The sequence below is a fragment of the Papio anubis genome, chromosome 11 (assembly GCF_008728515.1).
Source record: "Papio anubis isolate 15944 chromosome 11, Panubis1.0, whole genome shotgun sequence".
Taxonomy (NCBI): Eukaryota; Metazoa; Chordata; class Mammalia; order Primates; family Cercopithecidae; genus Papio; species Papio anubis.
In genome coordinates, this window is record NC_044986.1 from 67,251,746 (window position 1) to 67,394,278 (window position 142,533).

A 142,533-nucleotide genomic window follows, 5' to 3' on the forward strand; every position below is an offset into this window, starting at 1 on the left:
AGGCCCCCAAGTGCTGCCTGTCCTAAAACCCCTGCTTGGATTTCTCCACCTAGGTGTGCTCTCTCCCTCACTGTGACCTTTCCCCTGATGTTTGTAAGAATCAGTGCCCCCTACCCCACCTCTGGTAGGCTGAACTGACTCGGGAGGGATCTCGTTACTCAGAGAAGGATCCATTTCACCTCTTCCCAGACTAGCTCCTGTGTTCCAGACCCACCTCTTTCTTCTTCAGCTCATCCTCCTTGGTGAAGAAGGCCACCCGGGAAGCCAGGTCCTTCAACTCCTTCTTCCAGGCTTCTGGGAGGAGGGGACAAGGTCCTGCCAACAGAAGTCAGGGGCCCTCCTCCCCTCCCTGTGCCACCAGGCCTTGGTAGAGGAGTCTGCTCTCCTTCCTGGCCTCCCTGCCTGGATCTTAAAGGGAAAGGGGCAGGCAGTGCCCTGGAGGGAGAAGGCTCTGGATTCACACCATGGGTGGTGGTTGTGGCAGTGGGTGGGGTGTGGGGATGGGACGTTGCTTTCCTTCTAGCACGGGCTGATGTGGATGTCCCAGCCTGTGCATTTCTAGAGGATGCTGGAGAACACTTGGTTACCTGTGCCAAGATGCACATGGTTTCATCTAGTTTGGTCTCTTTTAGGTCCCTGAGGCCAAGACTGAAGCTGAGGAGATAGGAACGGGCCTGTTACTAAGAAATCGAACTAATCCCTGGAGAGGGTGGCAAAGACAGCTGCAGCTAGCCTTCCAAGTCTGTCTGCCCTACACCGGCAGCCCCAGTCCCTTCTCCAGGATCTCTCCCCTGTCCCCACCAAACTGGCTTCCAGTACCTCAGTCAAGGAAAGGATAACGCTGGGCAGAGCGGAGACCTCTGGAACGCCAAGCCAGCACTGTGGCTGATCGTTCTGGTTGGCGAATGCCTGAGCACACCAGTTACTAAATATTTTCTATAGCATTCTGGCCTACAGCTGCCAGTCACACGACTGCAGGCTCAACATCTGCTTGCGCTCTGCATGTTATTACTCCTCAAGCACCTCAAATCCAAGCAGGGGTGCATTTCTGCTGGCTAGGACTTGCTGGGTGGGGAGTAATGCAGAGATTAGGCTGTCCAAGGAAAGGGGAGAAAAAGTGGGTTCCCTCAACAGACCTCACTGACCTAAGAGCGATGGCCCTTTCCTTCTGGGCACCTACCCAAGGGAGGCAGCCTTGGGGAGAGGCATGAGCCCCAGGGTAGAGGGAGGTATGGTCCAAGTACCCACCAGAAGAAAGCTGGGGGTTCCGATTAGACTGTGGGTCTCCAATGGGGGCAGAGACGGTTGGCATCCCCATTTGACAGCCGGAAAAGACAGTTGACTCAGGCAAGGGGGCTGGAGAGTCCCTGACGACACAAACAGGCTTCCCGGTGAGACCTGCAAAGGGTTAGAGGCTGTGGGAAGGGAGGCTTAGGTGGATCTTAAGAGTTCCAGGAGGCTGGGAAGAGGCTGAAGGGCAGGGTGATTCCAGCTCCACCTCTTCCAGTAACCACAGGCTGATAGATTATCAGAGCTGGGAGGGCCTTGCAACCACCTAGACCAGAGACCACCTCACCCACAGGGGGAACTTAGAATGGACAGGGGAAGGGCCTGTTCAGGGCCACACTGTGAGTTGGGCAGAGGTGAGACAAGAACTTAGGCTTCCTGGGCCCCTAGTCCCGAGGATCTTCTGATTTCCTATGACAGGGCAACAAACTGCTGATGTGAGTACACAGGGGTAGGTAGGCAGCTTAAAGATGAGAATGCTGGGGCAAGGGCATTAAGTCACAGTTCGTGATGGGCGAGGCCCGGGCTCACATCACAGGGAAAGAGATTGAGCCACACCCTCTACAGAAAACTGCTATCAGTCAGCCTGTGCAAGGCTGCATGCAGGGCAGCCTGGAGGTAGTGGAGGCCGTTTACACGTGAGGACCCTTCTGGCTAACCCTGGGTGATTATTATATCAGTATTGATAGTGAGGCTTGAAGACCGGCCTGGTGAGGACCTAGCAGGGCTGCTCGCCCCTCCCTGAAACACTTCCCTTTTGGTGCCAGGACCCCTCGCTCTTGTTCCGGCTCACTACCCCTCCTCATCTCCTCTGCTGACTTCTCATCTTCTCAACCTCTTAATCTTGGGGTCCCCAGGGACCTATCCCCAGGTTTTTCTCTCCTGTACCTACAGGGACTCCTTGGTGATCCTACCCAGGCCCGCCACTTAAAACACCCCCTCTCGAATGACTCTCACGTCTGTGTCTCTGCCATGAACTCCAGATCCGACTGCACCCCTGCACCTCCACCTGGAGGTCTAGAAAGCATCTCACGTCACCCATCTCCCACATCCAAGACCAAACCCCTGACTCCCCACCAGCCTGCACTGGCCTTTCTGCAGATTTCCCTGTCTCAGTCAATGTACTCCAGTTTCCCAGGTGTTCAGGCCAAAAATCTGTCGGTCTTGCCTCTTCTCTTCCTCTCACTCCACTTTTAATCAATCACCGAGTCCTACTGACTTTACCTTCCACGTATCTCCAGGATAGAGCCATGGAGTCTTCCACTTCTAGCCCCTGGTCCAAGCCACAGTTAAGACAGAGGCCAGGATGACCTTGCTATAACATCTCACTTCCGTGCTCTCAGCCTTCCAAGGGCTCCAGTTGATTCAGGAAGGTGGCTTAATGGTGACAATAGTGGCCCAAATGCCTAGCTGACTTGGGCCCACTGTCTCCCTGATGCCTTCTCCATTCTTCTCTCCTACTTTACTCCAGCCAGACCAGCTCCTGCTTCCTTGCTGCTGCTCCAACAGAGTGGGAGCACTCTTGCCTTCCGGCCTTTGTTTTTGCTGATATACCTGCCTGAGACATCCTTCCCCCTGCTGTGTGCACAGTTCCTATGTAGTTCTTCGCTCAAATGTCTTGTTAATGGCCATGTCTTCTGTGACCACCTTTTAAAAACAGCAATCTTCCCACTGCAGCCTGGACACTTGACACCTTCCCCATCTCCCATCCCTCCCCACTGGAGGTCAGTCCAGGAGGGCGGCCACCATGTCTGTCTTGTTCACTGTTGTATCCCCAAGGCCTAGAAAAGTGCCTAGCCCGTAGTTCACACTCAAGAAATATTTGATGGCTGGCTGGGTGGCTGAGTGGCTGACATGGCCTAAGTTAGAGGACTTAGAGAACAGAGCACTGCTCCAGGACAGAACTTATCCCTTTCTCTGATTTGTAAAATGGGAGAACCCAGCAGTCAGGGGAATCCTGTAGGGAACCTGTCACCCACCCTTGGAGGGCTTCTCTCCTGCCCACCAAGTGCAGTCCTGGCTGGGTTCTTGGCAGCCCTGGGATCCTGGCCCCGATCTTCTCTGGGCCCCAGCCTGGAAGCGGGCTCTGCCATCAATTCTTCCTTCCCAGTTCTCAAGACCAATTTGTGATACTCCCTCTGTTTCCACCCCAACCAGCCGGGCCTTACCTTGGATGTGGGTCACATGCTGAGGGTGTGGGTGGTGCCGGGAGAAGAAGGAGTGGTGACTGAGGCGTCCAAAGCAGTAGGTGCCAGGAGTTTGGGGCTTGGGGGTCCTCAATGCCTGGCGGATCCGCTCGAAATCCACAATCCCTGGGATCACCAGTTCTTTCTGTGGCCGACTGTTCCCGGGGCTCCTTGGCTTGCGTCCTGACTTCTTCTCGGGTTTCAGCTTAGCCTTTGGACTGAAGGAGGAGGTTTCAGGAGAAGCTAATGGAGCCTCCTCTGGCAGTGGGCCCACCTGGGCTCAGAGCTCAGTGCTTATGACAGAGCCCTTTCCTGAGGAGCTCTGAAATCTGGTTTCCTGGGTTTCACCACCACCCCCATAGCACCAAAAGCTAGGCCTCCCCTAGAGTCCTTTCCCAACTGGTACAATCCTGTCCTGGTTAGTCTTCCTTATCAGGGAGCTAGCATCCATTTGAGGGAACTCAGACTCTTCCAGCACCCCAGTTTTTTCCCAGAGACCATATCTGAAACCAGAAAGAGAAGCTGCAGACCCACCTACTCATCAAAATACCCAGGATGGAGCAAAGTCACCTTATATACATCCCTGGGGATGGGGCTGGTCCCAGCAAGGGCCTCCCCCAAGCCAGGCTATGGACAGCCCAGAGGCCAGCTATAGGCTGCCATCCTCCCGCACACACTCAGGAGCGGCCTTGGCTCAGACTCAGCGTCCAGAAGCCAGAGCTGAAGCTTAGGCCAGACCAGACCAGCAAGTTCTGTTCCCATGGGGGTCCCTCCTAGGAAAGGAAGAGATGATGCAGCAGCTACTGGGGCTGCGACGCTGAGGGAAGCTTCAAGCTCTGTTTTGCTTTGCTGGAGACAAGCCAGTTCGGGTCCTCTGTCCTCTACCCCACACCCCTCCCCTTCCTGAGGATGCTGTGCATCTGCCCTTGGAGGAAGGTCAACATCAGCAAAGGTGGCCCACTCCCCACTGGAGGCCTGCTGGGACCACCTGCCTGATCGCTGTCTGCATGCCCTTCTCACGGTGGCCCTGGCTGAAGGGAGTCCTTTTGGAGTACAGATGGACTCTGGATGTGCTAAGCAAGGTGTGCTGCCCCTGGACCCTCTGAGGACTCCACTGACCTGGCCCCTGAGTTTCCTGTTCCATTCTCCATTTGCCTCTAAGGGATCTGGGGCTTAAAGAAATAAAGCAAACCTTCTCTGAAAGTTGCAGTTAGCTGTCCTCTTCTACCCCCAAGTGACAGAGGAAATCACCTGCTGAGAACCCCTGGAACTCCTCTGCTCAGTGCTTCTGGCCCCTGCCCAGGAGGGGCAAAGCCCATTACCTGGGCTAACTTGGGCCTGAGGATCCACTGGGGGGTCTGGCTGACTGGCCGCAGAAGTTCAGTAAGAACCACCTCTCTTGGACTCCTAATCTGTTGAGATCCCCCAAGGCCACCTTTGTCTTCCACCCTGCCCTACCCCAAGCCCTCCTCAGTCAGCAGGGTGGGCATTTGGAGCCTCACCTCATCAGTGGATATTCAGCCAATTGAACATCTGTAGCCATTGTATGCTTTCTAACAGACTAAAGGCCAGTGCACTTAATACTAGTGTTGAAGATGCAGAACAGGAACTCTCACGAACTGGCGGTGGAAGTGTAAACAGGAACAGGCACTTTGGGGAGAGAAATGGTAACATCTTACAAAATTGAGCATTTGCATGCTGTATCACTCAGCAATTTCTTTCCCAGACATACGAGAAATTCTCACAGACGTACAACAGGGGCTACTTGTAAGAATATTCATACACACACCGTTTAAAATAGCAAAATCCTAGTGGCAACCCAAATGTCTGATGGCAGAAGAATGGATAAGTAAGCTCTGGTGCATTCAGACAGTGGGATACTTTATTGCTATGAAAATAAATGAGCCATAAATGAGCCACAGCTACATGTAACAACATGAATGAATCTTATAATCAGTATGAGAAACCTTACAGTTCTTGGTTTTGGGATGTTATATTTATGCAATCTTATTAACTCAATTTGTTTTTTATTAATTACTATTAATAGGCTATAGTATAACAAGATATATACATTTGAAACAACGCAATTGTTGTCATCCACTATATATAATGTGTGGATAATATAAAGTAACTGCTAAACTGTATAAATGATGTGTTTAAAAACATATTATTTCTCTTTCATAAGTGGTTTAGTTTATGTGTGTTCTGGAGGACCACAAGTTCCAGAGGACCACATAGCCTGAGATCCTTTCTAAAAATAAAAGTTTAAAAGCAAAGCAAAATGATCATAAACATGCCATAAAACAGCAACAACAGTATCAAACAAGGAAATGCTAAGCATGAAATTCACACAGTGGCTATTTCCAAGGGAAGGCGGGGAGGGGAGGTGTGCAGGAGAAGCGCATGTAAGGAGATGTGTTAGTGGTCATGTTCTTGTTCTTGGTTTGGGTGGTGTATTTGCTTGTGTTTATTACATTATTAAATAAACTAATTAAATGACATAGATGAAAGATGATAGGTGTCAAAACCAAGAATTGTGATTAAATCTATGGACCTGAATATATATATCTAGCCAAAGTGCTAGGGATGGGGTTGGGACAGGACATCAGTGCATTCTGAGAATTAACCCTCAGAGTCACAGAATCTTCAAGGGACCCCAGAGACCTCCCAATGCCAGCCTTCGTCAGGTAGTGGGACGGGTTGGTGTTGTCTGAGATGGGGGAAGCAGGGGAGACTTGCTGAGGTCACACAGAAGGAACCAGAGCCCGGGCAGTCTGACTCACAGTTTGCTGATCTTTTCTCTCCTTAAAAGGAAGCTCCAGACATCCTTGATGTCAGGGACTGGGCTCTAGAGTACTTAGATGCTACAATCTTGAGAACAGGGTATCTGGAAGCCCCAAATCCTCCTGCCTATGGGAAAAAGTACTCTTTAGAACAGAGACTTGCAAATGTGTTTGGCTGTGATGACAGTAAGAAATTCTTTATGTCATGACCCAATTCACACACGGGTTTGTATGTGTGTGTGAAACTAAAACAGTAATATCCTGAAGCAATATTTATCAGTACTACATATGATGCACACTGATATTTTTACCCTATTTTTGGTTTCATTTCTTAAATGTTAGATATGATCCATTAAATTGATCTAATAAGCCATCAGGGGGTCATAATCCACAGCAGCTGTAGAGAGGTCGACAGGGACTCTAGTAGGCCAAGCCTGCCTTGTCCAGAGCTTTCTGTCCCTGCTGTCTGTCCCTGGGGCTCCAGCCGGCCAGGCAGAGGGGTCTGAGGGCTCCACCAAACCAGCCACAGAACTTCCCTTTCTACCTCTGCCCTTCTGGGCTCTCCAGTGTCCATCTCCTCTCCCAAGAGGTCCCTGGACTCACCAAGGCAGTGCCCGCTACAGCATGTGTGCGAGAAGCCCTGCTGTCCCAGCAGGAAGGAGCAAGAGGACAAATTGAGGGGAAGGCTGTGGGTTCTGTGTGCAAGTCTGCCTGCTTTGTGACAGTGAGCTCAGTGGTTGCTAGGTTACCCCTTTCCCACAACTCCAGAACCTCTGCTCAGCACTCCTCTACCACACCCCCCACCAGTCTCCCCCTCCTGGAAGGGTAGACAAGGGCTGAAGACCTTCTGCCCCTCCTGACTTCCTCGCTGCTTCCCATCCAACACTTTTAATGGGGGCCAAGGGAGAGAAGGAGAGTCTGGGGCTGGTTTTAGCCAGCGAGCAGCGGATGGAGGCGGAACACTGGCAGAGGACGTTGGTGGGCTGCGTCCCAGCTCTGTCAGCCCACCTGGCCTGCTCCCACCACACAGGGGTCAGCTTCCGCGCATCCTGGTTCTGGGGACTCATTCTCTGGGGGGTGGCTCTTAGAAGGAGAAAAGGTGACAAACCATGTTACCCAGAGGGACCCCAGTCCCTCTCTCTGCATGATAGCTGGGTGGGAAGATTCTGGGCTTTCATTTGGACAGGTGCTCTAATCAGATTTCAACATCCCATAAACCTGTTACTTTGGGTAAATCACCTGGAATGCCACAGATGTAAAATAGTGGGAAGGATCCTTACTTCGAGTCCCTATTCTGCTACTTCCTAGTTGTGTGGCCTCAGACAATGCACCCGCCTTCTCTGAGCCTTAGTTCCCACGTCTCTAAAATGGAGATGATGATACTGCACTTATTCTCACAGGATGTTTGAGAACATTAAGTGAGTTGATAAATATTAAAGTGTTTCAAACAGTATCGGCCCCAAGTATAATTTCTTACTATTATTGCCTTCTCTGGGTCTATAAAGTAGGATATACTCGCCTACTTCTGTGGTTGTTCTGAAGACAAGCTAATGGAGGTGAAGCCCTTAGTCATATGTCTGGCACACAAGAGATGCTCAAAAAGGATAAGAATCATCATTATTGCTGGTAACTTGATGGTGGTAGTGGGATGAGGCCTTCATCTGAGAACTATCTTGGATAGTTCACTTTATTTCTGTGAGGCTCAACTTGGACACCTGTCAAATGGGGGTAAGGATAGTTCTTGGCCGACAGGGCTGTAACTCGGTCAGATGCTGGGAAGGGTGTAGACAGGCTCTGTAAACTATGGGAAGGCTTGCAGACAGTGCTGGGTGCTGTCCCTCAGAATGATGGGGTGGGCTTTTCCCAGGGCCTTTGCTGTCAGCACCCCTGGCTTCATACTGGTGCTCTGAGGCTTCCAGACTCTGTGTCTTTTCTCTGGGGAGCAAGAAAAGGAAGGTGGGTAGCTAGAGGCAAACCCAAGTCCTTCAAAAGTTTTGCCCTTCTGGCTAAGGGGTGGGGATCCATACCACTGTGGTGGCCCCGTGAGGGCTGGCCTCTGGGTCTTGGCCTACTCCAAATGCCCACTCATCCTTCTGCAGGTCAGGATGTTCCCTGGCTTTTTCTGGGCCTGTCTCTGCAGGAACGAGGTGAGTCTTTTGAAATCATACTGAAAACCCCCTGTTCCTTACTTCTGGGCATGCTGGCAGCTGTGAAGATAGATGATATAGCGTTTGCGAGAAGAGAGGCTTTCTTCCCCGTGACAGGCTACTTCTCCCTCCTGCTTTCAGCACTCTTGGGGCATTTCCCACCACGTGAGCTGACTCATCTGAGATGAAAACCCACTCTCATCCTCCCCACTGGTGCCTTATAATGCTTCAACTATGTTATTTACAATCTAGCATGGGAGTCTGCATAGGGACTGCAGCTGGGGGGGATGAAGGTGTTCCTCAGGAAATGTCTTCAACACTGGTTTGTAAAAGAAGAGCTGAGGAAACTCTTCTGACTTCTTTGTAGAGTGTCAAAAACTGGAGAGAGATCTGTCAGCCCGGGAGTGATGTGAGGTACAGTCCTTGGCCTGGATGACTCAGTTATAGCAGAAGCAATATAAACTTCATGGAACACTCCCTATGTGCCAGGCACTGTGCCAACCTCTTAGATATATTACCTCCTGTAATCCTATAGATGGGGAAATTAATGATCAGAGAAATCTTTAGTTATTTGTGTTGCAAATATATTCTCTCCTTTGTGTCTTGCTTGTCTGTGTTTACATGCAGTCTTTTGATAAAAATAATTCCTAATTTTAACATAACCCAATTTATCAATTTTGTCCTTAATGGTTAGTGGGTTTTGTGTCTTAAGAGATCTTTGCCTACCCAAGGTTATGAAGATAATTCTCCTTTATTATTTTCTGAAGATTTACTGTTTTGCTGTTCACATTTAGATCTACAATCAATATGGAATTGATTTTTGTGTTTGGTGTAAGATAGGGGTCAAAATTTATATAAATTTTTTCCATATAAATATCCATTCAACCCAGTACCATTACTTAAAACATTGTCCTTATCTCTGCAGTACCATCTTTATCAAAATTCAAGTATCCGTATATGTGTGGGCCTGTCTCTGGACTTTCCATCTACCATTGTGCCAACATTATATTCTCTTAATTACTGTAGCTTTAAATACATCTTGATGTCTATATAAGTGGTATAAGACTTCCAGCTTCGTTTTTTAAGATTGTCTTGGATATTCTAGTTCCTTTGTCTTTCCATGCAAATTTTAGAATAATCTTATTGACATCTACAACTTTTTGTTTAGATTTTTATAGGAATCAGGTTAAACTTCTGTATCTATTTGGGGAGAATGGATGTCTTTACCATGTTGAGTCTTCCAGTCCATGAACATGGTATGTCTTTCCATTTATTTAAATCTTCTTTGATTAATTTAATCAGCATTTCATAGTTTTCAGCATAAAAGCCCTGGACATGTTTTGTTAGATTTTCACCTATTTCAGTTTTTTTTTTTAAAGGAACTGTAAATAGTATGACATTTTAAATTTTGGTGTCCATTCTATATACTAGTAGCATATACTATATACATATACTATATACTAGTATATAGAAACACTATTAATTTTTGTATGTTAGTTTGTATCCTTCAACCTTGCTGAACTCACTTATTAGTTTCTGGAGATGTGTTGTAGATTCCCTGGAATTTTCTGCATAGATAATAATATCATATCATCTGCAAATAGGGACAGTTTTCTTTCTTTCTTTCCCATATATATGCCCTTTCTTCTCTTCTCTTGTTTTACCACACTGCCTAGAACTTCCAATACTAAATTGAATAACAGTGGTGAGAGTACACATCCTTGCCTTGTTCCTAATCTTAGGAAATAAGCACAGAGTCTTTAACCATTAAATATAATGTCAGCTGTAGGTTTTTTATATACATTCTTTATCAGGTTAAAAAAGTCCCTCTCTATTCTTATTTTTCTGAGCATTTTTGTCATAAATGGGTGTTGAATTTTATCAAATGCTTTTTTTCTGCATCAACTAATATGATCATGTGATTTTTCTTCTTTTGCTTGTCAGTACATTTATTTTTCAAATATTGAACTAGCCTTGTATCCCTGGAATAAGCCCCACTTGCTCATGGTGTCTAATTCTTTTTATATATTGCTGGATTCTACTTGAAAATATTTTGTTAAGGATTATTTGCACCTATATTTATGATGAATATTTATCTGTAGTTTCCTTTTTGTACTGTCTTTCTCTGGTTTGTGTATCATCAGGGTAACACTAATTTCATAAAATGAATTGGAAAGTGTTACCGCTTTTTCCATTTTCTGGAAGAGATCGTGTAAAATTGATGTTAATTCTTCTTTAAATATTTGCTGGATTTCTCCAGTGAAACTACCTGGGCCTGGAGATTTATTTTTTGGATGTTTTAAAATTGAAGATTTAATTTTCTTAACAGTTATGGGACTATTCAAGAGATCTATTTCAAAATGGGTGATTATAATAGTTTGTTTTTCAAGGAGTTGGCCAATTTCTCTTATGTTGTAAAATTTATTTGTGTAGAGTTGTTTTGTAATATTCTCATATTATCCTTTTGATATCTGTAGAATATGTAGTGACACCTTTATTTCATTACTGATACTATTAATTTGTGATTTCTTTCTCTCTCTTTTTTTTTGCTAGATAGAAGTTTGCCAATTTTATTGATGTTTTCAAAGAACCAGCTCTTTGTTTTATTGATATTTTTCCTATTTTTTTCTGTTTTCAATTTCATGAATTTCTGCTCTTATCTTCATTATTTCATTGTGCTGCTTGTCTTGGATTTATTTTGCACTGTTTTTTACAGGTTTGTGAGGGAGATGCTTAGATTATTGGTTGGACACTTTTCTCTCTCTTTTTTTTAGCGGGGGGATGGAGTCTTGCTCTGTCACCCAGGCTGGAATGCAGTGGTGCAATCTTGGCTCACTGCAACCTCTGCTTCCCAGGTTCAAACAATTCTCTGCTTCAGCCTCCCACGTAGCTGGGATTACAGGTGCCTGCCACCACGTCCAGCTATTTTTTTTTTTGTACTTTTAGTAAAGACGGGGTTTAACCATCTTGGCCAGACTGGTCTTGAACTCCTGACCTCGTGATCCACCCGCCTTGGCCTCCCAAAGTGCTGGGATTACAAACATAAGCCATCGCGCCCGGCCTCCTCTTTTCTAATATATGCATTTAGTGCTATAAATGTTCCTCCCAGCATACTTTAGCAGTCACCCACAAATCTTGATGTGCTATGTCTTCATTTTCATTCAATTATTATGTATTTTAAAAATTTCCCTCGAAACTTCGTCTTTGACCAACATGAATTTTTTTAAGCAGCGTGTTATTAATTTCCAAATGTTTGCAGATTTCCCTGTTATCTTTTTCATTTATTTATTTTTTAAAATGTGACAGGGTCTCACTCTGTCACCCAGGCTGTAGTTAAGTGGTGGAATTACAGCTAACTGCAGCCTTGACCTCCCAGGCTCAAGTGATCCTCCCACCTCAGCTTCCCAAGTAGCTGGGACTACAGGTGTACATCACCATGCTTGGCTAATTTTTGTATTTTTTGTAGAGATGGGGTCTTGCCCTGTTGCCCAGGCTGGTCTTGAACTCCTGAGCTCAAGTGATCCACCCACCTTGGCCTCCCAAAGTGCTGGGATTATAGACATGAACCACCATGCCCACCCTCCTGTTATCTTTGCGCTATTGTTTTCAACATTGATTCAATTATGCTTGGGGAAGGTACTCTATATTATTTTAATTATTTAAAAGTGTTGAGGTTTGTTTTGTAGCTCAGGATGTGGTCTATGTCGGTGTACATTCTATGGGAACTATAAAAGAATGTGTATTCTGCTGTTATTGGGTGAAGGGTTCTATAAATGTTAAAGTCTATTGGTTAAAATTGTTGTTGAGTTCTTGTATATTCTTGCTAATTTTTTGTCTAGTTCTATAAATTGTTGAGAGGGTTATTGAAGCTTCCAACTATAATTGTGAATTTGTCTATTTCTCTTTTCAGTTCTGTCTGTTTCTTCACACATTTTATGACTCTGCTCTTCGGTGCACATACATTTAGGATTGCTAGATCTTCTTGAGAGACTGGTGCTTTTATTATTATATAATATCCTCTGTGTCTCTGTCATTTTCTTTGCTCTGAAGTCCACTTTATCTGATATTAATGTAGCCACTCCCTTCCTTTAATTAATGATTGCATGATTTATCTTTTTTCATCGTTTTACATTCAATGTTCCTGTGTCATCATATTTGAAATGAGTTTCTTACAGACTGTGTAGAGTTGTATCAAGTTTTAAAATCCACTCTACCAATTTATGTTCTTTTTTTGCTTTTTCCTGTCTCACTGTGGGTTTCTTGGACATTCTATTAAGAATTCCATTTTGATTTATTTACAATGCTTTCGAGTGTATCTCTGTATGGTTTTTTAGTGGCTGCTGTAGGTATTTTATTTTATATATATATATAAAAAATGTATCACAGTCTACTGGTATCCTTGTTTTACCAGTTCATGTGATGTATACAAGCTCACTTCTCTTATGTTCCTTTATCTCCCTTTGTTGATAATTGTTTTAAATATTTCCTCTACATACATTTAGAGCCATATCAAGTAGTATTGTAAGTTTTGCTTCAACTGTCAAACACAATTTAGAAATCTGAAGAGAAAGAAAGTCCATTGTATTTACCCATATTTTTACTTACTGGGCTCTTCCTTCCTTATGTTCCAGACTTTCTTCTATTATTGTTTCCTTTCTGTTTAGAGAACTTCCCCTAATCATTTTTTTACAGCAGATTTGTGCTGGGTGAGGTGTCAGAGCCCCTGCATCAGGAAGTGGTTGACTTATGGGCTGTTAAGAAGAATTTACCAACAGCAGTATTGATTTGAAAAAGGCAAGTTTGATTACAAAGAAAGAACGCTGCAGAGGAGTGCAGTGGGGCACCTCAGCAACAGAGGACTGAGCACACCAAGGTGGATTTTCCTTATGAGCATTTATGGACCTTAAGGTGGGAGCTTAAGGGTCATTTGGACCATATTAGCCATGTAGGTCATGATAAATGATTACATGTGTTGACATTTTGGTGCCCTAATGTCAGCAAGGGTTGTACAATGAGTTTTGGCATGGCATTCTGGAGATGTATAGAATTCCTATTTACTTACAGTTTTTTTTTTTGAAAGAGACCTGGAACCAGATGACAACTTTAGGTACTAGGGAAGTTTAATTATCTCTAAATTTCCTAGATTATGAGTTTGCCTCTGAATAGACTGTTTGATGCTCACTGGGTGGTTTTCACTTCTTTCATTATACTTCTAAATTCCTCAAATAAAGAGGTTTTTTTTGTCTCTGGGGCCCGCTCGAGGCTCACCAGGCGACTTTTGCTTTCCTCATTTTTCCCCTGACAAATATTTTGGTCAAATCTTTGACCCTCTATATTCCCCCATGCTCGTGTCTACCTGCTGCCTACTGGAGTCTCAAGAAAGGGAAAATGCCACAGTGAAAAGGGGCATTGAGTCCATCTGGCTAACCCCTACTGAAAGGGAGCATTGAAGGTATAGGTTGTATTTTTCCCTTCCTTGCTCTCTGTCGTGAAGGGAATGAAGGAAATGAAGGGTCATGAAAAACTCATTCATGAAGAGGTGGGGAAGATCAGATACCATCAGGAGGCCGAGGTTGGGATTACATAGTCATCTGTAGGTGAAACTGTTGTCATCTGAAAGATATAAAGTTAATGAGATATAAGTTAAACTCAAAAAGTGTAACTTAAAAAGTCAGGGACAAAATTTTAAAAGAAGAATGACAAGGAATAAAGGTCCCAGGAATGGGAGAAGCCAAGTGATTTTTGGAAGCCAATCAGTAGAGGTTTTGGCCCAGTCTTGGTTACTTTGGGAAAGTGTGTGTAGCCATTTGGCTTGTTTGAAAATTTCTTGGACCTTAGTTTCCACTTTTCCAGATGCATTAATGTAGGTGTAGCAGGTTTTCTTGATGACAGCACTGACTCCTCCTTGTTCAGCTAGGGGGTAATCTAGAGCTTGTCTATTATTAAACCCATTCCTGCCAGTGAGTGTAAAGACTTTTCTAGTGCTGATAGACTTGTGTCAGTTTCTGCTAAGGCTATTTCAAGGGAGGTGGTAAGTTCCCATATTGAGATTTCATGGTAAGTAAAAGGGTGAGAGTTGCAATAGCTCCCACAATTCTGGCCACACTAAGTCCTAGGGCCCTTTTTCTTCTAGAATGGAATTCTGAATTGGAAGTTATGTTCAAGACACTGATTTGGGTATGAGCTATTGTTGCCAGACTACAATCACCATAATGAAGAGAATTATTAAGATGGGATAGGGCTGAAGTTTGAAAAGGGCTTAAATAATTATTAGCAGTGCTGCAAAGTTGTGAGAGCCCACGTGGGGCAGGTAACATATTTTTGAGGCTTCTTGGGCTAAGAGGGCCACTGTTGCTAATGCTCTTAGGCTGGGGTGAGGGGGAATGACCTTTCTGGGATACTAGGTCTAAAGTTTTCAAAAAATATGCTATAGGGCACTTAAAGGGCCCTAGATCTTGGGCTAAGACTCCCAAAGCTATTCCCCTTCATTCGTGTACATACAAAAATAAAGGCCTAGTCAGATCTGCTAGGGCTAAGGCTGGGGCTAAGATTAAAACCCGTTTTTAAGTGTTTAGAGCATGCTTCATAACATTAGTCTAGGACAGAGGTTGCTCCTCAGTTCCCTTGAGGGATTCACATAAAGGTTTTGCTATTAATCCAAAGGAAGGAATCCATATTCTGTAAAACCCAGCCATACCCAAAAAGGATCGAAGCTGTTGTTTAGTTCCTGGAGTTGTTACGTTTAAGATAAGATTTTTATAAATGCTTGAGATGCTCTTTGTACTGAAGGTTAAAATAAGACCCGAAATTGAACCCTTTGTGTGGATATTCGTACCTTAGAAGGAGATACTCTGTAGCCACAGTCAGCAAGTTTATTTAGTACTAATATTGTATTTTGGTGTAAAACAGCCTTGTTAGGACTACAGATTAGCAGGTCATCCACATACTGGAGTAGATTGCTATCTGGGAGAAACTGCAGGGTAGACAGGGTTTTAGCTAGGGCCTATCCAAAATGGTGGGGCTATCTCTGAATCCCTGGGACAGAATTGTCTAAGTTAACTTTGAGCTAGTTGAGTATCTGAGTCTTGCTATTCAAAAGCAAACAAAAATTGGCTGTCTGGGTATACAGGAATACAGAAAAAGGCATCCTTAAGATCAAGTACAGTAAACCAAGCTGTGATGGAGAGAATTTGTCCAAAAAGAGTGTAAGGGTTTGGGGCAATAGGATGAATAGGAATAACAGCTTCATTAACAATTCTAAGGTCCTGTACTAGTCAGTAGGAGCCATTTTTTTAAAGTACAATTTCCATTTTAGTTTTCTCCGGAGAATAGTCTGTCTTCAGTCTTTAAGGACTCAGCTCCTTACATGGGATTTGGTGGGGGTGATGGGGCACCACCTACAGGTCTAAACCAGGGTGAGGGTGTTGGGTCCTTGCAGCCTTCACGAGATTGATTTTGGACTACTTTGCTGTGAATTGCGCAACTCACACAGTAACGTTGCTTCACATACTGCTTGGAAGGCACATAGGCATTGAAGACGCTCGCTTCAGAAATGTCCCCGACTGCTGCGGGCTCCACTATGTTTCAAATGACAGATTTCTCAATAGCCTTGTCCTTGAGCACGCATCAGGCACAGTTCATGCAGCGAATAGGCTGCATGTGGCTGTGGCACTTTTTGGCGAGACTGTTGTTCCTTTTCTTTATCATCTTGGAGGCACGGACTGGAGAGAGGACATCTGGTTTCTTTACAGGTAAAATGGGAGTGTTGCAAGGTGAGTTGCATGGGTGCAATAATCCAGGAGTTGAAAATTTTGTTACTAGGGGCTGTAACCCTTTTTGTGCTTCTAGTTTCAAGGGGTATTGAGGGGTTCTGGGGGAACTTATTGGGATTTTTAAGCTGAATGATGATGAAGGCAGCTGATATTGAATGACCAGAAATAAAAATATTCCAAACCTCAAATGGCACTTGCTTTAGAATGTGAGGTTCTACAGACTGCAGTGGTTCTTTTGGCGAAGTGTGAGTTAATACAGCTGCTAGAAGATGAGGTCTTAGCTGTAAATTGCTTGTAACTTTGTAAGTCGCAATCTAGTAATGAAATGGGATGGCTTGGCAGGACTAAAAAGAAGTGGGTGGGTAAAGGAATAGCCTTCCATTTTACACTGGTTTGTGTACTTTGGTGTGTTTTTTAGTGGCTGGTAATGGTTTTTCCTTTCCACATTCAGTGCTTTCTTCAGGAGCTCTTGCAAGGCAGGTCTGGTGGTAATGAACTCCCTCAGCATTTGCTTGTCTGAAAAGATCTTATTTCTGCTTTGCTTAGGAAGCTTAGTTTGGTTGGATATGAAATTCTGGGTTAGAATTTCTTTTCTTTGAGAATGTTGAGTTTTGGCCTCAATCTCTTCTGGCTGGTAGGGTTTCTGTTGAGAGGTCCACTGTTAGTCTGACAGTTTTCCCTTGGTGGGTGACCTGGCCTTTCTCTCTGGCTGCCCTTAACATTTTTTCTTTCATTTCAACCTTGGAGAATCTGAAAATTATGTGTCTTGGGGGTGATCTCCTCATGGAGTATATTTCTGGAGTTCTCCGCATTTCCTGAATTTGAATGTTGGTCTCTCTTGCTAGGTTGGGGAAGTTCCCCTGGATGATATCCTGAATCATGTTTTCCAAATTTGTTCCATTCTCCCTGTCTCTTTCAGGTACCCCAATCAGAGATTTGGTCTCTTTACAAAATCCCATATTCCTTGGAGGTTTTATTCATTCCTTTTCATTCTTTTTTTCTTAATTTTTCTCTGCCTGTGTTATTTCAGAAAGATAATCTTCAAGCTCTGAGAATCTTTCCTCTGAGAATCTTTCCTCTGCTTGGTCTATTCTGCTATTAATACTTGTGACTGCATTGTGGAGTTCTTGTAGTGTGTTTTTCAGCTCTATTAGGTCAGTTATGTTCCTTTCTAAACTGGCTATTTTGGCTATCAGCTCCTTCATTGTTTTATCATGATTCTTATCATTATTTACCCAAATAATGGGTTACAACATGCTCTTTTAGCTCTTGGTTCTTAGTATTACATACTCCTTTAGCTCAATGAAGTTCCTTTTTATCCATGCTGAAGCCTACTTTTGTCATTTCAACCATCTCAGCCTCAGCCCAGTTCTGAGCCCTTGATGGAGAGTTGCTGTGGTCATATGGAGGGGCACTCTGGCTTTTTGAGTTTTCAGTCTTTTGGCTTTGATTCTTTCTCATCTTTGTGGGCGTATCTACCTTTGATCTTTGAGGTTGGTGACCTTTGGACAGGGTTTTTATGAGGTCTTTTTTTTATGTTGTTGTTGTTTTCTGCTTGTTTGTTTTTCTTTTAACAGTCAGGCCACTCTACTGTAGGACAGTCAGGCCACTCTACTGTAGGACTACTGTGGTTTGCTGGGAGATCTGCTCCAGACCCTCGTCACCTTGGTTTTTCCCGTACCTATAGGTATCACCAGTGAAAACTGCAAAGCTGCAAAGCAGCAAAGATGGCAGTCTGCCCCTCCTCTGGAAGCTCCATCTCAAGGGGTTACTGACCTGTTGCTGGCCTAAATGCACCTGTAGAAGGAGACTAGAGACCCCAGTTGGGAGGTCTCACCCAGTCAGGAGGAAGCAGTCTGGGCTGGGCATAGTGGCTCACCTATAAACCCAGCACTCTGGGAGGCCAAGATGGGCAGATCACCTGAGGTCAGGAGTTTGAGAACAGCCTGGCCAACGTGGTGAAACCCTGCCTCTACTAAAAAGACAAAAATTAGCCAGGCGTGGTGGCCTATGCCTGTAATCCCAGCTACTCAGGAGGCTGAGGCAAGAGAATCACTTGAATCTGAGAGGCAGAGGTTGCAGTGAGCTGAGATCGTGCCACTCACTGCACCCCAGCCTGGATGGCAGAGTGAGACTCTGTCTCAAAAAAAAAAAAAAAAAAAGTATCAGTTGCTTTTTGCTGGTTGCTTTTTGATAGAGCAGCTATGCTCTGTGGGGGATCCCTTCAGCCCCCGATCGATTTGGGCTCTCCAAGGCCCACAGGCTGGACTGGTTGAGACACTGGAACAGCCAAGGTTGCAGCCTGCCCTGCCCCCTGGGCACTCCATCCCAGGGAGAAATTAGAACTCTGTCAGCCACACAACACAGGCAGGGGTGGCCAGAGGCCCCCGTTGGGAGGTCCTGCCCAGTACGGAGAGATGAATTGGAGTCCTGGTTAAAGAAGCCGTCTGGCCACACCTTGCCAAAATAGCCTTGTCATGCTGGAGAACCGCCTCTGCCCCTGTGGGTTTGGACTCTTCAAAGCCCATGGGCTGCAATGGCTGACTTGTCTAAACAACCAAGGTGGCAGCCCACCCGTCCCCCTGGGCACTCTGTCTCATGGAGAAATCAGAGCTCTGTCTGTAGAATACGCGTGGGTGGGGGTGGCTGGAGGCCTTGGCTGGGAGGTCCCCCCCAGTGATGAGGAATGGATCAGGGTCCCACTTACAGAAGCAGTCTGGCTATGTTCTGACAAAGCCGCTGTGCTGCACTAGGGGGACCCTTCCTCGTCTAGACTATTTGGACCCTCCAAAGTGCACAGGCTGGAACGGCTGAATCAACCAAACAGCAAAGATGGTGATGCACCCCTCCCCCAGGGAGCTCCAGCCTGTCTCACGTATGCTGGACCTTATTGCCAGTGGCTGGCTAAAATACCTTGTGAGGTGCCATGGAAGTGGGTCCTGCAGACCCGTGTGGCTTGACTCCCTGAATTCAACCCCCTTCCTAGGGGCATGTATGGACCCCCTAATGATATAGGAGTTAAAAAGAAATTACTTAGTCAGATAGTGAGGGCACGGAAGTCCTCGGTAACATTTTCCATTTAATGAAAGGCAGCCCCAAATCATTTATCTTTTGAACAAAAAGCAGCCTCTAAAATCAAGCTGCAGACATAGATGCCGGCGGCGATTGTGCTAATCATGTTCAAAACGGTGGCTCCATCTTCGCTTCTCTTTGCCAACCACATACACAGTAAGGAGCAGAAAAGGTGGCACTGGCCAAGGGGAAAGCCCATTTGCATAAGATTGGGATGGAGTGGACAGTCTTCCCCATGCGCTATGGAAACATCACACCTGATGAAACCAATCCGTGGGCCCCACGTAAATCAGACACTGCCTCCTCAAGCCTGCTTATAAAATCCCGCACACTCCATCACCAACTTGTCTTTCCTTTTGGAAGCTCCTTTCTCTCACTCTCTCTAGAGAGACAGCTGTTCTCCTTTCTCTTTCTTTTGCCTATTAAACCTCTGCTCCTAAACTCCTTGTGTGTGTCCAAGTCCTAAATTTTCTTGCCACAAGATGATGAACTCTGGGTTTTACCCTAGACAGTTAAGTCACTTCACTGCCTTGCCTGAATTGCAGATACCTTTGTTGGGGATCCGGGGGCTGGAGTATGTAAAATTCCTGGGTCTCTGTGTGTGCCTGAGCAGCTGCTCTGCCAAGACTACACAGGTCTGTATGTTGGACCTCAGGCCCTGGTGGTGTGGACTCATGAGGGAAGAATCACGGTTTCTCAGGGTTGCACAGTCGCTCACCACTTCCCTTGGCTGGGGGCGGGGTCCCTTGGCTCTGCGTTGCTCTTGAGTGGGTCATCGCCCCACCCTGCTTTTCTTCATTCTCTGTGGGTAGAATTGTTTCCCTGATCAGTTCCAATGTACGACCTGGATATTTCAGTTGAAGGTGCTATATTCACTTGCTCCTTTCGTTCCTCTCCCTGAGTGCCCCAGACGGCAACTGCTTCAAATCGGCCGTCTTGGCGAAGGTTCCACATGAACTCAAATCGTCCACAAATCTCCATTTGCCACCACACAGGAGGCAAAATATTTTGGGGATTTTCTGAGGACTCTACTACTGGCATATGTGACTCCTGTGCGAGTATGTGAGGGGGATAATGTATCTGGATATGGAGGGACTGACTGGGGGATGGAGCAGATGGAGAGGGTGTAGATGAAGTAGGAGCAGGCTGAGAAGAAAGTGACAGGCAAAAGGAAGGATCATCTAAGACATCAGAATTGGGGAGAGAGAAAGTTCCTTGGAAGCAAACGTGACAATTTTTAATGGAATTCTGGGTTTGGGAATAAAGCCAAAAAGACCTAAGGGACCTCTGAATCCTTTCTGGGGTTCTGGCAAAATGAGTCTAGTTGTAAAATAATATTCCAATCCAGGGTCCCATTAAGAGGACAATTTAAATTATTGGGGAGTTTATATTGAAACCTTACAAAAGAAAATCATACACTTCTTTTTGAGAGTTTGTGGGTCAAAATGGTACCGCTTTTTAAGAATGCAAGCCAAGGGCGAATCAGATGCAATGGAAGAATGAATTGAATACATGTTGGGTTTTGATAAGGGACTACAAGATCTCTGAGGCATCCCTGAGGGATTTGGATCTTCCTTTTCCCTTTGGTTCACTCTATTTGGGGGTGTCTTACCACAAATAGGGGGCCTGCCATCCAGGCATGCCCTTGTTTGAGTTGTCAGCTTGAACCTAATGTGAAGCAGAACTCGCTCGTAACTTGGGATGTGGTGCCTGTGATGAAATTGAATCCAAAATGGGGTCCACAACCAGTAGACCATGTCTGTGCAGAGTTGAGATTGCTGCTGCTTGTTTCAAGGCATGGTTTAGAATGCTAAAGTGAAAGTGGACTTGCCATCCTAGCAGGCAGTAGTGAATTCACTCTTTTATCTTGGACTTCAGGTAACATCCAGGAGTGCCCTCAGCCAGAAACCCTCAGTTGCAAAGAGTACTCAAGCTGTTTCACTGGCAATTTGAAACTAGAAAAGAACCCTGGGCCAGGTGCGGTGGCTCATGCCTGGAATCCCAGCACTTTGGGAGGCCGAGGCGGGCAGATCACCTGAGGTCAGGAGTTTGAGACCAGTCTGGCTAACATGGCAAAATCCTGTCTCTACTAAAAATACAAAAAATTAGCCAGGCGTGGTGGTGCACACCTGTAATCCCAGCTACTGGGAAGGCCGAGGCAGGAGAATCACTTGAACCTGGGAGGCAGAGGCTGCAGGGAACTGAGATCGCACCATTGCACTCCAGCTTGGGCAACAAGAGTGAAATTCCCTCTCAAAGAAAAAAAAAGAAAAGAAAAGAGGCCAGTTTCTTCTCCTAAGGGCAGCGACAGACAGATATCCCTTCTCTAGGGCTTCAGAATCCCACTGAAGAGTGACCTCGGCCAAGGATCTTCAGTTCCTAAGAGTAAAGAAGCAGACTATTAGGCCAGGTACAGTGGCTCATGCCCGTAATCCCAACACTTGGGAAGCCAAGGTGGATGGTTCACATGAGGCTAGGAGTTCAAGACCAGCCTGGTCAACATGGCAAAACCCCGTCGCCACAAAAAACAAGATAACAAAAATGAACCAGTCCATCGAAGGAAGAAGGGAGAAAAAAAGAAGGGAGAAATCCCAGTAAAGTCCCCAATGGGTCACCAAGATGCTGGGCGAGGTGTCAGAGCCCTGACATCAGAAAGTAATCAACTCATGGGTTGGTAAGAAGAATTTACTAACAACAGTATAGGTTTGAAAAGGAAATTTTTATTAGAAAGAATGCTGCAGAAGAGTGCAGCAGGGTGCCTCTGCCAGAGAGGACTGAGCACACTCCAGTGGATTTTCTTGAGGAGTATATATGGACCTTAAGACAGGAGCTCAAGGATAATTTGGGTCATATTAGCCATGTGGGTCATGGTAAATGATTACATTTGTCAACATTTTGGTGCCTTGATGTCATCAAGGGTTGCACAGTGAGTTTCGGCATGGCATTTGGCGATGTATAGAAATTCCAGTTACTTATGAGTTCTTTTTTTTTTTTTGAAAGAGGCCTGAAAACAGAGGCCAACTTTAGATACTAGGGTAGTTTACTTCTAAATTCTCCAGAAAAGGAGTTTTGCCTACTGATGGCCTGTTTGATGCTCACCAGGTGATCTTTGATTTCCTCATATAGGATTCTGGGTTGACAGTTTTTTACTTTCATCATCTGAAAAATATTCTTACCAACCCCTGTGATTTCTGATGAGAAAACTGCTGTCATTCTACTTGTTTTTTCTCCTGCACATAAGGAGTTATTCTCTGGCTGCTTTCAAGATTTTTTTTTCTTTGTCTTTAGTTTTTAGAAGTTTAATAATTATGTGTGTTGTGACATGGATTTCTTTAGGTTTATTCTGTTTGGTTTGCTCATCTTCTTGAATCTGTAGATTTATGTCTCTTCCCCAATTTGGGAGCTTTTCAGCCATTATGTCAAGTACTTTTGCAGTCCCGTCCTCTTCCTCTTATTCTTCTAGGACTTTGATGACACAAACGTTAGATCTTTTGCTATAGTTCCACAGGTCCCTGAGGTTCTGTTTTTGCATTGTTCTAGTTTGTTTTGTTTTTGGTCTAGTGTTTCTTTTTTTTTCAGATTGGTTAATTTCTATCTCCCAGTTCACGGATTCTTTCCTCTGCCTCCTCCATTTTGCTGTTGAGCCCATCCATTGACTTTTCATTTCAGTGATTGTATTCTGCAGTTCTAAAATCTCCATTTTGTTCTTTATATCTTCCGTGTCTTTGCTGAGGCCTCCTATTGTTTTCATTTGTTTTAATTGTGTTCCTAAGTTCTTATTGAAGCAATTTTGAAAAAATCATGGCTGCTTTAAAATCTTTGTCAGATAATTATAATATCTCTGTCATTTCAGTGTTGGCATGTATTGTGTTTTTCTAGGAATTTTTTCCATATCATCTACATTTTCAAATTTATTGCATATCTTTGTTTCTAGGAACTATAGTGACATCTTCTTTTTCATTTTTGATATTGGACTGAATTTGTTCTCTCTCTCTCTCTCTCATCCCTTTCTCTCTTTTTTCTTTATCAATCCTGTCAGGGGTTATTACTTTTAGTAGTTATTTTTAGCAAACCAATTTTTCATTTTGTTGATCCTCTTCATTGTTACCTTCTACTTTCTCTAGGCTTAGTTTACTATTGTTTTTATAATTTCTTGAGATAGATATTTAAATCATTTACTTTCCTTCTTTTCAAATACATTACATGTTTAAGGGTATCCCACAAGCTTGTCAAGTTTATAGGAGACCAATGCTACATTAGTATAGCTTTTTTTTTTTTTTCAGACAGAGTCTCGCTCTGTTGCCCAGGCTGAAGTGCAGTGGTATGATCTCGACTCACTGCAACCTCTGTCTCCCGGGTTCAAGCAATTCTTCCGCCTCAGCCTCCTGAGTAGCTGGGACTACAGGCATACGCCACCACACCCAGCTGATTTTTTGTATTTTTTTTTAGCAGATATGGAGTTTCACTGTGTTAGCCAGGATGGTCTCGATCTCCTGACCTCATGATCCACCTGCCTTGGTCTCCCAAAGTGCTGGGATTACAGGCGTGAGCCACCATGCCTGGCCAGTGTAGCTTTAATTTGCATTTCTTTACTGAGTGAGGTTGAATTTTCATGTGTTTAAATGCTATTTGTATACATTTTTGTGACCTCTGTTCATTTTTCTGTTGGTTTGTTAGTTCGTATATGGATAGATGGATTTATGTATTAGAGAGATTATCACTTTGTAGTATGAGTAATTAAAATACTTTTTTTTCTAGTTTGTTGTTTTCCTTTTGACTTTGCCTATGCAGTGAACTCTCTTGCTAAACTGCTACTCTGCTGAGGACTTACTCACCTGCCTTTGGAGGTCAGAGAGGGTAGCTCATTTAAACCCACTCTGCTTTGGTGGGCTCTCATTAAACCTCATGAAAGATTCCACAGAACAGAGGCCAGAAGCCTGAGCTCCAGACATACTCAGGCCTGCCATTCTCTATGTGATCTTAAACCAAATTTTGATAACTCCTGACATCAGTTTCCTCATTTACAGAAATAATAATTATTCTAACTTTATGTAGCTGTTTGATGATTAAATAAGATAATGCATATAAGGTCATCTAGCACACAGTGTGATCCACAGTAAAGGTTTGATGCATGGTATTTGCTTTTTAATTATTAGTGTTTACCAAGATCAAGCTAATGTCTTGTGAATGGCTGCTATTTTATCCTGATGCCACTCCCCATCAGTGTACAAGAGAAAATTCTGTGACCACATGCCGTTGGCTCACCTGCTATGTCTGGTTTGCTTTGTGCATGGAGTTCTGGATTGCAGCCAGTACCATTGAGTGCTTTGATGAAGGTTGGCTGCTCTGAGAGTTTGAGTTTTTGCCAGGCTCTTTGGGTACATCTACCATAGCATCCTTTGTGCCTTTATTGTCCTGAGCTCTGCATGATTAGCCTTCTGATGGTCTTTCAGAAAAGAGAAAAGGAAAGAATGGAGGCGTGGTTAAAGACCCCACATGGCTTACTCACCTGTTTCCCCTGGGATGATCAAAGTTACCTAGTTACCTGTCATCTGACCAGGACTCACAGCTCTGGAGCTGACAGGTATAGACTGGTCTAAGCCAGCATTCAGGAAGGCCACTCAACTGGAACAGCAGGCATCAGAGTAGAAAGAATAAGCCTGAGCTCTCCAGAACATCCAAGGTCATAGAACAAAATGGCCTTAGGGGAACAAAACTGGGTCCCTGTACCTAGTTCTCCTCCTGTACTCTCTCTTAGAACCCAATAATGCTTACAATTTTATATATCTCTTCTGCAAGTCTGTAAGTTTCAAGAGGTCAGAGACCACGTTTGTCTTGTTCACTACCAAGAATAGGGCCTTGATCTATGTGGTGGTTACCTGGGTATGTTTGCTTTGTGTTAATTCATCAGGCTCTTGGCACAGTGCCTGATGCCCGGTATTCACTGAATGGATGAGTACGTGAGTCATAGAGTCTCAGGTATTCATTCAGATCATTCATCTACTACATGCTTGAATCCTTGCCTCATTCCTACCAAGAGTTTGCTAGCATTTATCATTTAAACACCTCTAATGACAACAAGCTCTCTACTGCTCAAGGCTGTCTGTTCATTTTCTGTTTAGGTCTCTTGCCTAGAAAGTTCTTCTTAATATTGAACTGAAATATGCCTCCTTGAGGCTTCTGGTTAGTATTCTTGTTCTATCCTTTATGGTCACACAAATCAAGTCTGGGTCTTCTTCACCATGACAACTCTTCAGACATTTGTGGTTAGTTCTCATACCCCCTTCTTCTCTAGATAACCACAAAATCATTGAATATACACACATTTGTTGAATGTCTGTAACATGGAATAGATTAGAGAACATACAGGTGAAAAGATATAATATCATCGTCTAGTGGTTACTGCTCTTGAGGGAGCCAGAGAAATTAAGACTTAATGTGCTAAGTGTTAGGGAAATGGAGACACAGGAAAAGAGAATTCGAGCCTACCTAGGGGTCTTAGGGAAGGTTACAAAGTAGACCAAGAAGAGAAGGATGTTCCAAGAAAAGGGAATAGCACATGCAAAAGTCTGGAGCTATAAAAGCCCAGGGCATGTTATGGGAACTCCAAGTTGTTCTAGATGGCTAGGGAGACCAGAAGACCCAGATTGTTAGAACAGATCAATTTATGCTTGCTGTCCCAGAAAACTTAATAGTATGTCCTTAGTTTCAAAATCATCCCAGATAGTCACTGTAAGTATGGTTGGGACATAAAGTCTGAGAGTGAGGTGGAAATGGGAGACACGAAGATGGAGAGAAGCAGTGGCTGATCATAGGGGTCGTTGTGGCCAAGTTCAAGAAAGGCATTCAGTTAACCGGGCTTCTTATGGTGTCTTTCCCTTCAAGATTATCTTCTCCAGATATGATCTAATTCACAGATAGATCAATACAGTCATTGACAGATGATTATTGCCGTGGATTGCCATTTACGGGGCAATTACCAGGTAAGTGCTTTCTATGTAGGCTGGGGTGAGGCCCAGGTAACCTCTGCTGACTTAGTTATGCTTGTCTTGTAAATGATTCTCTGCCAATAGGCCTTGGGTTTTGACTTGTTTTTACTCTTGTGAGGTCATGTCCTGAGACAACATTGGGCAATTCCCAAAGGGCCTTCTGTTCCCAACTAGAAACTTTGTAAGCCTTCCCTGGAGGGGGACAGCGGAGGTCAGGAGATGGCTTCTAGCCATAAACAGTTTGTTTTAAAGGACTTGTATGATGTGTGTATTGAAGGGATTCACATAAATATTCAAATGAAATGAGTTGAATTTGTTCTAAGATGATGCAATAGCTAGGAATATTGAGTTAGGTGTTTGGATGGGCAGCCAGGGCACATGGTTTAAACATTTGACACACTTGAATTAAATGGATAGTGGATAGTAAGAGTGGGCATTTGAAATATGTCTGAGTGAGTGGCTTCCTCTGCAGCACTCCTGCAACAGCTCTCCCTAAGTGGCAGGTATGGGTTTATATCCTAAAACTGAGTGTAGCAGTGCCCTCAAGCAGACCCACAAGGACTAGCTTGAGGCTGCTTTGTCTCCCAGAAAGCCAGTTGGCAGCAGCTATCGGAGGGCTCTGCAGGCTTCCAAGTCCCCACCACTGCCCCAACACTTGGGTGCTCAGGGGGAACATGAGGCCACTGAGAATGGTCATGTCACCCTGCCCTTCCCATTCCTCCATTGCCAACCTACTGAGATTTGGGGCTAGCATGAGAATCTATTCGTGTTAGCTTGCTAATCAGGCTGTTCTAAACAAAGTGCCACAAACTGGGTGGCCTGCATAACAGAAATGGATTGTCTCCCATCTCTGGAAGATAGAAGTGTGAGATCAAGGTGTTGGCAGGGCTGGTTCCTTCTGAGAGCTATGAGGAAAAACACGTTTCATGGCCCTCCCTTAGCTACTGGTGGTTTGTTGGCAACCTTTGATGGTCTTTGGCTTATAAAGTTATCACTCTGATTGCTACCTTCATTTTCACATGGTGTTCCCCCTCTATGCATGTCTGTCCAAATTGCCCTGTTTTATAAGGACACCAGTCATATTAGGCTAGGGGTGCACCCTATTGCTACCTTCATTTTCACATGGTGTTCCCCCTCTATGCATGTCTGTCCAAATTGCCCCGTTTTATAAGGACACCAGTCATATTAGGCTAGGGGTGCACCCTATTCCAGTAGTACTCAATCTTAACTCATTACATCTGCCATGACCCTATTTTCAAGTAAGGCCATATTCTGAGGTACTGGTATTGAGGACTTCACCACATGGATCGCTGGGGGACACAGTTCAACCCATAGCATTTGGGATAAATTGAAATAGCATCAGCATGAACACAGTCACTCTACTGGTTACTTCTGCCAACCAACCTTCAAGTCAGAAAGAATCCTGTGGTTAAGGGAAAGGTTCTCCAATCCAGCTGCAACAAGTTAAAGGTATAGCCCACTAGATATGGGTTAGTTTGCCCTGAGCTCTGAATATGACTTCTTCCCTGGGAATCTTGGCTTGAGGGCACATGTGGGAGCCTGCTTGCCAGGCACAGGGTAGCCTATGGCTTTGGGAGTTTTGTTTTAATCTGCCCTGTCACTTTCCAAAGGTCCGTCTTCTAAGCTTATGCCATTGTTCTATCCTAGAACCAACTATTTTCATTCTTTGCTGCGTACCTTGTCTGCCCACATGAATTCTCTCCTAGCCATTCCCCATACCACACAGAGGGATTGTTCTAAAACACAAATGTGATATTGTCAGTCCCTTGACTGACAAGACTTCAATGGCTGTTGTTCTTTGGATGGAGATCAAAACACTTTCCGACAGGACCCGGAGGTCTCAGACAGGAGGCTTGCCATCTGCATTAGCACTTATTTAAAAAACAATTGAATTGGTGACATTCTGTTTCTTAATCTGGGTGGTGCTGAACAATGGTGTTCACTCTGTCAATATTCGTCTAGCTCTACACTTTGATTTGTGGATGTGTCTGTACATACAGTATATCCCAATTTTTAAAAATCTTCAAAACAACTGAAAGAGTTGCCCAAAGTTCTGGGAGTTCCTTGGTGGTATTATACTTTACGATCTTTTAGATCTCTTGACCGTCACCATTCAACTAGAGATTTTTTTCCCCCTTTCTATCCTGGGAGGAAAAAGATGGAATTAACAAACAGAGGTGATTCAGTGAGTTACACTGTGTCACAAGGTGACAAGATAAATTATGCACATTGCGACAAGAAAACCGCATGGTCCTATAAAATTATGTGCTCTTTTTGTCCAGAAATTATGCTGGCTTGCTATTTCCTGTTGTTAACTAAGAATAAAGAGGGACTTGCCTGTTGCCCCTGCCTGCAGTGCCTGGAGGAGAGACAGAAGTCATGACTGGCCTCCTTTCTGCCCCAGGGACTGCATTATTCCCCTCTGAAGCAACAGTCCTCCTGCTAGAGCTTGGGCAAGGAGAGGGGCTGCAGGCAACCCCTGTGTATGCCCCAAGAAAATGGGAGTTCTGAGCAACTTGGGCATATGGAAAAAGGAGCACTCTCCACAGATGGCTGAAAAGAATTGTTGGTAACATCTGAAGCTTGAATCTAGGGGTCAATGACAAGCCCTTTAAGTTGGCTCTGTCTCTTGGAGTGCTGAACTGTTCCCACTGTTTAACATAAAGAACCAAAGTAGCCCTTGCAAAGAGAGTGAGAATAATCTCTGACTCTGGCAGGCTCTTAGGGCATCATAATTTTAAAATTGAGAGAATTTTAAAAAATCTAGATTTCTGTCTTTCCTTGGAAAATTGAGATGTTGAACTACCCCACTATTCTATTTAAAATTGCCAGGGGTGGTGGCTCATGATGGTTATCCCAGCACTTCGGGAGGCTGAGGTGGGTGGATCACCCAAGGTCAGGAATTCAAGACCAGCCTGGCCAACATGGTAAAACCCCGTCTCTATTAAAAATACAAAACTTAGCTGGGTGTGGTGATGTGCATCTCTAATCCCAGTTACTTGGGAGCCTAAGGCAGGAGAATTGCTTGAACCTGGGAGGTGGAAGTTGCAGTGAGCCAAGATGGCGCCACTGCATTTCAGCCTGGGTGACTCCATCAAAAATAAATAAATAAACGAGACTCCATCAAAAATAAATAAATAAATACAATTGCAGTATCCATGACATCTTGTCCCAAGCCCCATACTTTGTGCTTCCCTAACATTGCTTTGCTTCCTCTCTTTCCATAGCCCCAAGCATCTCCTAACTTACCATACAGTTTACTTATTTATTATGTTTATTGGTCTGTCTCCTTCTGCTGGAATGTAAGTTGCATGAGGGCAGGGCTCTTTGTTTTGCTCAATGATCCATCTCAGGCCTTGAATATTGCAACCTGGCATTGAATAGTTGAATGTATGTATGTTGAATGAATGTAGCCTGAAGCCTACATTCCCAATTTGTAGCAGTCACATTACCTGCCTGGGCCCCTGAAGGCATGTGTATTTGCTATGCCTGCCCCTACTGACCTGCATGCCAGCTTTTCCCTTCTGTCCCCCTCAGGCTTGTTTCTCTGGCCACACTGGCCTGGCCTCTCCTACCCCACCACTGGCCCTCTGCACTTGCTCAGCCAGAACGCTCTTCCTGCCCCTCTCTGCCTGGCTAGCTCCTGCTCCTGCTGTGTTCTCAGCTCAAGCTGTCCTTGATCCCTTTGCCTAGGTCACTACCCCAAGCATAGAGAAGATTCTGCCCTTAGTCACTGACTAGAGAAAATTCCTCTCATTCAGTTTTAAGACATAAAAAGCTCTTCATCCCTTGTGAATTAGTGTGCCCCCACCGGGCTACCCTGACCTCTGAGCTTAGGTTACAGGTGCTGCCCACGCCCCTCTGAGTCAACCCTGGAAACCAGTTCTACAGGGCCAGGCAAGGAACAACCCTGGGCCAAGGGCTGAAATTACCCCACTGGTCCTCTGTCTACCTAGGACTTGTATAATGCTTGGCCTCTTCATCATGTTCTATCTGTGTCAATACTTAGGAGGGTGGTGAGAGGGCCTGGCCCCCCAGGGCATTCTGGCAACATGGTCATCCTTCACAGCAGGGCCAGGACAAACACTCCCCAACCAAGTAACCACATGACAGAGGGCCCTTCCTGGGCACCTGGAGGCAGACAGATGGAGTTACCAAACAGGGGATTCTGGGAAGGGTAATGTTTTAATTTAATTTAATTTGGCACTAACTGTTTTGATTTAATTTAATGTAACTTAATTTAGGAGAGCTAAGTAATTAAACATGAGGCCAAAGTACATAAGAAAGTGGCAGTCTTTTATTGCAAATATGCATACACTCTCGGACGAGGTTCTCTGGTCCTCAGGTGTGGGGGGCCAGGGAAGTCGCGCCGGCGCTCTCGGGTGATGTTCTCCGGTCCACAAATGCGGGGGCCGAAGAAGTCACGCTGGCTCCTGCCAGTGGCAGATTTTTATGCATTGGTACTGGAAGGGGGAGGGCAGTGGGCAGGATAAGGGCGTGATAGGGGCATCTCCATAGGCGTGGCCGGGTAAGTTTTGATCTCTTCGGATTGACATCACCTGGAGCATGCTCGGTTGATCTGCATCTTCCCGCGCGCGGGAAAGTTGGTGAGGAAGAACCCGGAAGCAACATGGATTATGCCTTCTTGTTCACCTTCCTCCATCTTGTCCTTTCTCCTTCACCCAAACAGGTAACCCCAGGGGGCCTAAGAGAACTCTAGACTGACAGAGGTGAGGAACAGCTTCCCCTCTCTACTCAATTTTGAGATTAGGAAATTGAAGCCCAGAGACAGTTAATGGTGCATCCAAAGCCCCACAGCACAGTGTCCCAACAGCCCCACAAGAACCCACAAGCTTCACTACGATTTCTGGGTCTGGGCTTCTGGGGCTGGAATGTCAGGAATTCTAGGTTCTGCCCCCATTAGCTGCAAGACCAAGGCTTAGAAAGAGACAAGAATGGATAGAATGTTGCAACTCTTATCCAGGCATATACAAAATACAGATGACTGGGCCTCACACCTCATTCACTCCATCTGCAGGAGAGCCCTGACATGTGGAGTTTGAAGGGCTCCTTGGAGATGCTGACAATCCATGCTAGATGGGCACCTGGATGATGCTTAAGTCCCTTCTAGCTTGACAAGCCCTCAGCCATAGATATTAAAATGAGGCTTGTGCTGGAGTGTATCCCTGTCATCAGTCTACAAGAGAAGCTCTCACTGGGGCAGCTGAACTCCCTAGGGAGCATCCTGGAAATTAAAAAAAAACCTTTTGGTTGTCATAATGATGAAGCCGGTGCCTCTGGCATTCAGTGAGGAGAATAATGCGGTCCCTGGGGCAGAAATGAGGCCCATTATGACTTCTCTCTCTCCTCCAGGTGCTTCAGGCAGGGGCAACAGGCAGGTCCCTCTTTATTCTTAGTGAGGGATGCATCCCATCACAATGAAGAATTGTCCTGAGTCCTGTACATCTTTGGAATGCACTGTCAGAATATTCATAGAGGGGAAAAGCTAGTTCATAGTCACATGAGCCATAATCAACTTCTCTTTACATGTATGTTTAAAATAATAAAAAAAAAAAACACCCAGGTGCAGTGGCTCATGCCTGTAATCCCGAGGCAGGTGGATCACCTAAGGTCAGGAGTTCGAGACCAGCCTGGCCAACATGGTGAAACCTTGTCTCTACTAGAAATACAAAAATTAGCCGGGTGTGGTGGTGGGCACCTGTAATCCCAGCTACTCGGGAGGCTGAGGCAAGAGAATCCCTTGAACCAGGGAGACGAAGGTTGCAGTGAGCCAAGATTGTGCCACTGCCCTCCAGCCTGGGCGACAGAGTGAGACTGTGTCTCAAACAACAACAACAACAACAACAAAACCCCCCAAAAAAACCACCTACCTGGTGGTTTTATTATACAACCTACTTGGAGTACAACTACCATGTTGAGAGCTGTGTGTAAATTGTCCTGCATTTTGTCTGGAATGTTATCAACCTTAATCCACAGTTTTGTAAAATCACATCATCCATGGCAATGCTGCTCACATAGTAATTGAGTCACTAAGACACTACCTCTATACTGGTCTGTGTCTGCAGCTTTCCTATCCATGATGATTGTATCTAGTTCTGTGAATATCCTAATTGAGTCCTTATTTCAAAATGTCAAATATAAAGAAAACAGTGACAGCACTATTCAATTAAATATTGCCTTCCCATAATGCAAGCATATCCATTGTAAGTCCATGCCTCTGCCAACTTCATGTATTATTTTATTATCATCACATCCCCTTTTAAAGTTATAGTGCTATATTGATTTCTAGACAGTAAAGGAGAGTTACAAAGCAATATTTGTTATAAACAGGGGTGTTGGATCTGGTTGGTTTAGGACTTACTGATCTCCAAGCAATAAAACCTGCAGGAAAACAGTAGATCTGTAGCTCTCAGAAAAGCCTTACAAAGGCCTAGCATGCCCTAGAGAGGGCAAGGGGCATGTTGGAAGGACTAATCAACTTGTTAGGATCAGGTTCTGATGGGGATAGAAATCAACCTACAGCAACAAGGTGAGAGGGCTGGGCTGGGCTTAGTCAGTCACAGGCTCAGATTGGAATCTTATCTGCGCACACCCTGGATGTATGCGGAGGGTGTTAGACCAATAATTCTTGGCCGGGTACGGTGGCTCACACCTGTAATCCCAGTACGTTGGGAGGCTAAGGTGGGAGAATTACTTGAGTCCAGGAACAGCCTGGGCAACATAGTGAGGCATTGTCTTTATAAATTAATAATAATAATAATAGTAATAATTATGGAGCGCTTATGGTGGATCAGGCCCCATATGTGATGGGCACACACATACATCTCTTACAATTGCCACAGCAATTTACAAAGGAGGAAGCCCAGGCTTGGACAGTTAAAACAACTTGATTCCTGGGTAGAGACCTGTCTCCCTGCCTTCAATCTACTGTTTTCCTGTAGGCCACACAATGATCTCTGGGTAGAGACCTGTCTCCCTGCCTTCAAAGCTATTTTGTCAAAGGAAGTTTATATTTATTTGGTGTTTGAGAAACAGCTGCTCTCAGTTTTTGATGTTTTGCTAGGAGTGATTGTGCAGCCTGGATAGCAACAATGGGGGGTGTATTAGTCTGTTTCACACTGCTATTAAGAACTTCCTTGAGACTGGGTCATTTATAAAGGAAAGAGGTTTAACTGACAGTTCCACATGGCTGGGGAGGCCTCAGGAAACTTACGATCATGGCGGATGGTGAAGGAGAAGCAAGCACCTTCTTCACAAGGCCGCAGCAGAGAGAAGAACGAAGGAAGAACTTTCAAACACTCATAAAACCATCAGATCTCATGAGAACTCACCCAGTGCCACGAGAACAACCATGATTCAATCACCCTCCCTCCCTCAACACGTGGGAATTACAATTTGAGATGAGATTTGGGTGGGGACACAGAGCCAAACCCTATCAGTGAGCTTCTTTAGGAAAGATGAGGTTTCTTTGGGAAATAACTCTTGGCTCTCTGAGGGCTTGGCCACTCTGACTTTGATCAAAATGGCAACTGGGGCACATACCTGGGTGAGGCCAGGGGGCCCATGATAACTCGGTGACTCGCTGCCCCTTGCTCACTCCAGTTGGCAATGTTGGGGCATTTGGTCCCTGCTGTGGCTGCTGCCATGTCTGTCTGGCCCTTGGCCTCTCCTCCCGTGGTAGCCAGTTCTGCTGTGATCAGCCTAGCCCGCTGCTGGAGCTATGTGCTGGTTTCCTGCCTCTTCTTGAGCATTCTGGGCTCCAGGAACTGTTTGTTGGTTTCCTGTGGGCCATTCCTTTCCAGGACAGACCCAGAGGCTGCAACCCTCCTAAGACCTGCCCACACCCCTGTCCTGAGGTGAGCTTCTCAAGAAGGTCCCCGGCTGAGCAAGGGGTGTCAGGAACAAGATTGGAGGCAGGAGAGTGTGTGCGCCTGCTTTATAGAGTGGGAGTGTGTGCTCATGCATGATGAGGAGGCTGTCACTAACTTGGCCAGGGATGGCTGCCATTTTAAGCAGAACCAGATTTGCTGGCATGAATTGTTTAAATGATGGTAGACACAAGCGCTGCAGGGAGATCCTCCCAGCCTAAATTAAAGAAGTCAACAGAGGGAAAAAATCCCGGGCCATCTTGCTCCACACCTCCCTCCCCTGTCCCAAGCCTTCTGTCATCTGTGGGAATTTCAGTGCCTCACTGACACCTGAATAACAATCTTTTGTCATCCTGGAAGGCACCATTATGGTACCAAAGGACAACTGGGGAGCACTGGTTCCCTCCCCAGCCCCACAGAAACTTGTTCTTCATCAGCCTCCTTAAGCCATCCCAGACAACCCACATGCTTAATACAACTATCATGCCTTCTATCTGGGCAAAGTGCCATGTGTCTGTAGACACAGCTACTCGGGAAGCTAAGACAGGAAGATCGCTTGAGCCCAGGCATTTGAGGCTGTAGTGAGCTATGATCATGGCTGTGAATAGCCACTACACTCCAGCCTGGGCAACATATTGAGACCTGGTTTCTAAATAAGCAAACAAAAATTGTGCTTTCTCTGCAAACGGAGTGTCTAGGGAAGTACTTCTTACTTTCTTGTGGATTAAGATCATCTGGGGACCTTGTTAAGCTGTAGATTCTGATTCAGGAGGTCTGGAGTGGGGCCCCAAGAACATGCATTTATAAAAAGCTCTCAGGTAAAGCCAGTGTCGCTCTCAGGGAAACCACACTTTCAGAATGGAAGCTCCAGACAGCCCTCCTCTGCCTCTGACCAGCCAGCTAAGTGCCTCCTAATGTCATTCTGCTATCAGAGAGAGTGTGGGGTAGGAGAGCAGGGTGGTCTGAAGTCTCTCTCTCTCTCTGTCTCTCTCTCTATCTGTCTCTCTCTCTCTCTCTCTCTCACACACACACACACACACACACACACATATACACACACAGCTGCATGGGCTCACAGAGTTGCAAACCCAGACCCATGTTCTAGGCTGGGCTCTGCCAGGAACTGCCAGGAGTCACATCTCTCTCTGGACCTCAGTTTCTTCATGTGTATTCTCTGGGGTGGAGCTGGCGAATAGTTGAAGACCCCTCTAGCTCTACCATTTTTTGATACTAATTAACCAACAAGCATATTTGAAGTTCTCCCTACAAAGCCTGAAGCCTTGACTTCCCATCCAAACTCCCATGCAAACTCCACCCCATCATGGCTGTGTGTCTTTGGGAGGATCATTTCCTTCTTTGGTCTTGGTGTCCTTGTTTACAAGTTGAGAGATGATAAGAGTCACCTGATCTGGGCAAGTCAGGCCATAAATAAGGCTTGTATGTAAAGGTGCCTAGCATAGTTCTTGGCAGAGTAAGGATCCGTTCAATATGATTGAATTGGTTTGTGCATCTGGGAAGAATGAGCAGACTGCATACTGTGTATTAGGGTGTAGGGAGGAATCAGATGTGACCCTGCCCTCTAGTCATCTGGGTACACAGATTCTAGATTAAAGGATGTGGGGGTGGTAACTAACAAGGAGACGGAGACGAGGTGTGCAGTTCCTGGGGGATCTGATGAAGAATTAAAGCAGAAGGGTAGGAGATGGAGAATGGGAAGGCATGCCTGAAACCCTAAAGCAACTCTTGATGAGTAGGCAATGGCAGGAGGCCCCAGAACATTTTCTGACCCTTAAACACCGAGAATGCATGTCTGCTGGGGAACAGTAGTGAGAGGGGTAAGGGCATGGGGGTGTTCATGCCTGAGTCGGGGGCTCTGGATGGTAGAGACGTCTGGGAGTTCTGACGGAATGGGGGTGAGGAGGCCTAAAGATAACCTGTTCATAGTCTTTCAGGGCCTTATCCATTCTGGCGGGGGAATTGGGAAGTGCTGTTGGGGTACGCAGAGGAGGGCAGCTGTGATAGTACATTTCATCCCGAAAGCACTACATGATGATAATGACAGTAGTGATGATGATGCCCTAATTTTAGTGTCATGGCAACATTTTCCAAGGGGATGGAATTGGGTACCCTCATTAGTGTCATTTTTGTCTGAGAGATTTCAAGAGTCTATCTAGGTGTCATTTTAAGATCTATTGGAAAAAAAAGTCTTGAATGCAGGTCACTGGCCAGTTGGTTCCACGTAACTGCACTGCCTTCCGCTAAAGCCATGTTATGACAACGTGGACAAGTCATGGGAAACCTATTTGAGACTTAGTTTTTTCTTTTTCTTTTTGGAGCTGGGAGTCTCACTATGTTGCTCAGGCTGATCTAGAACTGCTGGGCTCAGACAACCCTCTCGCCTCAGTGTTCCAAAGTGCTGGGATTACCGACGTAAGCCACTGCACCCAGCTGAGACTTAGTTTTTTCATCTGGAAATGAAGGTGACCTTTGTGATCCCAGTGGCCCCTTGCACTTGTGTATAAGGAGATTCCCAGCACTGCTCATGAAAGTAGTGATGGCAGAGTAGCCTCTGGGGCGCGGGGGGAGGGGGTGCGTGGTGGAGGGGAGGATGAGGATGGGATTTCCATTAAATGAGTTTCCATGTTGCTTTTCTTCAGGCACCACTGACCTCGATGGAAAAATGAAGTCCCCGGCCCAGGAAAGAGACCCAACTCTGTGGCTGTTTTGGATTAGTTTGTACAATGCCCTGCAGCCTTACTTTCTCAGGAGGCTCCAAGTGACCAAATGTGACCAGGAAGTTTTTTGTTAAAGGCAGTCTGGAAGAGAAGTTGTGACGGTCGGCATCCCACAGCCGCCCCAGGACGGCCTAGTTGAGACATTGACTGGAGGGCCTGGGTGCAGCCCGCTGCCTGGCCAGTAGGCGGCGCGCACACGCCGTGGGGCCAGGGTCCGGGCGTGCGCGCGGCTGGTGGCAGCGGGGCCGCGCACGCCAGGGTCCGGGAGCCGGGCCGGTGCCCCCGGAGCCATTTCCGGGAGGGGCGAGGCCGGCGGCTGCCGGGCCTCCAATCTCGGCGGCGGCGGCGGCAATAGTGGATTCTGGTTCTCGCGGCCTGCGAGTCTGTCGCGCGCTGAGGGAGACGCGGGAGGTGGAGCCGGCCGGGTGCTCGAGGGAAGGAGACGGGAAGCTGGTTCCGGCGTGAGGAGGTGGAGGGGCCGCCGCGGGCTCCGGGGGGCGGTGAGGGTCGGGACGGAGGCGCCGCGGGATGAGGAGAGGGCAGGGGCCGGGTGAGCCGGGGGCGCGCAGAGGCGGGGTAGGGGCGGCTGCGGCCGGGGCGGGGGCGGGCTGAAGGCGTGGGCACCTGCAGCCGAGGTCCAAGCGAGTGGACGGCGGGCGGGCGCGGGGCCGCGGTGGGGCGGGTCTGGAGCCCACGCCTGCCGCGGGGTAGGAGTGGGCGTGGGCGGCCAGGATTTGCTGGTCCTCCGACGGGAGGGGAAGGCTGTAAGGAGGGAGGGGGGACAACGAGAGCGAGGCCGTGCTGCTTCTAAAGGGAGTGCGAGGAGGCAGGACCCTGGCACCCTCGGCACCTTCAGCCCGGGTTGGGTGGTCTAGGCTGGGCTCCGCACCCCGATCGCGCGCAGACGGGGCGTTTCCCCTAGTTTCCACCTGGGTGGAATGCTTTGTGGGAGTCTGGGTCTGGATTAGTTTCATCAACTGTGGGAGGGAAACCTAGTTGCAGCAGGATTTTGATTCGCTGGTTTGGGGTGCTGGGGGTGGAGTGTGATATCTGGGAGTGAAATCTGAGCCTTCAAAGGAGGGAGAGAACCATAACTTGGCTGCTCTGGCGAATCTAGGCGGGCCGGCGAGACAGTTTAAAGCTCTAGACGTAAACAAACCTGGTTCCCTTTTACAGAGTCTGAAGAAGGGGAGCGCGGAGAGGAGGCTGGAAGAGGAAGATGCCTAGTACAGACCTTCTGATGTTGGTGAGCCTTTTGCAGACATCCTCCTGGTTCGAAGGCACTTGTCTCCGTTTTTTTTTTTTTAGTCCAAAGGATGCCAGTGTGTAGATTTCACCTCTGATGCTTACTTTTGGTAGCTGAGCATTTCTGCCACCTTTTATTTTGTTTTGTTTTGTTTTGTTTTTTTGGAGACGAATTCCCACTCTGTTGCCCAGGCTGGGGTGCAGTGGCATGATCTCAGCTCACCGCAACACCTGCCTCCTGGGTTCAAGCGATTCTTCTGCCTCAACCTCCCAAGTAGCTGGGATTACAGGCGCACGCCACCACACCGAGCTAATTTTTGTATTTTTAGTAGAGACAGGGTTCTCCATGTTGGCCAGGCTGGTCTTGAACTCCTGACCTGTGGTGATCCACCTGCCTTGGCCTCTTGAAGTGCTGGGATTCCAGGCGGGAGCCACCGCGCCTGGCCAACCACCTTTTATTTTGGATGAATGATCAGGATGAATAAATAGCTGAATTAAATATATCAATACGGTATATGTAGAACTTAAATTATTGAAGAGTCTTTTTCAAAATTATTGTTTTTTTAATGAGACAAGGTCTTGCTATGTTCCTCAGACTGGAGTGCAGTGGCTATTTACGGGGATAATCATAGCTCACTGTAGCCTGGAACTCCCATTTCAAGTGATCCTCTTGCTTCAGCCTCTGGAATAGCTAGGACTAGGAGTACAAGTCACCTCTCCTGGCTTTCTTTTTCATAATTCTTGCAGTTTTAATCCCTCCCTTCCCATACTACCAGAGCAGTTTTGAAACCTCTATTATTACGTTTTATCAGGGTCTGCCATATATTGGTTTATCTGAGTGTTTGTCTTCCAGATTAGAGTTATGGTTCCTCAGCAGGCAGATAAGCATGTCTTCTTTGTTTAGAGATGTATAAACACCTAGCATGGTGCTCTGAATATAGTAGGTGTTTAACAAATGCTTGTTGGATTGAACCAGTCTGAATTTAAGTTCTTTTGTTGGGCAGAGAGGTATGCCTGCTTTAGAGCTGTTTCCTCTCCTCCTGAGATCTTTCTGTGCTGTTTTACTGAGCAGGGAAGAACAGCGTTGCTAAGTGCGTTTACCAAAATGACATTTTATTTTTGGGACTTTTATGATTCCTTACGGGCTTTTTAGTGTGAGAGTTGTGGGGAGTTTATAGCTTTGAAATGGTGGTATAGATAGTGTCCGGGTTTAGTTTATTTTTTATCTTTTATTTTTTTGAGATGGAGTTTCGCTCTTGTTGCCCAGGCTGGAGTGCAATGGCACAATCTCAGCTCACTGCAACCTCCACCTCCTGGGTTCTCCTGCCTCAGCCTCTGGGTAGCTGGAATTATAGGCGCACACTACCATGCATGGGTAATTTTTGTGTTTTTAGTAGAGATGGGGTTTCACCATGTTAGCCAGGCTGATCTCAAACTCCTAACTTCAGGTGATCCACCTGCCTCGGTCTCCCAAAGTGCTGGAATTACTTACAGGCGTGAGCCGCCATGCCCAGCCAAGTTTGTTTGTTTTTGTCACTTCTCTGAGTGCAAAATCAGTGGTTTAAAAACAGTTCGTTTCTCTCTTTTTATCTCACTATCCCAGAGGGTGGGTTGGTGTCACTGGGAAACTGGCAAAAACTGGTAGTGAGATTCCCTTATACTGGGTACTGACATCGTAGTGGCGTTACCTATAAGGTCTGCAGGGTGGATAAAGAAGAGAGAAACTAAGTTTTGATCCATTGTGATTTGAGGCAGGGAACTAGGATAATTTTAGGTAGTATGTGAGAGACATAGATGAATACTTAGCTTATCCACAGATCCCCATGAAAAGTTCATCTAAGATAGTTTCTTGCCCCAAATTTCATGGATTTTTCAGTTTTAATTAATACCCTTATATAACTTAGAATTCTTATTAAAAGACCACTATGTTAGAAATACTGGAAACTATAAGTAAGCAAAAGGAAAGGGGATTTGGTAATCTCCCCTATCTCCTACATCCCCTTCATTCCCCTCTACCCTGTGCAATAATTTATCACCCAGAAAAAACCGCTGTGAGCCTCCTGGAAGGTTAATGCAGAGTGACTTGTGGCAATTGACAGTTTCTGTGTATCCTCTTACAGAAGGATATGTTTATGTAAATTATAGGTTTTAAACATAAGATATTTCCCCATGCACAGAGATATGCTTATTACTTCTAGGGTCTATGCATTTACTTTAACAGTCAGAACAATGACTGCTTTTACTCGGAATATTAACTTTGGAATCATTTTTGTTTTGAGGTATTTCTCTAGCTGTTGCCACCACCTTTCACCTCCTCACCTGTTAATTTAGAATGTTTAGGAGTGTTGCTTTGCTTGTTGCTATAAGGAATTAATCCACATAGATGTGAGTGACCCTAGGCAATCATCACTTTCTGAAGACAACATACGTGTTGCATGAAGTGCTTTCACTGGAAAAGTTGTCATTCATTCCTTGACTGTAATGTATAATACTATTTGGAACTAAATGGTAAATAACCAATAACCAAGGCTGGGTTTTCAGTGGCACACTAAATCATCATTCTATGAGGTGTTTCTCTAACTTATATGATATGTAATACACATTCTTGGCCCTCCAACTGGGAAGGAAGGACCTAAGTGAATGAAAAAATAACCTCAGTGCAGTGCAGCATCTCAGAATTAGAAATAATCTTAGAAGTCATGTGATGCAGCTTCTTTTTGTTTTTTAGAAACAAGGTCTCATTCTGATGCCCAGGCTGGAGTGCAGTGGCATGATCTCAGCTTACTGCATCCTTGATCTCTGAGGCTCAGATGATTGTTCCACCTCAGCTTCCTGAGTAGCTGGGACAACAGGCACATGCCACCATGCCCGGCTGATTTTTGTATTTTTTTGTAGAGATGGTAGTTCGCCATGTTGCCCAGGCTGGTATCTAATTCCTGGGCTCAAGGGATCCAACCACCTGCCTTGGCCTCCCAAAATGCTGGGATTACAGGCATGAGCCACTGCACCTGGCCTGTGGTGCAGCTTATATTATACATGAATCTGTTGAAGAGTGTCTCTGATAAATGGATATCCAGTCTCTCATCTTTTCTGCTAATGGAATAAGTGAGCAAAAGCTAGGAAACAATGCAAGGTGGATTCAGGAATAGTAATGTTAACTCTGATAGCTAACATTTATTGAGTGTGTATTACATGTTAAGTGTAGGAATACTGTACTTACTTATTTTTCACAAAAACCTTTGGCATCATTCTTTTACAGGTGAAAAACTCGGCCTGTAGAGGGTAATCACAGCAGTTGAGTGGTGGAGCCAAGTTTGACCTCAGTTGGTCTGACTTCAGATCCCTCCCTCTTGCCTACTTTGTGTCCTTAACCCTGGTAAGGGTAGAGGTTGCTGACCATTAAGACTGATGGGAGAGGGTCTGTGTGGAGCAGATGGGGTAGGATAGCTCCGCCCTCTAGGGGGCACTTTGGGAGTGGGGGACTGCGGGAGGAGGGAATCTTTTTTCTTCTAGTGTAGTCTTGTCTGAAAATACATGTTTTATTATTAACTCTTGTTTATTGGGTCAGGCGTGGTGGCTCATGCCAGTAATCCCAGCACTTTGGGAGGCTGTGGCAGGCAGAGCACTTGAGGCCAGGTGTTCTAGACCAGCCTGGCCAACATGGCGAAACTCTGTCTCTACTAAAAATACAAAAATTAGCTGGGCATGGTGGCACACGCTTGTAATCCTGGCTACTCGGGAGGCTGGGGCTAGAGAATTGCTTGAACCCAGGAGGTGGAGGTTGCAGTGAGCTGAGGCTGTACCACTACACTCCAGCCTGGGCGACAGAGCGAGACTGTCTCAAAAAAAAAAATTGTTTTTTATTTTCCTTTGTGTCGCATTTAACGAATTATATTGAAATTTTAAAATTTGTGTCTGCAGATATAGTATTATAATCTTTAAATGCTATTTCAGAATAGCAAAAGGGCATTACAGAATATTTGTTATAAAAAAAGGACTTTGGGTCATAGGGTTGAAAACTACTTGTGTGGACAGTATGCTGTGAGAGAAGACCTGGAGATGACCTGGAGTCCACATATACCAAGCCTTGAATCCGGACTGACGGGCTCAGGCTATCAGCCCTCAGTGTGTTCCTGCCCTCAATTTTGTCCTCATTTGATTAGGATCGTTTGCTTGCCTTTTTCCATTTGCTGTATGTGGGATGTCATAGACTGCAATACTTTCCACCTGTGTCTCATAGAGAATAAAATGAATATGTTCGTCTGCTGAGAGTTGTGATGATGTCAGAGGGAATTCAAGTCAGGTAGCTTTGTAGCAGCCTTTCTCCCCACTTGGCAACCATTCTTTTTATTCATACTCTCCTCCTTGGTGCTAGAGGGTGGTATCACTTTACAAGTTGCCAAATATTTGTAGTTTTTAAGAAAAACGTACTTTATAAAACCAGTGTACCCCTTAGGTGGCTTTTTTCTTGTCCCATTGGAAAATGATGAGTAAATTAGCTGGTATTCATAGATGAATCAAGATGAGCATGTGTAGCCTGGTAGTGCTAGGTGGCGTTTGAGTGATAATTACTTATCTAGGGCAGTGGTTCTTGACCAGGGGCGATTGCCTTCTGGGTGACAATGTCTAGAGACAGTTTGGGTTGTCACACCTGAAGGGTTCTGCTGGCATCTGGTGGGTAGAGGCTAGGGATGCAGCTAAACATCCTACAATGCAGAGTTTCCTGCAAACAAGAATTATCTGGCCTAGAATGTCAATAGTGGTGAGAAACTGGTCTGAAGTTTCTTACCATAGATACCTGGATATCTGTGTAGTCTATGCTTTCATATGGCTGGGGGAATGATTCCCTTTTTGGAGGTTAACGTGTCTCTTATTGTCTCACTTGGGGTTATTTTGCCCATGGGTCAAGCCCTGCTGCTCAGGAATATATATTGGAGATGGTGCAGCATGATCTTCTATAGCAGTGCAGAATTCTTTTTTTTTTGTTGTTTGTTTTTGTTTTGAGATTTGTTCTGAGACGGAGTCTCGCTCTGTCACCCAGGCTGGAGTGCAGTGGCGTGATCTCGGCTCACTGCAAGCTCCGCCTCCTGGGTTCACGCCATTCTCCTGCCTCAGTCTCCCGAGTAGCTGGGACTACAGGCGCCCGCCACCACGCCCAGCTAATTTTTTTGTTTTTTGTTTTTTTCTAGTAGAGACGTGGTTTCACCGTGTTAGCCAGTATGGTCTTGATCTTTTGACCTCGTGATCCGCCGCCTCGGCCTCCCAAAGTGCTGGCATTACAGGCGTGAGCCCCCGTGCCCGGCCAGCAGTACAGAATTCTTAAGAAATGCTTTCCTTTGCAACATTTCTGCACCACTCTTTTCTTGATTTGCAAACAGCAAGCTTCCCTCAGTTTTGTTTTTGGGATTCAAAAATTGAATCTTTCCAGGTCCCTGAGCGTCTTTATCTGTGACTCTTGAATCTTTTTCAGGATGCTTTCTTTCTGAATCTCAAATGGGATTTAAGCAATAAACTGAAAGATTGACCTTAGTAGCTCTGTTCTATTATTTGAGCCTTGTGTCTTGTTTGTAGGATTTGCTAGAAGAAAGGGAGAATTCATCGGGATTGTTGATAGGACGTTAAAAAATTTGTTGACATTTGAGTGGCCGTTGCAGGTTGAGCACTGTATTTGGCATTCTCCCAATGTTGTAAATGAAACAGATCTATAATCATTTCCACAGCCTTTGGTTTAAAGGAAAAGGGAGTTATAAACAGAATCCGAATCCCAGTATTTGACTTAGCTTTTCAGTCTATGTGTCAGGAATTTTTAGTAATATTTACCGTCTTAATTAGGTTTTATACAATGTAATATTATATACAGTTTGTGCACATTGGTGGCAGAATTGAGAATCAGCCTGGGTTTAAGAATTTCCATAGGGAATTGATGTGAATCAGTCTGTATGCGTAAACGTACAGAATCCAATTACTGAGAGAAAACCATGCTGTGGGGAAAGGGGAGATAGGGGCCCTCTGAGAAGATGGAATAGTGAAGACTGCGAGTATTTTGTGGATATATCAGTCATATCTTGGCATAATCCAACAGCGTACTAAGGGATCAAGGCACTATTTACAAGGCTGAGCAGATTTAAGGAAAACATCTAGGTGAAAAATCTAGGGGCTTGCTAGCAACAGGAGAGCCATTATCACTCTTTTTTTTTTTTTTTTGAGATGGAGTCTTGCTCTGTCGCCCAGGCTAGAGTGCAATGGCTCAATCTTCGTTCACTGCAACCTCTGCCTCCCGGGTTCAAATGCTTGTCCTGCCTCAGCCTCCCGAGTAGTTGGGATTACACTCTTAAGCCTGTGAGAGGGCAAGGAAGGGAGTAGTTTCTGAAACTTTGAGAGAGTTGAAATGAAGGAGAAGGTAACCTGTAGGAATGCCAGCCAGTGACCCAGCAGGAAAGGAATCAAGGGGAATAAATACTGGAAACTCTTTTCCTACCCTCTGATCTCCTGCTGTAGCCTCCCATTGGTCTAACACAACTGGAAACCAGAGGTTAAGGAGTCTGGTTGATTTAATTCAGAGGGTGGCATCTGCAGGCACATAGCCGAGCTGGAAAACGCTGGATGGAGGATCTGGAGGAGGAGGTCATCTGGAGGGGAGAACACCCAGCATGCTGGAGTTGAGGTCAAGTTTGTCTTAAAAGGCACAAGTGAGGAGATAATTCTTGAACAGAATCTTGAAGGCGGATAGGATATGGATTATTATAGAAAGGGAATGTTCCCACTGATTTTAACAGGACAGATTCAGAGGCACACAGTTGCCACAGCTTTGGCAAGCCCAGAGCTGCTTTGTTCCAGTAGTAGCCTTAGAATCTTAATTGCCTGAAGGGCCTTTAGAAGTCCTGCAGTCCAGCTTTCTTGCTGCCTAGGGATCCCTCTACAATGCCCTGTCAGGAGTGAGGGCTACATACTTTCTCAGGGAGTTCTTTCCACTGTTGGACAGCTTTAAGTTTTAGAAAAGTTTTCGTGTGTCCAGATCACTGAATGCATCAGCTAGAATTAGGTTTGAGTGTATATAACAGAAAAACCTAAAGTAATAGAAATTTTTTAGAAGATATAAATATATTTCTTTAAGAGAAAACTGTCCCAGCGTGGTGTCTCAAGCTTGTAATCCCAACACTTTGGGAGGCCAAAGTGGGCGGATCACTTGAGGCCAGGAGGTCAAGATCAGCCTGGGCAACGTGGTGAAACTCCGTCTTTACTAAAAATACAAAAATTAGCCGGGTGTGAGGGTGGACACCAGTAATCCCAACTACTCAGGAGGCTGAGGCATGAGAATCGCTTGAACCTGGGAGGTGGAGGTTGCAGTGAACCGAGGTCACGCTACTGCACTCCAGCCGGGGCAACAGAGTGAGATTCTGTCTCAAAAAAATTACAACACAGTACAATACAATACAGCACAACAATACAGTACTACAATACAATAGAATACAATGCAATACCAATACAGTTCCATGCCATGCCATGCCACGCCGTGCCACGCCATGCCAATAAGGCCATTCCTGGGTCTTTGAGGCACCAGGCTGCTTCTGTCTTGTCATTCTGCTATCAGTAGTACATCACCTCCGGGGCCAGGGTAGCTGCCTGGGGTTCCACCTGTCAGGTTCGTGTTTCATTCGTGAAGAGGAAGAGGAAAGGGAAAAAGAAGGGCTTGCCCTCCATTTTAATTAAAGAAGGGCTTGCTCTCCATTTTAATTAAAACTTATTTTGGAATTTATTATGCGTACAGAAGAGTATAGAAAGCACATATCTACATTTTAATGAACAATAATAAAACAACAATACCAGATTAGGAAATAAACCATTTATCTCTAACTCTGTACGCTCCACCCTGTTACAGATATTTTCTTTCTTCCCCTCTTGGGATAACCCTGTCCTGACTTTTATAATTATTCCCTTGCCTTTTTAAAAATAGTTTTAACCACCTGTGTATGCATCCTAAGTTTAGTTTGTTTTTTTTAAACTTGATGTAAATGGATGCGTATGTATTTTTATTTTTGTGATTTTCCTGTGTTGCTCAGTATTCATGAGATCCATGTTATTGCATGTAGTTTAAGTTCATTTTTATTGCTGTATATATAGTATTTTATTGTGTGACTAAACTGCAGTTATTTATCCATTTGGCTTTTAATCCATATTTGGGTTGTTTCCAATTTGAGGCTTTTTCAAACATTACTGTTATGAACGTTCTTGTATAACAAGTGATCACAAGTACAAGAGTTTTTCTGGGATTTATGCCTAGGAGTGGAATTGCTGATTGTAAAGGCGTACATGCCTAACTTCACTAGATATTGTTAAGCTTTTCTAAAGAGGCCAATACAATTTATACCACTATCAACAATATATGAGAGTTATATCCACCCAACTTGGCAAACCTGATATTTATAAAGCTTATTTTTTGCCAATCTGGTAAGCAGATAAATGTAATTGTAATTTCCATATGCATTTCCTGATAATTGATGTGGTTAAGTACCCTTTTCAGTGTTTACCAACCACTTGGATTTTCTGTTTTGTGGCTACCTCTTCAAGTCATGCCTTATCAATTATTTCTCCTTTTTAGTTCTATTATTAATAGATTTTTCTGTATATTTGCTGAGGTTTTGTTACTAGGTGCATTCAGATTTAAAATTGTTACATCTTGTAAGTTGAGCTTTTCATATAATTTGCTTTTTGACATAACGTAATATAGCTACATCAGCTTTTTGTCATGAAATAGGAAACTGCAAATGTATGACGAAAGAGTTGCCTGTTAGTATAGGCAGAAACTGCAGAACAGTCCTAGCTCGTTATTCGGGCTTTATGTATCAGTGATTTGTTCTGTTATCCCATAAAGTGAATGAGTCATTTTTGAGTTTAAAAAAATCAAAGGGCTTTTTTTTTGAGGTCCAATTTGCATACAGTAAAAGGCATAAATCTTAATTGTCCAGGTCAGTAAATATTTATGTATGAATATACTCCCACATCAAGATATTAAACATTTCCAGCACTCCAGCTAGCTTCTTAATGTCCCTTCCCAGTTGAAACCTACCAAAGGTTTTGCTTAGTTTTGCTTATTTTGAACTTTACATAAAGTGGAAACATGCAGTATATTCTCTTTTGTGAGTGGCCTTTTCGTTCAACATTGTGTTTGTGAGATTCAGTCATGTTCTTAGGTAGCATTAGTTTTTCTTTCTTGTTGCTGTGTAGTGTTACAATGTATAACTGTATTGTAATGAATTTGTTCTGTAGTTGTAGAACATTTATGTTTCTAGTTTTTTGGCTATTGTGAATGACACTGCTGCCTTCTTGAACATGTCCTGGTAAACATAAAACGTAGAGTTGCTGTGTGGTAATGTGTGCTGCCAAACAGATTTCCAAGGTGGTTGTACTAATTTACACTCCCAGAGAGTTTTAATATATAACTTACTGATTTAGCTTTGGGCAGCAAATGTTAAATTTCTGTCATCTGCGTACCATACATGGAGGAGAGCACTGAGAACTCTTTCCTGAAGCTGTATAGACACTTTTATTTTATTTTTTATTTTTATTTTTTTCTAAGACAGAGTTTCACCCTGTTGCCCAGGCAGGAGTGCAGTGGTGCGATCATGGCTCCCTGTAGCCTTGAATTCTGGGGCTCTTACCATCTTCATTGAGAAGCCTTGGCTTCCTAAAGTGCTGCAATTATGAGTGTGAGCCACCGTGCCCAGCCTGTACAGGCAATTCTAAAATGTGAAATGCCTTTCCTTTTCTGTAATTTCCCCAGAGAGTAAAGCCTACTGCATTCTTGTTTATCTAGTCTATAAATGTTAATACACAATTGATGGGAACAAAGCAACCTTAGTTCTTTTTAAGTATGAAAAGGGCCCTGTTAAAGGGCAGAATTTAAAATATTTGTAGTAGTTAGTTCTCAGGTTAAAATCATAATCTTCTAGAATGCTTTAGATTTTAAGTGGCTAATGTAGTAACACTTTATACTCAATATTGGGGGACCATGTTGTTTGGAGGCTTTCGCTGAAGCATTTAATTTCATTCTTTTGAATTCATTTTGGCAGATGGGTCTAAAAAGGAACAGATCAATTCTGTATTGAGTTCCAGTCTTAATGGCACCGAGTCTTTGAGACAATTGAGGCAAATTGAAAGTTCTGTTTTCACATTCTTCTGAAAGGGGATGTAAGGCAAATATGAGGATGCCATGGTAAGTCTGCTCCCTGTCTGGCTGTATTGGGCCAGTGTGGAAGAAAGCCTAAGGCTCTGTTCCCCAGCCCTTTCTGAAAACGTTTTCAAATGCTTTCCCAAGAATCATGACCATAGGAGCCAACAGTCTATTTGGATGACTGAAAACACAGAGGTTTATGATCTGTAAAGGTAGTAGGTAACTGATTTAATCCTGTTTTTATAGGTAGGCCAGAGGGCACTTGAAGCCTTCTGATTGATTTAATAGATTGTTGAAGGTTAAGAGTTGACTTAACATCTTTCTTAGAAAACTGAGAAATGGCTCATTACTAGGTGTGTTTTATTACCACCATCTGTAAGAAAATGCAACATAGGCATGGGAATCAAACTACCTAAAGCCTCTTCCAGGTCCTTTGTAACTGGGAAGTTTGCTTTTCCTTGTTGCTTATTGAAGAGAAAAGGAAAATGTTTATCATCAGAGAATTCAGGTTCACTAAATATTTAATCAGTGTTTATTATCTGCAGTCATTTTCTTATTACCTTATCTCATTTAATATTCAGAACAACCCTGTGAGTGTATGGTGGTATCTTTTTTTTTCCTCCTGCACTTTTTGTTGAATTATCCCAATGGCATCTATTTTTGCAGATGAGCAAAATCCAGTTGCATAGAGGTTTAGTGTTGTGCCACACATCACACAGCTTCTAAGTGAGAGCTAAAATTAGAGCCGAAGGTTTTGATTACCAGTCCAGACTTTCTAGGACACCACAGCTGCCTTTCTGTAGAACACATTAACATGACTCTCAAAGTCCACAAGAGTAGTGGTGAGGTGACAGTTCAGGGGAATACTCAAAGATCACTGTCCTTTTCAGATATCTGGGTAGTTGCTACAGTATGTGCTTAGGAATTGCTGGGAAAAAAATAATATTCTTTAAAAGTTCATCATTTTAGCAGTTAATAATCCTGGTTATAAACGTGTAAAAATATACCTTTAGAGAAGTTTTTCTTAGGTAGTTATGGTTGCTTTCATTTGGAATCTAGAGGTTTACTCTCTGTTTCTGGAATTGCACTTTCTGCTGTCCTTGGCACATTTAGAAACTTTTTCAGAAGGCCTTTTAAATTTTATTTTTTATTAAAAGAGAGCCTGTGAATTAAAGAATCTTAGGTGGTTTCTTAGCTGAAGGGACATTTGGTGAACACAAATGGAATTGTTAGGTCATGATGCTTTTTTAAGTGTACAGCTCTGGTGTTTTGTACATTCACAGTTGTGTGTATGTTCACAGTTGTGTGTATATTCACAGTCGTGCAGCCATCTTCACGATCAATTTTAGGACATTTTCCAAAGAAACCCAGTACTCAGCAGTCACTTCCTTATTTCCTTCTCACCAGTCCTCGGCAACTACCAGTCTACTTTCTGTAGATTTGCTTTGTCAGGATACTTCATGTAAACAGAATCATAAAGTAAATATGTGATCTTTCCTGATTGACTTTTTTCACTTAATGGTTTCAAAGTTCATCCGTGTTGAAGCATGGATCGGAGCTGCAGTCCTTTTTATTGCAGTTAGAGGGCTTTTCCTACAGAATTTTAAGTAATGGATATGTCTGACAATGTCTCTTGTTCTCACCTACAGGAGACACAGGGTCATGGGCTTACTTTACCTATATAGGACCTTTGGTAATACTGAGGCTATTTCTATGATTTATTGTAGAACAGAAGTTATTAACTGGGGAATATGGACCCTTATGACTGGCCTTTGGGATGTCCTGAATTCTTTGTAATTATATAAGATTTTATGTTTGCAAGCATTTTCTGGGGGTTAGAGGAGTCTGTGGAACAGCAGAGATCTTTAGCTTTTGTTAAAAGATAATTTTCAAAACTAATATCCTGACTCTCATACAGATGTAAAATGAACACATGTTGACTATTTTATTTTACTCCAAAAGAGGAAACCAGGCAGATGTTATAACTGGTTCAAAGGGAAAGTCCAAAGAGCTGCTCATTTATAGATCAGGAATATCAAATGAATGTGCAAACAGAGGCAGAACAACTCTCCTAGGGGGAGGAACGTCAGCTGAACCTTTCCCTGGCAGGGCGGCATTTGCATATTTAGGGATCTAGATTACTTTGCACTGCTGTCAGTTATCTACAGCTTTCAGAGCTGTAAACGGCCTCCTCATAATCAGAATCTGGTAACCTGGAGGGGCATCCCAGATAATGCATAATTTTTCATTGGAAGCCGTAGGGAAAAGCATTCTCTCTCCTGTACTCTCACACCCCGACAATCAACGTGGAAGACTTCCGTGACCAAACGTGTGGGATTTGTTTCCCCACACTCCAAGCAGTAGACATCACTGGGTGTCCTCTAATTCAATTCTGACACCGTCTACCTGGAGATAGCGTCAGATCTTATGGGTTGAGGGCTCAGTCCCCAAGACTTCCCCAACCTCAACCTGTTGCAAGTCTAGTCCTTTGAAATGTCTGACTGACTGTCTTCAAGGTGAGGTTCCCACGACCTCCTCTTGGATTCGATTAATTTGCTGGAACAGCGCACAGAACTCAGGGAAACATTTACTTAGGTTTACAGGTGTATTTTAAGGGATACTGCAAAGGTTACAAATGAAGAGATGCATGGGGTAAGGTATAGGGAAAGGGGTGTGGAGCTTCCATGCCTCCCTGGGTGCACCACCCTCCAGGAACCTCCATGTGTTCAGCTATTCAGAGGCTCTCTGAACCCTGTCCTTTTGGGTTTTTAGGAAGGCTTCATTACATAGGCATGATTGACAACCATGTAGAAATGTGACTGGACACAGGAGGCATGATCTCGTACTAATAGACTGACTGGAAACCCAGCACGGCCTCTCTGTTCAGGTTCTTGTTGGCCTTTCTGTGCAGCCTTCCTTCCCCAGAATATGGGGCACAACCCTCCCAGAAATGAGGGTTTTTTGGCCCACAATTGGACTAGAGTCTTGCCTTGATGCGGGTAAAAGGAGCACAGGAGAAGGTCGAGAGAGATTCTGTTTCCTGAGGCCCAAGGTGCCCCAACATTATAAAAGAAGACTGTAACAAGGGCTATGGGGTTATGAACCAGGAACCGTGGATGAAAGCCAATATATACATATAACATCACAGAAACACACTTTCCTGCTCACTTTCAACAGATATCACAAAGTTTGAAACTCTTCCAAAGATTAATTTTAAATTAAATTTACTCAGCTGCTTACTTCAGCTTTTAAAAGTAGGTTCTTGGTAATTTTGAAGGTGCACTTTCCAAAGGATGTTTATATAGGTTGAAGGTCAGAGACCTAGGGATAGGTCCCTGCTTATTCTTTTGGGCAGGCTTACATGTTGGAAATCTCCAGAGAAATAGCTTTAGTTAGGTTACACTTCTCTGCAAATATTCAGTATTTCTCATCTCTAATAGCAGCATGACTATTGTAGGGAAGGAATTTCTACAAACGGTTATGAAAAGTCTAAGTGTCTTAACTGCGTGACAAAGATAGAGAATTCTGTTAGTAAGATAAGTATGGGATGGGAGAAGTCAACTAACCTCTGCCCTTCTTCCCCAGTCTTGATATGCTCAGATAAGTTAAGACTTCTTTCTGTGTGAGAAATACCGGATCTTTTCCACTAGATCTTGCTTATTATCCAAGAAATTATCATTTCTAGGTTTTAGAGAATGATGAAACTCGTTTGTACTTTGAAATATAACCTCTATACATGTGCACAGTAAGTCATTTAGCTATTTATTGTCGGAGACTCTGGGAGTTCCTAGCAAACTTAGCAACATTCCATGTGCTAATTTGTATATTTTTCCCCCCATGTCTTACCTGCTTGCTTTTGGCTGGGAGTCTATTTTCCTACATAACTGGTAATTGCTCTTACCTCTGTGTCCTTCAGTGTGTTCCTCTGCTTATTGAATTCAGTTTTATGCGTTTTAGTCTTCTCTCCTAGTATAAGCTCCTCCTGATACTTTTAAAAATGTATTTCAGAAGAGAGGTGCTCAGAATTGTTACTTAACAGAATCAGCATCTGTGTTCACTTGTCTTGACCACAAGTAAATTAATAAAGTGACCATTTAGCAGTGTTTCGGGTTCAGCTTTTAGGAACTTAAAAGCTTTGGTTTTCCATGAGTGCACTTCTCATGACTTGGGAACATTTCATATGTGTGTCCTTTCTGTGGCCAAGATGTTTTTCTTATTTCAGGGATGGAAAGATGCTTTGGCTGAATACTCCTGTGCTAAGTGTAGAGCAGTTAGTGCTTGGGGAATGGGTACCAAGTGTACGTATCTGGCAAGGCCTGGCTAGAAGGGAAAATGTAGACTCTTAAGCTTTTTGAAACAAACTTCTCAGATACTGGATCTCTTGACTCACATAGTGGAATTTTGGGGGAAGTATGTGGTTTTCTTTTTGTCTCCTAAGAAATGATGATTCAGTTTCCTCAAACATTTCTCACAGTCACTGCTGGTTGCTTGGAATGGCTGTCTGGTTTTGTTGCTCAGTTCTTCTTTAATGACCCAAGGGGATTTTCCCTTTCGGGTTGTGATGCGTTTTTGATGATAAACTTTAATGCCTTTGGAGGCTATAAAGACAATAGTGTTTTCTTACCTGTGTACTTGAGTTCTGTAGACTGTAATATGAAAGAAAATCAGATTAAATTAGCTTTGCTTTCTGTGTTTTTTTGGGGGGTGGTGGAGAAGTTGGTAAGAATAAATATACTAACTCTCTGAGTCTCTTCTGTATTTTAACTTCACTCCCTAACCTGAAGCTCAGTCCTTAGAGTAACATTTGAACTGGGTAGAACAGATTTTTCTTTTCCTCAACAGCCCGTTCCCGCTTTAAAGCTCAGATTTATGGTCCTTCTGGAAAAAGTATTGAGTGTTGAATAGTTCAGGAAAACAAATAACAAATTCTGTCATCTCTGCAAGATTGTGGGGTAGAAGATTTTGATTTTGATTAATATCTGGCCAAAGAAAAAATATTAGCCAGGAACAATGATTTGATATCTAGTAGAGTAACGTGACTGGGCCCTGACTTCTAACACTTCCCAGGAAGGCTTGGTGGGTATCTTTTCACCACTACCTGAATACCGGGTAGCCATTACATTTGGTGATTGGGTGTCAGTAGTATGTTAAGTCAGCTACTGGGTCATCTTTTAATGAAAGAAAAGGATGGGGAAGAGAAGCAATTCTTAAGCAGGGTTGCCTGTCAGAATCACCTGAGGGAGGTTTACAAAACACACATTCTGTGCTCAGTGACCCTCTGGGTGGGGTATTCTGACCAGGAAGATAATTCATTCCAGGAATCATGCTTCTTGGATGATATCGATGGACCCCACTGGCTTCATGGAAAGAACATTGAAGAAGTAGTTAGATTCTCATGGGGGCTGTGCCTCTGGTTTGAAACCAGGGAAGGCACATTTTGGTATTAGTCTCTGGCCTCAGTTTCTTCATCACTGAAATGAGATTGGATGATAGGTGGTCTCTAAGGTTCCTTCAGACAGTAACATTTTATGATTTTGAAGACAACTCTTCTGATACTTTTCAAACTAATTTCTTTCCGTCTTTCTTTTGTAAGCAGATAAGTAGTATGAGTGTAAGTCTCTAGCTTAGAGAAGAATGAAGTTTGCTGTTCGAGGAGGCCGTACAATAGCAGTTCACTTCCCCAAAATGCTCAGCCCTTATAGGACGCTTTTAGGTCATTTAGAAGTTCTGTATGCCTTCATTGGGAGTGTAGTGAAGATGAGAGCCTTTCCTTTGGCTCTTGGAGTAAACTAGCTGACAGGACTGTGAGAACTGTTGGTCTCCTGATTTGTGCCACTGATAGTTTGGCTCTGGAAAACTAGGCAGTGGAAAAAACAATGCATTTTGAACCAGAAGATTTGAGTCCCGGCTCCACTATTTCCGAGCTTTGTGACCTGTAGGCCTCAATGTCTTCATCTGTGAAGGACAGATTCAGCTCTGATGGCCTATGATGTGATGAACCTTGTAAACTTGTAGGCAAGTGCCCCTGTGTGCAGAGTCCAGTTACAGTTAACCAGCCATTCTCCTCTGCAGATTCAACCCACTGCCACTGTGTCTTGTTAAGCTTAAATAGGCCAGATGTGGGAGAGGGGGCAGAAACATCCTAGGATCTTGCAAAACAAAACTGTCAAAAGTATAGGCAATATCATAATTACTTTACTTTATTTGAATAAGTGTTGAGTTTCTGCTGTGTTGAAGATGCTGTTTTAGGCAGTGTAGGAGATACAAGACTTATATCCTCCTCCTAATTTGTACTCTTATCAGCACCTGGTACCATAGAGAGTTCATATATTACAATTATTTGGTTATTCTCCCTAACCAGAGTTGAATTCTTTCCTTCTAGGACAAATTAACTCACAATGCAATAGGCTAATGCAGTTTGGCCCTGAGTGACTCTTGAGAAATACCCTGATTTGAGGCACACTGGAAACGTGGCACATTAGAAATGCCAAGAAGAGGCCGGGCACGGTGGCTCACGCCTGTAATCCCAGCACTTTGGGAGGCCGAGGTGGGTGGATCACGAGGTCAGGAGATCGAGACCATCCTGGCTAACATGGTGAAACCCTGTCTCTACTAAAAATACAAAAAATTAGCCGGGCATGGTAGCAGGCGCCTGTAGTCCCAGCTTCTCCAGAGGCTGAGGCAGGAGAATGGCGTGAACCCGGGAGCTTGCAGTGAGCCGAGATTGTGCCACCACTGCACTCCAGCCTGGGTGACAGAGCAAGACTCTGTCTAAAAAAAAAAAAAAAAAAAAGAAGAAATGCGAAGAAGACATTGTGCAGGAGAGTGAAGGGGAACTTTCTGTAGTGAAGTAGCTTTCCCGGAAACTTGACTCTATAATGAAGCTATAGATCAGTGAAATCATTGGGGCATTACTGTTTTGAACATTTCCTCAAGTGAATAACAGACTTACCCTCAGGGCCCTATGTCTCTGTTGTGGCCCAACAAGCCACATTCAGACAAGGTGTCAGTTTGAGAGGTACAAGTTGTTATGGAAGCCCGAGGAAACTGGTTTGTGTGCACTTCAGTTTTGACCATACAACCTTCACTCACTTAGCACTGTGCAATAATCCACTGAGCAAAATTGCCACATTTTCCTTGGCAGGGAATCTGTGTGCCTGTGGCAGTTCAAAAATTATTTGTAGAGTGGGTCAGCCTGTCAGCAGGAATGTTTTTCTTTGATCTTCAGCCTGTTTTTCTTTAATGTGAGCAAAACAGTAAAGAGAGAATACATTGGAATATCTTGTTGGTTCCCCTGTTTGGCTTTACTTACAGTTCTTTGGTTTTCTTCTTTTAGGTCATACTTTTCCAATTAGTATGTAGATATTTATAATGTTTTGAAGCCTGAGAGATGGTTCCAATATCTTGTGGAATTCAGCTCTGAGTGTGAAGTCCTGACTTTGCCTCTTTCTGTAAGTTTGACCCAGCAAGTCACTTAACCTTTCTTGACTTCAGTTTTCCCCATCTATAAAGTGATACTGCACATTGGTTTTTTTCTTTTCTTTCCTTTTTCCCTTTCCTTTTCCTTTTCTCCTTTCCTTTTCCTTTTCCCCTTTCCTTTTCCTTTTCCCCTTTCCTTTTCCTTTTCCCCTTTCCTTTTCCTTCCCTCTCCCTTTCCTTCTCCCTTTGCTTTTCCCTTTCCTTTTCCTGAGATAGAATCTCACTCTGCTGCCCAAGTTGTATTGGAGTGCAGTAGCATGCTCATAGCTCAATGCAGCCTCAAATGCCCGGGCCAAGTGATCCTCCTGCCTCACCCTGCCGAGTAGCTGGGACTACAGGAGTGTGCCACCATGCCTGCTTTTTTGTTTGTTTGTTTTTTAAATTTTTTTTTGTAGGGATAGGATCTTGTTATGTTGCTCAGGCTGGTCTTGAATTCCTGGCCTTAAGGGATCCTCCTGCCTTAACCTCTCAAAGTGCTGGGATTACAAGTACTTTGTAATGTGTAAATGACCTGTACATTCTTAATCTAATAGCCTCATGAAGTTATAAAGTACAAATAAAATAACATGAAAGCCATTTAGAGTTTTAAAGTTGTATAAGGCTATGTATTCTCATTAAATTAAATTTTAATAAATTTAAAAGATAAAATTATTTTTATAAAATAAATTTATTTAAAAAATTTTAATTACGTTAAAAAGTTAATTTTTTTTTTTTTTTTTTTTGAGACAGAGTCTTGCTCTGTCGCCCAGGCTGGAGTGCAGTGGTGTGATCTTGGCTCACTGCAACCCCCGCCTCCCAGGTTCAAGTGATTCTCATGCTTCAGCCTCCCGAATAGCTGGGACTACAGGTGTACACCATGTCTGGCTAATTTTTGTATTTTTAGTAGAGACAGGGTTTCCCCATGTTAGCCAGGCTGGTCTCAAACTGCTGACCTCAGGTGATCTACCCGCCTTGGCCTCCCAGAGTGCTGGGATTAAAGGTAGAAGCCACTGTGCCTGGCCAAATTAAAAAGTTAATACTTTTTAAATGCTTCACTCTTTCCTGTGCATGTTGTCATGGCCTCTTTTTCTAAATTAGTTTTATTCTTTCTGTAATCGGGGGTCACCAAATCTTTGAGTTTTAGAGGGAAGAGAAAGTTTTTAGTGAAACAAGTGGATGAACTCTGATCCCTATAAAATATTGCCTTCATGCAGTAGGCACTCCAAAAATATTGTTGAATGACTGAAACTCTTAAACAGCAGTAGGCATATGTATAGCAGAGACAACATTACAGAGCAGAGCCCTTTCTAGGTTGCCATGGTAGCTAGCTTTGAGGGACTACCTGAATGGAGGTGCTGTTGGTTTTGAATAAAACAAATATACATGGTGTCTTAGTCCATTTTCTGCTGTGATAGCGGAATACCACAGATTGGGTAATTATAAACAATAGAAGTTTATTTGGCTAATGATTCTAGAGGCTGGGAAGTCCAAGAACATGGCACTGATATCTAGTGAGGGCCTTCTTGCTGAATAATAACATGGCAGAAGGGCAAGTGAGCACGCGAGCTATAGGGGATGGGCCAAGACATCATCCTTTATCAGAAGCCCACTCCCAAGATAATTGCATTAATATACTCATGAGGACATAACACTCCTAATCTAAATCACCTGTTAAAGATCCCACCTCTCAACACTGTTACAGTGGCAATTAAATTTCATTGTGAGTTTTAGGGGGGACACTCAAATCATAGCAGGTAGTTAGCCCTGTTGAGTAATGGAGAAAGGATTGTATTAGCTCCAAGGAAAGATGCATCATCCAGTGTGGGTCTGGAAGTGTTTGCCAGATGGCTTTTCTCTTTTAGTAATATTCATTTGTAGAATGTTTCTTTAGGTATAAATTGAAGCTGAAGTAATTTAATAAGGAAAAAATATCACTGCCTAATTGGTATTTGGTCACGAGCAGTACCAGTTCTTAAGATTTTTTTGGAGGTAGCAAGGGGTGGGTAGTGCTACTATTGGAAGTTTGCTTCTGGAATCTTTTGCTCTCTTGAAGTGATTTGGAGATTAAAAGAGTTTAGTATCATTGGGGATAGCTGTGGTCTACTGTCAGGAAGTAACTCATGACTTGAGATCATATTCCTGACCTCACAAAAATGTTAAGAGAATAAATCATAAGTATAAAAAGCACTGAGATTGTGTAGAGTGGAAAATAACATTAGTGTTAGCTCCCTCAAACAACCACGTTCTAAATTTAAGGAAGCAAGAAGTAAAATCACTCTGAAGCACTGGTTTTAAAACTGCAGATTATGATCCATTTAGAGGCACACAAAATCAGTTTAGTAGATCAAGCGTTAAGGAAGAAATAGAAATGTGAGTACGTTACAAGTAATAAGGTGCTAAGTATTATTTTGGAAACTTTTGGTTTTATATCTTTCTGTTTCTACATGTATTAGGTTGTGTTGTAAAATACATTTACAACACAATCTCATACATGTAGAATCTAATACACATGTTGGAACAGTTTGAAACTCAGTGGTCTAACAAGTAACATACCCCAAATTTACAATATTTGTAGCCTTCTGCTGTTGATTACATTCACGAAAAGGTCTTGCACCCTTAAAGTGAAGGCTGAAAGAGTTTTATGTCATTGGGGAGAGTGGGCTACCAAGGTCACATAAATTCTAGGAGCTGCCTTTTGTCTAATGATTAGGATTATTGAGTACTATTTCAATGCCTTTTGGGTATCATCTGAAATCTAATCATTGGATTGGAAATGGAATAAACAAGAGAAAGGCTAGTTTACTCATTATTTGACAATAGCTCTTTAAAGTAGTTAAAATTATGAATATTCCTACTGCTAAGGTTTATCAGGGTTTGTTGTTTTCCTTTAATATTACACTTATAAAAATATTATTCATTCACTGGGCAAATAATTTTTTGTTTGTTTATTTTTTTATTCTAGAGGAATACCTTTCCAATTTTATAACAGTGAAGGAAGGAATGTTTTACTTGTAGAAACTACCAAAACTACTGTTCTATTAAGCAAGGGTTGGAGATAAACTCCCCTGTCCCCTGTCCCCACCCAGGCACACATATATACAATGCAGCTTATTTTATGACTGTATTGTTCTTATGTTTCGTCTTCTACATAAAAACATAAAGGTTGGTGAAATAATTTACCTGGAGTTGCGCAGTAAGCTAGTGGCCTTCATGGATGACCATTCACAGTTCTTGTATTTCCAGAGACACAATACATTGATAAAGTTGAAATAAACAGAAGCCTAAGAATTATAAGTTTATATTCAGAGATATATAGACAAAAAAGTACTGTACTGCTATAAGTAAAAAGACATAGTGGGAATAGTAATTATAATCACATTAACTTCTGCGCCATCTCTGTCTAGATCAGGGGTTTCCAATCTTTTGGCTGTCCTGGGCCACATTGGAAGAAGAATTTTATGTATGGTCTTGGGCCACACGTAAAATATACTAATGATAGCTGATGAGCTTAAAAAAAATAAAAGTTGCAAAAAAAAATCTCATGATGTTTTAAGAAAGTTTACAAATTTGTTCTGGGCTACATTCAGAGCTGTCCTGGACTGCATGTTGGACAAGGTTGATCTAGATGTTTATAGTCATGACCTAACTGTATAGTTTTAGTATGTTATACATGGTACCATGTATCCAAGGTAGATCCTGTCAAGAACATAAATTGTGAAAAGAAAATTCTTGGGATGCTGCTGGATTGTCCTGTGTTACTCCTCTGCCTATGAATACTGAAAATCAAGAATTGAAAGAGTGCTGAATACTGAGTCAAGAGGCACGCGTTCCTAGACTCCACTTAAACACAAGCATGTCTGTATGAGCGTAGTCCTGTCATTTCACTTTGGGGTCTCTGCTTGTAAAATGAAAATGTTAGACTTGATCTTCCAGGTTCCCTTCAGCTCTTAGATTCTGTGCTTCCCAAGGGCTGGAGTATTGCATCAGGGCCCAGCCTGGGGTTTGTGCTGTTTTCAAGGCCCTAAGGAACTGCATCATCCTTTATTCCAAGGAGTTAGGATACATTATGCCACAGAGCCCGATAATTCAGTGAGCTATCAGTGTTGTGAGTTGCATCTACATTGGGGACTGAGCCTAGGTTGTTTGTAGTAACCTAGGAGGACCTTAGAATGATGCCAGGAGATGTAATTTCTGTGATCAACTAGTTGACTACTCAAAAAGCTTGTCAGGACTCATCCAACTACAGTGTCATTCTGTCTTTGGTGTTAAAGAATTTATATATATCTCCTTTTAAAGGATCCCCTTTGAATTTAAGAATTGCCATTATCTTTGTAAGAATCAAAGCACATACAAAGAAAATATATTCTTGCTAAATATAATTTTTTAAATGTTAGTGAGGAATGTCTTTATATCTTAATTTTAAGGCTTTTAAAAATTAGTTTGCATTTGCTGATTCTTTGCTGTCACCCTAGTACTAGTTATATTACTTTTTTATTCAGTGCTGTGAATTGTTCATATTACCTATAGTCATCCTTTGACATTGGTAACCTCTGTTTTCTGGGTGAATTAAGAATTAGTATAACCAGAAGAAAAGCTAATCTGAATGATTGTTCTTTCATCATCTCGTTCATACACAGTATTTAACCATCTGGTTTGACCACAACTTTCACACTAGACGAGTCTTTATAATGATAGAAATCATGACATACTTTTGATGATAGACTCCTCTGGTCTTTCCCAGGTTTTGGCTGGTATTGCCATTGCTTTGGATTGAGGTAGTTGATGCAGCAGTGGGCTCCGGGGAATGGCCACCAAGAACTATAGGGGAATTGCAGATAAACTGTCTCCATGGGTAGCCCTCCAGGGAACCTGATAGTTGTCTAATGTTAATTACCTTATAACACAGTCTAATTACTAAGAGTATTGTCTTGAGTCCATTCAGGCTGCTATAACAAAACGCCATAAAGGTGGTGGTATATAAACAAAAATCCATTTCTCTTAGTTCTGGAGGCCAGGAAGCCCAAGATCAAGGCAACAGCAGATATGGTGCCTGATGAGGCCCGCTTCCTGGAAGGTGGCCTTCGTGAAAGTGGTTCATAGAAAATGTCTTCTCACTGTGTCTTCACATGGTAGAAGGGGCAAATTTGCTCTCTAAGGTCTCTTTTATAAAGTCACTAATCTTATTCACGAGGCCTCTGCCTTCATGATCTAATGACCTCCCAAAGGCTCCCTCTTCCTCCCACCATCAGCTTGAGGGTTAGATTTCAACATATGAATTTTGGGAGGATGTAAACATTCAGTCCATTGCAGGTATAAATGTTTTCAACAAACGTTTGTTGAGTATCTGTCCTTTTTCTAAGCTTTCATGTTCCTACTAGAACATTGGATGTGGATATCCAATAGGAATATATTTAAGTCAGTATCATTATGTTTTTCTCAAAACATCTTCTACCTTCTTTATCTTCCCTTCCTCTTTTAGTCTTACCATAGTTAATAGTGATATTAACTATTAACATCATAGTTAACCAGTCTCTTGAACTTGAACTTGAAAATTTTGAATGATCTATACCCACAACCGACAAAATTACTCACATACTTAAAAATCCCTGCCCTTTGTTTTGTTTTATTGCTGTTGTTTATAATTTACTTATTTTTACCTGATACTATGTTCTGGAATTTTTTCTACGTAGTTCATGTAGATCTGTCTTCTTTTTAATGTTTCATAGTATGGGTACATAAAATGCACATATTACAGTTTATTTAACCATTCTTCTGTGGGTGGACATTTACATTATTTTTTCCCTTTTGTTATTAGAGAGAATACTGAAATGAATATCCTTGAACGTGTTTATTTGTATACTTTATTGCTTTAAAAAAGTTCCTATCAGTTTATATATCAGTTTTTCTAAGTCCTTTTTAAATATGGACTGGATTAGCCCATTCTTGCATTGTTGTTAAGAAGTACCTGAGTTTGGGTAATTTATAAAGAAAAGAGATTTAACTGGCTGACGTTTCTGCATATTTGTACAAACATGGCTTCAACATCTGCTTCTGGTGAGACCTCAGGAAGCTTACAATCATGGTGGAAGGCAAAACTTGAGCAGGCACGTCACATGGCAAGAGTGAGAGCAAGAAAGAGTGAGGGGGGAGGTCCTAGACTTTTAAACACCCAGATCTCACATGAACTAACTGAGCAAGAACTCATTTATCACCAAGGGGATGGTACTAAACCATTCATGAAAGATGCGCCCCCATGATCCAGTCACCTCCCACCAGACCTCATCTCTAATACTGGGAATCACATTTCAACATGAGATTTGGTGGATAGGTATCCAAACCATATCATGAACCTAGCATACTTCTCCCAGCTTCAGGTCTCTGATTTAATCGTTCACTCATTTACTTGGTCACTGTTAGTTGGGCACTGTCAGCCACTGTCCATGTTTGTATTCAGTATAAATTGTGTGCCAGGCACTCTGCCACATGTTGGGGATTTAGCACTGAATGAGACAGAAATGGTCCCTGCTATCATGTAGCTTACACTTTGCCACATAGAACTTTTGCCATATGCAGACTCTTTTTATGCATTTGCAGCTACTATCCTCTCTTTCTGGTGTGATTTTTTTCCTTTTAACTTTTCTACCTAGAGAATTTTCTTTCACCCTCTTAACTGGCTTAAATTTTACCCTCTGTCATTATCTTTATCCCTTCAGAGTTAGATAGTCCTTCCTCAGTGCTTCATCTTGGCACTCATATGTTTTTTGTGACTATTCCCCTGAGAAGTTTTAGTGATTTGTTTATATGTGTACGTGCCTGTGTGTGTATATGGACACACATCTACCTCTTGCATTAGATTGTAAATTCAGTATAGACTTGGAACTATGATACGTACCTGAACACTTCCCCAGCTTACTGCCTTCAACCCTGGAGATGCTTAATCAATGTTGATTCAGTGAATGAATAGTAAACTATAAAACGACCTTAGTTTGTACAGGGCATTGTAGGGGGTTGTACATATTAATAGAACTGGTCTGTCTTCAAGGACCTAACCATATAGTCAGGGAGATAAGAAACAGATGAGTAGACTGCAAGGCAGGTTGTGTTAAGCTCTGTATAGGACTTACCACAAATGAGTACTGGAGGATAATTTAAAGGGAGAGAGGAATTCTCGTGAATGAGATACTCTGGTAAGTTTACAGAGGACATGTTTTTTCTTGCTTGTACCAGGTGTTGTGAGGAATACACATGATGATAAGATATGGTTGCTAAGAGTCAAGTAAGGCCTTAGAGCAGGCATTGGTAAATTGTGGCCTACAAGCCAAATCTGGCTTTTGCCTTCTTTTATATGGTCCTTGTGCTACGAATGATTTTTACATTTTAAAAATTGTTAAAGAATATTTTGTGAATGTGAAAATTGTATGAAATTCAAATTTTGGTGCCCATAATTACATTGTGTTGGAACACAGCCATGTTCCTTTGTTTACACACTAACTGTGACTATATTTGCCCTCCAGCAGCAGAGATGAGTAGTTGTAAAGGAGGACCTTTGCTTCGCAACACTTAAAATATAAAATAATTTAGTATCAGGCTCATTACAGAACCAGTTTGCTGACCACTAGGGTAGAGAATAGGAAAGATTCAAATAGAGAAGAGAAATGACATTCATATTGAGGGTATTAGTTTGAGTTAAGAGAGTGGAACAGTGATTCTGGCAGTCATATAGAAACTTTAGGACTGAAGGGACGATCTGGCTTAACCCTCTTACTGTATAAAATAGGCACAAGATCAAAAATAGTCTCAAAGTCCACTAGCTGCTAAGTGGCAGTGGAGTGCTGCCGGAGTGACTGGTACAGAAGCCTTGAGGGCTGCAGATGATAATAAGATTATTGCTGACCTTGCCCTTGAAAAATGAGAGTTGAAGTACAAACTAAGAACAGACTTCTTTTCTCTCTCTAAATGTAATATTTCTATTTTTCTCTTGTATTTCTAGAAGGCCTTTGAGCCCTACTTAGAGATTTTGGAAGTATACTCCACAAAAGCCAAGAATTATGTAAATGGGCATTGCACCAAGTATGAGCCCTGGCAGCTAATTGCATGGAGTGTCGTGTGGACCCTGCTGATAGTCTGGGGATATGAGTTTGTCTTCCAGCCAGAGAGTAAGTATGCTGTCTCCTCTGTAAAGGTATAGTGGTGTGTCACTAGCCTCAAACTAATTGCTGACAGATAGGACTAATTTATTGCCTTTGGTTGTTTTTTTTTTTTTTTTTTTTTTTTTTTTTTTTTTTGAGACAGAGTCTCAATCTGTCACTAGGCTGGAGTACACTGGCCTAATCTTGGCTCACTGCAACCTTTGCCTCCCAGGTTCAAGTGTTCCTTCTGCCTCAGCCTCCCAAGTAGCTGGGACTACAGGCAGGTGCCACCACGCCCAGCTAATTTTTGTATTTTTAGTAGAGACGGGGTTTCACTATGTTGGCCAGGATCGTCTCGATCACTTGAGCTCGTGATCCACCTGCCTCGGCCTCCCAAAGTGCTGGGATTACAGGCATGAGCCACCATGCCCGGCCCTGGTTTGGTTCTTATTTTTTAAATCTGTTTAAATGTGAAGCGGTACTTTGTCTTCTGATTGGTCACGTTACAACAGGACTCTTGTGTAACTAATACTCTTTACATTGATTTTTTTTTGGATTTGTAGTTTATGTAAAAACACCTTAGAATTAATCATTGTAAGGATCCACAGATATCTCCATATGGCTTAAACCTTTGGTACCAGTTTCTTTCCTAGAACATAGTTATGTCACCTGGAGTTCCCAGAGCAGGAATTTATTGCCTTTCATTTTGTGCTATCCTTTTCAGTAAAGATTAGGTGAAATTGGAACAGCACTTATATGGTGACCACTTGAGTGCTTGTTATGTGCCAGGGACTGCATCAGGCTGTGGGGATATCTGCACAAGTGGCACCGGATCTCTCTCCTCTTGGAGTTGAACTTCTGGTGTCAGGGGATCGTATACTTTGAGCGTCCTAGAAGTGACTCAGTGCTAGATCAACATGGGGAAGAAGAGGCCACTTCTCAGGGTGCAGAAGATGAGCAGTCTCAGTGATCTGCTTCTGAATCTTCCACCTTTGCTTAGGATTAAGCCCCTCTCCTGCCCACCCACCTTTTTCCCACCTAGAAACCTGGTTGCGTGTTACCTTTCTTAAGAGTTATTTTCCTCTGCAGTCTGCGCTTGGTAAGTGTTGTTAGTACGTAAATACAAGTAGTAGATTTGGTGCTGGATGTTCTGTAACACTCCCCTGCACCTTTTCCCCACTCTTAGTAGGGTATCGGAGTTAACTTCCTTGAGATAAGTAAACAGTAACATTGAAGATAATCATTAGCTGTTTCTCATTTGCTTGAAATTTCCCCACCACTTTGCTTCCCTGATAACACCTGTTTAAAAGGGCTCTTTTACTATGTTTTTTCTGCTTTTCTTCTCTTGTTCAAGGAAAGTCAATTTAGAAGCCAGATTCCATTTTTATCTCTTTACCCTGCAAATAGCTTCTTAGCTGTTTATGGCGCAGTAAACATTGCAAATCATGACAACCAAGAAGCAAGTTCCAACTGCTTAGAGTTTTTAAATTAAAGTAGAAGTGAGACGTGACTCTCCTGTGTAAATCTGTAGCTCACCCCGGCTTTAAAAAACCTTGTCCTCAGTTGCTGCTCCTAGTCCTTGCAAGATTTTCTGATAAGCTCTGAGAAATTAGACTGGCCAGCCCTTCCACTGCATCTGCTCAATGGTTTGGATATGGATGTAGCTCGTGTCCTTCTGCTCATGCTTATTCCTTTCCTGGGAGGTATTCAATTCAGTGAGTAAGCGGCCCATTTTATAGGACTCTGAGGGTGGCAAGAAATGTACTTTCTTTTTATTTTTTAACTTTTCATTAAAAAAAAATCAGTCTCTGCTTATGCATCTTTCTATTATAATAAAATATATATAACATAAAATTTACCACTTTAACCATTTTTAAGTGTAGAGTTAGTTGTGTGGCAGAAAGTACATTCACATTATTGTACAGGCATCACTACTACCAGAACTTTTTCATCGCCCCACTGGAACTCCATTTTAATAAACATCAAATAATAACTGCCCATTACTCTCTCCCCCATCCCCTGGCAATCACCATTTATTTATGGTACCACCTTGTTTTACAAATGTACGACCATTCAAAGGTGGTACATTTATGAAACAAGGCTAAGCTTAGAGATCTGAGATTTATATGTTACTTGCTATGATTAGTATTAACTTTAGGTATTTACTTCTTTTAAAATTTTAAAAAATTAATTGGCAAATAAACATTGTTTGTATTTATCATGTACAACATATTGTTTTGAAATATGTATACATTGTGAAATGGCTAAATTGAGCTAATTAACATGCATTACCTCCCATTTTTTCATTTTTTTTGTGGTTAGGTATTTACTTCTGTTTTCAGTTCTGCAGCTCACTGTGCCATACATTTTGCTTAGCTAATAGTAGAGACACAGCCATCTTAGGTTCTGATACTTACTTGCTTTTAGTGGTCAAAAAGGAATATGCTGGCCTCTGAGAGGCCAATTTTCCATGAGAATATTGTTAGTCATAGTATACTGATGAGATATGCCATTTAAATCCTTGTGGGCTGAACTCCAAGCCATTTGAGGTTTTTTTTTGAGACAGAGTCTTGCTCTGTCACCCATGCTGGAGTGTGGTGGCACGATCTCGGCTCACTGTAACTTCTGCCTCCTGGGTTCAAACAATTCTCCCTGCCTCAGCCTCTTGAGTAGCTGGGATTATAGGCGCCCACTACTACGCCTGCCTACTTTTTGTATTTTTAGTAGAGATGTATTTTCGCCCTGTTGGCCAGGCTGGTTTTGAACTCTTGATCTCAGGTGATCCGCCTGCCTCGGCCTCCCAAAGTGCTGAGATTACAGGCATGAGCCACCATGCCCAGCTGAGTTGTTTTGTTTCTAAAGATATATTATAAAACAAAAGCAGTACATGTTCACTCTGGAAAAGTTGGACAATATGGATAAATAATAAGAACAAGATTAAAATCTTACTACTGAAGGATACCACTATTTGTATTTCTCTGTGTCTATATCTGAATCCAGTTTGAACCATACAAAATGTAATTTTGTAAAATCGTCAAATGTTGACAATTTTGTACAGTTTAGCACATACACACACAGCACACTTTCATTTGGTAACTTCCAACTTGAATTTTAGATACAGATAAGAATGTCTTCCCTCCAGAGATCAGCGATAATTTTGATAGAATATTCACTTTTTTAGCACTCGCTCACTTGCCATATGTTGCTGAACAATCGAGTTATTTTTAGTTACACTGCACTAGAGGAGTCTGAAGTCTGGACTAGTGATGAATTTTGCTGATCTTCCAACACCGAATCCCTCCTGAGGGAAGAGAGTAGTTCTGGAACAAAGGATGGAGCCTGGGGTAGAGGAGAAGTGGGCAGCAGCATGAGCTGGGCAGGGGTTTAGCAGCCTCTTCCTTCAGTCTGCTCTGTGATTATCAGCTCACAGTTTATTACTTTTACTTTAACATTGATTTTAACTGTGGGTTGTCCATGGTTTACCAACAGAAATCAGCTTTATGTCATGGAGGAAATGATAAACTCTCAGTTTCTTGTTGTGCCACCTTGGGCGACACCCTTAAGCTCTCTCAGCCTATTTCCTTGCAATAAAATGGACATCATAATAGCTGCTTTACCTTGTCATGGGTAATATGAGGACTGAATGGCATCTTTTGCATAAGTGGAATTTGTAAACTGTTAAGAACCATGCATTGTCCTTACACTGGCATTTTCTATTTTGTTATCTTAAACTTTTTGAATTCTTTTTTTAAATTAACAAATAAAAATTGTATGTTTATGGTGTACAACATGATGTTTTCAAATATGTGTAAGTTGTGGAATGGCTCAATCAAACTAACACGATTACCTCACGTACTTTTTTTTGAGATGGAGTTTTGCTCTGGTCATGCAGGCTGGAGTGCAATGGCGCGATTTCGGCTCACTGCAGCCTCCACCTCCTGGGTTCAAGTGATTCACCTGCTTCAGCCTCCTGAGTAGCTGGGATTACAGGCGCATGCCACCACCCCCAGCTAATTCTTGTATTTTTAGTAGAGACAGGGTTTCACCATGCTAGTCAGGCTGGTCTTGAATTCCTGACCTTGTGATCCACCCGCCTTGACCTCCCAAAGTGCTGGGATTACAGGTGTAAACCTCCACACCCGGCCTCATGTACCTTTTTTAATGGTGAGAACACTTAAAATCTACTTTCTTAGCAATCTTTACGTACGCAACACATTTTTATTTACTGTGTCACCATGATCTCTTGAACTTATTGCTTCCATCTAACTGGAATTTTCTGTCCTTTTGACCATCTCCCAATCTTCCTTCTTCCCCTTACTCTCAATCCCACTAAAAAATTCTAATTACTTTTCTTTCTGTACCTCTGGGGACTTTTGAGATAATCCTTTTAGGTCATGACCATGGGATCTTTTTATTTTTAGTTTCTTCATCTCTGACGCTGTATTCTGTTCTTTTTATCTTGTACCGTTTTTTTCTCACAACTTCCACAAAATTAGTTTATTTTTTTATCCTTCACCTAGTCACATTACTATAGTTCGGGACAGCTGGCCCAGTTTGCTGATTTTTGGACTTCTTTTTACCTCATTAATTACTTCATCAAATAAGGAAGCAGCTCTGAATCTGTACAGCTTTAACAGTTAGAAATAGTTGAATAACAAGAAGCTAAAATATCCAATATTACATTGCAGTCATTTGATGGACTATTATAACATTAGAAAATATGTTTAGAAAGAATTGTTAATAATGTAGAAAGTGCTATCCATGAGGAGGATACAGTTATTTTACATTATACAGGATCTCAGGTATGTATTACAGTGTGTAGAGCATAGGGCTAGAAGGAAATACTCCAAAATTTAAACAAAAAGTAACCACAAACAAGCGGTTTCAGTCCCTTTGTCTTCTTATTCAGTCTGTGTCTTAGTTACCTGGTTTTGTCCCAGGTGTTTACAGAATGTGTACTCTAGGAAGAGTTAGAAAGACGGATGCAACTGAAGCAAAAACAGCTAGCAGAGATATAAGGCATGATGTGGTAGATACAGAAAGGGGGTACAGATGCATCCCGTGGTTGTTGAGTGAAGAGGGAGCTCCTTCTGGCCAGGAAAGTGGGAATTCCTAGATCTCCTAGGAATGCAGTAGAAGTTCATATTCAGTTCACACCTTGTATAAAAAAGCCAGGCTTAGATTCTTATAGACTCAAACAGAAAATTCCTGTGGTACATTTGAAGCAGTGTAGAGTCCTGGGAATCCTGGACTGAAAATAACAAGACTTCAGTTAAAACTTTGCTCTGTCACTGATTTTATCTGTGGCCTTGAGCAAGTTTTGATGCTTTGATCTTCCATTGCCTTTTATGTCACTTGTGGATTGTATATAATGCCTTCTGTGCCAGCCTCAGAATGCTGTTGTTATAGTCAGTTGAGATACATTGATTGTGAATGCATCAGAAGGTCTATTAGTCTATTTAGATGCCATGTATTTATGATTATTGTAATTGACAGGATTAGCATTCCCTATTTGTTCTGTGTACTGCCTGACAGAGTGGACTCTGGCATCTATGATTTTTCAAACTTTTTTTTCTTTTTGTTGAGACGAGGTCTGACTGTGTTGCCCAGGCTGGTCTCATACTCTTGTGCTCAAGCAGTCCTCCCACCTCGGCCTCCCACAGTGCTGGGATTAGAGGTGTGAACCACGGTGGCTGGCTAGCATCCACAATTTTGGGGGCATTTGTAGGTCCAGAAAATGTTAGAATCTGTGTTGGATGAGAGGCTGGACATAGATCCAAGCAAAACAAGCTAAAAACAGGGACTGGCCTTTAGTCTTGGGGGAAGGAAGAGAAATGTTGAACATCTAGAAACCTTAGGAAGGTCAAGAATTCTGGAATACATATGTCATTTGACCTAGTAGTTCTGCTTCTGGGAGTTTATCCTGTAGGTGTGCAGTGTGGTGTGTGTTACAAGGTTATTTATTTCAGCCTGATTTTTAATAGCAAATATTAGAAGCAACCTATATATCCATAATTAAGGGGCAGGTTAAATAAATTTTGGCACATCCATATAATGGAATACTCTGCAGCTATAAAAATGAATGAGGATGCACTGATCTTTACGATAATACTCCTAAGTGGAAAAACAAGGTCTACCACAGTGCTAGAGTGTGCTTTTTGTGCAAAAAAAGGGAGACAAATAATATTATAGCTTTACTGTTGCACATGTATGCATAAAGAAACTCTGGGAGGTAGCATGAGGGTCGGGGGGATAGGTTTGAGAGAGGGAAGCTTCACTGCTTTACTGTGTGTGTATGCGTTTGTATTTTTAAAATTTCGAACCATGTAAATATAGTACTTATTCACAAATATAAATTTAAAAGTTTTTTTTATTTTTTAAAGGAAAGAAACTTTTTGCAATTGGAAGGCAAGTGAGGTTGTAGAAGACATGTTGAATGGTTGCTATATACAGGTCATATCCGTGGAAATTTATTTGAATAAGAGAACCATTTGTTTCTTTTAGGTTTATGGTCAAGGTTTAAAAAGAAATGTTTTAAGCTTACCAGGAAGATGCCCATTATTGGTCGTAAGGTAAGTAGAATCTGTATGTCATTTTTTTCCCCCTCCTGATAATCATGCCTCTTTCTTTCTATTTACTAAACCTAGTATTCTCAAAGTAGAGGGGTGATTTTGTCCCTTACCTCCAGGGGACACTTGGCAGCGTTTGGAGACGTTTTTGGTGGTCACAGCTTGGATGGAGTGGTGCTCTCGGCATGTAATGGATGGTGACCAGAAATGCTGCTAAACACTAAATATCCTACAACGTACAGGACAGCCCCCCGCCCCCCAAACAGAATTATCTGGCTGGAAATGTCAAAATGGCCAAGGTTGAGAACCCTGACTTAACCCTTTCTCCAATGTAACTGGCCAAAAGAGAGGTGAGAAGCCTGTTAAGGAAGTAAGAATTTGAAATGAGAAAAGCTGACTGTATCATTAGTTGCTTTGGAACAATATGCGGCTGGCTGACTTTAGATATTTATCTGGGAGTTGGGTGCTTACACGGTTTAGGTCAGGGGTTGGCAAATGTTTTCTGTAAAGGGTTAGATATGAAACATTTTGGGCTGTATAGGCCATATCATTTCTGTTGCAACTCCTCACCTCTGCCCTTGCAGACGGACAGCAGCAAGAGGTTCAGGAGTGAGCCTGGCTGTATTCCAGTGAAACTTTCTTTATGAATTCAGGTAGGCCTTAGTTGGTTCCTGGCTGTAGTTTGCTGATCCCAAGTTGCACAGCGCTGTCTCTTGCTCTTTGCAATTATCTGTATTGTAGTACGTCCCCTTTGTTATGTCCCCTTTGCCCTCACCCATGCTGAGGATAAGGTAGGCACCTCTGTGCCTCCCACAGGTTATCACAGATGAAGATAAACAGGGCAGGCCGCTTGACAAGCTCTAAGGAAGGCATATGAGTCCTTGGACTCTTCATCTCCTCTAGTGCCCTCCCCTAACCCCGCTTTGGTCTTTCCCAACTTTACCTGCCTTCCAAGTTTTCTTTTACTTTTGGCTTTCAGTTCCCTTTCATGGCTATACCAGGGTTCGTTTGCCAACCCCTGACCTAAAGTTTGCCAGTTATCTTTAACCTTTGGCTGAAATCCATTCAGACAGAGATATGTATCTTCAGGTTCATTTCCTGTAGGGGAGTGGAAGCAATAACAGGTGGTGAAGGGGAATGTGAGCACATAGGCTTCTGTTTGCTCTCCAAATTATATTAATCCCTAAAAGTAAATATAGTCCTTACGGAATATTAGGGATGGGGACAGGGAAGGTATTGTAGAAGATGGACTGTAGCACAAAGAACATTAGGATTTCCCCTTATCTCCTGATTTTTTTTTTTTCCTTCTCGCTTCTTCAGTTTCCAGACTTTGAGACAAATAAATGCCAGGGTTCTAGAACCCACTCTTAAACTTATCAAGTCACGGAATTGGAAGATCCTTAGCTTGCTAAGGACTATCTAATCACTCTCCATTTTTCAGAAGCAGATTCTGAGGTTTAGAGACAAAAAGTTACATGTGTATATGTGTGTGTGTGTGCGTGTGTGTGTGTGTGTGCGCATGTGTGTATACCTCTGTCATTTATTCACTTCACACATGCTTACTGAGCCACCTGCTCAGTGTCAAGTACTTTTCTGGATGCTGGGGATATGGTAGTGAAGAAGACCAAATCCTTACTCTCATGGAACTTACATTTTAGGTTAAGACAGAAAGTAAAGAAGTAAACAAATATGTGGAATTTTATTTTGAAATAAATGCTTTGAAGAAACTATATTAGTTAACATAATATAGGCTTTGAGGCAAGAATTGGGGGTAAGGAAGTCCTTGTTGTGCTTTCTAATATACCTCTCTGTCACTTTTTGTGTTTCATTTTATGGCAATAGCATACTCTATGCATGGAAAGCTCAGCTTTCATAGCCTGTTCTGTTGCATGAGTCACCATTTATGTGAATTAATTTTTTAATTTACAACTTAAAAAATATCTTCATGTCCATAGCATGCCCAGGTATTGCTCAGGAGTGTAACCTCTGCTCCCTGCCAATGTGGGCCTGTTAGACCATTGCAGACAGACATGCTTGAAAGGAGTGGCTTTCCCTGTGGTTTCATTGAGGGCCATATCTAAGAAGATCCTCTTGTATTCTAATTATCCATGGCTAGAGATGAGAAAATCTTAGTGTGGAGCGAGTTCTTAAGTTCTATAACAAATATGTTGCTGAAACAGTAGCACTGTGACATGAACAAATGGTGACATGTAGCTTCTCTCCCCAACCCTACTGCCCGAGAGTCTTTTGCTATAAGTAGTAGCCCCTGCCCTTCTGCCTCTTTACTATTTTTTTCCCTCAGCACTTTTTGTCACCTGACTTATTTTCTGTCTCTTCTGCTGAAAATAAATGTCATGAGGACAGGAGATTTTTTTTTTTCCCTGTGTGCTCCATTGCCTAAGTTTGTTTTGTTCACTATGTATCCCTAGCCTGCATATTTGTTGAGTAAGTGAATAAAAGAAAACAGCTCAGAAGCTGTGGCTTTGAGGATGGAAAAGAAGAGAACCGTAGTTGATAAATTGCCTGGCAGAAAGGACCTTAGTTCCTCTTAACATTTTGGGGTCAGACAGTGCAAGCTGTCGACAGCAGCTTAAGGAGATACATTGGAGTGTTCCTGGCAATTCTTAGAATGCCCTGTGCTTGTGTTGTATGGGGCCTCCAAATTCCTAGTGTGCTGTGTGCATGTCTGTTGAAGGAGCTCATCACTTGCACAAGGACCAGAATCCCTTTTACTGTGGCATGGCCAGTTTTCTGGCTAGTGTTTCTAGTTCTACCTTTGATTCTTTTTTTTTTTTTTTTTTTTTTTTTGAGACGGAGTCTCGCTCTGTCGCCCAGGCTGGAGTGCAGTGGCCAGATCTCAGCTCACTGCAAGCTCCACCTCCCGGGTTCCCGCCATTCTCCTGCCTCAGCCTCCCGAGTAGCTGGGACCACAGGCACCGCCACCTCGCCCGGCTAATTTTTTGTGTTTTTAGTAGAGACGGGGTTTCGCCGTGTTAGCCAGGATGGTCTCGATCTCCTGACCTTGTGATGCGCCCGTCTCGGCCTCCCAAAGTGCTGGGATTACAGGCTTGAGCCACCGCGCCCGGCCACCTTTGATTCTTTTACACACACACTGTAGCTGCTGCCAAGACAGGATCAAAGTCCAAATATTGCCCTCAAGGATGTGCTGACTTTAGCAATGCCAACCAAGTGAAGCAGCAGTGATGTCAATGTGGCAGAGAAAAGGGTTATGGGGAAATTGGGTGCATCTTTTTTTTTTTTTTTTTTAAAAGACAAAGTCGTGCTCTGTTGCCCAGGCTGGGTGGAGTACAGTGGTGCGATCTTGGCTCACTGCTGCCTCCACCTCCTGGGTTCAAGTGGTTCTCATGCCTCAGCCTCCCAAGTAGCTGAGATTATTGATGCCTGCTACCACACCTGGCTAATTTTTGTATTTTTAGTAGAGACGGGGTTTCACCATGTTAGTATCAAACTCCTGACCTCTAGTGATCCGCCCACCTCGGCTTCCTGAACAGCTGTGATAATAGGTGTGAGCCACCGTGCCCGGCTGAGTGCATCTTGACCTTTAGAGAGAAACATCGCTTTTCAAATTTTTAAGAGGCTGTTGTACATGCCAGAAAGTAGCTGACCAGTCAGAATATCACCATATATCTTTAAGAAAAATGTTAGTCTAGTTACTTGTGTAGTGTCTAGCGTTGAGCAGTTGCTTGAATGTCATAATGATTCTGCTGTCTCTGCTGTATGCTTCCATCGGGATAACTTTGTCTTTCTTACCTTTGGAGATTCAAGACAAGTTGAACAAGACCAAGGATGATATTAGCAAGAACATGTCATTCCTGAAAGTGGACAAAGAGTATGTGAAAGCTTTGCCCTCCCAGGGTCTGAGCTCATCTGCTGTTTTGGAGAAACTTAAGGAGTACAGCTCTATGGGTATGATGCTTGGCATAGACATGCTCTCTACTTCCTTAAAGCGACTGTTTTGTCATTGTTTAATGTTCACATAGGTTAAGAATAACTCATCATAGGTTCTTACATGTTTAGGAGGACCTACTCTGTTTCACAGGTCGAATTTCATATTTTAAAAATTATGTTTAGATTCATTCGTCATCCGTAAAGCAAGCAAATCTCAGAGACAGTGGAACTTGGCTTAGGTACCTTTTGTAAGCATGAATAAAACATTTAGTGTTTAAGAAGAGAGAATATAAGATATATAATACAAATGAAATATAGATTCATGTAAAAATGTGAAATCTGCATAAAGGCACAAAAGAAAATAAGTCACTATAATTCTGCCATCAAAGATAAACAGATGGTATCTATCTTTCTGCATGTAGCTATAGGTAGAGTTGTCTGTATAGTTTACATCTATCTATATATGTATATCTATCTGTTTCTGAGAATGCTAATAGTGTTTGTCTGTGTGTATACACATATGCATGAGCATATATGGGATGGATAAATACACCAAATAGCTTGGTGTGCTTAAGAGTGTAACCCTGGAACCAGCCTGGATTCATATCTTGGTTTGCCACTTAAAATATGCCTTTGTCGAGTTACTTCTGTATGTCACAGTTCCTGTATCTCTACAATGGGGATAGTAATAGTAGTACAGTACTTACTTGAAAATTTGATTATGGGGATTAAATGAGATCATACATGTGTAAATGTTTTATAGTGCCTGGCATATAGTAAATGTTCAGTAAATGTTAACCATTATTGCTATTATTAACTCAAACAGATTCATGTTTATTACTGATTAAGATCATATTACAAGTACTTTTTAAAAATAAGCTTTTTAGTTTGATATATTTACAGAAAAGTAGCAAAGATGATAGAGATTTCCCTATACCCAGCTTCTCCTGATGTTAACATCCTCTGTAACCATGGTACGTTTATCAAAACTAAAAAATTAACATTGGAAAAATGTTATTAACTACACTACAAATTCTATTTCTAGTTCATCAGGGTTTTTTTTTTTGTTGTTTTGCTTTGTTTTGTTTTAAACTAATGTTCTTTTTTCTATTCTAGGAGCCAATCCAGGAGCCATGTTGCATTTTGACAAATACCCTTATTTTTTATTTTTTGAGACAGAGTCTCCCTGTGTTGCCCGGGCTGGAATGCAGTGGTACGATCTCAGCTCACTGCAACCTCCACCTCCCAGGCTTAAGCAATTCTCGTGCCTCAGCCTCCCAAGTAGCTGGGATTACAGGCATGCGGCACCATACCCAGCTAATTTTTTGTGTTTTTAGTAAAGATAAGGTTTCACCATGTTGCCCAGGCTGGTCTTGAACTCCTGAACTCAGGTGATCTGCCTGCCTTGGCCTCCCAAGGTGCTAGGATTATAGGTGTGAGCCACTGTACCCGGCCTTGACAAATACCCTTACAGTTTCTGAGTGACATGTGTTGAGGTCTTGACATTGAATAGTACAAAATTTGATGTAGTCTAGGATGTAGGTGAATGAAGGAGGGGTTAGCACTCTAAAACCTGTGTGTTAGAAGATTTCCATGATTATGAGAGCTGGTTACCACCACCATATTGCCTTCTCTTTAATGTTTAAGTCATTGTCCATTGCTGTATTCTCTAGCATGAGTAAAAGAACAGGAAATGAAACCAGTTTTCTTATTTTCAAAAGGCTGGTGACCACTGGTCTGAAGCTGTGTATAGTACAGAGCAGTGTCCTCTAAGGAAAGAGTGAAAGTCAAACGGGCAGCAAGTCAGAGCTTGGCAGATTGCTGTGAGAATGAGTTTGTCTGTATATTTACCACTTAGTTTTCTGTTCTCAAGAGCTGAAGATCTTTGTTTTGGAGAGCCCATGGCTCCATGCAGTTTTTAGTTGGTGTGTTTCTGTAATAGTTTTCTCACTACCCGCTTTCAATAGGGCATAGCTGCTTTGTAGCACAAGGACCTGAGACACCCACATCAACAGATTGGTGGGTAAAATGAAGAATGTCTCAGGGAGAGAGGAAAGTGGAAAGTCGGATCTTATATTCTAGTCAGGAACTTTACTTTTCTTTCCACACTGGGATAAAGGAGGTTTATCCCAATGTTGACTGTGTTCCTGATCTTGAATGCTACAGCATATGCTGCTGGAAGCAAATAACTAGTTCTATGTGGGTTTCCAGGCTTGGCTTAAGGGAGCCATTGTCTGAGACCAGGGTGCTCATGGTTTATTCCTCATTGTGGTTTGTTTGCTGGTTTCATCTGTGATGATAGTGTGCTGAAATTTCACACTTTTCATCTTGGTTTCTTCTGCCAACTCTGCCCATAACAGTTCTCAAAATTCCTAGGACTGGATAGGAAGGGAGAGAAGAAGGAAGCTATTGCAGAAAAAGGCCACTCCAAAGCCCTATAGAGAACGAAAAATAAGTATAGACAAAGACAAATGTTCCTGCTGTTAGAAGGTAGTTGAGGATGAGGACAACATTGTTATCAGACTGCCTTTATTGTACCTAAATGTTATTAATATCTTTTTCACATTGCTGATAATAATGATTTTTCATCTTTATTTTATTGTGCTAACTCTTTATTGAACTTTTTTCTTGACTTGCTGTAAGAATGCTGTTGGGTTTCCACTCAACATTTTTTTCTTTTGTACCCAGAGGGGTTTCTTCCTGTTTCTTCTTTATTAGAACCTGTCTTCCCAGAGGTTCCTGCTTATTGACCTAATGACCTTACCTTTCTCTGCAGACGCCTTCTGGCAAGAGGGGAGAGCCTCTGGAACAGTGTACAGTGGAGAGGAGAAGCTCACTGAGCTCCTTGTGAAGGTGAGCGTCCAGTTCTTGAGGAAAACCTGTGAGGTCTGTGCCAGTTTACATGACCTCCTTTTTTCTCCTTACTTTTGTAATTAGAAAAATTACTTAAGGAAAGCTTATTGTTACAATAAAACCATAAAAGTTTCTCTTCACACAGACATAGGCAAATATGTATAATATTATCAAAGACATCTTCAGTCTGTCAAATAGTAAAACGTTATGTATGTTTTCAGTCTTTGCAGATGTCCTGTCTAGAAGGCAGATTACTAGGGAAGATAGTCCTGTCAGATGAGATTTGTTATGGTGAGACAGATTTTGTTTGATAAGGAGAGAGAGGATAGGGAAACTCTTTCATAATTTTCTCAAATCCTGTGACCCGAGATGAGCAGTGGTCTCATGTAACTTCAAATCATTCTCATTCTTAGCTGCTTCCATTTCTCATCACATTTATTTTTATTTTATTTTATTATTTTTAGAGACAAAGTCTCACTCTGTCACACAGGCTGGAGTGGAGTGGTGTGATCATGGCTCACTTCAGCCTTGACCTCTTTGGCTCAAGTGATCCTCCCACCTCAGCGTCCTGAGAGTCTAGGACTACAGGCGTGCACCATTACACCCAGCTAATTTTTGTATTTTTTTGGTAGAGATGGGGTCTCACTCTGTTGCTCAGGCTGGTCTTGAACTCCTAGCCTCAAGTGGTCCACATGCTTCGGCTTCTGAAAGTGTTGGGATTACAGGTGTGAACCATTGCACTCAGCTGTCATTTTTATTTTGGAAACTCTACTTCATCATTTAAAATTGGGGTTGTACTGATGATCTCTAAGGTGTTTATGTTCAATTATTATAAATATGGAAGTGTCTCTTAATAAATATGACAGATTTTGCATAAGTTGGTATAATGCTCTGATCTTCTGTACTTAAAATCTTTAAGTAGTTTCCCATTATCTACTGAATGAAACTCAGGTTCTTATGCAGCAGAGAATACAAGTTTCTTCATGAGCCAGCTCCCACTTATTTTTTCTTAACTACTTCTTTTTATTTCCCACATAAACACTAATCCTGCCTCTTTTCTTTACTAAATGTGTCGTGCTCTTATCATGTTGTTTTCCTTCCCTTCCATCATTCGTCTTGTTCCAAATGATGATTCCTACTCCTCTCTCAGAGTTCCACTCAGCAGACACCTCTAGACCACCCAGGATGTTAGTTGTTCCCTCTTCAGGGTCCCTTAGCACTCTGTACACAAACCTGGTATTGCAGTCGATAACAACAGCTGCTTTGTGCAAAGTGCTTCACATGCATTATGTTATTTCATGACTGCTAGAACGCTAGAAGATAGCTACCATAACTACTTCTGCGTATGAAGAAACAACTTTAGGTTATGTGACCTACACAGCTGAAAATAATAGGCAAAGCTTAGACTTCCTGCTGGGTCAGTTTAGTGTTATAGTCTGCGCTTTTAACCATATTTATACTTCTTTCCTCACCACATTGTAAAATTATTTATTTACATGTCTGTCTCCTCTGCTGTGTTTTGATCTTCTTTAGGTTGAGGAGTATATCTTACCTTTTTTTCCAGTTTCTATTGTGCCTATACTTAGAAACTGTTGTTTAGTGCATGATTCTTTGTGCTATATAGTGTAATAGTTTTAATTTCACCTCTGCTTGCATTTCTTTACAGGCTTATGGAGATTTTGCATGGAGTAACCCCCTGCATCCAGATATCTTCCCAGGACTACGCAAGATAGAGGCAGAAATTGTGAGGATAGCTTGTTCCCTGTTCAATGGGGGACCAGATTCATGTGGATGTGTAAGTATGTGCAAGGGGCATCCAATACCTTTATTTTTTATGTTAAAATAGAAGAGTTTTTAATAAATATTAATTATATTTTAATAAATAAAAATATTAAAAATATTTTACTACACAAGTAATATTTGATCATTGTAGAAAGATCATTTTACTACACAAGGAATATTTGATCATCATAGAAAGATCCTAATTAACTGCAGTTTTAAATGTTACTTGTAATTTTGTAACCCAGAGAATGTCAACATTTTGGTATATATTCTTCTAGATATTTTTCTCTTCACCTTTTTATTTTGAAAAACTTTGAACCAACATTCAGTTTCTAGGATAGCTTAAAGAACACCTTAGATTCACTAAATGTAAATATGTTGCTATATCTGCTCTCTACATTCCTTCCCTCCCTACCCCCTTCTTCCCTCATCCTTTACCCGCACACTTACCATCCCCCTATTTATCTATGTATACTTTTGTTGTACCATCCAGCAGTGTTTTTAATATACTTCTGGTTTTACCTGAGCCAAAGTTTAATTTATTATTTTGCTGTAAATGGAACCTCATTTAGTTGCTATTAGGCATAAAGAAAGGGGGAGGACGTCATTATATTTAAAGAAACACATGAAGATTCTTTATTTTACCTGTTCTTTCAAGTAGATGGTTGTTAGTTTTTCTAAACTATGATAGATAAACTTCTCTTTAAATCTGTTGTCTTTAGAAAAAAACGAAATCTCAGGTTATGTAGGATAGATAGATTTAATTCAATATGCTGTAATGGTATCTTAGAGGTGCTAATCCTATCAGATACTCATCACATTCGCAGTCGTTATAAAGACTGCAGATAGAATTATTGAAGGGCCCATTCGAAGACAAGAACACCTGATAGTTTAGTTTCTTTTTGTTTTTTTTTTCCAGGAAGCATTGTTTTTGTTTTATTTTGTTTTTGTAATATGTTGGCGCCATGAAAATCATCATGTTCAAGTATTCAGTAGTAATAAAGGTGATATGCCTGGCATTCATTTTGAAAACAAAACTGTTAAAAACAGAACCACCCATAATATAGCAGCAGTTTCCCTTAGAGTATTGAGGTGAACAGGGTGGCTTTCAGAGGGAAGATAATAATGTACTTACAGTATATTCCTCTGTGCCATTAGACTCTTGAAGAACTTGTAAGAGGCCACAGAGTAAACAGCCACAGAACAGTGTGGCCTTATCTGGTAAATTTGAAGATGTGTATATCTTATGACCCAGAAATTCTGCTACTCAGGACATACTCTAGAAAAATTAGTACACATAAATATCAGGATATATGGACATTAATATTCATAGCAATGTTATTCATGGTAGCTAAAAACTGAAAATAATTCAAATGCCTATCCACAGGACACAGATGGATAAATTGTGGAATGGTGTGTGTGCCTCAATCCATTGTAGCTGTTATTCAGATTCATGCACAAATTACTTCATCCATCTTTGGCCAGTGGGAGCATCTTCATATTGGCTCCAAGGTCCATTTACATGACCCAAGTAATCTTTGAAAACCTTTTTTCTCTTTCTTTCCTTTTTTTTTTTTTTGACAAAATATTCCGGGTTCAGGTTCACTTTGTCCATTTCCTGCTCCAGGCCTACAGTCAGCTATTTGTCCAAGGAGACCTGGTTTATTTTAAAACTAGGTAAAATAATTACATAGCTCCAAAGTCACATTTATGGAAAAAGACAGATTGAAAAAAAACCCAGAATGCAGTCCAGAGAGACAAAGAAATAGAAAGTGTGAAAGAGAGGCTAAGAGATGCAAAGGATAGAATGAGAAGGCTAACACGCGTCTAATTGGTGTTTGAGAACAGCCAGAGGAAACAGATTACCTACAAAGGCATAACTGTTAGGACAACTGATATTCTCAATAGCAATGATGGCTAGGGTGGTTAGGGGTAGATGAAAGATTGGCTGTAAATTGCAAATTACTAGAGCCTGATGATAAGTAGAAGCCCATTGAGCTTTTAAATTTTATTTACTCTAGTTTCATTCTTAAGAATTCTGTTTTGTAGTTCTCCTTTTATTTTATTATTATTATTTTTTGAGACAGGGTCTCAGTCTGTTACCGAGGCCAGAGTGCAGTGGTGCCATCTCAGCTCACTGCAGCCTTGACCTCTTTGGGCTCAAGCGACCCTCCCACCTCAGCCCCCTCGAGTAGCTGGGACTATAGGCGTGCACCACCATGCCTCGCTAATTTTTGTATTTTTAATAGAGATGGGGTTTCACCATGTTGCTGAGGCTGGTCTTGAACTCCCGAGCTCGAGCGATCTGCCGCTTTGGCTTCTCAAAGTGCTGGGATTACAGGCGTGAGCCACCACGCTTGGCTGTGTTTTTTTTTTTTTTTTTTTTTTTTAAATCTGCTTGATTGTTTTTTATAGTCCCTTTCCTTGGCTTAACTTTTGTTTACTTAAATATATTACACATAAATATCTTGTATTCTGTGTCCGATAATTCCAATATCCATGAGCGTTACCTGATTCTGCTGGCTTCAGTCATGGTTCTTTGTTTCCTTATATTCATGTTTTATTTTATTTTACTTATTTTTTTTTTTATGAGCCACTTATTTTTCTGGGAACCTAGGGATTCTTTGAGGCCTAGATTGAAGTTAAGTCTGGAAGTTCTCTTCTTCCAGAGAAGATTTGTCATACTTTTGTGAGTTGTTGGGGATTGCCACCACACTGGAACCAAATTAAGTCAAATCTTTAGCTTGTCATTTTGTACCACAGAGATAGTGTGAATTCTGACCTCAAACTCACATAAAGGCTTCCTTGGTACACATTCTTGAAAGATTACTATTTTTCTTTACTTGAACATCAGGGTTGATAAAAACAGTTTTTCTTTTTCTTTCCTCTTTTGCAGTAGTGGGATTTATTTCTTGTACACTTGAGAGTGTAGTTTTTTCCAGTCATCTCCTGTTGGACTCCTTACCTTGGGCAGTCTCTAATGTATCTTCTGGTGCATCCTTTGCTCATCTGTCAGTGTAGCAGTTTGAAGTCTGTAGGGGTTGGTGCCACCCTCAGGGTGAAATCTAGTTTTGCCACTTACTTATCTTGCAGGATGCTTGATTTTGCTTTGTTTGGGGGTTTAGTAAAAGTTTCTTTATGTTAGCTTAATGATAGGTTTTAAATTTTCTTTTAATGTTTTGTAAATTTTTTTATTTCAGTTAGGAGGATTGCTCAAGGTATATAATCTATATTGCTCAAAATAGAAGTTCCATAATTGTTTTTTCCGTGTGATAGACCTTTGTATATTTGAAAGCCCCTTTGTCCCTGAATCTTCTCTGCCCCACATTTTTCTGGGTTACTCAGCTGTTCATATGATTTCACAGACTTCCAGTCATTGCAGTCATTCTCTGAATGACTTTTGGTTGCTTCTGGCCAGATTGAACACAGTTCTCCACATGTGGAGTGGCACTGGTCTTTCAATCTGTCTTTTTAAAATCTGGGTTCAATAAACTTATCTCAGACCTTTTCCTTGAAGTCAGCGTTTTTATTCTCGGCAATGTTTATTTTATTCCCTGCTGTTCCTAATGTCTTTGTTAGTTCTGTATGGATGCTACTGGCTTTGTTTTTTTTTTTAGGTCTGTAGCTCATTCTGTTGTTTCATGGTCTAGGTTTTGAACTCTTTGTTTTCTTAAATTCATGTTCTTATGATACTTTCCTATAGTGAGAAAGTTATAAGGGGTTTCCTTCTGTCCCTTAGCTTGTTTCCTTCTGAGTCGGGTTTTTATTTTGCATGCTACATACTACCTTTTCCCCTGCCTTTTAGTATGTTTGCATAGTTGCCTTGCCATTTTCTCTCATTCTGGGGTGGCATTCTCCAGACATTGTTTTTTCTTATGCACTGTGGGTGCTTCTTGTCTGAGACCATTTGGTTGGGGACAAAGCTCAGCCAAAGCTTTGTTCTATCTGTATTAGAATATCTGGGTCTATTCTGATATTCTCTTCAGTTACCTATCAGAGTTCACTCTCTTATTTGGAAGAGATAATACCCTTTGATTATTTAATTCACTGAAGTCTTCACTCTAAAGAGCCAATCCTGATGTTCTCTCTCCCATTTTGCTCATTTCTCCCTAGCAGCCATGTTTACCACTCACCCGTGAGAAGAGGAAGAAGATAAGGAAACCCCCTCAGCTTGCCTCTCTGCAGATTTGGGGGTATAAAGGAAAATTCTCAGGATTTTGCTGACTTTGCAGTATAGTTTCAAGGGCTGATTAGAAACTAGTGTTTTACTTACTTCTGCTCTCTGCTGTTTCACTGTTTCTTTTGTTTTTGATTGCCAATATTTGAAGTTTATTGCATTAGATTATCTCTCTTTCCTTGTTTGGTTGTTGTTATTGTAGGTTTTGACTCTCTTTCTCTCCCTGCCCTCACCTTTTTTTTTTCTTCCCATCTTATTCTAGAAGTCCAGGCCTAGGGGTTTTTTGCATTGCTGCAATTAAACCATATCTCTATTATTATGATCTTCAGCACGTGTGTGAGGGATCAGAAGAAGGATAGAGTCTGATTCCCAGGCTCTTCTAATATTTAGACTTTTATAAAATAACGAATCAGCACTGGTGTTGTCTTTTTCCCTCTCCCACTCTGTCTCCGCCACTCCTCCCTTAGCTTCTTATTTTTCTCTCTGGATGAGCTGCTTTTAGTGAAGAAAGAGTTCAGTGTTCAGAGGTGGGAAGCCAGAAGATAAGACCAAATGGCTGGGCAATCTTTAGGCTCTTCCTAGCTAAGAGTTGTAAGCTCTCTCATTCTTTGTTCTTCAACCTTAAACTATCTTTCCTTCTATTAACTTTATTTGTCTCAGTTACAATGATAGAGGTAACTTCACATACTAAAAGAAATTAGGTTACCATGTGAAACACTCTTCTTGGCTTGTGCTAATGTCATCAGATCCAAACAGCATCTGAAAGAAAATTTTCCAAGAAGATGATGTTCTCTTGTTTTCTGAAATACATATCGTATGTTAAAGTGAGAGTTTTTATACATGTTGAAAGAAGTTGAATAACGTAATAAATAGTTACTGAGGCCTCCATTTTCTTACTTCACAGTGAAAATTCCTGTTTTTCTTTGGGTATAGGAGGTAGAAAGAAGTGGGAGAGTAATAGCATTTTAAAACACAGAATCAGAAATACAAATTAAAAGTAGAACCTAGGGCCAGGCATGTTGACTCATGCCTATAGTCCTAGCACCGTGGGAGGCTGAGGCAAGTGAATCACTTGAGCCCAGGAATTTGACACCAGCCTGGGCAACTTGGTGAAACCCCATCTCTACAAAAAATACAAAAGTTAGCCAGGCATGGGGACGTGTGCCTGTAGTCCCAGCTACTCCGGGGAGCTGAGCTGGGAGGATCTCTTGGGCCTGGGATGTGGAGATTACAGCGAGCTGAGATCATGCCATGGCACTCCAGTATGGGTGAAAGAGTGAGACTCTGTCTCAAAACAAACAAACAAACAAAAAAGTTGAATTTAGGTATTCCTACTTTTACAGTCAAAAGTACACTGGTGTTTGCGTAATAAATAATGATGTTTTGACTAGTTATTGAACTAAAAATAGGACACATGAAGCAGGTGACTAGGAATTTGGAAATATTATTGCTTAGGTCATTACTGGACCTTACGAAGAGATTGACGCACTGGAGACTTGGACTTTGCTGGTACCTCCCCGACTTTCTTCACAGCTGGCCTGGCTCCTCTTGTGACATTCTGAGGTTTTATGCTAAACCACAGGACATGCTGATGTGCAGAGCTGACCTCAGCTATAAGTACTTTTGTCTTCTGCAGCATAGAAATGTAGTGATCTACAAACAAGCGTCCCATGCCCAAGTTCGGTGCATTATTTTGTGGTGATGGTCACATGTTTCATAAAGACTTCCTGAGTCAAAAAATGGCTTTTCTCAGTTCATCTTCCATATAACTCCTGGCCACAGGGATTTTGTATCCAATGGTATTTTTGTCCTGTATGTGGATATTATCTTAGGAAAGTTCAGTGGTTACTTTATCTGATTCCATCTTGTATTAAGCTACACTAAATATGAAAATGTAGAAAGTTTTACTACTTGTCAATAGATGCTAATGTATGACATTGAGTGAAACACTTTTAATTCCTCAAGGGCTCAGTTTTCTCACCTATAAATTGAAAAAACCTTTCAAAGATTGTATGAATCTTCAGAGATGGTAAGTCTAAGAAGTTGTCCAGCTAGTTTAGTACTGCGGCTTTTTGTTTATTTTAGAATGTTTCATTCTTATATATTATTTTTTTAAAAAAATAGCCAGATGGCTATGACATGCCTGTGTTAGTCAAGGTTTACTGAGAGTCAAGTCAGGCATTAAGAAATGTGGAGGCCAGGTGCAGTGGCTCACACCTGTAATCCCAGCTCTTTGGGAGGCTGAGGTGGGCAGATCACTTGAGGCCAGGAGCCTGAGACCAGCCTGGCCAACATGGTGAAACCCTGTCTCTGCTAAAAATACAAAAATTAGCTGGGCGTGCTGGTGGGCGCCTGTAATCTGAGCTACTCAGGTAACTATGGCAAGAGAATCGCTTGAACCCAGGAGGCAAAGGCTGCTGTGAGCTGAGATCATGCCCCAGCACTCCAACCTGGGCAACAGAGTGAGACTCTGTCTCAAGAGAAAAAAAAAAAAATGGATTGAGGGTTTGTTAGGTATCAGCAACTGTGTCAGGTGCTAGGAATGTTGTCATGAACAGACTGGTCCCTACCTTCATCAATGTATAGTCCAGTGGAGAAAATAGATGAATAAAAAGACCCCTATGCCTTTTGTTTGAACTCTGGTAAAGAAATGTGTTTATCAGAGGGGCTAGGCCAAACATTAGGAAAACATTTTACTTCATTTAAAAAGGATTAGGATTTTTGTTTTATTTCAAACAAGGCAACAAACTTCCATCAAGTAGAAACTTCTGCTTTTCTCTTTCAAACTTGTCGAAACCAGCAGTTTACTTTGGAAAGTCTGAATGTCTCTTAGTGTATTGCACAGTTTACTAGAATTGTAATCACAATTTCACATTCTTTAGCAGGCATTGAAAATTTAAATTAAAATTCTGATATTTTTGAATGACATAAAATGCCCTATCTTATCTGAAAATTGAAAAATTAATACACAAACGCAAATGGATTGTGAATGGGTGGGATCTGGGCACATGTGCATTTGTCTAGACAGTGCTGAGTTTCTGCTCATTATTTAGTAGCTTTCATTCTTCTCCTGAGCCAAAATTAGGCTTAGCCAATAAAGCCAAATTTTCCTTCTGGAAGACATGGCAGTGTCTGCCTTGCAGCATGCATCCAAGACCTTACCTGTTTCTATATCAAACATTGTCAAGATCAGGGCATGAAGAATCGGGGCATCCCTGACTCCCCCAACAGATGGCATCTCTTCTTTATTATAGGTGACTTCTGGGGGAACAGAAAGCATACTCATGGCCTGCAAAGCATATCGGGACCTGGCCTTCGAGAAGGGGATCAAAACTCCAGAAATGTATGTATGTGTGGCTGTTTTGCCCCTTCTGAATTTGTCTGTCTGGAGTACTGCTTTATGAAACTAAACCAGATAATCCATTTTCCTGCTCCTTCTCTTCCTCTCATAATTCTGGCCCCCTTCCCCCCTGTCCTAGCCCCTCTGCCCTTACCCTTTCACATTCAGTAAAATTCTAAATGGATCAGCCAGTTACTTTTCAAGATCATTCCCATCCTGCCCCACCCCCAGATCATACATAGTATATACTACAAGCAAAAATAAGATCCTTTTTCCAAAAGTGAGAGTTTGAGGACTACATCTTTGAATCCTGTGATATTGGCAAGTTATTTGGAGCCTAAAGAAAGTTCTCTAGGTACTTTACTTCTGCTTATCTTAGAAAGTGACTTAATATTATAGGCTGCCTCAGGGTATTCTCTGGGAAAACTTTAGTGTGAGGGCTGTTTTCTGGGAGGAAGAATAAAAATATCTTTTTGAGATTTACCCACATTGCCTTCCTTGGACATAAATTTGATGTTTGGTTACATTATTTTTCCTAGACTGTTCCCTTGTACAGTATGTTTATCTTACATCTTAATATTTTTACTGCAAGTATCACTGACAAAGGGGATTTATTGCATATGGTCTCATGCTGTGGTTCATATGTAGCATAAGAGAATAAACCAGGCCGCCATTCTGTCTTCATACGTTGATCTTTGGTGCTTGCAACTTCCTTAGTAGTAGAGATTTTTCTCCTTAAAGGGAACAGATTCGTTGTATGAATGGACTAGTTGAGGAAAGTCTTAAAGCAAATATGCGTGACCTCGTTTTCTCTTTCAGCACTATTTGAAATACTATTTCCAAATGTGTAGGAGAAATGGGGATTTTAGTTTCTTCAGGTTTGTGGTCTTTCAGAGTTGGAAGGGGCCACTGAGAAGGGGCCACTGAGCTGATGCTTGGCCGCTGTGTTCACATTTCTGCTTGAACACGCATTGTGCCGGGAAGCCTTCTTCTCATTCTCACTGAGGTGCCTGTCTTTGGTAGGCAGCTGTTAGCCCGCTCTGCCTTGTGTTGCTCTCACCCAAAGTCTCTGTCCCCCAGCTTTCCGCCTGCCAGCCTTGCTTTATGCTTTGAATCCCTCACTGTGGGATCACTTCTGAGTCCTCTTCCTATTGCCAGAATGATTTCCTAAATAGGAGGGAAGTTTCTGCAGAAAATCAGTGGGCCTCTTTTTGGGTGTGCTTAAAAAGAAAGCAGTATGAACACTTTTAATTTGGGGGAAAATAATCAGAATTTACTCCCGGTAATTTAGATTAGCTGCTAATGATGTTTTCTATTATTTTGGTCTGAATTTCATTATTATTCTCTTCCCTGTCATCTAGTGTGGCTCCCCAAAGTGCCCATGCTGCATTTAACAAAGCAGCCAGTTACTTTGGGATGAAGATTGTGCGAGTCCCATTGACGAAGATGATGGAGGTGGATGTGCGGGTGAGTCCCTCTGGAGGGCCCACTGTCTGTGCTGGGCTCTGATGGCAGAAAGGTCCTCTTGTTGACTAGCCGTTTCCAGTCACACTTAGATGGGTCTGACTGCCTTTGATTGTGGCAGCCAGAATATGAAAAACTACACTGATAGTGGTGATTGACTGCAGCTTCAGTCTTTTCTTTTTTTTCTTTTTCTTTTTTTTTTTTTTTTTTGAGACGGAGTCTCGCTCTGTCGCCTAGGCTGGAGTGCAGTGGCTCAATCTTGGCTCACTGCAAGCTCCGTCCCCCAGGTTCACGCCATTCTCCTGCCTCAGCCTCCTGTGTAGCTGGGACTACAGGTGCCCGCCCCCACGCCCGGCTAGTTTTTTTTTTTTGTATTTTTAGTAGAGATGGGGTTTCACCATATTAGCCAGGATGGTCTCGGTCTCCTGACCTCGTGATCCGCCCATCTCGGCCTCCCAAAGTGCTGGAATTACAGGCGTGAGCCACTGCTCCTGGCCTCAGTCTTTTCCTAGGTTCATGAATTCTGAAAGGGAGGTGATCTAGTCACTAACTTGGGACTTGAGAGACACAGGTTTTGCTGTCAGCACCATCACTTTTCCTTTCTTTTCTCTATTTGTAAAATGAACATGGACTCAGTTCCCTTAAGACTCTTACCATGGCCTGGGCATGGTGGCTCACATCTGTAATCCCAGTACTTTGGGAAGCTGAGGAGGGAGGATTACTTGAACCTTTGAGCCCAGGAGTTCGTGACCAGTCTGAGCAACATAGTGAGACCCCCGTCTCTACACAAAATTTTAAAAAGTAGCTGGACGTGGTGGCGTGCAGCTGTAGTCCTAGCTGCTCGGGAGGCTGGGGTGGGAGGATCACTTGAGCCCCAGGGGGTTGAGGCTGCAGTGAGCTGTGTTCACACCACTGCACTCCAGCTTGGGTGACAGAGTGAGACCCTGTCTCAGAAAAAAAGAAAAAAAAAAAGACTCTCACTGTGGTTTAGATTGGCTTGAATTAATACCATTGTCATTATCATAGTGATTATTTTTATGCCTCACATTTGTATAGAGGAATTTTCTAGTTTCAGTGTTCTGTCAGAATCCCATTTGAGCTTTATGACATTCCAGAGAGGTTGATGAAGCTGTTACATTTTTGTAGTTCACAGATAACAGACGAACAGACTGAAGTAGTGTACTGAGGGTTTCACTGCTGGTAGGTTGTGGGGCTGGGGTTCACATTTGGCTCTTTGGCCTCTTAGCTCAATATTGTTTTCACCCCCACAGCGATTCTTTTCTTATTTTGTGCTCTCAGACTATTCTCCAAATGGACTTACCTGGACTCGCCTGTGTCCTGTCACCATGGTGGGATTCAGTCTTCCCCCAGTTGGAGTGGTGAAGGAGGGGGTACTAGTGGAACTGGAACTCTAAGCTGGCAGCCCAGATTGCTCTTGGCAGCAGAAGAGAAGAGTAATTGTGACATAGATTCTCATTTTCCTTTAAACTTTAAATCCCTAGGCAATGAGAAGAGCCATCTCCAGGAACACTGCTATGCTCGTCTGTTCTACCCCACAGTTTCCTCATGGTGTAATAGATCCTGTCCCTGAAGTGGCCAAGGTATATGAGAGAAATGGGCTGCTATGGCAGGCAAATGGATATTTTAAAACAAAGCCTAATGGGGCAGTACTTGGCAAAAAGAAGTGATTTTTATTTTCCTGTTTGACCACAGTAGTGATGAGTGACTCTCATCAGCCCTAGGGGAAGCCCTGCAGCTCTGTTCGAAGCCTCTAAGAGTTGCTAGTCTCTGCTGTGGGGGAGGATAGTACAAGGCTGAGGCCTTTTAAACTGGATATTCTGAAATAGTATTGCCTTTTAGATTGAGATCTGGAAATAATCTGCATGTAGGAATGTGCCCACCAAAGGGTGATATTCCATAAGCTGCCCCTCAGCACCTCCCTCTCCCTTGCGCCTCATCTTGTAGTGACTGAACAGGACCTTTCCCTTGCGCCAGAGGCAGCCTAAATCAGAGCTCTACTCATTTCCTGCTTGATTTTGCAGGGAGTTTGAGGTCATGCATATTTAAATACAAAATAGATACCATATTTCAGATGAATTATTTTGAAGGGAAGATACATTTGAAAGATAAATTTTGTTGGGAATGTTAAAAATAGCCATTCTTTAAAAACATGGGAGGCATAATACAAAACAGCCTTGTGTTTATAGCCCATCTTTCCGCCCATGTCTTGCAGTTTTTATTATAAGGCTATAAAGGAAATTCTCTTATGTTCTTTGTTTTTTGGTACAAGCTGGCTGTCAAATACAAAATACCCCTTCATGTTGACGCTTGTCTGGGAGGCTTCCTCATCGTCTTTATGGAAAAAGCAGGATACCCACTGGAGCACCCATTTGATTTCCGGGTGAAAGGTGTAACCAGCATTTCAGCTGACACCCATAAGGTGAGCTAAGGAGGAGATCAAGTGTTACCAGTTGATTATTTTGACTATTATTGATAAAATAAATTGGTAGCTTCCCCGCAAAGTATAAAATTAACTATAGAATTCTCATCAGAGGCATGTTTTGAACTCTCTCTTTACCGTCACCAGATCAGCTGGTTCAGGTGATGGGGTATAGTGGTAGAGGTGACAAGCAGTAGTGAAAATGAACCTATTACCTTTATCTCAAATTGGCTAGGAGAATTTCTGTATCCACTGACTGTGTGTAACTAGAGCACGCTAGTGTAGTGGCCCTTGTTTAAAAAGCTCCCTGAAGCCTTGAGCTGATTTGAGGTGGAGGGTAGAGGAGTGTGAGGGTTGGGAGTGGAGTTCCCATGCTGGTAGATAACATTAGAGCTGCTGTGCAACTGGGCTGAACCTACATGACAAGCGAATGTTGACGTAAGAGTCCTTTGGGAAAGGGGAAGAACCTGTGTGCTCAGGAACATTCAGCATTTGAGATGGCCATGCCTGCCACCCTTGGTGGACTGAGACAAAGTCTCGATCAGTTGATAATGCTATTGAATATACATCCAGATGTAGAAGAAGTATTAGCAGCCTCAGGAATGTGTACCTTGTTTTGATTGCATTTTCAGGGCTTGTTTTAAACTCGAGTATATTAAAGACTTGTTTTTCAAAATCTGTGTGATCTGCAGCCGATTTTCGGTCAGCATCTGTTTTTTCCGTACCACCCAGATAGCGCCTGTGTCCTTTTCCCATAACCATCCGTTTCTGGATGGTTCAGGTAATGAAATTAGTTTCATATTAGTTTTAGTAAGAGTTATTAGGGGGTCAGATGTTCTATAAGGAAACCAGTTACATAGTTCATTTTAAAGCTGGATTAAGTAGCTTTTAGATTCTGAGCACCATTATGTTCTTATAAGCATAATATTCTTAGTAATACTAAGCAAAAAAGATGGGAAGGGGGTCAGATGGTGATTTTAACTCGAAGTGTCAAATTCCATCCTTTCCTGGCTTCCACTGCAAACTTATCCTTGTTTTTATCCTGACATATGGCCCCCAGAGAAATACTTTAAATAAGGTAAACCACATGCTGGGCAAGAGAGGGAGTAAACCGATTAACTGGGCACCGTTCTTCCCTGGGTCTCAGATTCCTCATTCCTAACATAGAGAATTTAAACTCTGTCTCTTAAGTTCCTACTACCCTTTAGCATTTTAAGTTTGAATCCTTAATGTGAGTGGGAAACATAACAGAGAAACTGAGAAATATATAGGATTTCCTTTGCATGATGAGAGTTCTGGGACAAGATCTGCCAGACAGAACCATACTCTCACTTTTCTTGTCTGCTGCTTCTTCCACAGTATGGCTATGCCCCGAAAGGCTCATCATTGGTGTTGTATAGTGACAAGAAGTACAGGAACTATCAGTTCTTCGTTGATACAGATTGGCAGGGTGGCATCTATGCTTCCCCAACCATCGCAGGCTCACGGCCTGGTGGCATTAGCGCAGCCTGTTGGGCTGCCTTGATGCACTTCGGTGAGAACGGCTATGTTGAAGCTACCAAACAGATCATCAAAACTGCTCGCTTCCTCAAGTCAGAGTATGTGTGGAAGACTGGGGTTCTGCCTTGTCTGTTGGCTTTTTTTTTCCTAGTAGGCTCAAGGCACCTGCCTGGCTAAGTATCCATAGCCCTAGCCCACCTGTTGTCTCCCGCGAGACAGAGGGTTTAGGGCAGCAGCTAAGGAGTGTGGTGCTGGCCTGGGAGGATAAGCTCCCTTTCTCTGCCCTGACTTTTGGAGGGTCTTCAGAGACGGGGGCCTCATTTGTAGGTTGTCTCATCTCTATGAATGTCTTAACAACTGGCAGCTCTTCCCCTAAGGCAGCTCTTCCCCTAACCATTGTACAATTTAATGGTTAGAACAGTGATTCCCAAACTTGAGCATGCATCCTAATCACCTGAAGGGCTTGTTAAAACACAGATAGCTGGGCCTACCCCTAGAGTTTCTGATTCAGTAGAACTGGGATGGGGTCTAAAGACTTCCATTTCTGGAGATACTGATGCTACTGCTCCAGGAATCATACTTGAAGAATCATTGGAATAAGAAAATAATTAGAAATGGGCCAGAAGGAAAGAGGAAACGAGGACAATGAAATATTGGGTTAAGCCAAAGCCAGAACAGGCTGCATGCTTTGTCTAATGTATCTGTTAACATCTTATCTGCCCATCTCTCTATGTGTCACTTGGATTGGGGAGGCTTTTTAAGTATATTGAGGGGGAAGGAAAGCTGCCAGGAGGCATTTCTCATTTGAAAAAGGTCCTTGGCCAGGTGCGGTGGCTCAGGCCTGTAATCCCAGCACTTTGGGAGGCCAAGGCAAGAGGATCTCGTAAGCCCAGGAATTAAAGACTAACGCGAGCAACATAGTGAGACATTATCTCTACAACAAATTTAAAAATTAGCCATGAGGCCGGGTGCGGTGAGTCATGCCTGTAATCCCAGCACTTTGGGAGGCCGAGGCGGGCGGATCACCTGAGGTCCAGAGTTCGAGACCAGCCTGACCAACATGGAAAAACCCCATCTCTGCTAAAAATACAAAATTAGCCAGGCGTGGTGGCAATGCCTGTAGTCCCAGGAGGCTGAGGCAGGAGAATGGCTTGAACCCGGGAGGCGGAGGTTGCAGTGAGTTGAGATGGCACCATTGCACTCCAGCCTGGGCAACAAGAATTAAACTCCATCTCAAAAATAAATAAAAATAAAAATTAGCCACATGTGGTGGTGTGCACCTTTGGTCCCAGCTACTCAGGAGGTTAAGGCAAGAGGACTGCTTGAAGCCCAGCAATTTGAGGTTACAGTTAGCTATGATCACAATACCACTGCACTCCAGCCTGGGTGACGGAGCAAGACCCTGTCTCAAATAAGCAAACAAACAAATAAAAATTATATATATATATAAAAGGTCCTCCTATAGCTCTGATAGGGCCATTGTTAAGATCTGCTATGCTGTTTCTTGCTTTAGGGATTACATATGACTTTTTAGAACTGGAGATGAGCAGATTATTTTTCCAGAAATTTTTTTTAGTACATCTTTTGTGTCTCAGAAACATCTAGGGGAGTATAATTGGTAGTTGGGTAGACAGGTTTGAAGTCAGTGATTCTGAGTCATTAGATCTAGATGGGGTTTGGGCCTTGGAATATTTTTATTATTCCGTCTATGATTCTAATCTCAGTGAGAACCAGTGATCCCAGTGTAGCCTCCTTCTTTTTGAAGATGAGAAGACTAAAGCCCAAGGGGTTAGATTGCATTCATTACAAGGAAGACTTTGAATGATTAAAGAGATAGTGACCAGAGGACTATATGTGACTGGGTTTACTTTTTCTTCCTTTATTTATTTTTTTTTAAGACTGGAAAATATCAAAGGCATCTTTGTTTTTGGGAATCCCCAATTGTCAGTCATTGCTCTGGGATCCCGTGATTTTGACATCTACCGACTATCAAACCTGATGACTGCTAAGGGGTGGAACTTGAACCAGTTGCAGTTCCCACCCAGGTAAGCTTGAAGAAGCCTCTTTGCCTTGTTTTGCTCCATGACTTTGGAAGAACTTGGGTACGGTAACCTGAAGTATAGAGTTTGACTGCTAGAGGCTAGCACTTTAGTAGCAACTGTAATATCTAAAGGATTTCTCTCTTATCACCTGGAATTATTAGATACAAAGAACAAGACCTTTAAACTCTGGCAGAATTAGATACAAAGAACAAGACCTTTAAACTCTGGCAGAATTAGATGACAACCTCCCTAGACCAGTGGTTAGTCATGAGGTTTTCTCCCACTCTCTAGCCTTTCTACTCTCCAATCCATCTTGTACACAGCCATTATAAAATACTCGTTGCCTGGCTAATATTTAGTTCAAGACCTTCCCAGGGGGTCTCTGATCATTCAGACCTGCTACTGCCTTCTTTAGTAGACTTTTCTAACCTAATCTTCCTTGATACCTTTGCGTAAATGCACCACTCCAACTGAGTATAGGTCTGTTTATGTCCTCTGTGTACAACTTAGCCTTCCACACGTTGGTCCCATCTGGACTATCTTTTTCCCTCTTCACAATTCCACTAAACCCCACTAAATTCCTTCAGGGCAAGGTAGAATTTCTTCTGTGCTCTGAAGTCCTTTAAGACCCCAGCCATGTGACCCTGTCCCCACGAGAGCACATGGGGGCTGATTATCTAAGATAAAAGTGTTCCATTGACGGTGATGTGGTTGAAGCAGTGGTGGTGGAATTTGTGAGGGGATGGGTGGGACAAAGCAGCCAACCCTGTTCATCCTCTTAGCTTGGTTCTCAGTCGCGCTTAGAAGCTCTGAGGCCAGCCCATGCCTGACATCCCAAGCATCAGACAGCCCAGATTCCCGGGACTGGGAACAACTTGGATGACTACACTTGTCAGAAATAATGTGAAAGGGCAACCAGGACATTCCCATATTTGGGGCTGTATTATTTTAGAACATTTTTTCTTTCTTCAAGGTTCATCTCTCTCTCTTCTTTCCTAGTATTCATTTCTGCATTACATTACTACACGCCCGGAAACGCGTAGCTATACAATTCCTAAAGGACATTCGAGAATCTGTCACTCAAATCATGAAGAATCCTAAAGCGAAGACCACAGGAATGGTAGGGACACTTGGAGTTTTTTTTCTTCTCTTGGAAATTTAGGTGTTGGTGGAGAGTTTGAAAGAATTAAATGACTTGGAGTCTGTTCCTGGTTCTGCCCCTTTGCCACAGACATCTGTTATTTGTTGACTGGAGCTGATGATCTCTGCATCATCCACCCCTTAGGGTTGCTGAAGTCTCAAATGAGCTACACTATAAAGCACCTTGTAAGTTAGAGACCTCTGTATAAAAGCAGCTGGTGGTAGTGTCCATTTGAAAAGAAAATTTTGACACAGGAAAGATAGTAAACATGTTTTCTCTGGAATTTTCTTAGGCTAGTCCCTTTATGCAAAAAGGCCGACTGGAAAGTCCCTGTGAAAAATTGACTACGCCACCTACTTTTCTGATAGAGTGATGGGATGCCTAAGGTGGAAATGGGGTGGGGCAGTGCACATGCGACGCTAGGATTCGGGGAGAAGGGGCTCATTGCCGCAGTTTTATTCTTGCTCCTGGACCCAGCCTCACTAATAAATGTCTCTTTGTTTGGATTTGTAGGGTGCCATTTATGGCATGGCCCAGACAACTGTTGACAGGAATATGGTTGCAGAATTGTCCTCGGTCTTCTTGGACAGCTTGTACAGCACGGACACTGTCACCCAGGGCAGCCAGATGAATGGTTCTCCAAAACCCCGCTGAGCTTGGACCCTTTCTAGTCTCAAGGGGCTTCCAGCCTTCAGAAGGTTCTTGGGTATGAAACAGGCCGTGCACAACTTTGACATCTGGTCTTGCTCCATAGAGCACAACTCAAGATACACCATGAGACAGCTTGAGCCTCAGGATTCTTGTTCTTCCTCTTGTCTTCCTTTTGTGGTTTTTCATTTGAAGACCCCAGAGAATTCCATTACATAATGATTTTGCCCTTGTTATAAATGTTAGCCTAGGAATTGTTTTAACTATTTCCTTTTCTAAACTCTACCTTTCAGCTTCACTTAAACATTGTGTGGTAGCTCTGACCTGTCCTGATTCTTTAGAGAAGCTGGGGTACAGTTTCTGAGATAGCTAGAGTTTCTTTGTTATCTCAGGCAGGAGGCATTTACGTAACAGATGTTTCCCCAGCTGGGTGTGAGGTGTACTTTAAGCAGGAGGCTTTTACAGCCCTCTCTCTTTTTTTTTTTTTTTTTGAGATGGAGTTTTGCTCTTTTGCCCAGGCTGGAGTGCAGTGGCACGATCTCAGCTCACTGCAACCTCCACCCACTGGGTTCAAGTGATTCTTCTGCCTCAGCCTCCCAGGTAGCTGGGATTACAGGTGACCGCCACCATGCCTGGCTAATTTTTCTATTTTTTTTTAGTAGAGACAGCATTTCGCCGTGTTAACCAGGCTGGTCTTGAACTCCTGACCTCAGGTGATCTCCCTGCCTCAGCCTCCCAAAGTGCTGGGATTACAGGCGTGAGCCACCGTGCCTGGCCCTCTCTTTCTTAAGAGTAGGTTCGTTGTCTCTCTTAGAATCACTTCTATTGCAACTCATTTCTTTTTCCAGGACACAGATCGACCAAGCTGCTGTTCCCTATTCTGCAGGACAGGATTATTCTAACATACCTGCTTCATCCACCCAGGCAGGGTTTGGGGTGGTCTCTTCTGTGCCTGCAGTCCCCATTTGACACTTGGTTGCCACCATCTTTGGAGATTATTGTTTGGAATGATGCTCCCATTGGCTTGTTCTTATTACCGTGGACTAGGAAGAAAACATGGTTTCCAAATAATGGAGGAGCTTTTGGCCATGGTGCTGCCTTCCTGAACTGGCAGTGGTCAGAATACATCTGAACCCTGTCCTGGGCTGGTGATGAGCAGACACCAGGCCTTTTTCTATGCTTTTCTGAATATCAGAGTAGGATGAACACCCAGATTCAAATATGTCACCAAAGTTGGTGGTGATCCTTCCCTGTACCCTTAAGCCATTATGTAATGAAAATATGTTTGCTTGAAGGAACAGCTCAAAGCACCTTCACAAGTTGCCTTGACTTACCCTAGGTGGGTGTGAAAGAGCACCCATAGCAAGGAAAATTTTCTCTAGTAGTGTGTTCTTCTGCCTCTTCCCCCTTGATTCAGCTTTCAGAGGTACTATGGCAGTTTTGCCTCAGTTGCTGGACAGTTCTCAGCCCTGGCTAAAAGGGAGCAGTACAGGGAGAGAAACAGGATAGGAAAGCAGAATGGCGAGCAGCCTATGGCCCAGGGCCTGTAATCCCTTCCCAAGACTAGCTGCTCAGGGTGGTGCAGGGACAGGACCAGACCCTGCGCCCACTTCCTGCCCTCTTTCCCCTGTAGGGAACTCTCCTGTAGGCTGAGCCACTGTCTTGCTCTAATGACATCATATCATGTGCCTTTCTCCACAGCAGTGAGCAGTGAGCTACTCCTGGCCCAGGCCCTAGGGGAAATGGATCAGTCTTTGAGGTTTCTATTTGGGGAGGGCAGTACTTAAGACGAGTCAGGAGACACTTTCCTCTGTTCCTTTCCCCATCTCAGGGACTCCTGAATAGTCAGCCTCCTCAAGCTGGTATCTTCTAGTTTCCTCCACTGGGAATGCTGGCTGGGAGAGCCGTGACTACCAGACTTTTCCTCAGGCTCCTTGGCATGTTAGTCTGAAGTGTTCTTGAGCACTGTACTACTAACCCAACAACTGTGACTAGCTGGTCATGCCATTCAGGGCTGGTGTGGCATTTGTGTGTGTGTGTGTGTGTTTCCTGTTTGCCCCACAGTGCATTGTGGGATCCAAGAGTGGGTTGTGTGTGTGTGTGTGTGTGTCAGAGGGAGACCTGGCAGGTACCTCTTTGAGAGTAGCTGTGGTCAGAGCTGTGTGGTCAGTGCATTATGTTGGATGAGGTCCAGGAACCCAGAGCCACCCAGCAGACACCACTGTGGCTTGCCAGCCGCCAAGATGGAGAAGCATGTGCCCCTATAGAGTGTCTCCCCAGGACCAGACCCTGAGCCACTCGCTTCCTCTGTGCTGTGACAACATTGGTGCCAGGGGAGATGGTGTTTTTCAAAGGGACCTACTGTAGCCACTTTAATTTACAATTAAGAGCCTTAGTTTGACTTAAGACTTTTATAGGCTTTTCATTTTGTATTTTTGTGTATGCGTGCATATAGCAGCTACTCTGTAGCAGAGGTGGGTAGAGAGTCTTAATAGTATCATGTTGTATGCAGATGTCACATCGGCCTCTGCAAAAACTGTACTGTCTTGTTTCTGCATCAGACTTAAGTAGTCATGTGAATACACTGCTGAGTCACTTTTAATATTACGAGTTTTATACTTGGAAAAAGGTACTTGCTTCTTTTAAATCTGTCTTCTCTAACCTCCCCCTTACCATTTCAATGCTCCTTTCCTAATTTCAGCAATAATCTCAAAAAGCAATTAAATAGTTAAATGACCCTAATTGTAATTACTGTGGATGGTTGCATTCATGATTACTTGGGCACACACGGAGATCACAAATGGGGCAGTGGCCATGCTTGAATGGGCTCCTGGTGAGAGATTGCCCCCTGGTGGTGAAATGGTCGTGTGTGCCCACTGATACCACGAGCAATGAAAGAGACACAGTTAAGCAGCAATCCATCTCATTTCCAGGCATTTTAATAGGTTGCTGATTGGTCCCTGTACTGGGGGTGGTAGTCGTACCTATTTCAGAGAGGTCTGAAATTCACGTTCTTAGTTTGCCAGGGACAGGCCCTATCTTACCTTTTTTTCCATCTTCATCATCCACTTATGCTTACAGTTTGCTGCTTACAATAACTTAATGATGGATTGAGCTGTCTGGGTGGTCTCTAGCCGTCTGGGCAATGTGGTTCTGTCTAACCAAAGGGCATTGGCCTCAAGCCCTGCATTTGGTTTAGGGGCTGACAGAGCTCTTCAGATCATCTTCACACACATGTAACTGCTGGACATCTTATTCTATTATGAGTAAGAAATGAGAAGTTTTTCAAAGGGTTAGTCAGGATCTGAAGGCTGTTATTCAGATAACCCAGCTTTTCCTTTTGACTTTTAGCCCATTCAGACTTTGCCAGAATCAAACCAAGGACTGCTTTTTTGCTACAGTTTTCTGCCCAATGGCCTAGTTCCTAAGTACCTGCAAACCAGAGAGAAGGAGGATCCAGGATATGCTTGGATGAGGAGGCCTGGCTCATCTAGGAAGTCATGTCTGGGGTGCTTATTGCTGCTCCATACAGCTGTACGTAAGCCCCTTTGCCTTCTCTGTAGGTTCTTGGCAGCAATGAGCAGCTTTCAGCCAGTGACACAAGTAATTACTGAGTCCTAATTTGATAGCCACCAACTATACCTGGGTAGGCAAAGTCAGATTTTTGAGAACCTTTTCTTGATTTGAAGTTTTAATTGCCTTATTTTCTTTTATGCTTTCCTCTGTCTTGTAATCTCTTCTCTTCTTAATATCCTTCCCTAGAATTTCAATTATTTGGATTAATTTTAGAATAAACCTATTTATTTCTTAAAAAAAAAAAAGTGTTACCTGTGTCTTTGTCTCACATAAATGTGCTTCATACAGCTGCAGTGCTGCCAAGGTTGGCTTTATTTTTTGGAGACGAGGTTTCGCTATCACTCAGGCTAGAGGGCAATGGCATGATCATCACTTACTGTAGCCTTGACCTCCTAGGCGTAAGTGATCCTCCCACCTCAGTCTCCCAAGTAGCTGGGACCACAGGTGTGCCACCATGCCTGGCTAATTTTTCTGTATATTCTGTAGAGACAGTTTCTCTATGTTGCCCAGCCTAGTCTCTAACTCCTGGGCTCAAATGATCCTCCCTCCTTGGCCTCCCAAAGTGTTGGAAATACAGGCATGAGCTGTCCCTGCACTGGGCAAACATTTTTCAACCCTTGACACATGAAAATAAGCAGAGGCAGGAATGTAATGTAACAGTATAGTCCATACCTCGGCGTCTGGCATCTGTCCTCCAATCCGCCAGTCATCAGATCAAAGCACACTTGGAAAAATTTAAGTCAGAAGTGGAACAGATGGGAGACCACTGTCTGAATCTTGTTTGCCATCAGCAAAGGTATTGATAATCCTTTACTAGCATATATGCTAGGAACGGGGTCCTACTAATCCCTCTTATGAACAAGAACATTACGCTTGTTTCTCAACCTCCAGCCTCTGCCCCTTTCCTGGCCTTTGCTGGGGGACCAACTCATCCAGGTTGAGTTGTGACGTTGCTAGATTCCTGCTCCAAGGGACCCTGGCATTTACAAGTCAGCTTAGTACTTGGGTTAGGAGACACGGGTGAGAACTATTAGGAAGAAGGCTTCTCAGTCTCTCTGCATAATGACATATGTGAGGTGAAATTTGTGTAGCATGCAGTTGGGGTAGAGATGAGGCTGCTCTCAGGGCCCCCTTCTTCATGACACAGCGTGGGAATATTCTGTCCTAGAGAGTTCCTGGCTGGGGAACTGACTTTGCAAACCATCTCTTTAACTGCTCCAGTGATAAATAGCCTGCCGGCTCCTAAGCTGCCTATGTCTTCTCTCGTGTGGAGTAAAACCAGGCAAGCCCTAAGAACTTTGCTAAGATTTTAAGAAATCTGAAGAGACCATCAGGATTTGAGATCTCTCGTATCTGATATGATAGGCCTGTGTATTAGGATTCTCCAGAGAAACAGAACCAGTACACAAAGAGATTTCTTATAAGGCAGTGGCTCATGTGATTATGGAGGCTGACAAGTCCTGAGATCTGCGGTTGGCAAGCTGGAGAACCAGGAAAGCAGACGGTATTGTTGCAGACCGGAGGCTTGCAGCCTTGAGACCCAAGGAGAGTGGATGTTTCAGTTTAAGTCCAAAAGCAGGAAAGGACCAATGTCCCACCTCAAGGCAGTCAGGCAGGAGGACTTCCCTCTTATTTGGAAGAAGGTCAACCCTTTTTAGCCCTTTTATTCTATACAAGCCTTCAGCTGGTTGAATGAGGCCACCCATGTTAGGGAAGGCAGTCGGCTTTACTCAGTCTGTTGATTCAAATGTTATCCTCATTGAGAAACACCCTCACAGACACACCCAGAATGCTTGACCAAATGCCTGGGCACCCCATGGCCCAATCAAGTTGACATGTAAAATTAGCCATCACAGCCAGGAAGAAAACACAGGTTGAGTATCCCTTATCTGAAAGGTGTGAGACCAGAAGTGTTTCAGATTTTGGATTTTGGAATATTTGCATTATACTGACAAGTTGAGCATCTCTAATCTGAAAATCAGAAACCTAAAATGATCCAATGAGCATTTCTTTTGGGCATCATGTTGGCATTCAAAAAGTTTCAGATTTTGGATTTCCAATTTTCAAATTAGGAATGTTCAAACTGTAATGTGGCCCCAGACTACCTTTCTAGACATAGGTTCCGCAATGCATATAATACCTGTGCCCTTACACACCCTTATCTGTGTTCATGGTGTTCTCTCAGCCATCTCTGCCTCTCAGGAATCCTACTCAGGTCTTCAAGGCATAACTCAAAGCCTCCAGATTTGCCCTTTTCACCATTAATCACTTGTGTTCCCCTTAGCTCATTTCTTATCCTGCCATCTAGCATTAATTCACCCTAGTAATAGTTAATTAGTACTAGTTAATTGTTAATTGGTAATAGTTAATTTGTGTTCCTGTGTGATGATAATCAAATGATATCCCCTAGATGATAATGAATCTGAAGGCAAGGTGGTCTGGTCCCTCTCTTTTCCCTGTACCTTGAACAGTGCCTAGCACAGAGGAAGTGCTTTCATTTAGATGCCTATTGACTCCAATTTGGATTGACCTGTGGAAAATAAGTTTCTAGAGTCTGAGACCAAGTGATATAATAGTTTTATTTGAGACATAAAAGCACATGTGTTTCTGTTACATAGTGTGGGGTTTAGGGTCCTGGTTTCTAAGACAAGACTTTATTTCACCCTGTATCACAGCTTCCTGGGAAAAGAATTAGGGAGACACAGCCTGGCAAGAAAATCATTGTTGCTGGGGAGTTGAAAAGAAAGGGGAGAACTTATTCAAATTAGTGTAACAGAGCCCCCAGGACGAAGAGAGTAGTGCAGGGAAAAGGTCTAAATTCCTGGTGGTGGTGGGGACGCTGGCACATCCCACAGCAAGGACTCACCCCTCAATGGAGGCAGCTGGGTCTTGGGAGGGGAGCAGGGGGAGGCCGGGGGCTCCTCAGCTCCCTCCCTAGATTCCCAGTTCAGTCACCCCTTCCCCCTGAAGAATTCAAAGAGGAAGGGCAGGGTCTACGTCATGGACACTGCTACTTGTTCGATGAAGCTAGCCAGGTTTATGTCCCGTTCTGAAAGGCCAGCACACTCATGGGTGCTCAGCGTGATGTGAACCTGAAACGAAACCAGAAATTCTGCTTCCGCTGACTTAAGAACAGGAGGGAGTCACCAGCTGCTGGGCTCAGCCCCGCTAGGAGCTCCAGAATAGCAGCTGGCCACTACAGTCTCTCCTGGGGACTCCTTCCTGACATGTCTGTAACAACATCATCTACATCTCCCCTTTGCTGTCTTTCAAAAATAATCGTGACTCAGCTATAGAATAAAAACTTAACATCCAACTGTCAAGAGCAACCTAAAAGCTAAAGACAAAACCAAAAACCAATGTCAGCTCCTAAACACTATCCATTCACAGATGGCCTCTTCCACCCTTACTGTTTTTATAAACAGAGACTGCAGAGCTTTTGGCACATGCTAGATATTTAATGGCTGTTTCCATTCATTAAGCAAATAATTTGATAGGTTGGCTATGTGTGTGTATTCTCAGTTCATTACTTTTTCATTCTTCCATACCTCCAGCAAGATTAAAGCCATTTAGAACTATGAACACTGAATAAGTATGCCTGATTCCCACAGCCTTTCCTTTCTTGGGTTTTGCCTTCTTAATGTCTACTTTAACCACAACTATCTCATGCATCTTTTAATTTGCATTTCTTTATAGTAGACTGATTTTTTTTCCAGGGGTATTTTTGTTGATTCTAGGCATGTGCAATCTCAGTGAGATTGGAAATGAGATGAGTGGATGACCTATGGGTCAGAAAGCTGCATTGTTAAGTCCAAAAGCCTTCAGAATGTGTCAGAGTTTGCAGTACTTGGACGGGGGCAGAGCACAACAGAGGCACACAGCATCACTCACCTTATTGTACACGTTAAACCATTCAGGATGGTGGTCCAGTTTCTCAGCCTGCAGGGCCACTCTTGTCATGAACCCAAAGGCCTATTTAAATGGAGCGAGAGCCAGGTTAGTGTTTTAAGAGAAAGGACTTCTGGACATCACCAATTCAAGGCCTAGACGAAGGAGGATGAATTAACTTCCCCCCAGGAGACTCCTTTATCTTTAAATCATTTCCCCCTTGACATTCTGTCACTGGTTCTCAGGCTTGAGTTAGAGATTGTCCCTGCAGTAGGAAGAAAGTCTTGCTATTTAGGACACCAACAAGGTGGAAACACCACAACAGGCTTTTGGTCTGGCCAGTCTTGGCTGTCGGTTCAAATGTCTTCAGCTGTGCATGTTTTCTACTTGAACTATCTCCTCAGAGGACTGCTGCTACAAGTTCCAGGAAGGCAGAGCCCAAGACACATCCTCCTACTCTCCAGTCCCCAAAGATGATACTTTCTGAATTAGGCAGGAAAATAAATATCCCCCCCGGCACAGTTATCCAAATAACTGGATGAGTGTGGGGTCTCAGAATCTTGGCTAACGAGACGTGAAGGGACAGAACATGCTTTGTAAGGTGACCCCATCAGCCCCAGTCTCAGAAAACTCTGTCCTGCCCTGGTGCCATACCCTGTTGAAGTCTTTGAAATGAAACTGCTTGAAGATGGCATCGCGGCCTTCCAGCTCATTCCACCCCACGGCCCTCAGGTTTGGCAGCAGCTGGTCCCTCTCCTCAGCACTCAGCCTGTGTGCTTTGCCAGCCTAGAAGAGGGGAAAAAACAGAGGCCCAAGAGCATTTCTTTTTATAGGTCAAAACAGGGGCTCCAGCCTTTAGGGGAACTTAGCCAGCCTCCACTGGCTGCTTTGGACGTGGGTGACCAAGGGCAGCAGGTCTTTGAGCAATAAGCTGGAAGCCCTCAAGGGTGGCACTCTGCCCAGGAGGTGGGGTCCAGGCTTGTCCGCTGATAGGCTCTCAGGTCTTGGGTTTTACACTCCACACAGAGAAAGGAAATCCCAAAAGCAATGCAATTCATATGACGGGGACAGAGACACACTCTTCCCCTACCCTGCCCTCAAAGCCTTACAGACCTTCCCTCCATAAGATCTATTACATCAGTGAGGGCGTAAAAGCAAAATAAATCCCAGATGCAAATATATTACTCCACAACCTCTGAGGAAGAGTACCATGACTGTCCCCCCTTCCTTTTCCTATTACGTACTTTATCATATGCACCCCACGTCCCTACGGTAACTTTCATGTGTATTGAAGAGGAAACAGGCCTAGAGAGGGGAAACGACTTGTCTGCTGTTCTTTCCTGCCCTCCCCTAGCCAGGGATGGCGCAGTGTTGTCTGTGTGTCAGCATCCCTGGGGCTGGACAAAGGAGCTGCATTTAAAATAAGTGTCCAGCCCATTCTTAGCCACACTGTAGCTGACCGTGTTGGCACTACCTCTAGTAGTGGTCCTCAGTCATGCTCCCAGGCAGTGGTCCTCAGTCATGCTCCCAGGCAGCCTCTGGTCCTGAGCCGCCAGGGCTAGGTTCTCTGGTTTTCCATCTCTTTTCTGGCTGGTTGGGAAGCTCAGGCCACAGAACTCAGTCCCCAAAGTGGAAGGAACTTGGCCAAAGGCAGCTGGCAAACCTAGTGCCCTGTCCTATTTACCTAATGTGCAAAGTGCCCTCAACGCAGCCCAAATTGGCACAATTCAGGCCATGAGTGGAACCTCAGAGAATGCAAGGAAGCAAGGGTCAGTTTCATCCTAGGAGGATGCAGGTCTAGGAGCTTAACGGATCCCAGAACCCAGGCTTCTAGAGTAGCACCACCCCAGGGCAGAAATAGAGTGCTGAATTGAAAAGAAATACTTAGGGGTGGGGAGGGAATGTGAGGGAGGTTAATTTAGCTTTTATGAGGCAGCCTGCAGACTGAACACCATGTGTTGATTGGCAGGAGGTTTGAGCCCCGCTTTCACCATTTACCAGCCAGGTGGCTGTACCTCTCTTGGCAGAACCTCTACCTCCACAGATCATCATGAGGTGCCAATGGGACACTTTAGGAAACTCCACTGCTATAAAGCAAATGTCATCTGCATTACAAAAAAATACCTCCTAAGGCAAGTAGGCTTGTGATGGGCCTGGTAGCATTTGTGGTAGCTGAAGCATCGCAGTGCTTTCCTAAGTCCGTCTTTTTTCCCTCCTGTTTCCCTCCTGAAAACGTGAGCTCTCTCTGGACTGAGGGAGCTTGGCCCCTCTCCTCTCCTCGGCTCTAGATGGCTACAGAGATTGAATGGCAGCAGCGATTTGCATCATCTGCCCAGTAGGGAGGTCTCTACTCCAGAGCTGGCCCTCTCCTCGTGGCTGACTGCCTGGTCCGTGTATCCAGACAATCAGAAGTCAGCCAAAGCATCAGAGCCCACTGTTTACTTCCTTGGCTCTTAAAGGGGTGGGTGAGTCCAGGTGAGCTCTTAGGAGGCTTCCCTTTCTCGGTAGAGCCTTCTGGAACCCCCCAAGTCGCACAGCCTGGGGCTGAACTGACAAACCTTCCAGGTGCCGGCTCTGGAGAAGGGGACGGTGCCCTGTTTGCTTAGTAAATCCCCGCCAGGTCTTGCCTCCTCTGGCGAGGTGTGGGGAGTGGTCGCCGATTTCCCAAGCCTGCATTTCTGGGGGCCTCAGCGCCCCTCACAAACAGCCCCACTCATCGTCCGTCCCCCAAGTCCCTCTCCCTTCAAAAGGCCCTCCCAGTCTTGCCTGCTCCGAAGGCCTGTGGGCCAGAAATGGTCTGAAGAAGCTCCCGAGCTTACAGCAAAGCAAGGGGCCCGCCCCCGCCCCGGGGGTGGGTGGCGGAAGCTCGCCCGGGAGGAGGGCTGCTCCTGCGCCACCAAGCCCCCGCGGCCGGGCATGGGCCTCAAACCGGCGCGGGGGCTGGCTCTGGAGCCCGGGACAGCACACGGGCTCACAGCGTGAGTCCCAGGCGGACAGACCCTGTATCCACAGTGCGAGCGGGAAGGGGCGCGGACAGGCACGCACAGGAGCGCGCAAACTCAGGCTGCCTGTCGCTCCACCCCAGTATAAAGCCGAATCGGGCCACTAAGGGGACGAGATTTGCGGACTCTCCCACCACGGTCCTCCCCGGCCCTGTAAGGTCGTAGGCCCCGCCCCCAGCAGGGTCCGGGAACAAGCACTGGCCTGGGTCAGGGCAGGCCTGGCCTCCCAACTGGCTGGGACCGGGACCCGCCGTGCCCCTCTCAGGGCCACAGCTTCCCCTCCCCGCCGCTGGCGACAGGGACCCGGGCAGAGACCCCACTCTCGGACCCCGGCGGCTCCGCAGGGGGCTCGAAAAGACCCTCCCCCGCCCTGTCCCGCTCCCACCTCTCCCGCTGCTGCCCCGGCCCCGCTGCCCCGATCGCGGCGGCGCACCCCTGGACTCACCATGGCGCGGGCGGCAGCAGGTGGCCGGCGGAGAGGGCAGGCGGCGGCCGGGCGCGCAGGCGGCCGTCCCGGGGCGGGGCCGCGCTCGGACCGCCCTCCGGTAATGATTAACGTCCCCAGCCAGGGTCGCGCTCGGCCTGCTTCCTTCCAGTACTTTCCTCGCTGCTCAGAGCCAATCCTCCGAGCTTGTTTCAGGGAGCTAGGGTGAAGCATGAGGGCTCCAAATGCCCGCTTCAGGGTTGGAATCCCACCCCGCCGCTTACAGCTGGGTGGCCCTGGGCGCCAGAATACCTATTTATTTCTTTATAAAAATCTTTTACTTAGATAGAATTGACATGCAATAAGTTGCACATATTCAACGTGTACAATTTGATAAATTTTAATGTTTCCCTCGCGAGACCATCACTGAGATCAAGAATAGCATATCAAGTTTCCTTGATGACTAATGATATTGAATATCTTTTCATGTACTTATTTGCTAAGGATAAGTCTTTTTTAGTGAATAGCATGTTTGAATTTCCTGCCCATTAAAAAAGAAATTGGGTTGTTTGTTTTCTTATCGAGTTTTGAGGGTGTTTTTTTCTGGATATAAGGACATGATCAGGCAGTGCTTTTCAAATATTTTCTTTGAATTATCTTACGCTGCCTTTCAAAGAGCAAACGTTCTTAATTTTGATGAAATCCAATTTATCAAATGCTTCTTTGATGGATTTCTATTTTGATGTTGTACGCATAGAAATCTTGGCCTAATCCGAGATCACAAAAGTTTTCTCCTATGTTTTAGAGCTTTGGGTTTTACATTTAGTCTGTGATCCACGTTTAGTAAATATTTTTGTATGCTTCAAGTTATAGATCCAGATTCACTTTTGCACGTGGAGATTCAGTTATTCCTTTCTCCACTGAATTGTCTTCGCACCTTTGTAAAACATCAATTGACTATATATGTGTGGGTTTATTTCTGAGCCCTTTCTTCTGTTCCATTGATCTGTTTGTCCATCATGACAGGACGTGACCTTGTCTTGATTATTATAGCTTTATAATAAGTCTTAGAGTCAGGTTAGAAAAGTCCTCTCACACTTTACATTTTTTCTATTAACTTTTATTCTTGTACTCCATTTTTATTCCCCCTCGCCCGCCGCCACCGCCCATAGCAGCCTCTCTAATGTGTTAATGTGTATTTTTGTTTGCACATGTTCTTGCAAAATTTGTGGTGTTGTTTCGTCTATATGTATTTTTAAATTTATGTAAATGGTATTATGTAAATATATTACATTTCTCAGTCTGTTTCTTACAAAACAGAGTATTTAGTGGAAAATTAAGATCTACCCATGTTGCTATATGTATATTCAATCTGTAGCTTTTAACTGCGGCCTAGTATTTTGTAATGAGAGTCTGCCGTGGTTTCTTGTTCTATCAGTGATGGATACTTAGGTTCCCTCCAACTTTCTGCTGCTACCACCACCTCCCAAACCCGTGAGTATGTGGGCACACACACACATACACACAGAGTTAAACAACAATGCTGCTGCAGTGAACATCTCTAATAGCTCCCAGGGCTGTGGGCAGTTTCTTAAGTATATTCATACCCTATGAATCCAGCAATTCCCCCCATGGGTGTGTATCTCAAAATAGTTCCAGATGATGTCCAGAATGGGGACACCAGTCCTCATTCTCGCCCGCACAGTGTGAGGGGGTACTATTTCCATATGCACCTTACACATACATACTCACACTTCCTGTTAGCCAGCTTTTTATTTTTTGTCAGGCTAATAGCTATCAAATGAAGAGTTTATTGTGATGCAGGATTTTTCTTGACCCCTTTGCTGGGGTTGCAGCAGGGAGTGCCCTATGTATTCAGCTTGCAGGCCACATCTGGTTTGCGTTCCAGCCCACAGCTCACGTGGCCACCGCAACTGCACGCTCAGCCCCTGGCATGAGGGAGCATCTGAGAGAGTGATGCAGGGTTTGGCCAGCTGCATCAAGTCATGACACGGGAGCAGGCTCCGTGTGGCGCCCATGGCCGGACCAAGTGTGTCACCCCAAGAAGACTGTGGCAGCACCCAGGCAGGGGTGCCTGAAGCCCCAGAGAGGAGTGTTACAGAGCTAATTAGCTCTTTTTGCTCCACCATCTGCAGCCTGATGGACAGCAGCATGTTAGCAGCTCTGTCAGCCCCTTTCTCCACTCTGGCCTGTGGCTCCAGGACCAGCTTGGCCCTGCTGCTGCTTCTGTTCTGTGGGGCAGCTGCCTCCACCAGTGAGGGCAGACGGCCAGTGTTACAGCGTTTGTGGGTGCCGTTTGGTGGGTCCTGAGCTCTTGTCCTGCATCCAAGAAGAAAGAGGTCATGCTGACAATTGAAGGGTGATGAGGATGGAGAATTTTATTGAGTGATGAAACAGCTCTCAGTGGAGAGGGAACGAGAAGGTCGCCTTGTCTCCCTCAGTGTGGCTGAGTCTAGGGGGTTTTATAGGCACAGGATCGGGGCGGGGCAGGCTGTAGGTAGTATTAGAAAAGGCAACATTTGATTGGTTAAAAAGTGTTATTCAGAAAGAACCAATCAGGAAAGAGTGGGCAAACAGGAACAGAAGTTCTCACCCTGGGTTGAGGGGTTTCATCCCAAACCAGCAGTCCAGGCTGTTTTTGGCTTGAATGTGGGGTTCACTGGGGACCCGCCCTATCTGCTTAGGTATTTGTTTACTTCCTGCTACTCTCAATTGTTTCACCCTACATTGTTTTCTGATGACTAATGAGTTTGAGAACCTCTTCATATGCTTGTTACCATTTGGGGGTTACTATTTGTGAATTGCTTTTTAATATCCTTTGCCAATTTTTGAGAATTTACAGTGCTCCTTTTTATAGTTGGTTTGTGGGTGTTTATATAAAATCTACACATTAATTGCTTGTCAGTTTTGATATTGCAAATATCTCCTCCCATTCTGCCATCTGTATACTAACTTATTCCATGAGATCCATGATGTCTGTGGGCAGAAATCTTATATTTTGGTGTAATAAGATTTATCTTTTTTCCCTCTGCCTTATAATTTTGTGCATTTGAAAATTTCTTTGATAAGTCCTCTCCCCACCCTGCTACAAAAATATACTCCCTTTTCTTTTGTTAACTTTATATTTAGATAGATTTAAGACCTAAATGTGAAAGTTCCCTTTTGGTATGTAGTGTTAGGCAGGATATTAGTCTCCAAAGATAGCACCCAATGAACCATAACTCCCAATATTCACACCCTGCATAGTTCTCACCCATGTTGAATCTGGGATGGCCCAGTGTGACCAATCAATGGTCAGAAATGTCACCATGCAACTTTGTTTTGATACAGTGTCTTGCTCTGTCGCCCAGGCTGGAGTGCAGTGGTATAATCATAGCTCATTGCAGCCTTGACCTCCTGGGCTCAAACGATCCTTCTGCCTCAGCTCCCTCAAGTAGCCACCATGCCTGGATAATTCAATTTTTTAAATTTTTTATAGAGGCAGGATCTTTCTGTGTTGCCAGTCTGGTCTGAAACTCTTGGGCTCAAATGTTGGGCCTTGGCCTCCCAAATGTTGGGATGCCAGGTGTGAGCCACCACACCCAGCTATAACTTCTAAGACTAGGCCAAAGAAACCCTGGGATCTGTTAACCATTCTCCAGCCACGTGAGTGAGAATCTTGGATGCCCAGACCCGCCAAACCTTCAGATGACTTCAGCCCCAGGAGACATCTGACTTCAATCCCACGTGAGGCTGCAAGTGAGACCAGTCAACCCATGGAACCATGAGAAATTATAATTTTTGTTATAAGCCACTCAGCATGGTGATTTGTTCTGCAGCAATAGGAGCAAATGGCAGGAACAAAAATTGGTGCCTGGAAGTAGAATGTTGCCATAAAAGCAACCTAACACATGTAGCATTAGGTTGAGAATGGGTGGTGACAGTGGAAGGAAAGATTTAAGGACAGCAAGAAGGCAGGAGGCAGAAAGCCTTGCTCTCATACTTAACAATGAGAAAAGACTGCAGGCACTACAAAGTCATCACTTTTCTTGAGCTCACCAGGGAGCTGAGCTCACAGGGCAATCAAGTATCCTGAATTCCAAGAGGGCAGGTCCCTCCAAGGAGAGGCAGGATGTGCAGTCTGGCTCACTTGGGCAGCACTTGGAGGAAGGGGCAGCCTTCATTAAAGTGGGTAAGAAGAAAGAAATCAGTTCAGTTTTAACAAATTGTTGGGAGCCAAGTGTGGGCTGGCATGTCGGTCTGAGATAGCAAGGGGCCCAGACAAGGTGAGAGTTTGTACACACTGACCGCCTCTTCTGTGTGCATGCTCGCAGGGTGCTCCTCCGGTGAGGGAGTGGGGAAGGATGAGGGAAGGAGAGGGACCCACTCAGTGGTGTGGGGGCTGAAAGGGCTGTTTTTGCTGTGGGAAAAGTGCCCAACCCCCTGTCCTAAGCCCCCTGTTCAGTGGTGCAAAAGTCTTAAGCCACAAGCTGAGGCCAACAAACCGTGTCACTCCCAGGGCACAGCCCCATGGTGGCTTCATTTCTGGTAGGAGAACCCCCCTACCCTTGGGGGAGGTTCAGGAAACTGTACTGGGACCAAGATCCTATGTTAATATCATTCAAGATCCTATGTTAATATCATTCCCACTCCCTCTGGGGCAGAGTGGGAAGTTCTCCCACGAAAGACCTGCCCCGGATATAAGGCAGGGTCCACTGCACTGAGGCGGATGGGTGGGAAGGCTGAGAAAGATCCACTGTCCCGGGCATCTGAGAGCCTACACTTACCTCCCCACCACGAACCTGGTGGTGGGCAGCAAACCTGGTAGTCGCCACCGGGAGAAGGGCAAGAGTATGGAAAATATGAAGAAAGAGACCTCCTTCCTGTTGGGCCACTGGGGACGTGGCAATTACTACCACAGAGAGATTACTGTTCACCTCCAGAACAACTGGATAAAAGGCCACCTGACCCTACCATGTGCTGATGAGGAGGTGGCATTGCTGCAAGTCTCATATTTTGCTGGTGGACATGAAAAATGCTTCAGCCACTTTTTTTTTTAGTACAGTTAAATTTTCCATATATTTTGTGGTTATTTGACTAGTGTCTGCTGTGTTAGCTTCCTAGGGCTGCCATAACAAATGATCACAAACTTGGTGGCTTATTCTCTCACCATCCTGGAGGCCAGAAGTCCGAATGGAGGCGTCAGCAGGGCCATGCTTCTCCCGAGGACTCTAGGGAAAAGCCCTTCCTCATCTCTTCCAGCTCCCGGTGGCTCCTGGAGTTCCTTGGCTTGTGACAGCATCACTCCTATCTTTGCCTCCGTCTTCACATGGCCTCCTTCCCTGTGTCTCTACATCCTTTTTTTTCCATGTCCAGAGCCCAGGAGCACATTCTTCACTGAAATCACTCTCTGCTGCAGCTTTTAGAATCCGGTCACTCTTGAAAACACCAAAGGCCACTGGAGCCTGCAGCTGCCCATCATGTCAAGATCCGCTGATATCACGGTAGCACTCAGCAGTGGCAGCCCATTGCTTCAGCTGCTGGAAAAACAAGACCATCTGCTGAGTCAGAGGTCCCACCCGAAGCCAAGTCAGCCACTTCTGAAAACCATTTGGCAATTTCAATTTCTTATGAAGTGGAAGAGACACTTACCTATGTATCAGCAACCCCACTCCAACAGAAATGAAGACACATCCACACAAAAGCCTATGTGCTAATGCTCATGTTTGTGGCAGCTATGCTTGAAAACAATTCAAATGTCCATCAACAGGTGAATGAATACACAATGTCGTATGTCCATAAACTGGAATACTAATCAGCAATATAAAGAAATGAACTACTGACACCTTTAACCACGTGGGTGGATATCAAAAGCATTATGCAGGGAGTAACAGCACAGAAGGCTATGTGGTGTATTATTCTTTTTCTTTTTTGTGGGGGGCAGGAGGGGGAATGGAGTTTCTCTCTTGTTGCCCAGACTGGAGTACAATGGCGCGATCTCAGCTCACTGCAACCTCCTCGTCCTGGGTTCAAGTGATTCTCCTGCCTCAGTTTCTTGAGTAGCTGGGATTACAGGCATGCGCCACCATGCCTGGCTAATTTTTGTATTTTTAGTAGAGATGGGATTTTGCCAAGTTGGCCAGACAGGTCTCAAACTCCTGACCTCAGGTGATCCACCCACCTCAGCCTCCCAAAGTGCTGAGATTACAGGCATGAGCCACTGTGCATGGCCTATATTATTCTTTTTATATGACACTCTGAAAGCCACAAAACTAGGTATAGGGAGAGAAGAGATTAGTGATTGCAAGGGGCGAGAAGGGATGGGAGGGAAGGAGTTGACTGTAGAGGGGCACAAAGGAAATTAATCAAAACAGTCTATGTATCTTGATTGTGGCATGATCACATGACTAGATGCCTCTGTCAAAAAGATGAATATGTAAATTATATCTCAACAAACCTGACTTTAAAAAGAAAGCTAATCTACCATGCTAAGTCTGCAGATAATTATTACCACTGGGGAGTTAGTGCTGGAAAGAGACTATGTATGGGTTTCTGGTAGTACCCTGTATCTTCATCTGGCAAAGTTGGTCTTTGGGTGTGTACGTCTGTCAGTTTACAAAAATTCTTCAAGCTGAATCCCTATGAATAATGTGCTGTTATATATGTAATATTTCAATAAAAAGTTTTTTAAAAGGCAGTGAGAAAATATTATTGGAAAAAAAGATTCAAGAACAAGTAGGAACAATGTCTCTTCAGTAACTTGGAAGAGACGAGTGGTACCTACTGAACTCATGCTTGGCTTCTAGCAGCCTAGAATACCATTGAGAAGACAGAGAGCAATGAGCTAAAAAGAGGGCCTTTTTAGCTTCTCAGTTAGCAAATGATTCTAAAGGTAAGAAGTGGCTTCATGGTAAAGATCAAGTCAAGGGGAAAGCTGTAAGGCTCCTGTTATGACCTTAGAAAGATTTAAGACTCTGTCTTACAGACACTTTCAGGTAAACAATAGGGCTTCTAAGAATCTTCTTGATATGCCTCCTAGACCAACTTTGCCAGGCAGGAGGGCTGTTAAAGACCTTAAGAATTTTGTTTCTCAACACCCTGACTCTTGGACCAAGGTACTCAGGGGCCTCTCTTCAAGAGATTTGTGGCTGTAATTCTTGTCCAATAGAAGGAACCTCAATAAGGTCTATAGGAACCTCACAAAGCTTTTAGTAGAATTGTATTGGTACTGGCACTGCCAACTTGAACTAAAGACAGAGACAATTCAAAACAGAAAGAGTCCACTGTACCTCCTACCCTTCAGAATCAGACTGAAAAGCTACTCCACTTCAAGCATGGACATATCTAAAAGAAAAGATAAGTCAGATTTCAGAGATAAGAGCTTGGCTTTTTGAGCCAAGAGCTATAATCACTTCCAGGGAACAAGACTGGGCTATCAATCACTGGGGAGCTGGCAACATGTGCCCTGCTGGATTTTAGAATTACCATGGGCCCAAAACTGCCATGTGCCGTCTTCCCTTTTTTTTCTTTTGAACAGGAGTGTTCAAGTTGTCTGGGGCCCCATGTTGCGCTGAAGCAGCCTCAACTTCCCTCTTTTGATGCCTCTGTCTGTCAGGATGGGCTGGGTAATGCTGCAGTAACAAGTAACCCCCAATCTCAGTAGCTCAACACAACAAAAATTTCTTTTTTTCTCTTATAACATGTTCAATACAGGTAGACAGAGGGACTCTATGCCTTGTAGTTACACAGGAACCCAGGTTAATGGAGGTTTCATCTCTCATATATTTGCATAATCACTGCAAAAGTGGGGTGGGAACATGGTGGGGTTAGCAGCAGTGGATCTTAAGTTTTAGCTCACATGGCTGTGCCTAGCTTCAAAGAGAGTGGGGAAGTACAAATCTACCATGTGCCCAAAAGCCGAGTGCTGGAATTCTGCATTTGATGAATGACATGAAGGACTTTCATAGGGAGCCACTACCCTGTGATGAAGTACCTAGTGAAATCTGCTGCTGGCCCAGGTAGAAAGAGAAGTCACCCTTCAGGCTACACATCCTGGGAATGGGGACCTGGGCCATGTGAAGCTCTAGGGTGTGGTCTGGTCTAGGGAAACTACTGTCCCCCAAGGGACTTTTGGGCCACCCTAGTGGAGTCTAGAGGCTGGTAATATCTAGATTTCTTTAGGCCATCTCCTAATCATCCCATTCTACCCCCTAGAATTTTGCCTCTCCATTAAAATAATTAGTCACCTCTTCCGAGGGGCAGGAGCAGACCCAGAATTTGTATGAGGCTGATGCTTAATGGCATTTTGGATACCTTCTTTAAGAGGAAGAACACAAATTACAAAAGCAAATTAAAGTACAAATATAAATATTTACTTAGAAGGAGAAAGGAATTAACAACAAATTGTAAGTTCAAGAGAACTTTTACAAACATCACAAAGTTCAGAAAAATAATATTTTTATGAACTGCCTGACGCACACCTGTAAGTTTTCCTTTCCTACGGTTTTGGCTACATTTTCATGGCCTCTTCATATGATGATGATTTGGCATTAGCACTTCTAAAGAGAGAATAGGATGGTAAATTTTGATAATCAAAAAAGGAAATGAATGCTAGAAGGAAGACTGATTATTTTTATTTTTGATAGTTTGAATGTGTAAACTTGATGGCACACACATACGTGCTTGCTGGTTGGACCTAATGAAAGGTGAAATTCTGATACATTCTTTTTGTGCAATTAAAAAAAGAAAAAAGTGATAGTGTATTTACCATTGAATATGTTACATTATTAGGAATATTTATTGGCCAGGCCCACGCTGTAATCCTAGCACTTTGGGAGGCTGAGGCAGGTAGGTTACTTGAGGTCAGGAGGTCAAGACCAGCTTCACCATGTTGGCGAAGCCCTGTCTTTATCAAAAATACAAAAATTAGCCAGATGTGGTGACGGGTGCCTGTCATCCCAACTACCTGGGAGACTGAACCAGGAGAACTGCTTGAACCCAGAAGGTGGATGTCGCAGTGAGCCAAGATCTCGCCACTGCATTCCAGCCTGGGTGACAGAGTGAGAATCTGTTTTTTTTTTTTTTTTTTTTTTAAAAAAAAGAAAAGAATACTCCTAATAAGAGGGACCATCTATTTTGACTAGCTGTTGATGAAAATGAAACTGTCTGCTTAGAAATATTGCACACCTGATAACTGGGAGAATTTTCCAGAGGTCCGATGCCAGCTCTGTACATATGGAGCCTTGTTTCCCTGCGTTACCCATCTTTCTCTGCCAGAGGCCATGGGACATATCTTATAAGTGTGTATGTTCCTAGAAGGCACTTCTATAACCATGATGGCTAGCAACAAACTTAGATATGGTAGTGACAGAGAATGGCATAAATGTATCCCTCTAAACCCAAATGAAGTGTATCCTCAACTCACCTGGCCCTCCGCCAGGTCAGCTCACATGCCCGGCATCTACTCTGACACCACCCAACGGGAGGGTTGTGACATGGGGAAAGTTGGAGTGGAAAAACAAACTGGGCCTGACCTAGTCACTGGGCCTACACTGAAACTATCTTTCTTTAGAAAATTTTGCAAAAGCGTATGACCATATTGGTTCCTAGGTAGGACCCATCAGGTGAAGGCCCCTGAGGCTCAGACTTTATTTGCTTCCCAGGAATCCCACTCCTGCCTGGGAGCCTTCACTGCTGAACCCGCTCGATTCCTGCCCACCCTGTAGGTCTCTTTCCTCAGTGCTTCATTTCCTTTTTCCCTTGCTGAAGGGTGAAGAATGACATATCTTTGAATCCCCCAGGGCATCTGGAAATCTGCCCCGTACTTAATACGTTCTCAACAAATGTTTCCCAAATTCATGTTTGTGTATTTCTGCAGGGAGCTGAGATAGCTACTTAGCACCCTATAAACTGTATTCAAGAAATATTGTTCAACAGTGACAACCCTGAAACACTAACATTTATGTAGTATAATCTTTTGCCAGGTCCCATGCTAAGGATCTAAAAAGGTTTATAAAAGCTTTTTTTCGAATTATAGAAGGAGCATGTACTGATAGTAAAAAAAGAAAGAAAAAAAAGGTGGGCCCATATGGTTGGTATAAAGAGAAAGGTAAAAACCCCCTCTGCCACCCTGCTCTGTACCCACCCCAGGTCGCCAGGCAGAGGTCACCACGGCCTCTGGAGGCAGTGTCTGCCCTGAGGTCTGGCTCCTCCGCCTGCTTAACTGTGGGATCTTGAGCAAGTTACTTAACCTTTTGCAATATCAGTGTCCTCCACTGTAAAATGGGGATAATAACAATAGCAGCCTTGTGTGAGGTTGTAATGATTAAATGAGACATTTCATGTTGAGTGTCTGGCACTGCCCCCTGTATCCTCTCAACCCCACCTTGAAGGTGACCTTCAAGAGTAAGACTTTCTGCCCCTCTCTGCCCATCGAACATGCTCTGCCCACATGCTGGACAGGCTGCAGGTGACAGGGAGTTAAGACCCTACTCTCAACCAATGTAGGATGGGGGTTGGTGGATGCATATCCACTTCCTTACCCCTCAGTGGAAGGATTTTGATGTGTTTACACCATCGCTCCAAGGGTCCCCAGCAGGACTGAGTGATAACCTGCTCGTTCGTGCTTACTTACTCAGCTCTCCTCCCTCCCCATCCTAACCTGCTTTTTTTTTCTTCTTAATTAAAGGTTGTCCTTTTGTTATTGGTTTGTAGAATTACAACCCCTTGTTGATTATCTACATTGTAAATATTTTCTCCGAATCTCATTTGGTTTTTAGCTTGGTGACATAAAGAAATGTTTAGTTCTTAGATAGCCCAGTCTGCCTGACTTTTCCTTTATGGTTTCCTTATGGTTTTGCTTAGGAAGGACTTTCTCACCTCAAGATTAACAAATAGCTGTCTCTATTGCCTCTTAGTACTTTTTCAGTTGATAAAAAGTTGGTAAAAGATTTGTTAATCTCTTTGGAATTTACTTTTGGGTATGATATGAGATATAATAAGAATAAGAAAAGTAACAATTATTTTATTTCCGAATAGATAAACAATAATCTCATACTATTTTTTAAATACAAAGAATAGGCCATCCTTTCGTCACTGATTGGAAATGCTACTTTTGTAATACGCTAATGTCCCATAATCCCCATAGCTTGGTTTCTGGGTTCTTTGTTCTGTTCCTTTGATCCATCAACTCCATCCTGTTTTAATTTCTCTAGCTTTATAGTTCATTTTGATATCTGGTACGTCAAGTCCAATCTCATTTTTCTTCTTCAAAGTGTTCTTGCCTCTTCTCGCTTGTTTACTCTTTCAGATGGGCTTGAAAATCAGCTTGTCAAGTTCTATAAAAATCCCTTTAGGATTCTGATTGCGAATGCATTGAATTTTGGGGAAGAATTGACATCTTCATATTATCAGGTCTTTCCATCTTGGAGCATGATATATCACCCCATTTATTCAGGCCTTCTCTATGCCCTTCAGTAAAGTTTTACTGTGTTCCTCATGCAGGATTTGGACATGTCTCGTTCAGTTTATTCTCAGGTGTTTTATAGTTAGAGTTGGCTGCTGTGCACGGGATGATTGCTTCATTACATTTCTAATTGGCCTTTGCAGGTATACAGGAGAAGTGTGGATTTTGATATGGTGTCTTATCTCCAGTCATGCTGATAAACTCTCTATTTAGTTCTAATATTTGTCAGTGGATTAGAAAAACTTTGAACCAGTCATGCCTGTCACACACGGGATGGGCCTCCAGGGAAGGGCAAGGAGCTCCGCAGTGCTGATGGCTGCTATTGAATCTGCGGATCCTGTTAGGGCTGCTGTGGAGACTGCTGTGTGTATGGGGCAGAGCTTTGGACAAGATAGCCTTTAGATCCCTTCCCATTCTAAGCTTCTAACATTCACAATTCCGGTGCCTATCTGCTTCATGCACTGTCTCCCAGTTGCATAACGACCAAAGCCACGTTCCCTTCCTTCCCTCCCTCCTTCCTTTCCTTCCTCAACTATACTTTTATTTCTACCTGCCAAGCTCTGTGTCAGGTTCTGGGAAGGTGGGGAGGGAGAGATCACGATGATCGTTGCAGAGATAAGTGCTCCACACCTTTGGGATGCAAGCAATGTTACTTAAATCGTCTCAAACTAGAATGTGGTAGAACCCCCGTGCCCCGCCATGGGCTGGATATACAATCTACACTTGGGGGCCTCCTACCCCATCTCTCTAAATGGTTCATGAACCCTAGGGTTTTCCCAGTCCCAAAGGAGGGCTTCCACTCCCAAGGAACCCAGAGCCACGCTGCCTCTCCCCACTGCTGTCCTTGCCTTTGCTGCGCAGGCTGCCGCCATCAGATCCTGTTGTGCCTCTGCTCAGGGAAAGTCTCCCAGGCTGCTGCCCAGGGGTGGCAGCTCTCTGAGCCGCCAGCCTTCTATGCAGGTGCCCCCAGGGAGGGCCCCATCCCTTGGCAACCAAGGCTGCTCCTCAGGGGCCCTCTCTGCAGTTCTCCCAGGGCATCGGCCCCAGAGCTTGTGGATCAGGATAGCAGGGTCAGGCCCCTGTCCTGTGAACCTTGAAACCAGCCACCTCTGGCCCCCTTCCTGGGCCCACAGAGCTGCCCAGGGCTGCTGCTCCCCTCCCTGCATCCCTGGCTCTTTCCACCCATCTCTCACAGGGGACTGTGACGACTGCCCATCAGAAGGGCCCAGAGCGGTGGCTTTCTATCGGGGTGGCAGTGAATTTGTCCCCCAGGGAATAGGTGGCAAGGTCTGGAGACATTTTTGGTTGTCACAACTGGGGATGGCAGTGCTGCTCTTATCTAGTGAGTGAATCAAGGACACTGCTGAACATCCTACAGTGCATGCAACAGCCCCTCACAAGGAAGAGCTGTTCAGCCTCAAATACCGGGAGTACTGAGGGTGGGGCCCTGGTCCACTGTAGCACTGGCCAATAGAAATATAACGGGAGCCACAAATGCAGGCTCTGCATGTGAGTTTACACTTCCCGATAGCTACATTTTTTTTTTTTTTTTTTTTTTGAGATGGAGTTTCACTCTTGTTCCCAGGCTGGGGTGCAGTGGCACAATCTCGGCTCACTGCAACCTCTGCCTCCTGGGTTCAAGCGATTCTCCTGCCTAGGCCTCCTGAGTAGCTGGGATTACAGGCATGCACCACCACGCCTGGCTAATTTTGTATTTTTAGTAGATACAGGGTTTCTCCATGTTGGTCAGGCTGGTCCCGAACTCCCGACCTCAGGTGATCCACCTGCCTTGGCCTCCCAAAGCACTGGGATTACAGGCATGAGCCACCGTGCCCGGCCAGATAGCTACATTCTTAAAAAGTAAAGAGAAATATATGAAATTGCTTTTAATTTATTGAATGTTATTTAACCCAATATATCCAAAATGTTATCATTTCAACATGTAACTGATATAAAATTGAGCTGTTACATTCCCTTTTTTCATATAAGTCTTCAGAATCCACTGTGTATTTTACCCTATGGCACACCTTAATTGGAACACTAAATTTTTATTGGAAACACTTGATCTGCATTTAGATTTCATAAAATTTATGGTTGAAAAAGTAGATTTACATGTCAAATTGTTTATCAGCGTTTAAATGTAAATCAAAATGAATTGAAACGAAATAAAATATCAAAATAAATTCCTCAGTCACAGGGCATATTTCAGGTTCTTAATGGCCACAAGTCACTAGTTGCTACCCTGTTGGGCAGCACAGGTCTAGACATTAGAAATGGTAAGTTCCAGTTTCCTCCTTAGGGAGGCAGAACCGGCCACCTTTTCCTCTCTGATGGGCCAGACTGCCTTCCCGTCAGAGAAGGGCAGAGGAGCTTTTGGCAATAGTGGTAGAGACTCGACACATGACTTCAGTTCTTAGTGTGTCCCTGCCGTCTTCTCTCAGGGACCTTCTGATCTAGGGAAAGAGATGATCACACCAATGCTACAGGTGACAAGTGCTCTAACAGAGCCCGTGAGGCCAGGCTGCAGTGGAGTGACAGTAAGTCTACACATGGGAAGCACTCACACTGGAGGGGGTGCTTAGAGTAAGCTTGAAGATTCATTAGGAGCTGGCCAGGCAGAGGCAAGATCGGGCGCGGGGGATGACCTGGATGGGCACCCGGGCAGAGAAGGTGACTGAGCAAAGGCCAGCCGGTCTGCGAGGGTGTGGTGTGCTTCTCTAAGCGAAGACCTGAGAGCACTGAAGAGGTTGGAAAGGCTCATGGCAACAGGTTCTGCATGTTTCTGTGTAGGTTCCCCTAGGGAACCCAGTTCCCAGCTCTGCTCCATGAAGGAAGTAGACTTGGACTTGGGCCAACTTGCTTCCCACCCTCCCTGCAACACTTCTGTCCACCAGAAGGGGGCAGGGCCACCTCAGGAAACCAGACCCATTCTCTGGGACTCAGCCAAGGTTCAGTCCTGAGTTAGGGGAGACCTTTCAATCCTCAGTGGACAGGTACTGAACTTCAGGCCCGTGCCGGGACCTGGGTGCACTAAGACGAGCCCCACCCCTTGCAGCCTGTGTCCACAGTGTCCCAGGCCGAAGGGATTGTGGGGGTTTCGAGGAGGCAGTGGGCAGCTCTGCCTGGGGGGAGGCCAGAGGAAAATGAGGACCAGCTCTCTAGAGGAGGCAACTCTTGAGCTGAAGCAAGAGAAGAAGTTGCCTTCTCGGCTGACAGGGTTGTGAGCTGTGCCACTCTGAGGGGGCGCAGCAGGCGGCATGGAGGTGTGTGTGGGCGTGGCTGGTTGCTGGCTATGTCCTGGATCCTGGAGCACAGGGTGCAAGGGGCTGGGGTGACCGGCCATGGCTTGTGGAGGGCCCTGGAGCCACACACACAAGCTCCATCCTGGTGCAGCAAGGAGAACAGACAGAATTTCCTTTTTAAAAAACAAAAAACCGTTTCCTTATGAAAACTATCAAATAGGCACCAAGTACAGAGAAGAGTTCATAGACCCCTATGTACCCAGCACCTGGCACCAACAAGGATCTACCAGCTTCTCATCCATTCTCCCTCCACATTTGTACAAACCTTTTATAGACAGAAATTGTTAAACACACGGAAGTAGGGAGACTGGCATAATGATCCCCAGACGCACCAGCCAGCTCTACCAGGAACGGTTTCCAGGCTGGTCTTGGCCGCCCACTCCTTCCCACCCTCAGATTATTCTGAAGCAAATCACATAGCATTTCACATTTAATATTTCAGTGTAAATCTCTAAAACTGAGAGGTTCTTTAAAAACACAGACTGCACTACTATGCTCACACCTGAACAATGTGCACGCCATCCTTTCACACCACGCCGTACCAGGACTGACAGATTTCAAACCCAGGAATGGCCAGGTTCAGATTGGCTTTGCAGGACGGTTGCCCTGGCAGGGCGTGGAGGAGGAAGCCAGGGGAGAAGGGGCGAGGCAGGGCGTCTGCAGGAAACTTTGATGAGGGTCTGGGGGAGAAGCAGCGAGGACGTGGACTTGGCTAAGGCTGAGCTGTGGAGGGAGGAGGTGTGGAAAGCTTACGAAGTGCCAGACACTCTGCACACATTGTCTTAATTAATCCTCACAAATGCCCCACGAAGGAGATTCCATTATCTTCCCCTTTTACAGACAAAGAGACTATGGCTCAGAGAGACGAAATTGCTCAGAGCGACATAGCAAAAATAACAGAGCAAAGTTGCAGCGCTGGGCTTCAAACAGGCTGGGTGATCCCACAGCTCCGAAGCACGGCCTCCTGCAGCCTGGGGGCCACAGAATGGGAGAAGGCACCTGTGCAGGGCTGGTCCGGAGGCAGCGCCCACAGAACTTGACGCCTGCTTCGACGTGAGGGCTGAGGTGTGGTAGCTCCACCCTCGGCTGCAGCCCTGTGGAGCCCAGGAGCAGGTTTCTGAGAGGCAGCCTTGGGATTGCCCTCCCTGCCTCAGCCACTTTCCTCATCTTTCTTGAGAATCAATCACGTCTTCCTCTCCAGCTCCTGCCCCATGAACAATTCCACTAGTCACCAGCCCTGCCCACCTTCCACCTCCCTTCCACCCCTGGCAGGCCCGTTCATCTTCGTTGGGGCCTGGGAGGAGCAGCCCTTCCCGCCTGAGCCTCCCAAGGCCTGGGCATCCCGGGCGGGAGCTCTGGGCCCTGTGGCTTTGAAGGGAGATGGACACGGCCTAATTGGTCTCTCTTTGTAGCCCAGTAGCCCCCAATGAGGCCCAGGAATCGATGCTTCTCGATGTCTGAATCAGACTCCTGCACACCCCAAACCAGCCCGAACTGCAAGGGCTGCCCCTGTGGGAGCTACAGGGAATCATAGCCACACCGGGGCCAGAAAGCCCACTAGGAAGATTCGCTTATTCTCTAGAGGAGACGGACAACCAGAGAGTGAAGGACTTGCCCAAGGTCACTGCCAGCTAGGGGTGAGGTGGGCCAGGGCTGGAGTCTGCTGCTCTCCTCTTCCTGCATCCTGCCTGCCTGGGTCCCTCACTCCACAGTAAGCACCCAGACAAACAAGGGCTGGATGGGGCTCCCCAGCCTGAGATACCTAGAGGGGCTCTGGTGGTTTGGACTCTGCTGCCAGACCCCGACTCTCGGAGACCTCAGCTACCTCAGAGCCAGAGAGCACTTTAGATCCCACCGTGTCCAGCCCCTTCCTCATGTGACAGTGGAAGGGGTGAGGCACAGAGAGAGGAGGGGTCTACCGTGTCCATGAACCCACCGAGATTTCCTGTCCATGGGGGCCATCCTATTTCTTCTTATTCTCCTCCTTTCCAACCACCTGTGGGCCAAGGGAGGGAGATGGCCACCACGGCTGCCCCAGGAAATGGGATCTCAGAGCAGAGTGGCTTTGGCTCTGCCCCGTCCCCATTTCCCTGCAGGCAGGTATAACACGAAAAAGTCTCCCTCCTCCTGTTAGGTACTGGGCTCACCTCAGTGCTCCTTCTGGAGCCTCCCCAACTCAGCTTTGGGGTGGTTGCGGGTAGCTGCTGCCCTGGTTAGAGCACTGGATGGGAAGTACAGAGACCAGGATTTGAGTCCTCAACCTGCTCATTGCTGTGTGATCTTCAGTAAGTCACTTCACTTCTCTGAGCCTGCGCAGTGGTGATAATTCCAACAGCCCTGCCTCGTCAAATGGAGTCAAATCTGGCTAAAAACCCTGGACAAGTGTAAGGGTGGGCCTGTCCTGAGATGGCCACAGAGAATGTCCCGAAAGTGGTCCTTCCTGGGCCCCAGAATACTAATTCTAGTTATGTTGCTGATCTGCTGTGTAGCCCTGGGCAGGTGGCCAACTCTCTCTGGGCCTCAAAAAACGTGGAGATAAATGCTTCTCTCTGCTGTGGTATTGACCTCCTGGCAACAAGGGGAAGTTAAATGTAGAAGAGTTTTAAGAGCCTTAGAAGAAAGGCCGTCTGTAAATGTGAGAGGTTATTAACACCATCCAATAATCACGCTGTCTGCTGACAGAAGTAATGACCCCTGAAGCTGGGCACAGAGGCACGTGGCGGCTCTGAGCGGGCTTCCTCTTGGCTCATGACGCTCTGTATCTGTTTATGTGGAGTTTTGCCTCTACAAACCAACCACGAATTAGTTCCTCCGTGGGCATGCCCAGAAGGGAGGCAGGAAGGGCAGGGGATGATGAGAGCTGGATCTCCAGGAAGCGGCGTCTAGCCCGGACGCCCAGCCAGGTAAGGACGGGTGGGGCCGGGAACAAAAGGTTCTCCTGGTTCTCAGTGCCCACTTCTGCTGCTTGCTGTCCTGAGCACCTGGGCAGATAGCGTTCCCTCTCTGGGCCTCAGTGACCCCACTAGGGCTGCCAGTGCAGGAATGTGGGGAGGCATTATGGATGTGTGACCTCAGATCACCTTCTGACTTGCCCACTCCCCCTTTCTTCTCTGTCCTGCTGGAAGCTTGGTGTTGGCACAGGGGGGTACCCTTTGCACTTTAACTCCGAGCCTGGGGAATCCCGCGGTGGGTCGTCTCTGTGGCCACAACCTCTTGGCGGTGCCCAGGAGCCAGTAGCATGTCGTGGACTCTCTGAACCTCTGTTTCTCACCTGTCCCCACCCTGCCAGGTAGGAGTGCCCAGACCCTGAGTGCAGGGAGTCAGACCTGTGCGGCCTTGGGTGGGGTTATTATTCTGCAGCCCTTCCGCAGGGCCCAGGCTGAGCTGTGGGACGGTCCTCGGCCCAGCAGGCCGACCCACGGGTGGCAGGGAGGCTGCCTGAGTGGGAGAGAGGCCATGCCTTGCCGCTGTCATTTTTTATCCTCGCCGAGGCCTGCAGGGCCTTTCCCCCATCCCCAGCTCCGCTGCCTTCTCTCTCTTTAGACAACTGCCCTCATTCTGTCTCCCGCTCACCACGCTGCCTATTTTTAACTTTCGGCTTTGGGGGAGGTGGAGGAAGGGAGACCGGTGGTGTTTTCTCCTCTGTCCTCCTCCCTGGTCTCATGTCCTTTCTGGGTCCTCCTTGGGAGGTCCTCCTCGCCGTCTGCCCTCCCCAGGCTCCTCACAGCCCTCCTGTCCTGCCTGCCTCCTTGCCTGCTCCTTTCCTCCTCTCTCTGCCTCTGGTCTCTTCTGCCCAGGCCCCTCATCTGCTTCTGTTTCTGCTGCCCCTCCCAAGGGACCCTCACAGACCCCATCCCTGTCCCCGTGGCTTCTCCTCAGTGGCAGCAGTTGATTGGAGCACTTGCTCTTGCCACGATCCCTCCTGACAGCTAGTGGCGGCTGACACAGGTGACCTCTCACTTTTTCTGGAAACCCGACCTTTTCCTGGAGTCCACACCCTTCCAGGTGCATGTTTGTTCGGGACACTTCATTCCCCCATTAACGCTGGTGCTGGCTGGTGAAGTGGACAGCTGTGGGGGTGCCTGCCCAGCACCCTTCCACCTTCTTTGGCTGCCAACACCTAGATTTTCCTCGGACCCCCTCCCCACTCACTCAACCCATTGTTTGGGTGGAGCTTATCCACCTCCTGGCTTCAGAGATGTGCTGTCTTCGGGCCAGGCCAGGGTGAGCCCAGCCTAGGTTTCTGCCAGATAGGAAAAGGGGTCTTCCTCTTGATTATGTGGTAAGATATCAGCTTGGAGCTGCCTGAGTGTCTTGGCCACTGTAGGGAGAGCCTGCCTGAGGAACAGGCTAACGGGGAGGAGAGCACAGCCAAATGACAGATGGAGAAGGAGAGATTCCCGAGCTCTCAACAGCACCTGGACCCAGCATTCCCTGATTTTGATGTTTCGGTTCCATGAACTGAGGTTTTTTTCCCTTCAGCCATTTGAAGTTTATTATTTGACCCTGAAAAAGTCCTGACTGTTCTGCTGGGATGCCGTCTGCTCTCTTCCCAGTCCACCCTCTGCCCCGCCACCCTGCTCCACTCTATGGCTTCCCCTGTCCTATGGCTGCTCATAGTCCTAAGTCCGCAGCCCAGAATGCGCTCCTGGAATTCAGGCCTGTGCTGTCAGTTGCCCCTAGACACTTCTGATGGGGAGCCTTGTGGAGGCCCTCAAAATGCAACATGTCCCAAATAAAACTCATTCTCTGTCCTTTGTCTTCCAAGGTTTTCTAATTGGCGATGAATGCTTCCTTCATTCCACCCATCTTTCCACCCATCTTTCCGTCCATCCACCTTCCTTCCTTCCTTCCTTCCTTCCTTCCTTCCTTCCTTCCTTCCTTCCTTCCTTCCTTCCTTCCTTCTTTCCATCATTACACCCACCATGGTGTAATGTTCCATTCATTCATCCGTCCAACCATCCATCCATCCATCCATCCATCCATCCATCCATCCATCCATCCACCCACACACTCACTCACCCATTCATTTCACCTCCTTGTCCTCATAACAACAATGATAATAATAATAACCTATGTTTATTGAGGGCTTACATGGTGCTAGACACTGTTCTAATCAATTTACACATATACATTTAACCCTCACGTACACATTTAACCCTTTACACATACACATCTAACCCACATTACACTCACATTACACATACCCATTTAACCCTCAAAACCAACCTGTGCAATAGGTAGTCTTACTGACTTGGAGGTGAGGAGCCTGAGACACAGAGGGGTTAAGTAGCTTAGTGTTACTAAGTACACAGCCAGAGTTTCTCATTGCTGAAGCCAGAGACTTGGGAATTGTCCTCATGTCCCCCCATCATCCTGAGCATTTGGTAATCACATCCTGCCAACTCTGCCCCCAAAGCTCCTCTCAAACTAGCCTGTGTCTTTCAACTGGCCTACCTCAGGGCACCCCATGTCTTTCTGAGATCACGGTCCCAGCCTCTAGGCTCCCATCCCCCTCCACTACCCCATTCCTTCTCAGCCAGGCCCACTCTGCTGGGTACCCTCTGTGAGAGCCCATGGCACAGTCAGGTGGGCCTTGCTGAGCATGCATCTGCTGCAGGGCCGAGGCCGCATCTGGGCTTTCACCGTCACATCCCCTGAGCTCCGATCAGCCTCTGGCTCAGGTCAGGCACTTAACAAATGTTGTTGAGTGAAATGAGGCATGGACGGCAGCTTGGGAACTGCCCAGGGGTCCTGAGCACACGTGGAGTTGGTCACTGGCTTTCAGGACGACATGCCCCCGGTGTACACTGAAGGCCTCAGTCACAGGTTCTTGCCTCCGTCCATTCCCTCCATTCTGGGGTGGCTCCAACTGCCTCAGCAGAAGTTCTTGCTGATGGGTGAGGGCTATGTCAGGAACAGCTGAATGTCTCCGGGCCGTTGTTCAGCTAAACACTTCTGTCCACCCACCTCCAGACAGTCTCAATCCCTCCACCCCCACTCCCTCTTTGATGACTTACGGGTCGAGAGCATCTGGAGCTAGGTGGGGACAGGGGGACTCTGTGGGCCTGCCGCCACCCCTCACCTCAGGTGGGTGCCCCCTGTGTTAGGCCATTTTGCGTTTCTATAAAGAAATACCTGAGACTGGGTAATTTATAAAGAAAAGAGGTTTAATTGACACACAGTTCTGCAGGCTCTACAGGATGCATGGTGCTGGCATCTGCTCCTGGTGAGGCCTCAGGAAGCTTCCAGTCATGATGGCAGGCAAAGGGGGAGTAGGCACATCATAGGGTGAGAACAGGAGTGAGAGAGAGGGGAGGTCCCAGACTCTTAAACAACTAGAGCTCAGGTGAACTCATGGAACAAGAGCTCGCTCATCACCAAGGGGATGGCACTAAGCCATTCATGAGAGGTCTGCCCCCATGATCCAAGCATCTCCCACCAGACCCCACTTCCCACACTGGGAATCACATTTGCATATGAGATTTAGAGGGAACCAACATCCAGACCATGTCACTCCCTAAGGAGGGAGCCATCAGCAGATGTGGTGCAGGAGGCTGAGGATGGGGAGATCTGGGGTGACCAGAGACCCTGAGTGGGCTACTGCTTGCGGTCCACTGCGGTGAGTCTCAGGGCTCCTTCTGGGGTCTGCAGGAAGGTGTGCCTGAGGCTGGGGGCAGGTCCGGGAATCCCATGTCCTCTTCAAGGCCAGGCTGCCCAGTCCGTCAGCAACACTGCCTTGGGGTCTGTCCCTGGAGAGGAGATGAGGCTGCTGAGCTGTGCCAGGGCTGCCTCAGCAGGACTAAGCGTGTGGGAGGAGGCTCACATTCCTGGGTGCGCTCCCACAGCATGTGGAGTGGACCTGCTCAACCTGGAAGGACTCTGGCCCTAAGAGGTCAGAGTGGCTGCCACGGAAGGACACCTCTCAGGCCTCCCTTCAGGAGAGGCCACCCCAAGCTACATGCCTGACCATCCCAGCTGCCGCACCTGCAGGCTCCACTGTGGTACTCACTCCCAATGCTTCCTCTCCCCGGACTGCCCCTGCTGGTGGCTGAGCCCGAGAGGTCATTAGTAGATGTGGGACTCCTCCGGGGGGAATCTTTGCCTGGGTCTCTGCCTCACCTGGCTGAGGCATCCCTAGAGTGGTGCAGGCTGAGGCTCGTCCTCCCAATTCTCTTTTCTGCCCCCATCCTTGTAGCTGTGACAGCTGGATGCCAGGGTCTGAAGGCTCTCCTGCCTATTCCTGCTCTGTCTCCCCTTTATCCTTCAGAAGTATTTCTTGGAAGACCCCAGATGACTCAGCCTGAGGAAGGGACAGTCCTGCCAAGAGCCAAGGGGCCCATAGCACCACCCATAGCCCTGGCAGGTGTGTCTGGCATTAGATGCTGCCTGGAGACAGGTGGCACCGCCCATGGCAGCACCCCCAAGTCCAGCCTTTGAAGGGGCTTTTGGGGCAGTGCTTGGAAAGCTTCAGTTCCCACACAGCCTTGGGCCTGACTCAGCTTCACCCACAGCCCTCAGTCTCCCCATTGGCAAATGTGTGCTCATCTGGGCCCCTGCCTGAGATCCCTGCTAGCCAAAACTCCATCTCGGTTTATCTGGATCATCTTCTCCCAGAACCTCCTGGCCCCTTGTGGGGTTGAAAGGATGTCAGGGCAGGAGGGCCTTCAGACTCTATCAGGCTCCACCACTTAAATCTACAGAGAGGCACAGAGAGGGTAAGTAACTTGTCTGAAGCCACACAGTAGGTCTGAAGCAAGCTAGTCAGGACCATGGTTGTGTGATAGTCCGTCCAGGGCTCTTCTCACCTGGATGGGTGATTTCTTGTGGCCTCAAATCAAATCAGAGGTTACTGCCTCCAAGGGCCATCCATATGCAGCCCAGACCTCTGAGGGGAGGGCGATGGGCCTCAGCATCTGCCTCCCCAGCCTGCAGACCAGACCCCTTCACTGACATTGCTCGGGCATCCCCAGCCTGGCTCAGCTGCCTCTCCTGGTTCTCCCAGGCCCACCTCAGGCTTTCACTCACTCCCTTGCCCTCCTGGGGGACCTTTTCCTCTTGACCCAAGTATTAGTCTGTTCTCACGCTGTTAATAAACACATACCCAAGACTGGGTAATTTATAAAGGAAAGAGATTTAATTGACTCACAGTTCAGCATGACTGGGGAGGCCTCAGGAAACTTACAATCATGATGGAAAGGGAAGCAAACATGCCCCTCTTCACATGGTGATAGCAAGGAGAATGAGAGCTGAGTGAAGGAGGAAGCCCCTTATGAAACCATCAGATCTCATAAGAACTCACTGGCTATCATGAGAATAGCATGGGGGAAACCGACCCCATGATTTAATTACCTCCCACCGGGTCCCTCCCACCACACATGGGGATTATGGGAGCTACAATTCTAGATGAGATCTGGGTGGGGACACAGCCAAACCATATCTCTTCGAAGGTTTCCATGACCCCAGCCTGAATAGCCTGCCCTGGGCCTGGGCTTCTTGCTTGGCCCTTGGCGTAGCATGGTCCCCACCGTGGTCTTTGCTTCACGAGCATCTTCTGCCTCAGAACCAGCCTGAATGCACCTCGGGGGCTGGAGTTTGAATCCTGGCTGCACCTAGCCCAGGTGGCTGACATCCTCAGTTCGTGAAGTGGAGGTAAGAAAGTGCATGGGCTTTGGAGTTAGGCAGACCTGGGTTTGAGCCGCAGTGTGGCTGGGGTGGTCTCCTCACATCTTTGTGAATCAGTTTCTTTGCATGTAAAATGGGGAAGCTGAAACCCATCTTGGATATGTGAGGATGACCCGGCTACTGTATGGAAAGTGCTTGGGATGGCAGTTGGCCCAGCGGCTCTCCCCAACCATCTGAGCTGCCTTTCCTTCCCTCCCTGCCTTAGGGTCTGGCTCAGGGCTGAGCACCCAGGAGATGTTTCAAATCCAGAAGTACAATTGTGGGGAACTAGTGGAGGAGGCCTTCTGGGAGGGGTCTGCTGGGGAGACAGTGAATTCCTGTCAGTTCGCAGTGGAGCTCAGAAACACCGATTCAGCACTGGCTTCCAGAGTGAGAAACTCTGCAGGGCTGGGAGTTGTGGGGAGAGAGAGAGGAGACGGGAGGTGGTGGGTGGGGGTGGGGGGAATGAGGGAAAGAAGAGACAGAGAGAGACAAAGAGGAACAGAGGCGGAAAGAGAGGAGGTCAGAGATACAGACAGACCCAGAGGGAGAGACACCAAGTGACTGGCAGAGAATGAATCAAATAAACACAGAAAGATGGAGAGAAATCCAGACAGTTAGAGAGGCAGAGAGCCAGGAGAGAAAGCGTGCAAGCTCAGGAAATGGAGACAGAGAGGGAGAGAGAGAGAGAGGGAGAGGGAGGGAGGGAGGGAGGTTCTGGGGGTACGGTTTGCAGGCCAGGTCCCCTGTGCCCTGCCTGAGCACCTCTCCACAGGGCAGGTGGGGAGATTTCCTTTTGGGTGAGGACCTTTCGGGCTGTCTTTTTCCTGGTCAAAGGCCATGTCCACTCGTGACCCCTGTGAGTGCTGCCCTGCAGTCCTGCCACCTGGGGCCAGCAGCAGAGTTGGCTGTGGCCTGATCCATGGGGGCTCTGAAAACCCTGGAGCTTGGTGATGAGCCGTTCAGAGAACACCTCCAAATGCCAGTGCCCCCAGTGTAGGGGCTGAAAGCAGGGCAGGGAAGGGACATCTGTGGACTTGTATTTCAGGCTAGCAGGCCTTGAGGTGAATGGAGGAGGAGGAGGGCGAATGCTCAAGTGTTAAATCTCTCTGGGGTGGACAAGTCCCCTCTGCCTCATTCCACTGTCTTGACTTAAGTGCCTCTAGGGCCGGGTGGCTCCTGCACTCCCTGAGAAAGCCTGCTCTGAGAGTGGGAAGGTCTTCACTAGGTTGGTGCTGCCACTGTGGCCTTGGTTGTGGGGTGTGTGTGCGTGCTTGTGTGAGTGTGCACGCAGGTAGAAGCTGTAAGCCAGCAGGAGACCACAGCGCTGCCTGTAGGGAGAACTTTTCTCTGCTCCCCCAAAGGAAGCAGGGTCATTTCTCTTTGGGTCCCTTAGTTGACTTCAAGCCTCTTCAGTCTCAGAAAGAAACTTTTGATAGATTCATTTATACGGAAACGCCAAGAAATGACTTTATAGTTTCCTCTAAAGGGGAAGTTTTAACCTAAATCATCACTTCTCTCTGGGGCAACAGCAGGCAGTGGGGTGGGGAGAAGTTAGTGAGGGCTGCTCCCTCTGGCTCCGGTTGTCACCAGAATCCCTCCTCCCACCTCTACAGCAGGCTCTTGGCAAGTGGGGACCATTTCTTCTGTTTCTTCTGTGTCCTTCCCAATCACGGCACAGTGAGGTCCCTCCAGAGGGGGCTCCCAGTGAGGGGCAGAGATGGAACAGCAAGAAAAGCCTTTGTACCCATGAGCCACATCACCAAGCAAAAACTAAGGTGTGAGTCCCAGCTGTGGGTGGCTGCTGTGTGGCCTTGGACAAGTCATCACCCTCCCTGGGCCTCCATTGCCCACCTGGGAAAGACGAGGTTTGGGAGAGTGATGGTCATTGAAGGCTCCTCTGGCGGAGGTGTCTGAGGTTCCGGGTCTTTCACCCTCCTCAGGTGGCTGGTCAGCACCTGGGCCAGGCACTGATTGCCACAGGGCCGGGTGATGGACTCTAGATGACCCAGTGGCCCTAGACCAGCCAGGCAACCAGACTCTTCCATCTGGAAATAGTAGAGACACTCTTTAGACAGCCCCTTGTCTGACTCCCTCAGTGACAGGTGGCGAGACCGAGACCTGGGTAGAGGGCTGGCTTGCCGGAGTCTCACATCATGTGAGCACTGGGTCCGAATTACAAACGTCTCCTGCCACTTTGCACAGCTGGTTGAGTCTCAGGGGTAAATCCTGGTGGGCTCCCTGATAGAAGTGAAAGCTAAGGTATGTTCTGAAGGAAAGTGTGAGTGGAAAGAGATGGGAGCAGTGGGTATAATTTGCAGGTCTTACAGAGAGGGGCCCCATCTTCTGCCCAGAAGCCAGTTGGGAAGGGAAAGGGGCTGGGTGATCCACCTGCCCTTGGCCTGTGTATCTCCTGCACCCTAAGGCTCCAGAAACCCCTGGCAAGGGCTGGTGTCTAAGCTGGCTGCTCTGCATTTGGTCTCTGGTATGAGTAATGGAAGACACCTCTCCCTGTGGGCTGCCCCTGGGCCAGTGGCTAGACTGGGCTGGCCACCACCGTGAATTACCCAGGGAGCTGGACTAGTGGACACGGTTTATGCATCCCAGGCATCCACCCTGCAACTCTGAGAACGGGCGGCAACATGTCATTTTAACAAGGTTGCAAATTTCCTTGTCACCCAGGAGGTGAACAGCCATGGCCAGCACCACCTCACTCACCCCCAGACCCCTCCAGGACATCCCCAGCCTGGGCAGTGGGTGCAGAAGGTGAAGGCTGACAGGTCTCATCGCTAGATCGGGGAGAGGCACTCACCTCCCCAGTTGAACTGGACTCTGAGATTTGGTCCCCCCTGACCTCCCACTCTACCTCTTACTCTCTTGACCATCTCTCAGCGGGATCTCAGCAGATCCCACTGTCCCTGAGCGTGCTGTGCCAATTTCTCCCCCAGATGTACTCACACTGCTCCTGCCACCTGGAACACATTCCTCTCTTCCCCTCTATCTGGATTCTTCTTTCAAGGCCTAAGGGAAGACTTCTGCATCCAGGAAGCCTCCTGTGGTTGTCCTAGCATAACCCTTAGACCTCTGAGAGCAGGTGAGCCCGTTTTGCTTGCTAACTTTGGTGATCAGGCTGGTTGCTGGCTGGAGCACCTGATGGAGGCCGCATTCAGGCTCAGCTGGAAAGAGTTGCATGGATTGGCGAGGTCTTCCAGGCTCAGAGAGAGGGAGGCTGGGGTGGCTTATGTTTGCTTTCCCTGCTGATGCATCTGGGCCATGTGGTCACTGTTCATACCCTTTGTGCACGCAAAACTTCCCTCACCTCTTTACCCCCTGTCTGCTCAGGGGAGACATAGCCCCCTGATGGCAGGCACCCTGCCTCATGCTTCCTCTGTGCCCCTCATCATGCTGGGCACCCATAAGGCTCCATAGACCCGAGTCAGATGGAGGGGCAGAGCGTAAGATGCTATCACATTCCATGGGGAAACTGAATCATAGAGTTTCAGAGCCATTTACAGGGAAGGGACCTGGGCTTGGAAGGGGAAGGCACTTTCTCACGGCCCCAGAGGGAGTGCTGGGAAGGCTCCACCAGAGACTGGCGGTCGAAGCGTGGCTTCCCTGCCTGAGGGGTGACTGGCAGTCCAGGTGGAGCAGGGGTCCCGATGCTGCCTCCCCATGCCCCCTGGCCCTGCAGAGGCTCCCCTTTTTGCATCGAAGCTCTGAAAGCATTAATTAGTGCACTTTACTCCCATGTGGGGTATCCATGCCTTTCATTATTCCTATTTTACAGATGAGAACATGGAGGGAGCACGGGGTTCATGCCTGGACCCCAGGTCCCATCTGGCAGGTTGCCAGTGGCTATAGTGACTCTGGCCCCAAACGTGGGCTGACCACGACCCTGGCTCAGGTTGGGCCCCAGGCTTTTTAAGGAGACTTCTCCCCTTAGGGGATCCCAATGCAGAAAGTGTCTGAGCTAGAAAGTCACTTACAGGTTATAGATTCTGAGCCCCTGGTGATCCAGATAGAGAAAATGAGTCCCAGAGGTCAGGGGCTGATCCCAGACCACATGGCTTCCCTTCATGGACAGGCTTCCTGACAACCAGGTCTCCCCCAATCTTCCCAGAATGCGGAACAGAGGGAGAGCTGTGGCTGTGTATCTGGGTCCTTGCTGGAGCTCCATCCTGCTCAGGCCCAAAAGCACTGGAAAGGAGACCTGGCAGGATGCTCCAGTAGCCTGCCCTGGGCCAGCGTGGTACTGAATCTCTGCAGTCTCACCTAGCCTCAAGTTCTCACTATAGTGTAAATGACTGATGGCAGAGCCTTTCCTGCAGCCATGTTGGCAGGAGGGGGAAAGGAGCCCCTGAAAGAGGAAATGGGACACTTCTAGGTGTTGCAGGCATGCGTTGTGATGTAGTCCAGAGAGGGAGTCCGGGGGCCTAGACACTTAACTTCTTCTGAGCCCCACTCCCAGATTGGCCCTCCTCCTCTCCCTCCTCTTCCTCCTCAGTCTCTCCGTTTCCCCTCCTCTTGTCCTCCTGCAGCAGCTGTTAACGCAGCCTCCCCTCTGCATGGTGCATTGTAAAGAGCTGGCCCTCCGCCAGATTTGCATTCATGGTTTATTGATTTAATTAAGCAGGGGCCGTAAACAGCACCCCCCTCCTCAGCCTGAGGAGCATCCGCAGGGCAGCTGCCTGGCATGAAAGACCCGTGGAGGCCGCTGACTGTGGAGGCAGCCTGATTTAGGGACCTGTGATTCTCGTGACCTTCGTTCCTCCATCCCTCTTGGATTCTATCAGAAGTGCCATCACAGTGGCAGTGATGGCTTAATCACAGCCCAGCGCCTCTGCCAGGCAGAGAGGGCCTCAGTGGACAGCAGGCAGAGGGTCTTGGGAGCCCTGGTTCTCAGTCTGTCCCGTCCCCTCTCTCTGGTCCCACCAGTCCGGGGCCCACCCCAGCTGTTTCCGCTCCTGCTGCTGCCCTGCCCAGCGCTCTGGGAAGGCTGCTCTTTTGTCATCAACAACAGAGCCGCAGTTCCAGAGGCCCATGGCGGACTTTCCCATGCCCACTCTTGCCTGGCGTCTCCAGATGCCACCATAGAGCAGGCATTTGCTGCATCTGCAAAAGAGTCAGGAATGACTAGGTGACCGCTGTGCGCCCCACTCCCTCCCAGACCAGGGAGTGCTGGCCTGGGAGACAGAGACCTGGGGTAACTGTCCCATCCTAGCCCTGACTCTGTAGCCCTGCCTCCCAGCTGACTCCGGGCTGCTCCTTCTGGTTGTGGGTAAGGGGATGGAGTTGGTACTATCCAAGCTCCCTTCTAGCCTGCTAGTCACCTTTCCTCTTTCATGGGGAGATGTTCTTATGCCAGGGAAGGCTGGGCACTGCGCCAGGCAGGATTCTCACACCTGTAGGGTCAGCCGATCTTCACACCAGCTCTGCAAAACAGTGACCTCGTCCCCCACCCGCCCCTTAGAGATGAGCAACTCAGACGTTGAATGACCTGCCTCAGGTCACTCAGCCCTTAAATGCAGAGCTTGGTTTGAGCTGAACTAGTGCTAGGAGAGGTGAGGAAGACATTGCTGGATCTCCCCTGGTATCTGCCCCCGACGCTACCTCTCCAGTCAGTTGTAAGGCCCCCTTCCCCAGAGCCCCAAAGAGAGGTCTGACCTGGAGGAATGCAGCCTGGGTGACAGAGAGGCTAGGAACACAGCCTGGGCAATGGAGAGGCAGCAGGAATGGAGCCTGGGAGATGGAGAGGCTGCAGGCATTCTTTGGCCCCTTCCATTGCTGGGGAAGACCCAGGCCCAGGTCAGTGTTTCGCAGTTGGCCATGCTTCCCCTCCGGAGCTAGGAGGCTGGGCGAAAGGGGTGGAGCATCTTTGCAGGCGTGGGGCTGGGTGCAGGGGACATGCCTTGTGGCTCAGAGCCTGATGGCTGTAAGAGTCCTTGGAGGCCCACTGCCCAGATGAGAACACTGAGGCCCAAGGCCACGCAGGCCGGGTAGGGGTCTCCCTGGGAGAGGCTGGCCCTCTCTCTGCTGATCCTCCTCCCATTTACAGCCCTAGGCACCTGGACCAAGGTGGGCAGAATCAGCTTGCTGGGCCTCGGGGGGGCGGGTATGGAGGCAGCAGACAGTGAGGGGAAGGGAGGAAGAGGCAGGTGGGAGCTGACGGTGGCAGGGACGCGCCCCGCAGGTCTGTGTTAGCCGTGTTTGTCTGGAAGTTCACAGCTGCTGGCAAACATCTGCTCTGTCTCCCACCTCTCACCACTGCTTCCCGCCTCACCGCCCCCGCCCAGCCTCTTTCTGGGGCGTTCCCTGTCGTCCCTCCTCTCCCCAGCCATGCCCTACCTGATTTCTGCTTTTCTCAGTTTTGTTGCCTCTCCATTTCTTTCTCTCTTCCCTCTTTCACACTGTGGGTCTCTCAGAATTGGTCCTCCCTGCCCGTCCCCTGGGAGGCGAGCCCCTCCAGCCCTCCAGGCCTGGGGAGGTGTGGAGGTGAATGTGATCAGCTGGGCTTGGGTCTGCAAGGCTGGAGCCTTTGCCGTTCTCTGGCTGGCCTCTCTGAGCTTCTGCTGCCCCATCTGTAAGATGCGGACTGAGAGGCAGGGATAGTGAGGGCTGAGGACAGTGCCTGACATCTTACAGGGCTCCCTCTCTCCCATGTCCAGGGGCAGAGTTACTGCCACAGTCATCCAACCTGCCGGTTCTCAGGAGACCTGGAGGAGCACCAGGACTCCTGGGAGCTCTGAGAGGTTACAGATTCCCCAGCCCATTCTCCCAGCGTCATCCACCCCGGTGGGCCCCACCCTCCTGCATCCCTGCCACGTTGTTCCTCACAAGTGGTCATCCACTCCTAGTGTGACATGGTCGTCGCTAGGGTGAGTTGATAGACTGGGGTCCTAGCACCACCACTCAGCTCTCGGAGCCTCAGTTTGCTCATCTGCAAAATAGGAAGAATAAGGTCTGGTGGGCTGCAGTGGCTCACGTCTGTAATCCCGGCAATTTGGGAGGCCAAGGTGGGCGGATTGCCTGAGGTCAGGAGTTTGACACCAGCCTGACTAACATGGAGAAACCCCGTCTCTACTAAAAATACAAAAATTAGCCGGGCATGGTGGCAGGCGCCTGTAATCCCAGCTACTCAGGAGGCTGAGACAGGAGAATTGCTTGAACCTGGGAGGCAGAGGTTGCAGTGAACCAAGATTGCACCACTGCACTCCAGCCTGGGCAACAGAGCAAGACTCTGTTTCAGAAAAAAAAAAAAAAAAGAATCAGGCCTGCTTCATAGGCTTGATGGGCACTCCCCATTCTGACCTCTGTGGCAGTGCAGGGTCTACCATGGACCTCAGAAGACTCAACAAATGGGGCTGACTGTTCTTGTTGAACTCCTCTGGGGTGGGGAGCTCACCCTGCGTGAAGCTGCTCAGAGTATTGGAATAGGATTCCCAGGGTGCCTGTTCTAGACAGTACCTGGGCGTGTTGAAATGCTTCAGTGCCCCAGGGGGTTCCTGCCCAGCCTGCTCCAGTGGAACCCCTCTTCCTCCTCCCAGCACCTCCCCCACCACCTGCCCATAATGCTGCCACCTTCCTCTGGCCTCCCACAGCATGACTGGCCCCGCCCACACCTGGCACCTGTTTCCCGCTGGTGTACTCACTCTCCCTTCCTCATGTTGCAAAAGCCTCCCAAGTGGTTATGCTGCTTCCCTCACCCTCTCCACTCCAGTCTCCACCTCCACCTGGAGGGATAGAAAAAAACACCCCACTTTATTGGGGTATTTCTTAGTATAAAGTGCCACATTCAAAGTGTGTGTATATATATATACACACACACACACACATACACACTTGATGGATATATATATATATTTATATATATACACACTTGATGGATTTTCACATGTGTGCACAGCCATGTAAAACTCTCACAGATCAAGATATAGAACAATTGCAACAGCCCAGGCAGTTCCATTGTGTCTTTTCCAGTCAGTAACCTGCCTAGAGGTAACCTCTATTCAGGCTTGGATCTCCAGGGTTAATTTCATCTAACCTTGAGCTTCATATGCATGGAACCATTCAGCACACACTCACTTCTGTCTGCCTTCCTTCCTTCAGCATGCACACTGTGAGATCCATCCACATGGCTGCATGCATCTGTAATTTCTTCTTTGTCATTGCTGCATAGTATTTCATTGAATGAATGTACCATGATTTGTTTATTTATTCTACAATAGATGGGCATTACAGTTGTTTTCAGTTTTGGGTTATTACAAATAAAGCTTTGAGGACGATTTTTGCACATGTCATTTGGCAGTCACTTGCTTTCATTTCTCTTGGGCAAACACCTATGGCTGGAATTGCTGGATCATATGCAGGCATGTGCTTATCTTCAGTAAATATTGCCAAATCACTTCCCAAGTGGTTGAAGCAATTAACACTCCCACCAGCAATGCAAGAGTTCTGGGAGCTCCAAGCTCTTGCCAAAATTCAGAATTATCATTTCTTTTTAATTTTAGCTTTTTTGGTGGGAGTATAATGGTATTTCATTGTGGTTTTAATTTGCATTTCCCTAATGATTGATAACGTTGACAACTTTTCACACATTAAGTGGACAGCTGGGTATTATCTTTTGTAGATGGTCTATTGAAGTTTTTTTGCCAAAGTTAAAAATTGGATTGTCTATTTTGTTCTTGATTTGAGTTTTTTCTCTCATTCTTTTTTTCACATATTCTGGATTTGAGTCATTTTGGGATATATGCATGGGTGATGTGCTTCTCTATCTTTATTACCTACTTTCCTACCCTCTCAAAACTCTTCACCCTGTCTGAAAGCTCACTGAGCCTCAGCCTCTGAATGTAGGGTTTCCTCTGCCAGGAGGGACCTCACCCTCTTCTCTCCTTCATCAGGGCTTGCTTTTCAAGACCCCAATCAAACCCCACCTCCTCTAGAAAGTCAGCTCTTCCTCTCACAGCCCTGGTTGATATGCCCTGGTTTTGGAGGCAGCAGTGCATATAGCCCATGGGATGCCGTGAAAGAACAAATCTTGCAGGCAGGGACGGTGTCTTCTCTTTCATATCTGCCCCCCGTCTCAGGGGATGCTGGAGCTGGATCAGCTCTTGTGGACTTTCGACGGTAGGGTCGAGGTGTGGCCCCGTTTGCCTGAAGACAGTCCCAATGGCCACCTATTGACACAGCATGGTTAATAATAGCCTGTCCTGAGGCCCAGAGGAGAGGGGAGCTAAGATGGGAGCCAGGGGGTGACTGGGAAGAGAACACTTGTTTCAGGGACAGACCTGGGCCTAGTCCTGACTACCTTCTGTGTACTGTGTGCTCTCAGATGAATCCCTCATCCTCTGCGCCTCAGTTTCTTCTGTACAATAGAGAGAATAAATCTTCACCTGTCTCACTGGGCAGTTATAAGGGTAAATGAGATGTCAGATGAGGCTGTGACAGGAGACAGTGCAAATGTACAGAGAAGCTGCTCCTGTCCTCCCACGGCCCTGCTCACGATGGGGAATGTGGTCACCTACCCCATGGCAGTCCCATGGGCCCTGGGAGAGGGGCATTCAGCGTGCTCAGGGGAGGGACTGGCGTGTCCCAGTGGGGGAAACCTGGCCGAGTGTTAACATCAGTTCAGTCCAGGTGGTGCCTAAACGTTCTTTTTTGAATGTTGAAAATATTTCGTGAATAATTTTTTTTCTTTGAGCTATAATTGACAAATAAAAGTGTATATATTTATGCCGTACAATGGGATGTTTTGATATGTGTGTACGTTGTGAAATGACTACTGCAGTCAAGCTAATTAACATATCCATCACCTCACATAGTTATCTTTTTTTTTTTTTGGTGGTGAGAACATTTAACATCTACTGTCTTAGCAATTTTCAAGTATCCAATGTATTATTATTCACTATTATCACCATGTCATACAGTAGATCTTCAGAGCTAATTTGGCCTGCCTCACTGAAACTTTGACCTACATCTAAGTTTAATTTAAGTTTAAAAAAAAGTATTTAAAATATATTTTTTAGTTTTTTAGAGACAGTGTCCCACTTTGCTGCCCAGGCTGGAGTGCAGGGCTGCAGCCTCAACCTCCTAGGCTCAAGCAAGCCTCCCACCTCAGCCACCTGAGTAGCTGGGACTGCAGGTGAGAGCCACTGTGCCTGGCCTAATTTTTTTTTTTTTTTTTTGAGACAGAGTTTTGCTCTTGTTGCCCAGGCTGGAATACAATAGCTCGATCTCAGTTCATCACAACCTCTGCCTCCTGAGTTCAAGCCTCAGCCTCCCGAGTAGCTGGGATTACAGGCATGGGCCACCATGCCTGGCTAATTTTGTATTTTTAGTGGAGATGGGGTTTCTCCGTGTTGGTTAGGCTGGTCTTGAACTCCCGACCTCAGGTGATCCACCTGCCTCAGCCTCCCAAAGTGCTGGGATTACAGGCGTGAGCCACCGCGCCTGGCCATTTTTTTTTTTAACTGTTAAAGAAGTGTTGATTGGGCTCTTCCAGTGCTCTTGGTTGCCATGTCATTCAGGCGTGGCGTGTTTATGGAGCCGGGCTCTGTGCAGTTGCTGTATCTGCACCATCAGGACCCAGCTCCCTGGTCAGAGGATACATGCCCCCATGTGAATTAACTGTGTAGACTCCTCGGATGACAGCTGGCTGGGGACAGGTGTGTGAGGGGTTGAGGGAGAGTGACTTAGCACCTGGGGCTCTGCCAGGGCTGGGTGCCAGTCCAGGTCAGGGCGGGGCTGGAGGTGACAAAGGCAGGCGGGGCCGATCTCATGACCAGAGTGGGGCTTCCTGAAGCTCACGGCCCTCAGGTCTCTCATTGTACAGATGGGGAGACTGAGACCCAGAGGGCAGAAAGAACTTGGTGGAAGTCATGTGGAAAATTTGGGGGCCTGATCTCCACACTGACTTTATTTCCTACTTTTGCTCACTCTTGCCAGGGACATCAGGAGGCATTGTTCTGAGTTCCTTCAGTATTCAGAAAGCTCCAGGCTTGGATTGGCCTTTGTGTCTTTGGCCTGTGCTCTAAAGCTTAGAGGTCCTTGGGGTTCTGGGGAATGGGTCTCCAGAAGAGCCCAGGATGTGGGATGGGCGCTCTGGGTGCTGGAGCTGGCTCCCTGGCTTGTGGAGTTTGTTATGCACATCTCTTCCCAGCTCCGAGCTCAGGGACTCAGCTGGCACCTGAAATGGCTGTGGAGGGAGTGTTTACACCACAGAAATTGGCGGATGCTACAACCCAGAGCTTTTCTTCTGAAGCTGGGAGTGGAACATTCAGCAGCACACCACTGTCTGGGCCCCATCCCCCTTCAACCAAGGCAGCTCCTTGTCATCTGTTTTATGCATTGGGTCTGGGGGAGATTTCATTTGAGGGAGGGTTTAAAAAAATTAAAAAAAAACCATTTATTTGTTTTAATCAATCCTGGGTATACCAAGTCAACCTATGCATCATGGACTAACCTGGGCTCACTTGTGTGTTTTGAACTGACCTCTGGGCTAGCAGGTATTCCAAGCCAACCCAGGTATTCTGGGATACCTTGTGTTTCTGAGCTGGCTAATATGTGTGGTTTGTATTAAAGTGTGACTTCTAGGCTAGTCTGGGCTAAGCGATGTATTATGAGATAATGGGCATATTCTGAGGTAACCTGTGGGTTCTGGGCTCCCCTAGGAACTTGTTCCAGGTCCATCTGTAGACGAGGAACAAACTCCAGTCCCAATCTCCTCTTGGTTTTTTAATGGTGGAGAGAGGCCCTCAGGTTTCCTTCTGATCAATGAGAACTAGAAGCTACCAAGAAAATTGGAACTCCTTTGAAAGTGAGTGTCTGGGGTGACTTGGAAGGTCCAGAGCCAGACTCCTCCTGGACTCCTGTGGGAGGGAGAAGATGCAACTGCTCTCGCCTGGGTCAGCAAGGCTGGGCTGGGTGCATGACCCACGGTGGGACCATTGTGGGCTCTGGGGAGGATGCCAGGCAACAGGAGAGCTCTCTCCCTTTCTGAGTTTTCTTCCAGAAGGAAGGCAGGGACCTCTTTAAGAACGTGGGTTCACCAAGTCGAGGATACATTTTGGAGTCATTGGTGCATATATGGAACTTAGAGCTATGAAGTTAGATGGGCTTAGAGATGTTCGAGGCCTGCTACCCAGGACATTCGACTTTAGGAGCTCGAGGATATGAGGAGACAGGGGAGCAGCCACAGGGCAGATCAAGGGGACAAGGCACTGGGGCAGGTGCCTGGAGCTCAAGAGAGAGGAGGGCTGGGACAAGTTCTGGGAGGCTGGGGCACAAGGGGCTTAGAAAGGTGGAAAGGCGGAGTCTGGGAAGTGAAGTGTGGGCTGTTTCACAGAGGGCTCTGAGTGTCAGCACAGGGAAGGATTACTCCATTCTATCAGCAATAGGGAGCCATCGAAGGTTGGTGAGTGGAAGACAGGCATGAAAGACGTGGCAGGCCTGGGGGCCCACTTGGTGAC

The 142,533-nt window shown here is 45.1% G+C and overlaps 3 protein-coding genes, 2 long non-coding RNA genes and 1 pseudogene across 22 annotated transcripts in view; 1 reads left to right on the forward strand and 5 right to left on the reverse strand.

Annotated features, from left to right (window-relative positions):
* Positions 1–6,979, reverse strand: part of TBATA (thymus, brain and testes associated) — a 14,083-nt gene extending 7,104 nt beyond the window's left edge. For 3 of the 14 annotated variants that reach the window (XM_009214746.4, XM_009214750.4, XM_009214745.4), the window contains exons 1-6: positions 6,860–6,977; positions 6,257–6,383; positions 4,976–5,123; positions 3,456–3,691; positions 1,249–1,398; positions 215–315 (exon numbers count right to left, since the gene is read on the reverse strand). In XM_009214746.4, the coding sequence (XP_009213010.3) occupies positions 215–315; positions 1,249–1,398; positions 3,456–3,691; positions 4,976–5,016 (528 nt within the window). In that variant the 5' untranslated portion in view covers positions 5,017–5,123; positions 6,257–6,383; positions 6,860–6,977. Of the gene's footprint in view, positions 1–214; positions 316–1,248; positions 1,416–3,455; positions 3,692–4,975; positions 5,124–6,256; positions 6,384–6,859 lie in introns of all 14 variants that reach the window. The other 11 variants (XM_009214755.4, XM_009214754.4, XM_009214753.4 and 8 more) reach the window with 10 other exon arrangements.
* An 8,786-nt stretch (positions 6,980–15,765) lies between these two features.
* LOC116269447 lies at positions 15,766–16,110 on the reverse strand (annotated as a pseudogene).
* Positions 16,111–37,124: 21,014 nt separating this feature from the next.
* Positions 37,125–99,570, forward strand: SGPL1 (sphingosine-1-phosphate lyase 1). 5 transcript variants are annotated; one of them, XM_003903817.4, is made up of 15 exons: positions 37,125–37,350; positions 38,058–38,127; positions 63,746–63,911; positions 70,389–70,456; positions 74,233–74,380; positions 77,139–77,215; positions 78,882–79,010; positions 86,429–86,517; positions 87,876–87,981; positions 89,481–89,579; positions 90,269–90,418; positions 91,778–92,016; positions 93,817–93,963; positions 94,960–95,080; positions 95,615–99,570. In XM_003903817.4, the coding sequence occupies exons 2-15, from the start codon at positions 38,101–38,103 to the stop codon at positions 95,753–95,755; spliced, it is 1,707 nt and encodes a 568-aa protein (XP_003903866.1). In that variant the 5' UTR covers positions 37,125–37,350; positions 38,058–38,100; the 3' UTR covers positions 95,756–99,570. The 5 variants fall into 5 exon arrangements, with proteins under 5 accessions (XP_003903866.1, XP_009213007.1, XP_009213006.1 ...); XM_009214743.4 differs by having other exon boundaries at positions 37,131–37,381; XM_009214742.4 differs by having other exon boundaries at positions 37,131–37,342.
* LOC110744132 lies at positions 45,577–59,022 on the reverse strand. Its single transcript, XR_002524331.1, has 2 exons — positions 58,936–59,022; positions 45,577–45,761 (listed from the first exon to the last, which is right to left on the reverse strand). It is a non-coding gene; the product is annotated as an uncharacterized LOC110744132 (long non-coding RNA).
* LOC103887551 lies at positions 74,187–89,432 on the reverse strand. Its single transcript, XR_651691.2, has 3 exons — positions 89,300–89,432; positions 83,881–83,933; positions 74,187–74,286 (listed from the first exon to the last, which is right to left on the reverse strand). It is a non-coding gene; the product is annotated as an uncharacterized LOC103887551 (long non-coding RNA).
* A 2,315-nt stretch (positions 99,571–101,885) lies between the features above and the next one.
* Positions 101,886–106,912, reverse strand: PCBD1 (pterin-4 alpha-carbinolamine dehydratase 1). The gene is made up of 4 exons (XM_003903816.4): positions 106,661–106,912; positions 103,868–103,999; positions 103,217–103,297; positions 101,886–102,417 (listed from the first exon to the last, which is right to left on the reverse strand). Exons 1-4 carry the CDS (start codon positions 106,871–106,873, stop codon positions 102,319–102,321), a joined length of 525 nt encoding a protein of 174 aa, XP_003903865.2. The 5' UTR covers positions 106,874–106,912; the 3' UTR covers positions 101,886–102,318.
* Positions 106,913–142,533: the final 35,621 nt, after the last annotated feature.

Coding starts and splice junctions, on each gene's coding strand:
- SGPL1 (XM_003903817.4), top strand. CDS start 38,101: ATGCCTAGTACAGACCTTCTGATGTTG. Junction 86,518..87,875: donor GGGATCAAAACTCCAGAAAT/GTATGTATGTGT, acceptor CCTGTCATCTAG/TGTGGCTCCCCAAAGTGCCC. Junction 90,419..91,777: donor TTTCAGCTGACACCCATAAG/GTGAGCTAAGGA, acceptor CTTCTTCCACAG/TATGGCTATGCCCCGAAAGG.
- PCBD1 (XM_003903816.4), bottom strand. CDS start 106,873: ATGCTTCACCCTAGCTCCCTGAAACAAGCTCGGAGGATTGGCTCTGAG. Junction 104,000..106,660: donor CTGCTGCCGCCCGCGCCATG/GTGAGTCCAGGG, acceptor CCCCTCTTCTAG/GCTGGCAAAGCACACAGGCT. Junction 103,298..103,867: donor ATTTCAAAGACTTCAACAGG/GTATGGCACCAG, acceptor CCATTTAAATAG/GCCTTTGGGTTCATGACAAG.